At 32.7% G+C, this 144,179-nt stretch overlaps 1 protein-coding gene across 1 annotated transcript; it reads right to left on the bottom strand.

The window, feature by feature from the left end:
• Positions 1-55,643: 55,643 nt before the first annotated feature.
• bsh (brain-specific homeobox) lies at positions 55,644-114,511 on the bottom strand. The gene is made up of 5 exons (XM_089090193.1): positions 114,412-114,511; positions 107,653-107,968; positions 66,111-66,295; positions 62,233-62,347; positions 55,644-55,772 (listed from the first exon to the last, which is right to left on the bottom strand). The coding sequence occupies exons 1-5, from the start codon at positions 114,499-114,501 to the stop codon at positions 55,663-55,665; spliced, it is 816 nt and encodes a 271-aa protein (XP_088946319.1). The 5' UTR covers positions 114,502-114,511; the 3' UTR covers positions 55,644-55,662.
• Positions 114,512-144,179: the final 29,668 nt, after the last annotated feature.

Raw genomic sequence — 144,179 nt, 5'->3', positions numbered from 1 at the left:
TGTTAGTTGTCAGTAGTAAGGGTATAATAGATTGAAAACCTACAAAAAAACCTACATGAATATGCGTGTAGTTAAACCGGTACATTGGCTTACCAGGGTCAGTCACCTATTACTACGAACGGTACATGCCTTACCAGACGGGTTTTCTGAGGTAACACCCATTTTTTTGGGGTCAAACAGAGAGAGAGCGGTGGTCAGTCCATGTACACTAACTTGAGTAGTAGTTGGATTCAAATATAAGGAGTAATTTGAACGACTAATGTTTTTGAAAAGGGTAATTACTTCTAAGTTCAATAACCAAATTAAACTTCCGATAGTTAAGAAAGCGTAACGGGTAATTACATATACAGTAGCTTGATTAGTAGTTGGATTCAAATATAAGGAGTAATTTGAACGACTAATGTTTTTGAAAAGGGTAATTACTTCTAAGTTCAATAACCAAATTAAACTTCCGATGGTTAAGAAAGCGTAACGGGTAATTAAAGTATGAGGAATGGGATGCTATAATTAGAATGGTTTTAAGTTGAAAATTGTGACGTAAAAATAACTCTATTTGCGAATTTTTTGCGAAAAGGTATTTGCGTAAAGGTATTGCGTTGGTTAAGAAAGCGTAACGGGTAATTAAAGTATGAGGAATGGGATGTTATAATTAGAATGGTTTTAAGTTGAAAATTGTGACGTAAAATAACTCTATTTGCGAATTTTTTGCAAGAAGGTATTTGCGTAAAGGTATTGCGTTGGTTAAGAATACCTCACGGGTAATTAAAGAGTGAGGAATGGGATGCTTGCATCAACAATAGAAAGAATATGCTCAGATACTTAATAGATTTGACACCTACAAGAGACATTGGTAAAAGGTATTCAATAGCTTAATTTAAAAGTAACGATAGAATGACTTTGTGACTTGACCTACCTTTACCTTTCCGATGTGCTCTGTATCATACCCAAGTAACGTTTGAAAAGTATGAGGGGGGTGGGGGCAAGTATTCAGTTAAAATAAAGCTAGGATTCTTGTCACTTTTCGTTCCCCCAATTTTTCAAAGTGGGTGTTTACAACTAAGAGGGAAACTGGCCCGACCAAAGAGTATTTATATTCTTGTCACTTTTCGTTCCCCGAATTTTTCAAAGTGGGTGTTTACAACTAAGGTGGAAACTGGCCTGGCCAAAGAGTATTTATATTCTTTTCACTTTTTGGTCCATCAAAATTTCAAACTGGATGTTTACAACTAAGGGGGAAAATGACCCAACCAAAGTGTATCTATAATCTTGAAAGGTTTCGTTACAACACTTAATACTTGTGTGTGTTACAAAATAAGTGGTAACCTGGCCCGACCATGGTGTATTTATATTCTTGTCACTTTTCGTTCCCCCAATTATTCAAAGCGGGTGTTTACAACTAAGGGGAAACTGGCCCGACCAAAGAGTATATATATTCTTGAAACTTTTCGTTCCCCCAATTTTTCAAAGCGGGTGTTTACAACTAAGAGGGAAACTGGCCCGACCAAAGAGTGTTTATATTCTTGTCACTTTTCGGTCCCCGAATTTTTCAAAGTGGGTGTTTACAACTAAGGGAGAAACTGGCCTGGCCAAGGAGTATTTATATTCTGGTCACCTTTCGTTCCCCCAATTTTTCAAAGTGGGTGTTTACAACTAAGGGGGAAACTGGCCCGACCAAAGAGTCTTTATATTCTTGCCACTTTTTGTTCCCCCAATTTTTCAAAGTGGGAGTTTACAACTAAGGGGGAAACTGGCCCGACCAAAGAGTATTTATATTCTTGTCACTTTTAGTTCCCCCAATTATTAAAATCGGGTGTTTACAACTAAGGGGAAACTGGCCCGTCCAAAGAGTATCTCTATTCTTGCCACTTTTCGTTCCCCCAATTTTTCAAGGCGGGTGCTTTCAACTAAGAGGAAACTGGCCCGACCAAAGAGTATTTATATTCTCATCACTTTTCGTTCCCCCAATTTTTCAAAGTGGGTGTTTACAACTAAGGGGGAAACTGGCCCGACCAAAGAGTATTTATATTCTTGTCACTTTTCGTTCCCCCAATTTTTCAAAGCGGGTGTTTACAACTAAGGGGAAACTGGCCCGACCAAAGATTATTTATATTCTTGTCACTTTTCGTTCCCCCAATTTCTCAAAGCGGGTGTTTACAACTAAGAGGGAAACTGGCCCGACCAAAGAGTATTTATATTCTTTTAACATTTCGTTACCCCAATTGTTCAAAGAGGGTGTTTACAACTAAGTGGGGAACTGGCCCGACCAAAGAGTATTTATATTATTTTCATTTATTGTTCCCCCAATTTTTCATAGCTATTCTTTAAAACTAAGGTAAAACTGGTCCGATCAAAGCGTATTTATATTCTTTTCATTTTTAGGTAACCAAATTTTTCAAATAGGGTTTTTACAACTAAGAGGACTGGCAGAAGGAAGTATTAGTGAAGTTATAGTTGAGGTCGAGTTGCTAGTGAAAAAACCGTGTGTATGAGTTTAAATTAAATTTTTAATTAGAAAATACTTACGAGTGTTTTTTGGTAGATGTGTTGATTGTCAGAAGGTGGTATTACTGAATTTATAATGGAGGGCTAGTTTCTAGAGAAAAATCAATGTGGATGAGTTGAAATAATTTTTTTTTTACAAGAAATGACTGAAAAGAGTTTGATTGGCAGAAGGATGTATTAGCAAAGTTATAGTGGAGGGCGAGTTTCTATCGAAAAACCCGTGTGGATGAGTTGAAATAAATATTTTTTTAACAAGAAATAACTAAAAAGTGTTTTGGGTGTGATGTGTCGATTGCCAGAAGGATGTATTAGCGTAGTTATAATGGAGGGTGAGTAGCTAGCAAAAACCCTATGTGATTGAGTTGAAATAACAAAATTTAACAATAAATGGTTGAAGTGTTTTGGAGGAGATGGGTTGATTGGCAGAAGGACGTAGTAGCAAAGTGAAAGTGGAGTGCATGTTGCTAGCGAAAAATCAAAGCTAATAAGGGTTTTTGACCGTAAACTCTAGTTTTGTGTAAGAAAATTATGGAAAATACAATTCGTTGGTTCATAGGTTAAACTTAAGTCCAGGTATGGATCGAAAAATAAACTATTTCTGTAGAATCTGAGCTAATAAGGGTTTTTGACCATAAACTCTAGTTTCCTGTAAGAAAATTATGCAAAATACAATTCTCTCGTTCAAATGTGAAACTTAGGTCCATTCTCTGGTTCAAATGTGGAAAAACCCGCGTGAATGAGTTGAAATAGAAATTTTTTAACAAGAAATGACTGAAAAGTGTTTTGGGGGAGATGGGTTGATAACCCCGAGGGAGTTGTTAACTCAGTTAATTTGTTATAAATTTGAAACAACATCAGTCTATGAAAATGACTAACGACGATAGAATGACATTGTGAGTTGACCCAGCTTTACCTCTCTGATTTCTGCTGGAACTAGCTTCAAATATTGAACCTAAAAGATTCATATTACCATGGTTATGAAGTGTTTATAGAATTGGTGGTCTTTAAAAAGACCGTTGGGTAGTCATGGGTGTGATGACTATTGTAAAAATTCATCATTGTTTGTCATCCACTCGGTATGATTCCAATCTATATCATGGATTTGTTTGTTCTTCTTCTTCCTAGGAAATCTCACACACATATTCCGGGAAGGAATATCTATTGGTACCCATTTGCTAAAAAATCGAACCTCGTCCTCTGGGTTGTGTCTCTTACTCGGAAATACCTCACAACTAAAATCTTCCAAGTTGATTAATGGTATATCTGATTTGCATTTTTCGATCAAAAGTTTATCAGTGGGCACATTCCCTTTTGTGTACAGTGCTGTTACGCCAAAAAACAGCAAATCTCTCTAACTTCCTCTTGTACGTAGGATATATCCTTCCCTTTGTTATAGGATGGAAGAAACATTCTATTATATAAACCTATTTTGTTTATAAAGTATAGTGTATTGCGCCACCTGTCTTCATTGTACTCTTACATATTATAGTTTATATACCAGTGGTAACAAGAGACTTCTTGATGATCAGTAGTCAACAGTAGAAACGCGCATTCAAAAATCACTCCACACGCCGATTTCTTCACGCCAATGTATTCGCAGTCAAAAACGCCCTACATCTTTGAAGCTATATTGATAGAATGGAATATTCAAACTGTTTAAAGTTCCAAATTGAAACTACATTATATACTAAAGAAACTGAATATATTAACATCTAAAACAAGACACACTGGTTTATATTTAATAAAAATTATTTTATTATTAAGACCTCAGAATATTTTTCTTCACGAATGACAAGTAACAATTTTCCTTAAATTAGAATATTAAATAGATATCGCATGTAAACGAGAAACTGCCGGTGATTTAGACGTAATTTTCTCACACCTAGAAGAGACATGCATCTCATTAGTCCGAATAAACATGCTAATTCGATTTCATCTCATGACATATTTTTACATGTCAATTACTGAAGAACTTTATTCATCTCAAACATAGAAATCAGACCTAGGTTTTTTAGATTTTCGTGAGTGTTTGTTTCTTGGAGTTTATTAATTGAGAAGTTAACTTTAATATTTCGTGGTTTTGCCGTGACTGAAATCATGAATTAGTATAGTTAATAATTCGTCCTTTTCTAACTGTAATAGAGTATATAAATTCATGTTTTACTGCTATTTATTCTTCCTAAGCCTAGTAAACGTATTATTAATATTTCATAAGAAACATAAAAATTCGGTCAGTCCTGTCTTTATAAACTACATCAAACTGCAAAGTATACCCTTCCTATACCATTAAGTTAAATGTTAACTATTAAAGGCTATGAGCCTGAGAAAATTTACCTGATTTTCACTAAAGGGGGAAAATCCCCCTAAAAGGCATACTATCTTAAAAGTAACACCATCAAGTTCCGCATATCAGGAAACCTGACTGCAGAGGTTTCAAGCTCCTATCTGCAAAAATGTGGAATTTTTGTATTTTTTTTAGAAGAAAGATTACTTGTAGTTTTATTCCCAGGGGGGATCATATCGACCTAGTGGTACTAAAATATCGTAATAGGGTTCATTTGACTGGAAATTAAAAGCTCTAGTGCTATTTTTAAGTGACCAAAAAGATTGGATGGTAACTATGCCGCCTCTCACGCCTCTTTTTTTCCGAAATCGTGCGGTCAAAATTTTGAGATTGCCATTTTCTTCATCATTGTTGAAACGCCTAATAGCTATGTCTTTGAATATAACATGAAACCCCCCTCACATCCCCAGGGGAAACGTCTTTAAGTTATGAAATTTGTCTATTCTTTACGCATAGTATTGGTTATTTGGAAGTATGTATACATTTTTTTTTGGGGGGGGGAGAGATGGGGAGTTCTCCGTGGAGGTGGGGCTAGATTTACTGGCATTATTTAGAAAACGATAATACAATAAATAAAAAGTTTTTTCAACTGAAAGTAAGGAGCAAAATTAAAACTTAAAACGAAGAGAATTATTACGTATATGAAGGGGATTGCCCTCTCATAACCTCGCTCTTTGCACTAAAGTTTGAATTTTGTTCCAATTCCTTAAGAACGACTCCTAAAACACAAGGTTCGTTTAATTAGAACAATAAGAAGATCTTTTAAAAGTACTAAGATTTTAGCGCAAAAAGTGAGGTGGTGAGAAGCGGTGCAATCGCATTCATATACGTAATAATTTTCATTTGTTTTAAGTTCTAATGTTGGTCCTTACTTTCAGTTGGAAAAATATGTTTTTTTTAATTTAATTTTTATGTAACGATTTCTTCAAATAATATCAAGAGGATTTGTTTTTACACTGCTCACAGTGTAGAATGTGTTACTAAAATTTTGTTTCAAAATATTTTTGGTCTATCGACCTAGTGGTACTAAAATATCGTAAGAGGGCACATTTGACTGGAAATTAAAAGTTCTAGTGCCATTTTTAAGTGACCAAAAAGATTGGATGGTAACTACGCCGCCTCTCACGCCTCTTACTGGCATTATTTAGAAAACGATAATACAATATATAAAAAAAGTTTTTTTCAACTGAAAGTAAGGAGAAAAATTAAAACTTAAAACGAAGAGAATTATTATGTATACAAAGGGGATTTCCCTCTCATAACCTCGCTCTTTGCACTAAAGTTTGAATTTTGTTCCAATTCCTTAAGAACGACTCCTAAAACACAAGGTTCGTTTAATTAAAACAATAAGAAGCTCTTTTAAAAGTACAAAGATTTTAGCGCAAAGACTGAGGTGTTGAGGAGCGGTGCACTCTCATTCATATACGTAATAATTTTCGTTTGTTTTAAGTTCTAATGTTGCTCCTTACTTTCAGTTGGAAAAATATGTTTTTTTTAATTTAATTTTTATGTAATGATTTCTTCAAATAATATCAAGAGGATTTGTTTTTTACTCTGCTCACAGTGTAGAATGTGTTACTAAAATTTTGTTTCAACTCTAGAAACAACGCAGTTGTTTCAACTGCGCGCCACTCTAAGTGAACCTAGATCAACCCAACTTTTTGGATATCTCTCTCACTATGACTCTGTTTGTGTGTCGTGTCAAATTTTGACTGCACGATTACGGAAAAAAGAGGCGTGAGAGGTGGCGTAGTTACCATCCAATCTTTTTGGTCACTTAAAAATGGCACTAGAACTTTTAATTTCAAGTCAAATGGGCCCTCTTACGATATTTTAGTACCACTAGGTCGATAGACCAAAAATATTTTGAAACAAAATTTTAGTAACACATTCTACACTGTGAGCAGTGTAAAAACAAATCCTCTTGATATTATTTGAAGAAATCATTACATAAAAATTAAATTAAAAAAAAACATATTTTTCCCATTGAAAGTAAGGAGCAACATTAGAACTTAAAACAAATGAAAATTATTACGTATATGAACGAGATTGCACCGCTCCTCAACACCTCACTCTTTGCGCTAAAATCTTGGTACTTTTAAAAGAGCTTCTTATTGTTGTAATTAAACGAACCTTGTGTTTTAGGAGCCGTTCTTAAGGAATTGGAACAAAATTCAAACTTTAGTGCAAAGAGCGAGGTTATGAGGTGTGAGTTGGGGGTGTGAGGGGGTTTCATGTTATATTTAAAGACATAGCTATTAGGCGTTTCAACAATGATGAAGAAAATGGTAATCTCAAAATTTTGACCGCACGATTTCGGAAAAAAGAGGCGTGAGAGGCGGCGTAGTTACCATCCAATCTTTTTGGTCACTTCTCATTAGTGGCGCCCTTACGTTCAGTTTTATAAAATGTGAACCCATACAACAAAATTATCAAGACTTTTTTTTTCGACCGATGAGGCTCTACTAAAACATAAACGCGCAATGCACAAAACAAGTTTAGGTCAAAAATATTTTGAAACAAAATTTTAGTAACACATTCTACACTGTGAGCAGTGTAAAAAAAATCCTCTTGATATTATTTGAAGAAATCATTACATAAAAATTAAATTAAAAAAACATATTTTTCTAACTGAAAGTAAGGAGCAACATTAGAACTTAAAACAAACGAAAATTATTACGTATATGAATGAGATTGCACCGCTCCTCAACACCTCACTCTTTGCGCTAAAATCTTAGTACTTTTAAATGAGCTTCTTATTGTTCTAATTAAACGAACCTTGTGTTTTAGGATTCGTTCTTAAGGAATTGGAACAAAATTCAAACTTTAGTGCAAAGATCGAGGTTATGAGATGGAAATCCCTTTCGTATACGTTATAATTCTCTTCGTTTTAAGTTTTAATTTTGCTCCTTACTTTCAGTTGAAAAAACTTTTTTTATATGTTGTATTATCGTTTTCTAAATAATGCCAGTAAGAGGCGTGAGAGGCGGCGTAGTTACCATCCAATCTTTTCGGTCACTTAAAAATGGCACTAGAACTTTTAATTTCCAGTCAAATGTGCCCTCTTACGATATTTTAGTACCACTAGGTCGATAGACCAAAAACATTTTGAAACAATATTTTAGTAACACATTTTACACTGTGAGCAGCATAAAAACAAATCCTCTTGATATTATTTGAAGAAATCATTACATAAAAATTAAATTAAAAAAAAACATATTTTTCCAACTGAAAGTAAGGAGCAACATTAGAACTTAAAACAAACGAAAATTATTACGTATATGAATGAGATTGCACCGCTCCTCAACACCTCACTCTTTGCGCTAAAATCTTGGTACTTTTAAAAGAGCTTCTTATTGTTCTAATTAAACGAACCTTGTGTTTTAGGAGTCGTTCTTAAGGAATTGGAACAAAATTCAAAGTTTAGTGCAAAGAGCGAGGTTATGAGATGGAAATCCCCTTCATATACGTAATAATTCTCTTCGTTTTAAGTTTTAATTTTGCTCCTTACTTTCAGTTGAAAAAACTTTTTTTATTTATTGTATTATCGTTTTCTAAATAATGCCATTAATTCTAGCCCCACTTCCATGGAGAAAACCCTCTCTCCCCCCCCCAAAAAAAAATTTATACATACTTCCAAACAATCAATACTATGCGTAAAGAATAGACAAATTTCATAGCTTAAAGACGTTTCCCCTGGGGATGTGAGGGGGGTTTCATGTTATATTCAAGGACATATCTATTAGGCGTTTCAACAATGATGAAGAAAATGGCAATCTCAAAATTTTGACCGCACGATTTCGGAAAAAAAGAGGCGTGAGAGGCGGCGTAGTTACCATCCAATCTTTTTGGTCACTTAAAAATGGCACTAGAACTTTCAATTTCCAGTCAAATGAACCGTATTACGATATTTTAGTACCACTAGGTCGATATGATCACCCCTGGGAATAAAACTACAAGTAATCTTTCTTCTAAAAAAAATACAAAAATTGCACATTTTTGCAGATAGGAGCTTGAAACCTCTGCAGTCAGGTTTCCTGATATGCCGAACCTGATGGTGTGACTTTTAAGATAGTATGACTTTTAGGGGGGTTTTCCCCCTTTAGCGAAAAGCAGGTAAATTTTCTCAGGCTCATAGCCTTTAATAGTTAACATTTAACTTAATAGTATAGGAAGGGTATACTTTGCAGTTTGATGTAGTTTATAAAAACAGGACTGACCGAATTTTTATGTTTCTTATGAAATATTAATAATACGTTTACTAGGCTTAGGAAGAATAAATAGCAGTAAGACATGAATTTATATACTCTATTACAGTTAGAAAAAGACGAATTATTAACTATTCTAATTCATGATTTCAGTCACGGCAAAACCACGAAATATTAAAGTTAACTTCTCAATTAATAAACTCCAAGAAACAAACACTCACGAAAATCTAAAAAACCTAGGTCTGATTTCTACGTTTGAGATGAATAAAGTTCTTTAGCAATTGACATGTAAAAATATGTCATGAGATGAAATCGAATTAGCATGTATATTCGGACTAATGAGATGCATGTCTCTTCTAGGTGTGAGAAAATTACGTCTAAATCACCGGCAGTTTCTCGTTTACATGCGATATCTATTTAATATTCTAATTTAAGGAAAATTGTTACTTGTCATTCGTGAAGAAAAATATTCTGAGGTCTTAATAATAAAAATAATTTTTATTAAATATAAACCAGTGTGTCTTGTTTTAGATGTTAATATATTCAGTTTCTTTAGTATATAATGTAGTTTCAATTTGGAACTTTAAACAGTTTGAATATTCCATTCTATCAATATAACTTCAAAGATGTATGGCGTTTTTGACTGCGAATACATTGGCGTGAAGAAATCGGCGTGTGGAGTGATTTTTGAATGCGCGTTTCTACTGTTGACTACTGATCATCAAGAAGTCTCTTGTTACCACTGGTATATAAACTATAATATGTATGAGTACAATGAAGACAGGTGGCACAATACACTATACTTTATAAACAAAATAGGTTTATATAATAGAATGATTCTTCCATCCTATAACAAAGGGAAGGATTTATCCTACGTACAAGAGGAAGTTAGAGAGATATGCTGTTTTTTTGGCGTAACAGCACTGTACACAAAAGGGAATGTGCCCACTGATAAACTTTTGATCGACAAATACAAATCAGATGTACCATTATTCAACTTGGAAGATTTTAGTTGTGATGTATTTCCGAGTTAGATACACAACCCAGAGGACGAGGTTCGATTTTTTAGCAAATGGCTACCAATAGATATTCCTTCCCGGAATATGTGTGTGAGATTTCCTAGGAAGAAGAAGAACAAACAAATCCATGATATAGATTGGAATCATACCGAGTGGATGACAAACAATGATGAATTTTTACAATAGTCATCACACCCATGACTACCCAACGGTCTTTTTAAAGACCACCAATTCTATAAACACTTCATAACCATGGTAATATGAATCTTTTAGGTTCAATATTTGAAGCTAGTTCCATCAGAAATCGGAGAGGTAAAGCTGGGTCAACTCACAATGTCATTCTATCGTCGTTAGTCATTTTCATAGACTGATGTTGTTTAAAATTTATAACAAATTACCTGAGTTAACAACTCCCTCGGGGTTATCAACCCATCTCATCAAAAACACTTTTTATAAATTAATTTTTTTAAATATCCTATTTCATCTCATTCACACGGTATTCCCCATAATTGAATCAAAAAGTCGGCAGAAGTATCAAAGTTGAACGTGAGTAATGTATTTTGCTTAATTTTTTTGCAATAAACAAGATTGAACGGTCAAAAACCCTTATTAGCTCAGATTCTGCAGAAAAAGTTCATTTTTCGATCCATATCTGGACTTAAGTTTCACCTATGAACCAACGAATTGTATTTTCCATAATTTTCTCACAAAAAACTAGAGTTTACGGTCATAAACCCTTATTAGCTTAGATTTTTCGCTAGCAACTCGCCCTCCACTTTAACTTCGCTAATACATCCTTCTGCCAATCAAACCATCTCCCCAAAACACTTTTCAGCTTTTTATTGTTAAAAATTCTCATTTCAACTCATCCACACGGGGTTTTTGCTAGAGACTCGTCCTCCACTTTAAATACGCTAATACATCCTTCTGCCAATAAAAACATCTAGACCAAAAAACATTTCAGTAAGTTATTGTTATAAATTTTTTTATTTCAACTCATCCACACTGGTTTTTCGCTAGCAACTCGCCCTCCACTATTACTTCGCTAATACAAACTTCTGACAATCAAGCACTGTTCTGACATTTCTTGTAAAAAAAAATGTATTTCAACTCATCCACATGGGTTTTTCCCTAGCAGCTCGCCCTCCACTATAACTTCGCTAATACATCCTTCTCCCAATCAACCCATATCCCTCAAAACACTTTTCAGTCATTTCTCATTAAAATTTTTATTTCAACTCATCCACACGGGTTTTTCGCTAACAACTCGCCCTCCACTATAACGTCGCTAATGCATACTTCTGACAATCAAAAAATTTTAATTCATTTATTGTTAAAAATAAATTATTTCAACTCATCCACATGGGTTTTTCCCTAGCAACTCGCCCTCCACTATAACTTCGCTAATACATCCTTCTGCCAATCAACCCATATCCCCAAAAACACTTTTCAATCATTTCTTGTTAAAAATTTTTTTATTTCAATCATCCACACGGGTTTTTCGCTAACAACTCACCCTCCACTATAACTTCGTCAATACATCCTTCTGCCAATCAAGCACTTTTCAGTCATTTCTTGTTAAAAAAAAATTATTTCAACTCATCCACATGGGTTTTTCGCTAGCAGCTCACCCTCCACTATAACTTCGCTAATACATCCTTCAGACAATCATCACATATACCAAAACACACTTTTAATAAATTTCTAATTAAAATTTTTATTTCAACTAATCCACAGGGGTTTTTCGGTAGCAACTCGCCCTCCACTATAATTTCGCTAATACATCCTTCTGCCATTCCTCTTAGTTTTAAACACCCACTTTGAAAATTGGGGGAACGAAAAGTGACAAGAATATAAATACTCTTTGGTCGGGCCAGTTTCCCCATAGTTGTAAAAACCCGAGTTGAAAAATTGGGGGAACGAAAAGTAACAAGAATATAAATACTCTTTGGTTGGGCCAGATTCCCTCTAAGTTGTAAACACCCGGATTGAAAAATTGAGAGGACTAAAAGTTACAGCAATCTAAACACTCTTTGGTCGGGCCAGGTTCCCACTTAGTTGTAAACCTCCTCCTTGAAAAATTGGGAGAACGAAAAGTGACATGAATATAAATACTCTTTGGCCAGGCCAGTTTCCCCTTAGTTGTTAACACCCGCTTGGAATAATTGGGAGAACGAAAGGTGACAAGAATATAAATACTCGTTGGTGGGGCCAGTTTCCCCCTAAGTTGTAAACACCCTCTTTGAAAAATTGGGGGAACCAAAAGTGACAAGAATATAAATACTCTTTGGTCGGGCCAGTTTTCCCTTTAGTTGTAAACACCCACTTTGAAAAATTGGGGGAAGGAAATGTGACAAGAATATAAATACTCTTTGGCCAGGCCAGTTTCCCCCTTAGTTGTAAACACCCACTTTGAAAAAATTCGGGGAACAAAAAGTGACATGAATATAAACACTCTTTGGTCGGGCCAGTTTCCCCCTTAGTTGTAAACATCCGTCTTTAAAAATTGTGGGAACGGAAAGTGACAAGAATATAAATACTCTTTGGTCGGGCCAGTTTCTCCTTAGTTGTAAACACCCTCTTTGAATAATTGGGGGAACGAAAAGTGACAAGAATATAAATACTCTTTGGTCGGGCCAGTTTCCCCCTTAGTTGTAAACTCCCACCGTGAAAAATTGGGGGAACGAAAAGTGGCAAGAATATATATACTCTTTGGTCGGGCCATTGTCCCCCTTAGTTGTAAACAGCCACGTTGAAAAATTTAGGGGACGAAAGGTTAAAATAATATAAATAATATTTGGACTGACCAGTTTCTCCCTTTGTTGTAAACACCCTCTTTGAAAAATCGGGGAACTAAAAACTGACATGAATATGAAAACTCTTTGGTCGGGCCAGTTTCCCCCATATTGTAAACACCCGCTTTGAAAAATTGGGGGAACGAAAAGTGACAAGAATCCTAGCTTTATTTTAACTGAATACTTGCCCCCACCCCCCTCATACTTTTCAAACGTTACTTGTGTATTATACAGAGCACATCGGAGAGGTAAAGGTAGGTCAAGTCACAAAGTCATTCTATCGTTACTTTTCAATTAAGCTATTGAATACCTTTTAACAATATCTCTTGTTGGCGTCAAATCTATTAAGTATCGGAGCATATTCTTTGTATTGTTGATGCAAGCATCCCGTTCCTCATTCTTTAATTACCCGTGAGGCATTCTTAACCAACTCAATACCTTTACGCAAATACCTTTTCGCAAAAAATTCGCAAATAGATTTATTTTTACGTTACAATTTTCAACTTAAAACCATTCTAATTATAGCATCCCATTCCTCATATTTTAATTACCCGTTACGCTTTCTTAACCAACGCAATACCTTTACGCAAATACCTTTTCGCAAAAAATTCGCAAATAGAGTTATTTTTACATCACAATTTTCAACTTAAAACCATTCTAATTATAGCATCCCATTCCTCATACTTTAATTACCCGTTACGCTTTCTTAACCATCGGAAGTTTAATTTGGTTATTGAACTTAGAAGTAATTACCCTTTTCAAAAACATTAGTCGTTCAAATTACTCCTTATATTTGAATCCAACTACAAATCAAGTTACTGTATATGTAATTACCCGTTACGCTTTCTTAACCATCGGAAGTTTAATTTGGTTATTGAACTTAGAAGTAATTACCCTTTTCAAAAACATTAGTCGTTCAAATTACTCTTATATCTGAATCCAACTACTAATCAAGTTAGTGTATATGGACTAACCACCGCTCTCTCTCTGTTTGACCCCAAAAAATGGGTGTTACCTCATAAAACCCGTCTGGTAAGACATGTACCGTTCATAGTAATAGGTGACTGACCCTGGTAAGCCAATGTACCGGTTAAACTACACGCATATTCATGTAGGTTTTTTGTAGGTTTTCAATCTATTATACCCTTACTACTGTTGTCTTCCAATTACTTTCGACTATTAAAAAGGGAACTAGCCATTTCAATTTCTAATTGAATATGCTTTTTTTGAAGTTTCTACGACAACGTGATCTATAAAAACCTTATATGCCCCCAGGGCATAACTTTTAACCCTTGCTCTGGGAGCTTTGAGGGGGTTGTCACCCTCAAAGACCTAATTTACAGAACTTAAAACTACGTTGAATAAAATGGCTATCTCAAAATTTTGATTGGATGTGTTTGGGGAAAAGGTGGGCGTGGGAGGGGAGCTTGTCACCCTCCAATCACTTTCGACTATTAAAAAGGGCACTAGCCCTTTGAATTTCCAATCGAATGAGCCTTTTTAGAAGTTTTTACGGCAAAACCTTCTATATTAACCTTATATGCCCCAGAGCATAACTTACAACTCTTGTCCTGAAGCCGTCCCCAGGGCATAACTTAAAACCTTTGCCCTGAGGGCTGTGGGAGAGTGTCCTCCTCGAAAACATAATTTCTATTTGAAAATCAATTAAACTGAACAAAATGGCTATCACAAAATTTTGATTGGTTGTGCTGTGGGAAATTGTGGCCGTGGAAGGGGTTTTTGTTACCTTCCAGTCACTTTCTACTATTAAAAAGGGAACTAGCCATTTCAATTTCCAATCGAATGAGCCTTTTTTGAAGTGTTTACGACAACACCTTCTATAAAAACCTTATATGCCCTAGGGCATAACTTACAACTCTTGTCCTGAAGCCGTCCCCAGGGCATAACTTAAAACCCTTACGCTGAAGGCTGTGGGGGAGTGTCCTCCTCAAAAACATAATTTCTATCTGGAAATCAAGAACGCTGAACAAAATGGCTATCTAAAAAATTTGATTGGATGTGTCTGGGGAAAAGGTAAGCGAGAGAGGGGGGTTAGTTGCCCTCAAATCACTTTCGACTATTAAAACGGGCATTAGACCTTTGAATCTCCAGTCGAATGAGCCCTTTTTCAAGTTTCTACGACAAAGATTTCAATAAAAACTTATATGTCCCCAGGGCATAACTTATAACCCTTGCCCTGAAAACTTTTGGGTGAGTGTCCTGCTCAAAGGTATAATTTCCTGAACTTGAAACTGCATGGAACAAAACGACTATCTAAAAGCTTTTATTGGTTATTTCTTAAGATATAATGGGCTTAGAAAGGATGTTAGCTGCCCTTTTATTGCCTTTGATTAATAAAAAAGGCACTAGCCTCTCAAATTCCAAATCGAATGAGCCTCTTTCGAAGAGTCTACGGCAACACCTTCTATAAAAACCTTATATGCCCCCAGGGCATAACTTACAACCCTTGCCCTGAGAGATGTGGGAGAGTATCCTCCTCAAACACATAATTTCTATCTGGAAATCAACCACACTGAACAAAATGGCTATCAAAAAATTTTGATTGGATGTGTTTGGGGAAAAGGTGGGTGAGAGATGGGGGTTAGTTGCCCTCAAATGACTTTTGACTATTAAAAAGGGGACTAGACCTTTTGAATTTCCAGTCAAATGAGCCCCCTTTTAAGTTTCTACGACAAAGATTTCAATAAAAACTTGTATGGCCCCAGGGCATAACTTATAACCCTTCCCCTGAAGACTTTGGGGGGAGTGTCCTGCTCAAAGGTATAATTTCCTGAACTTTAAAATGCGTGGAACAACATGGCTATCTCAAAATTTTAATTGGATGTGTTTGGGACAATGGTGGGCGTGAAAGGGGTGTTAGTTGCCTTCCAATTACTTTCGACTATTAAAAAGGGAACTAGCCATTTCAATTTTTAATCCTATGAGCCTTTTTTGAAGTTTCTACGACAACGCGATCTATAAAAACCTTATATCCCCCAGAGCATAACTTTCAATCCTTGCCCTGAGGGCTTTGAGGGGGTTGTCATCCTCAAAGACCTAATTTACAGAACTTAAAACTACGTTGAAAAATGCCTATCTCAAAATTTTGATTGGATGTGTTTGGGGAAAAGGTGGGCTTGAGAGGGGGGTTTGTCGCCCTCCAATCACTTTCGATTATTTAAAAGGGCACTAGCCCTTTGAATATCCAATCGAATGAGCCTTTTTTGAAGTTTTTACGACAACACCTTCTCTATTAACCTTATATGCCCCAGGGCATAGCTTACAACTCTTGTCCTGAAGTCATCCCCAGGGCATAACTTAAAACCCTTGCCCTGAAGGCTGTGGGGGAGTGTCCTGCTCAAAAACACAATTTATATCTGAAAATCAACTACGCTGAAAAAAAATGGCTATCTCAAAATTTTGATTGGATGTGTTTTGGGAAATGGTGGGCGTGGAAGGGGTGTTTGTCGCCCTCCAATCACTTTCGACTATTAAAAAGGGCACTAGCCCTTTGAATTTTTAATCGAATGAGCCTATTTTAAAGTTTTCACGACAACACCATCTATAAAAACCTTACATGCCCCAGGGCATAACTTACAACTCTTGTCCTGAAGCCATCCTCAGGCATAACTTAAAACCCTTGCCCTGAAGGCTGTGGGGGAGTGTGCTCCTCAGAAACATGATTTATATCTGTAAATCAACTACGTTGAACAAAATGGCTATCCCACACTTTTGATTGGACGAGGTTTTGGAAATGGTGGGTGTGGAAGGGGTGTTAGTTGCCTTCCAATCACTTTCCACTATTAAAAAGGGCACAAGCCACTCCGATTTCCAATTGAAAGAACCCTTTTCGAAGTTTCTACTGCAACTTCTTCGATACGAAGTACCCTGCTCTAAAGGGAAAACATAATAAATAATGCATTGTGCCAACATGTATTGCCCCGAGGCTTGTGGGGGAGAGTCCTCCTCAAAAACATATTTTCTATCAGGAAATCAACTACGCTGAGCAAAATGGCTATCTCAAAATTTTGATCGGATGTGTTTGGGGGAATGACGGGCTTGGGAGGGGGCTTGTTGCCCTCCAATCACTTTCGACTATTAAAAAGGGCACTAGCCCTATGAATTTCCAATCAAATGAGCCCTTTTTTAAGTCTCTACGACAAAGCTTTCTATAAAAAACCTTATATGCCCCAGGGCATAACTTACAACCCTTGCCGTGAAGGCTGTTGGGGAGTGTCCTCCTCAAAAACATAATTTCTATTTGGAAATCAACTATGCTGAACAAAATGGCTATCCCAAAAATTTAATTGGGTGGGTCAGAGGCAACACTGTAGCGTTGCCTATAGTAAAGGGCATACGGCTCCAATGTTTTATTATTATTATTATTTTTTTCAGAGGCACTTCATATGGAAGGGGTCGTCGTATAAACTTCAAATGGGGCTCATTCAATTGGAAATCGAGAGTTCTAGTGCCCTTTTTAATAGTCGAAAATGATTGGAGGGCAACTAGCCCCCCCCCACGCCCATCATTCCCCCAAACGCATCAAATCAAAATTTTGAGATAGCCATTTTGTTCAGCTTAGTTGATTTCCTCATAGAAAATAAATTTTTGAGGAGGACACTCCCCCACAACCCTCAGGGCAAGGATTTTAAGTAATGTCCTGGGGGCATATAAGGTTGTTATAGAAGGCGTTGTCGTAGAAACTTCAAAACAGGCTCATTGGATTGGAAATTAAAGGGCTTGTGCCCTTTTTAATAGTCGAAAGTGATTGGAGTGCAAATAGCCCCCCCCCCCCCCCACGTCCATCATTTCCCCAAACACATCCAATCAAAATTTTGAGATAGCCATTTAGCTCAGCGTAGTTAATTTTCAGATAGAAAATATATTTTTGAGGAGGACAATCCCCCACAACCCTCAGGGCAAGGGTTTTAAGTTATGCCCTGGGGGCATATATGATTTTTATAGAAAATGTTGTCTTAGTAACTTCAAAAAAGACTCATTCGATTCGAAATTCATAGGGCTAGTGCCCTTTTTAATTGTCAAAAGTGATTGGAGGGCCACTAGCTCCCCCCCCGACGCCCATCAATCTCCCAAACACATCCAATCAAAATTTTGAGTTATCCATTTTGTTCAGCGTAGTTGATTTCCCGATTGTTAAGTTTTTTTATAGGAGGAAACTCCCCGACATCCCTCAGGGCCAGGGCGTTTAGTTCTGTCCAGGGGGCACAGAACGTTTTTGTAGAAAGCGCTGTCGAAAAAATTTCAAAATAGGCCCATTCGATTGGGAATTCAAAGGGCTAATGAACGTTTTGATAGTCTAAGTTGACTGGAGGGCAACTAGCCCCCCCCCTACACCCATCATTCCCCCAAACACATCCAATCAAAATTTTGAGATAGCCATTTTGTTCAGCGTTGTTGATTTTCACATAGAAAATATGTTTTTGAGGAGGACACTCCCCCACAACCCTTAGGGCAAGGGTTTTAAGTTTTGCCCTGGGGGCATATAAGGGTCTTTGTAGAAGGCGTTGTCGTAGAAACTTCAAAAAAGGCTCATTTGATTGGAAATTTAAACGGCAAGCAACCTTTTTAATAGTCGAAAGTAATTGGAGGGCAACTAGCCCCCCCCTCACGCCCACCTTTTCCCCAAACACCTCCAATCAAAATTTTGAGACAACTATTTTATTAAACGTAGCTTTAAGGTCTGGAAATTAGGTCTTTGAAGATGACAACTCCCCCACAGTCCTCAGGGCAAGGGTTGTAATTTAAGGATTCTCCGAATCCTTCATATTATTTTTTTATGGAAGGGACACTCGTATAAACTTTAGAGAGCGCACATTTGATTGGAAATTGAAAGTTCTTGTTCACTTTTTATGAGTCAAAAGAGATTGGAGGGCAACTAGCCCCCCCCCATCCTCTAAATGCATCAGATAAAAATTTTGTTAAAAATAGTTGAAAGGTTAAGTAACAAAACTCTGGCGTCAACAAAACCCCCCAGGGCCTGGGGGGCAGGAAGGGATTCTCGTTTAAACTTCAGACATGGCTCATTTGATTGGAAATTGGAAGTTCTAGTCCAATTGGAAGTTTATCGGAATTTTATCGGAAATTGGAAGTTTATCGGATCGACCTATTTTGCCCCCCCCCCCCCTAAAAAATCCTGGATCCGCCCCTGGTGTAAGGGCACTATAAATTTTAATTTGTAATTCAATAAACCCCATTCCAAAGTTTATGCGACCACCTCTTCCACATAGAGTGCCCCTGGAAAAAAAATTATTAATTCATTGAACCCTTATGGCTCTTTACTTAGGTAACGCTAAAGCATTGCTTCTGACCTAAAAAGTTGAGTAGAAATTTCAGCTTCCATTTTTATGAATATCCGAAATTATCTGAGGGGAATATGTTTAGGGAGCATATTCCACGGCTGGGATATTTCTGCTGGTTGGAATTTTAATCATAGGCAGCGCGATAGCGCTGCCTATGATTAAATAAAAAAACGATTTTTTTTTAACTGAAAGTAAGGAGCGCCATTAAAACTTAAAACGAACAGAGACCATTCCGTATATGAAAGGGGCAGTCCGCTCCTCAACAACTCGCTCTTTACGCTAAAGTTTTTTTTTTTTTTAAATAGACCTGTGAGAAAGAGTCGCGTAAAGCGTAAAGAGCGAGGCGTTGAGGAGCGGACAGCCCCTTTCATATACGGAAAAGTCTCTGTTCGTTTTAAGTTTTAATGTCGCTCCTTACTTTCATTTACAAAAACTTGTTTTTGTATTTAATTTTGAACGTTTTTGAATTAATACAGGTTTTGATTTTGGCTTACCGTACATGAATATTTAAAACAAAATTTGCATATTAATTTTACTTTTATTTGGTTAAATGGCTTTCTCCATTTATTTGGTCCAATCTTTTATTTGGTTATTGTCTGGTATACTTAGTTCTTGCCTTACGGGATATGCAGACGTATCATACTTAGCTTATGCTGACGACTTGCTTCTTATTAGTCGAACTGAGTTGGGTTTAGCGCGTTCTGTCCGATCCGTCACCGCTGCATTTGCAAGTATTGGGTTATTCCTAAATGTTGATAAATGTGAATATTTTATTTTTAATGGGATTAGTTCGTCTCATCCTTTGGATTGCAACTCTTTTTCTATACCCTCAAGTCACCTTTTTTCGATGGCTCGGGATCTCTGTCTGCAATTCACTAAGTTCTTTTCGCTTTCAGACAATTCGTGATATTAAGAATAAGCTTAAACTGGGATATTCTAAAATTGTTGGAAATCGTGGACATTTCCGGCGACATGCACTAACAAAGTTGTACCCGAGTTTTTGCGACAATTCCGTGTTATTTTGCTCTGGTGCATATATGCTTCTGAACAAAGGTGACGGAAAAAGGGCCAAGACGGATTACCATTGTTATTGCAAGTTTTTACTTTATTTACCACGATTATTCCGGAACCGGAGGTTAATTAGTCAGTATCAGGAAACAAATATTGTTCTTTCAGTGGAAAAATTAAGTTCGAATTTAATTGATGATGCGCCAATCCGTCTTGGTCCTAACCCTAGTCTTATCTGCCTATTTAGCTAAATTGCTGGTTTTTTTTTGTTTTTTTTTTTTGCTTAGTGTAGTTTTTTGTTTTCTTTCCTGGTATTTCACTTTTTTCCCTTTTGTTATATTGTTTGTTTCGCTGAATGTTCTTTTTATTTGTTTATTTTACTTTAAGTGCTGTGTGTATATTTTTTTCTTTTTCTCTTTACTCTACTTTTTGTCACATTGTTTGTGCAGTGGGTTATAAATAAATTATTATTATTTACGAACGTTTTTATTAGAAATAAATATACGTAACTTACGAATTAACTTACGTAAAGAACTTCTGTGTTCATATATTTTTAATACGTATATTAGGGGGTTTGTCCCCTAGTCAATACCTCGCTCCTTACGCTAAAGTTCAAATTTTGTTCTAATTTCTTAAAAATGACCTCTTAATAACAAAGGCCGTTAATTAGAATAAATTGCTCTTATGAAAGTAATTCTTTGGCTTAAAGAACGAGGTATTGACTAGGGGGCGAGCCCAATCATATAGATAATAATTTCTGTTCGTTTTAAGTTTTGATGTTGCTCCTTACTTTCAGTTGAAAAACTTGTTGTTTTTTTATTTAATTTCTGATTGTTTTTTTAAATAATGTTGGGAAATCCGACGTCCCCTTCATAGCAATTTCCCTTCCCCCATAAAAACTTCCTCCATGGAAAGATCCTTCCACATAACCCCCGAACCCCCCCCCCCCCACTATCAGAAAAAATCCCCCTGAAAACGTCTGTATACTTTCCAATAACCAATACTATATGTAAACATTGGGTAAAGTTCATAACTTTCATCCATCTTCCGGGAACTTTGGGGGTTAAATCATCCTTAAAAGACATACTTATCATATTCTCGACCATGCTGAACAAAATGGCTATCTCAAAATTGTGATCGCGTGACTTTGAGAAAAAATTAGCGAGGGAGGGGGCCTAGATACCCTCAATTTTTTTGGTCACTTAAAAGGGCACTAGAACTTTTGATTTCCTTTCGATTGAGCCCTCCAAAATATTCTAGAACCACTGGATCGATACGATTACCCCTGGACAAAAAAAAAACAAAAAAAACAAAAACAAAAAACATATAAACACGCATCCGTGATCTTTCTTCTGGCTAAAAATTCAAAATTCCACTTTGTTGCAGATAGGAGCCTGAAACCTCTACAACAGGGTTGTCTGATACGCTAAATCTGATGGTGTGATTTTTATTAAGGTTCTATAGCTTTTAGGGGGGGTTTCACCCTTTTCTTCAAAACTAAGGCAAATTTTCTCAGGCGCGTAACTTTTGATGGGTAGGACTAAACTTGATTAAACTTATATATTTAAAATCAGAACTAAAATCTGATTCTTTTGATGTATCTATTGATATCAAAATTCAGTTTTTTAGAGTTTCGGATACTATTGAGCCGGGTCGCTCCTTACTTACAGTTCTGTACCACGAACTGTTTGATTATAGGGAAGGGGGCTTGTTTGATCCTAGGTATCCAAAAAGGGAACTTCGAACTAAATCGAAAGACACTATATGACTCCATGTTGTGGTGGGGTGATGGCAGCGGAGTGTCTTAGAGTACTTATAGTGCTGTACTGTGGCCCGAATTGCTTGCAAAAAACCCCGAATGAATGAGTTGAAATAAAATTTTTAACTAGAAATGGCTGAAAAGTGTTTTGGGGGAGGTGGGTCGATGACATAGGGGTGTCTTAGCGTAGTTATAGTGTGATAGTGGGCGGGGGGGGCAAATGGCGAGCAACCCCTCCCACAAACGGAGTGGACAGACCATTTTTAACAACTAAAGCGTGAAACAATACTTTGTGGGGGAGATAGTGCCATGGCAGCCGGCTTCCAAAGAACAGTTATAGTTTGATAGTTTGATAGGTGAAACTTAAGTCCAGTTATGGATTAAAAAATAAACTATTTCTGTAAAATCTGAGCTAATAAGGGTTTTTTACCGTAAACTCTAGTTTCTTGTAAGAAATTTATGGAAAATACAATTCTCTGGTTCAAATGTGAAACTTAAGTCCATTTTGGATCGAAAAATAAAACTATTTCCGTAAAATCTGAGTTAATAAGAGTTTTTGACCATAAACTCTAGTTTTTTGTAAAGAAACTCTGGAAAATACAATTCGTTGGCTCATAGGTGAAACATAAGTCCGGTTATGGATCGAAAAATAAACTATTTCTGTAAAATCTGAGCTAATAAGGGTTCTTGACCGTAAACTCTAGTTTTTTGTAAGGAAATTATGGAAAATAAAATTCTTTAGCTCATAGGTGAAACTTAAGTCCAGTTATGTATCGAAAAATAAAGTATTTCTGTAAAATCTGAGCTAATAAGGTTTTTTGACCGTAAACTCTAGTTTTTTGTAAGACAATTATGGAAAATACAATTCTCTGGTTCAAATGTGAAACTTAAGTCTATTTTTGGATCGAAAAATAAAACTATTTGCGTAAAATCTGAGCTAATAAGGGTTTTTGACCGTAAACTCTAGTTTTTTGTAAAATAATTATGGAAAACACAATTCTCTGGTTCAAATGTGAAACTTAAGTCCATTTGGATCAAAAATAAAACTATTTCCGTAAAATCTGAGCTAATAAGGGTTTTTGACCGTAAACTCTACTTTTTTGTAAGAAAATTATGAAAAATACAATTCGTTGGCTCATAGGTGAAACTTAAGTCCAGTTATGGATCGAAAAATAAACTATTTCTGTAAAATCTGTGCTAATAAGGGTTTTTGACCGTAAACTATAGTTTTTTTGTAAGAAAATTATGGAAAATTTCAATTCTCTGGTTCAAACACAGTTCATATAATTATCCAGTATGACCATTCCCTATCTTACCCATTATAAAAACCCCGACCGGGGTGCGACTGCTCCAGAGAACGTAGAAACATAAGCGGCGTCAGATCTTTTCACGGGTAGACAAGTCAGACGCGAAACAATCGGAAACAAGTGGAAACCCGCTATTACGAATAATGCACTCTACGCGAAACAATCGGAAACAAGTGGAAACCCGCTATTAATAACTGCACGAAGAAGTGGGAGGAGCTTTTTGTTCGCACCGAGAACGAAGACCAGAAATGATCTGCGATAAGCTTACTGGATAATTATATGAACTGTGGGTTCAAATGTGAAACTTAAGTCTAATTTGGGATTGAAAAATAAAACTATTTCCGTAAAATCTGAGCTAATAAGGGTTTTTGACCGTAATCTCTAGTTTTTTTTAAGAAAATTATGGAAAATACAATTCTCTGGTTCAAATGTGAAACTTAAGTTCATTTTTGGATCGAAAAATAAAACTATTTCCGTAAAATCTGAGCTAATAAGGGTTATTGACCGTAAACTCTAGTTTTTTGTAAGAAAATTATAGAAAATACAATTCTCTGGTTCAAATGTGAAACTTAAGTCTATTTTTGGATCGAAAAATAAAGCTATTTCCATAAAATCTGAGCTAATAAGGTTTTTTGACCGTAAACTCTAGTTTTTTGTAAGAAAATTATGAAAAATACAATTCTTTGGCTCATATGTGAAACTTAAGTCCAGTTTTGGATCGAAAAATAAACTATTTCTGTAAAATCTGAGCTAATAAGTGTTTTTTGACCGTAAACTCTAGTTTTTTGACCGTAAACTCTATTTTTTTGTAAGAAAATTATGGAAGAAACAATTCTCTGGTTCAAATGTGAAACTTAAGTCCATTTTTGGATCGAAAAATAAAACTATTTCCGTAAAATCTGAGCTAATAAGGGTTTTTGACCGTAAACTCTAGTTTTTTTAGTAAGAAAATTGTGGAAAATACAATTTTCTCGTTAAAATTTGAAACTTCAGTCCTGTTTTTGATACTCCTAATAATGAGGACTGATGGTTCTAATTCAGTATTTTTTTCATAAAAGCAAACTATTTTTTTTTAAACTCCAAAACTATACAACTTTATTTTTTTTTGTAAGTATAGTAAAATAAAAAAATATGCTTACGGCTCTATCATTTTTACTCTATAATTGTTCAGAGACACGATGTGGCTTTCTCACTGGTATTCTATGTCCGGTTATCGACGCTACCTAGTCTATTGCATGTATTAAATCAATATTTTTTACGCAGTGGAACGGTAAACACATAAGTCATATCTTTGAAAAAAGTGAAGATGGAACATTTTAATAAAGTGTGTTCACATGACAATGTTATTGTAGCATTGAATGCCGACAAGGAGAAGTATTTAAACTATGAAACAACTATAACTGGTAACACTATTGGAAATGTATGCATGCATTGTCATGACAGTAAGGAATTAAATTTCTTTGGAATACCGAAAAAATTCAACTCTTATGTTGGTGGTTATGTGAGATTGAGATCTCCAGAGATGATTGCATTCAAAGAGAATGCCAACATAAACATAAAAATAATCGTTGATGATAAAGGACAACTCCTTGCTACTGTTGCAGGTAACACATTACCTACTGATACATCCAATCGTCAGCTTTCGGGTATTAGCATTCAACGGAAGGTCAAAAAAGGAAAGGCCTACTCTTATACTAATATCGTAAACCATATCGTGTCTACGTGCCGAAACTGTTACCTGTGTAAAAATAATGTGATAATAGACTGTGAAATTGCCAGAAAAATAAAAACTGCATTGGCAGAAACACTATGGAATATAAAGATGAATCGATGAAAAACAAAGCACCAGCAAACGTTACTGCCATTGATCAAGCAGTCAATGAACCAAGTAATACCAAAGTCGAAAAGCATGTTGAGCCTGATGAAGACACACCAGTAAAAATTGGGTATGACTAAAAATAGTATAATGATAACTCTACTGATTACGAACTAAGAGAAGACAATAGCTACAATATCAAGGGAGAACATGGTGAACTATTTTATGGAACAGATTCAAAATGTCCAAAGATATTCATTGATATTAATAATGTATCATAAATTAATTTTTATTAATATTATACATAGCATTATTTCATTAAAAATATATTATGCATTACATTGTTATATGTTCATTATTTTTAGAGTAAGCTAGCATATAATACATTTAGAGTGTCTATTAAAACATCGGAGATGTAAAAAAAGGAATTTGCATACATGTGTTGTCAGACTCATGGGATAACATTGACAAAATATAGGTATCAGAACGAATAAATTCTTTATCAACATCCGGCGTTGGATATGTCATCGTCTCATTATGAAAAAATTGTAAGTAAGTAAGTGAGTAAGTATGTAAGTAACAAACTCTTTCTTGAATTCACCTCTTGGATGCACAATACAGAAATATAATTCAGGAAATTATGAAGAAAAATTGAACAAATTCATTATTAACATTCATTATCAATTGAAGTCGCTTCCTAGACAGACAATACAGCAATTTCACAAAATCTAAGTATAAGAGTGATTAAATTCTATATCAACATCCATTTCTCGGATACATAGGAAAAAGCTGACAAAATCTAAGTGTTAGTGCATAATTTTTTTTTATCAACATCTTTTGTCAGATACATCGGATAAAATTGACAGAATCTAAGTGTCAGAGTGAATAATTTTTTTTATCAACATCCTTTGTCAGATACATCAAATAAAATTGACAAAATCTAAATTTCAGAATGAATAAATGCTTTAACAACATCCTTTATCGGATATGTCGGATAAAATTGACAAAATCTAAGTATCAGAGTGACTGAATTCTAAATCAGCATCCTTTTCTCGGATACATAGGATAAAATATCGGATAAAATTGACAAAATCTAAGCATCAGATTGATTAATTTCTATATCAACATCTAACCTAACCTAAATTTACGTAACGACGCATGAAGTCAAAATGAATAGAACTTGCATTTTATGACTGTTATCTGATGTATCCGATAAAAACTTTGTAAACGAATTTATTCTTTCTGGTAATTAGATTTTGTCAATTTTATCCGATATATCTGACATGTGATGTTGATAATGCATTTAAGGGGTATTGATAAAGCATTTATTCACTCTAATACTTAAATTGTGCCAATTTTATCCCATATATCTGAGGAAGGGATTTTGATAAGGAATTTAATGACTCTGATACTTAGACATTTGATGTTGATAATGCATTTAAGGGATATTGATAAAGCATTCATTCACTCTAATACCTAGATTGTGCCAATTTTATCCCATATATCTGAGAAAGGGATTTTGATATGGAATTTAATAACTCTGATACTTAGATTTTGTCAAGTTTATCCCAAGTATTCGAGAAAGGGATGTTGATATAGAATTTAATCAATCTCATAGTTAGATTTTGTTAATTTTATTCGATATAGCCGACAAATGATGTTGATAATACATTTCAAGGATGTTGATAAAGCATTTATTCACTCTGATACTTAGATTTTGTCAATTTTATCCCATGTATCCGAGAAAGGGATTTTGATATGGAATTGAATCACTCTCATGCTTAGATTCTGTCAGTTTTATCCGACATATCCGACAAAGGATGTTGATAATGAATTTATTCACTCTGATACTTAGATTTTCTCAATTTTATCCCATGTATCCGAGAAAGGGATGTTGATATAGAATTTAAAAATTCTGATACTTAGATTCTGCCAATTTTATCCAACATATCCAACAAAGGATGTTGTTAAACATTTATTCATTCTGATATTTTGATTTTGTCAATTTTATTCAACATATCCGACAAAGGACGCTGAAAAAACATTTATTTACTCTGATATTTAGATTTTGTTAATTATAATTATTGTAACTGATAAAAGATGTTGATAAAAAATAAATGATTCACTCTGATACTTAGATTTTGTCAATTTTATCCCATATACCCGAGAAAGGGATGTTGATATAGAATTTAATCAATCTAATACTTAGATTTTGTCAATTTTATCCGATATTTTATCCTATGTATCCGAGAAAAGGATGCTGATATAGAATTTAGTCACTCTGATACTTAGATTTTGTTAGTTTTATCCTACATATCTGATAAAGGATGTTGTTAAAGAATTTATTCATTCTGAAATTTTTTAGATTTTGTCAATTTTATTTGATGTATCTGACAAAGGATGTTGATAAAAAAAAAATTTATTCACTCTGACACTTAGATTCTGTAAATTTTATCCGATGTATCTGACAAAAGATGTTGATAAAAAATTTATTCACTCTAACACTTAGATTTTGTCAACTTTTTCCTATGTATCCGAGAAATGGATGTTGATATAGAATTTAATCACTCTTATACTTAGATTTCTTGAAATTGCTGTATTGTCTGTCTAGGAAGCGACTTCAATTGATAATGAATGTTAATAATGAATTTGTTCAATTTTTTTTCATAATTTCCTGAATTATATTTCTGTATTGTGCATCCAAGAGGTGAATTCAAGAAAGAGTTTGTTACTTACTTACTTACTTACTTACTTACTTACAATTTTTTCATAATGAGATAATGACATATCCAACAACGGATGTTGATAAAGAATTTATTAATTCTGATACCTAGATTTTGTCAATGTTATCCCTTGTGTCTGACAATAGATGTATGCAAATTCCTTTTCTTACATCTCCGATGTTTTAATAGACATTCTAAACGTTTGATATGCTAGCTTACTCTAAAAATAATGAACAAATAACAATGTAATGCATAATATATTTTTAATGAAATAATGCTATGTATAATATTAATACAATATTATGATACATTATTATGATACATATTATTATGATACATTATGATACATTATTATTATCATATTATGATACATTATTATTATACATATATTATGATACATTATTAATATCAATGATTACCTTTGGACGTTTTGAATCTGTTCCATAAAATAGTTCACCATGTTCTCTCTTGATATTGTAGCTATTGTCTTCTCTTAGTTCGTAATCAGTAGAATAATCATTATTCCATTTTGAGTCATACACAATTTTTTAGTCATACATCAAAAGGCTCAATATGCTTTTCGTCTTTGGTATTATTTTGTTCATTGACTGTTTGATCAATGGCAGTAACGTTTCCTGGTGCTTTGTTTTTCATCGATTCATCTTTATATTCCATAGTGATATTTTTTGCCAATGCCCTTTTTATTTTTCTGGCAATTTCACAGTCTATTATCCCATTATTTTTACACAGGTAACAGTTTCGGCACGTAGACAAGATATGGTTTACGATATTAGTAGAAAAGTAGGCCTTTCTTTTTTTAACCTTCCGTTGAATACTAATACCCGAAAGCTGACGATTGGATGTATCAGTAGGTAATGTGTTACCTGCAACAGTAGCAAGGAGTTGTCCTCTATCATCAACGATTATTTTTATGTGGGCATTCTCTTTGAATACAATCATCTCTGGAGATCTCAATCTCGCATAACCACCTACATAAGAGTTGAATTTTTTCGGTATTCAAAAAAATTCCTTACTGGCATGACAATGCATGCATACATTTCCAATAGTGCTACCACTTGTACTTTTTTCATAGTTTAAATACTTCTCCTTGTCTGAATTCAATGCTACAATAACATTGTCATGTGAACACACTTTATTAAAATGTTCCATCTTCACTTTTTTTAAAGATATGACTTTTGTGTATATCGTTCCACTGCGTAAAAAATACTGATTTAATATATGAAAGAGACTAGGTAGTGTCGATAACCGGACATAGAATACCAGTGGGAAAGCCACATCGTGTCTCTGAGCAATCATAGAGTACAATTGTTAGAGCTGTAAGCATATTTTGTCATTTTAAGATACGTAAAAAAAAAAAAAATAATAAAGTTGAATAATTTTGAAGTTTAAAAAAAAAAGTTTGTCTTTATGAAAAAAATATTGGATTAGAACCATCAGTCCTCATCATTATGAGTATCCAAAACTGGACTTAAGTTTCACTTTTGAACTAGAGAATTGTATTTTCCATAATTTTCTTATAAAAAACTAGAAGTTACGGTCAAAAACCCTTATTAGCTCAGATTTTACGGAAATAGTTTTATTTTTTGATCCAAAAATGGACTTAAGTTTGTTTCACATTTGAACCAGAGAATTGTATTTTCCATAATTTTCTTACCTAAAACTAGAGTTTACGGTCAAAAAACTAGAGTTCACGGTAAAAAAACCCTTATTAGCTCAGATTTTACAGAAATAGTTTATTTTTCGATCCAAAACTGGACTTAAGTTTCACAGATGAGCCAACGAATTGTATTTTTCATAATTTTCTTACAAAAAACTAGAGTTTACGGTCAAAAACCCTTATTATCACAGATTTTACGGAAATAGTTTTATTTTTCGATCCAAAAATAGACTTAAGTTTCACATTTCAACCAGAGAATTGTATTTTCCATAATTTTCTTACAAAAAAACTAGAGTTTACGGTCAAAACCCTTATTAGCTCAGATTTTACGGAAATAGGTTTATTTTTCGATCCAAAATGGACTTAAGTTTAACATTTGAACCAGAGAATTGTATTTTCTATAATTTTCTTACAAAAAATTAGAGTTTACGGTCCAAAACCCTTATTAGTTCAGATTTTAAGGAAATAGTTTTATTTTTCGATCCAAAATGGACTTAAGTTTCACATTTGAACCAGAGAATTGTATTTTCCATAATTTTCTTACAAAAAACTAGAGTTTACGGTCAAAAACCCTTATTAGCTCAGATTTTACGGAAATAGTTTTATTTTTCGATCCCAAAAAAGACTTAAGTTTCACATTTGAACCAGAGAATTGTATTTTCCATAATTTTCTTACAAAAAAAAGAGTTTACGGTCAAAAACCCTTATTAGCTCAGATTTTACAGAAATAGTTTATTTTTCGATCCATAACTGGACTTAAGTTTCACCTATGAGCCAACGGATTGTATTTTCCATAATTTTCTTAAGAAAAACTAGAGTTTACGGTCAAAACCCTTATTAGCTCAGATTTTACAGAAATAGTTTTATTTTTCGATCCAAAATGGACTTAAGATTCACATTTGAACCAGAGAATTGTATTTTCCATAATTTTCTTACAAAAAACTAGAGTTTACGGTCAAGACCCTTATTAGCTCAGATTTTACAGAAATAGTTCATTTTTCGATCCATAACTGGACTTAAGTTTCACCTATGAGCCAACAAATTGTATTTTCCATGATTTTCTTACAAAACACTAGAGTTTACGGTCAAAAAACTAGAGTTTACGGTCAAAAAACCCTTATTAGCTCAGATTTTACAGAAATAGTTTATTTTTCGATCCATAACTGGACTTAAGTTTCACAGATGAGCCAACGAATTGTATTTTCCATAATTTTCTTACAAACAACTAGAGTTTACGGTCAAAAACCCTTATTAGCTCAGATTTTACGGAAATAGTTTTATTTTTCGATCCAAAAATGGACTTAAGTTTCACATTTGAACCAGAGAATTGTATCTTCCATAATTTTCTTGCAAAAAACTAGAGTTTACGGTCAAAAACCCTTATTGGCTCAGATTTTACGGAAATAGTTTATTTTTCGATCCAAAATGGACTTATGTTTCAGATTTGAACAAGAGAATTATTTTCTCCATAGTTTCCTTGAAAAAAAATAGAGTGTACGGTCAAAAACCCTCATTAGTTCATAATTTTCAGAAATAGTTTTATTTTTCGATCCAAAATGAACTTAAGTTTCAGATTTGAACCATAGATTCGTATTTACAATAATTTTCTTACAAAAAACTAGAGTTTACGGTTTAAAACCCTTATTAGCTCAGATTTTACGGAAATAGTTTTATTTTTCGATCCAAAATGGACTTAAGTTTCACATTTGAACCAGAGAATTGTATTTTCCATAATTTTCTTACAAAAACAAACTAGAGTTTACGGTCAAAAACCCTTATTAGCTCAGATTTTACGGAAATAGTTTTATTTTTCGATCCAAAAACAGACTTAAGTTTCACATTTGATCAGAGATATGTATTTTCCATAATTTTCTTAAAAAAAACTAGAGTTTCCGGTCAATAACCCTTATTAGCTCAGATTTTATAGAAATAGTTTATTTTCCGATCCATAACTGGACTTAAGTTTCACCTATGAGCCAAAGAAATGTATTTTCCATAATGTTATTACACAAAACTATATTTTGCGGTCAAAAATCCCCTTATTACCTCAGAATTTACGGAAATAGTTTTATTTTTCGATCCAAAACGGACTTAAGTTTCACATTTGAACCAGAGAATCGTATTTTCCATAATTTTCTTACAAAAAACTAGAGTTTACTGTCAAAAACCCTTATTAGCTCAGATTTTACAGAAATAGTTTATTTTTCGATCCATAACTGGACTTAAGTTTCACCTATGAGACAACGAATTGTATTTTCCATAATTTTCTTACAAAAAACTAGAGTTTACGGTCAAAAACCCTTATTAGCTCAGATTTTACAGAAATAGTTTTATTTTTCGATCTAAAATGGACTTAATTTTCACATTTGAACCAGAGAATTGTATTTTCCATAATTTTCTTATAAAAACTAGAGTTTACGGTCAGATTTTACGGAAATAGTTTTATTTTTCGATCCAAAAATAGACTGAAGTTTCACATTTGCACCAGAGAATTGTATTTTTCATAATTTTCTTACAAGAAACTAGAGTTTACGGTCAAAAACCCTTATTAGCTCAGATTTTACAGAAATAGTTTATTTTTCGATCCATAACTGGACTTAAGTTTCCCCTATGAGCCAACGAATTGTATTTTCCATAATTTTCTTACAAAAAACTAGAGATTACGCTCAAAAACCCTTATTAGCTCAGATTTTACGGAAATAGTTTTATTTTTCGATCAGAAAATGGACTTAAGTTTCACATTTGAAACAGAGAATTTTATTTTCCATAATTTTCTTACAAAAAACTAGAGTTTACGGTCAAAACACTTATTAGCTCAGATTTTACAGAAATAGTTTATTTTTCGATCCATAACTGGACTTAAGTTTCACCTATGAGCCAACAAATTGTATTTTCCATGATTTTCTTACAAAAAACTAGAGTTTACGGTCAAAAAACTAGAGTTTACGGTCAAAAAACCCTTATTAGCTCAGATTTTACAGAAATAGTTTATTTTTCGATCCAAAACTGGACTTAAGTTTCACAGATGAGCCAACGAATTGTATTTTCCATAATTTTCTTACAAACAACTGGAGTTGACGGTCAATAACCCTTATTAGCTCAGATTTCACGAAAATAGTATTATTTTTCGATCCAAAAATAGACTTAAGTTTCACATTTGAACCAGAGAATTGTATTTTCCATAATTTTCTTACAAAAAACTAGAGTTTACGGTCAAAAACCCTCATTAGCTCAGATTTTACGGAAATAGTTTTATTTTTCGATCCAAAATGGACTTAAGTTTCACATTTGAACCAGAGAATTGTATTTTCCATAATTTTCTTACAAAAAACTAGAGTTTACGGTCAAAAACCCTTATTAGTTCAGATTTTACATAAATAGTTTTATTTCTTTATCAAAAATTGATTTAAGTTTCACATTTGAACCAGATGATTGTATTTTCTATAATTTTCTCTACAAAAAACTAGAGTTTACAGTCAAAAACTCTTATTAACTCAGATTTTATAGAAATAGTTTTATTTTTCGATCCAAAAACAGACTTAAGTTTCACATTTGATCAGAGATATGAATTTTCCATAATTTTCTTACAAAAAACTACAGTTTACGGTCAAAACCCTTATTAGCTCAGAGTTTACAGAAATAGTTTATTTTTCGATCCATAACTGGACTTAAGTTTCACCTATGAGCCAACAAATTGTATTTTCCATAATTTTCTTACAAAAAACTAGAGTTTACGGTCAAAAAGCCCTTATTAGCTCAGATTTTACGGAAATAGTTTTATTTTTCGATCTAAAAAAGACTTAAATTTCACATTTGAACCATAGAATTGTATTTTCCATAATGTTATTACAAAAAACTAGAGTTTACTCTCAAAAACCCTTATTAGCTCAGATTTTAGGGTAATAGTTTATTTTTCGATCAATAACTGTACTTAAGTTTCACATATGAGCCAACGAACTGCATTTTCCATAATTTTATTACAAAAAACTAGAGTTTACGGTCCAAAACCCTTATTAGCTCAGATTTTACAGAAATAGTTTTATTTTTCGATCCAAAATGGACTTAAGTTTCAAATTTAAGCCAGAGAATTGTATTTTCCATAATTTTTTTACAAGAAACTAGAGATTAAGGTCAAAAACCCTTATTAGCTCAGATTTTACGGAAATAGTTTTATTTTTCGATCCAAAAATAGACTGAAGTTTCACATTTGAACCAGAGAATTGTATTTTACATAATTTTCTTACAAAAAACTAGAGTTTACGGTCAAAAACCCTTATTAGCTCAGATTTTACAGAAATAGTTTATTTTTCGATCCATAACTGGACTTAAGTTTCACCTATGAGCCAACGAATTGTATTTTCCAGAATTTTCTTACAAAAAACTAGAGATTACGGTCAAAAACCCTTATTAGCTCAGATTTTACGGAAATAGTTTTATTTTTCGATCAGAAAATGGACTTAAGTTTTACATTTGAACCAGAGAATTGTATTTTCCATAATTTTCTTACAAAAAACTAGAGTTTACGGTCATAAACCCTTATTAGCTCAGATTTTAGGTTAGCAATTCGTCCCCCACTATCAGACTATAACTACGCTAAGACACCCCTCTGTCATCGACCCTTCTCCCCCAAAACACTTTTCAGCCATTTCTCGTTAAAAATTTTATTTTCAAGTCATCCACTCTGGTTTTTTCCAAGTAATACACCCCCAAACTTTCAAGCTATAAATAATCTATGGCAGCTACCTGCCATCGCACTATCTCCCACAAAACTTATTTTTCATTTTGGAATTGTTCAACTTTCTATTTCTAGTCAGTCATTCGGGTTTTTCGCTAGCGTTTCACCCCCCACTTTCCCATTATAACTACGCTATAACACACATTTGTCATCGCCCCTCTCCTCCACAGCAATTGTCAGGCATTTGTCGTTAAATTTTTTATATAAAATAATTCAGTTGGGTTTTTTCGCAAGCAATTCGGGCCACAGTACAGCACTACAAGTACTCTAAGACACTCCGCTGCCATCACCCCACCACTTGTGTATTATACAGAACACATCGAAGAAGTAAAGCTATCCGTTATTAAAATTCTTTTCTTGCCATCTACATCTCTCTTAGTATCAACTTTTTAGTATACTATAACGTTAACATCGATTCTAAATTGGCAACACTGTTCAAACGCCACTTGTGTATTATACAGAACACATCGAAGAAGTAAAGCTAGGTCAACTCATAAGACCATTTTATCATCGTTACCTTAACTGCTAATCAGTTTAAGCCTTTTTCTCCATCTTCATATGATTCAATCACTAATTAGAATCATTCACGCTCCTATTATTCAAACATTAATTTATATCGTTCATAGAGTCCAATTCGCAAATACTAAACCCTTTTTTTAGAGCTATGATCGCAATGAATGGTACTTGATATCAGAAAAAAATGTCAATTGCCGAAAAAAAGAAAAAAAAAAAAAAAAAAAAAGCCATGCTGAATGTGCTTAAAAAACCCAACTGGTTGTGTTATACAAGTTGTGTTATACTTCAACTGGTTGTGTTATACAATCTCGACTATACTCTCAAAACGTGTTTGACCACTTTATAGGTTTGGTCGCTTTTTACAATGTGCACGTGAAACTGTAGTGTATATTCTTGTGCAATTCTATGTAAGTTTGAAATATATAGCAATAACCAGTCTGAATGTCTTATACAATCCTGACTATAGTTTCAAAACGTGTTTGACCACTTTATAGGTATAAAAGGATTGGTCGCTTTTTACAATGTGCACGTGAAACTGTAGTGTATATTCATGCCTCAGGCTCGTATTCGTGAAAATACACTCTATATTCATGCACTCGTGAAACCTTTTAATAGGTAACTACTTAAGTTTCTTAAAAAAAAACCGTCAATCAGTATTCGATTATATTCAATGTTTTAACAGGATGGGGTTAGGATGATATCACCGCTATAGAATGCCAAAAATCATGCAGATCTTTATTAATTCATTTGAATATTATTTTCCTTCCCCACTTATCCAAACATTGATAGGGAAACTATTAGTATAATTTGTACCGAAAATTGGTCCAAAATATAAACAGCAAGCCTAAAACTTAATGCTCTATCAGAAACACTGATAAAAACTTTACATAACCAATTAAAAGAACATGAATTAAAATTTATAGAAATTCCTTAAAAATACCTTTCCCATAAAAGAAATTTTATCAAACTTATTCAGACTTGTACTTTCAGCAGGACTTGCCGTTTCCCACTTCACCTTGCATCTGAAATTTCGATATTTCATTGGAAGTTGCTTAACTGTAAGCTCCTCAGACTCATGGCTAGACCATTTTTTCAAACTGTTTTGCGTGAGTTAGGAAAGGCCAACAAATTTGAACAAACAGCAGGGCCGTAAGCTTTAGAAGAAAAAAAATATGTAAATATGCCTTTGCAAGAGCCTATAGAAAGCTGACATGGATATCAGTAGAGAGGGAGGTGCTACTCCGAACCCTCACCCCTGCTTCCACCTATAACTTTTTTTACATAATTCATGGATGGTTATGTGTGTCGGTCGATTTATTTGATGTTTTTCATGGATGTTTAATGGTTTTTGTCAGTGAGAATTTGAAAAACAGGAACTTTGTCACATTTATGGATGTCAACAGCAATTCATGTCTGTTATATGGTTTTCTCAGTGAGAATGAAAAAACAGGAATTTTCTCACTTGGAAAAACAGGAATTTTCTCACATGGAAAACCATAAACCACGTGGTCCTGTCACGAGTAGCACATGTGAACTTGATTTACATAATTGCTAGGGGAAATTATTGATTCACGAAGGGGAGAATTAAGAAACATTAAGGCTTCTTTATTCTTAGGTCTGAGGGATAAACGTTCTTTAGGTCAGAGAGAAAAATTAATATTCCATTTTTAAATAGGGCTTCATTGATCTTTAGTGTCAGGAATTATAATTGATATCACATGTTATCTTGGAATTATGCGGGAGTCTAAAGAGATAGAAATTCTATTTTTAAATACGGCTTCACGGAGCTTTAAGTCGGAGAGATAAATTGATATTCTAACGAAACCCTAATAGTTTAGCTAGGAAAATTTATGAGATGTAGAGATTAACGTTGGAAAGGGTTTCCTAGAAATTTGAAATGCGTTAGCGCAGAGATGCCAAACAAAAGGAACACGCTGAAATTACGTTTAGGGATTATTTGGGCGAAACCGTTTTATCCATTTTATGGGATTTTTTCGGCGAAACAGTTAGAGACATTTTGAAAGAAGATTTTAGGAAAGGTTTTAGAAGAGAATTTGAGGGTGAAACTCTGTGGTCGTTATAATACACAAGTTCCATTTGAACAGTGTTGTGAGGTCCTCTACCCCAACCCCAAAGGGTTCCGATCCCCTACCACAACCCTGAAGGAAGCCCCCGGTACTCCAAGGTCCCCCACGCTCCCATAGAGCCCCAGCCCCCCAAACGCCCTCCTCAGACCCTCAAAGGCCCTCCTCTGGTCCTCAAAGGGCCCCCGGACCTCCAAAGGGCACCCCGGACCCCAAAGGCCCTCCCCCGGTCCTCAAAGGTCCCCCGGGCTCCCAAAGAGCCACCGGCGCCCCCAAAGACCCACCCAGACCCCCAAAGGCCATCCCCGGGCCCCCCAAAGGCCTATCGAGCTCCCAAAGGACCAACGGGGTCCCAAAGGCCCTACACCGGTCCCCAAATGTCCCCCAGGCCCCCAACTGTCCCCCCGGACCCCCAAAGGCCCTCCCCCGGCCCCCGAAGGGCCAACCGGCTCCCAAAGGACCAATCGATCTTCAAGTGTCCCCCAGACTCCCAAAGGCCCCCCTGTGCCCCAAAAGCCTTCCCCCGGTCCCCAAAGGTCTCCCGGGCCAGAGAAGCGCCGCCGGGATGCGCCGTGGGCCAGGAAAGTGCCGCAGGATGTGCCGCAGGGATGCGCCGCGGGTCAGGAAAGCGCCTCGGGGGATGCGCCGCAGGGAGGCACCGCAGGAAAGCGCCGCAGGATGCGCCGCAGGGATGCGCCGCAAAAAAAAAGTAAACTAAACAGTAAAAATGTCGAAAGGTTATCCCCAACCCGACCTCCTCAGACCCCCACCGGCCACCTCCGGGTCCACAATGGTCCCCCGATCCCCCCCCAGAGCAAACAGCCCCCCAAGGGCCGTCACCACCCCCTCCCTGGGCCCCCCCAAGAGCCTCCGCGACATTTTTTTTAATACGGTCGTCTTTCTGTAGTAGATCTGTTATTTCACCGTTCAATTAATACTGTCCTTCCTAAACCCATTTTCCAACCTCAAAGAGTCCCCCCCCCAATTCGTAAATACTTTCTTGAATTTTTTAACATGGTATTTTTTAACTTTTTTACGTATCTTAAAATGACATGAAATATGCTTACGGCTCTACCAATCGTACTCTGTGCTTGTTTATGGACACGACGTGGCTTTCCCACAGGTACTCTATGACAGGTTATCGACACTACCTAGTTTATTGCATGCATTAAATCAGTATTTTTTACGCAGTGGAAGGATAAACACACAATTCATATCTGTAAAAAAGTGAGGATGAATTCTTCGATGAACGTATGTGCACATGATAAAATCATAGTCGTATTGAATGTTGACAAGGAGAAATACCTGAACTATGAAACGAGTGCAAGCGGTAACACTATTGGAAATATATGCATGCGTTGTCATGACAGCGAGAAGTTAGATTTCTGTGGAGTACCCAAGAATTTCAATCGTGTAAACGGTGGATATTCAAGAGTATCATTACCAGAGAAATTAGTGCTCAAAGAGAATGCAAACTTAAAAATAATTGTCGATGATTGGGGACAACTCCTTGCTAGGGTTTCTGGTAACACATTACCTGTTGATAAATCCTATCATCATCTTTCCGGTATTAGCATTTTAAAGAGAACAAGAAGGAGAAGACAAGCATACTCCTGCAATAATGTCATTAATCATATCTTGTCAATATGCCAAAACTGGCATCTATGTAAAAATAATGTGACAGTAGACAGTGAAATCACAGGCAGAATAAAAAGGACATTAGCAGACAATATCATCAATGAATATAAAGATGAATTGACAGAAAGTGAAGCGCAAGTGTACTAATAATGTGTAATAATGTATTTAACGTATTTTTATATTAATATTATAAATGTCATTATTTCATTAAAAATATTTTATGCGTTATTTTGTTAAGTGTTCATAATTTTATGGTATGATAGAAAGTCAAACGTTCAGAATATCTATTAAAAAGGTCAGAGATGAAAGAAAAAGAATTTTTAGAGATAAAGATACTTCTAGCAGGCTCAATGTTTCATAGGAGATAGAAAAGTTCAAGATCTCTTCTGAATTTTACCAAAGAACACAATTCGCTTCTAATTTCACCAGAGAAAATAAAATTCTTCCACTTCAGTCTTAAGTTCACCGAGACATAAAAAATTTAAAGTTAACCTCTAAATTTTTCTGTAGAAGATAGGAAAAGTTATGCTATGATTATGATTATTTTCCATGGAGATAAAAAGTTTCACTTTAATTCTAAATTTTCTTAAATTCAATTCCGACCTTTCTTAAAGAGTCAAATTTAAAGTTCTATTCCAAATATTTTCCCGGAAGACGAAAAGTTGAATTTCGATTCTGAAATTTTCTCAATGAAAATGAAATAAGCTATAGATCATTTCTATTTTCACAAAATAATATAAAAATTTTCCACTTCAGTTCAGATTTTTCTCAAACAGATGAAAAAATTTAAATACTGTTCCAAATTTTTCATAGAAGATAGAAAAGTTCAAGTTCTCTTCTGAATTTTATCAATAAAAATGAAATAAGTTACTGATCAATTCTAATTTCACCAGAGAAAATAAAAAGCTTCCACGTCAGTATTAATTTCACCAAGACATAAAAAATTTTAAGTTCACTTCTAAATTTTTCCGTAGAAGATAGGAAAAGTTATCCTATGATTGTGTTTATTTTCCATGAAGATAAAAAGTTTCACTTTAATTCCAAATTTTCTTAAATTCAATTCCAACCTTTCTCAAAGAGTCAAATTTAAAGTTATGTTCTAAATATTTCCACGGGAGAAGAAAAGTTCAACTTCAATTCTGAATTTTCTCAATGAAAATGAAATAAGTTATTGATCATTTCTATTTTCCCAAAATAAATATAAAAATTTTCCACTTCAGTTCAGAGTTTTCACAAACAGATGAAAAAATTTAAAATACTGTTCCAAATTTTTCATAAGTTAAAAAAGTTTAAGTTATCTTCAGAATTTTACCAAAGAATACACTTCAATTCTAATTTCACCAGAGAAAACAAACATCTTCCACGTCAGTTATTTATTTCACAAATAAATATAGAAATTTAAAGTTTAATTCTATATTTTTCGGTGGAAGATAGGAAAAGTTATACTATGATTGTAATTATTTTCCATGAAGATGAAAAGTTTCACTTTAATTCTAATTTTCTTAAATCCTGAAATGACATGAAATATGCTTACGGCTCTGCCAATCGTACTCTGTGCTTGTTCATGGACACGACGCGGCTTTCCCACTGGTACTCTATGGTAGGTTATCGACACTACCTAGTTTATTGCATGCATTAAATCAGTATTTTTTACGCAGTGGAAGGATAAACACACAATTCATATCTGTAAAAAAGTGAGGATGAATTATTCGACGAACGTATGTGCACATGATAAAATCATTGTCGTATTGAATGCTGACAAGGAGAAATACCTGAGCTATGAAACGAGTGCAAGCGGTAACACTATTGGAAATGTATGCTTGCGTTGTCATGACAGCGAGAAGTTAGATTTCTTTGGACTATCGAAATCATTCAAAATTGCTCAAGGTGGATATGCGAGAGTGAGAGCACCAGAGATAATAGTGCTAAAGGAGAATGCCAACTTAAAAATAATTATCGATGATCGGGGACACCTCCTTGCTTACAGTTCTGGTAGCACGATACCTATTGATAGATCCTATTCCCATCGTTCTGGTATTACTATTCAAATGAAAGCAAAGAAGAAAAGAAAGGCCTACTGCTGAACTAGTGTAATCAATCATATCATGTCTACCTGCCAGAACTGCCATCTATGTAAAAATAATGTGAGAATAGACAGTGAAATCACAGGCAGAATAAAAAGGGCATTAGCAGACAACATCATCAATGAATATAAAGATGAATTGACGGAAAGTGAAGCACAAGTGTACTAATAATGTGTAATAATGTATTTAACGTATTTATATATTAATATTCTACATCTCATTATTTCAGTAAAGATATTTTATGCATTATTTTGTTAAGTGTTCATTATTTTAGGGTATGCTAGAACGTCAAAAGCTCAGAATATCTATTAAAAAGGTCAGAGATGAAAGAAAAAGAATTTTTAGAGATAAAGATACTACTAGCAGGCTCAATGTTTCATAGAAGATAGAAAAGTTCAAGATCTCTTCTGAATTTTACCAAAAAACACAATTCAATTCTAATTTCACCATAGAAAACAAAAATCTTCCACTTAAGTTCATTATTTCACAAAGACATAAAGAAATTTAAAGTTCAATTCTTTAATTTTTCTGTAGAAGATAGGAAAAGTTATGCTATGATTGTGATTATTTTCCATGGAGATAAAAAGTTTCACTTTAATTCTAAAACTTCTTAAATTCAATCCCGACCTTTCTCAAAGAGTCAAATTTAAAGTTCTGTTCCAAAAGTTAACCCTAAAAGGTTAAAGAATTTTTCTGAAATTATCTTAAGCCTGAGACGTTTTTATTCTTTAGAATAGTCCATCGCCACGAAAATAAAACATTCAAATTTAATATGTCAGGGCCCACACTTTCTAGTTCAACATGTTGGAGAACCCTAAATAGTCATACATAAAAAGGTAAGTTAACCCTAAAAGGTTAAAGAATTTTTCTGAAATTACACTTTCAGATCCAGTATGTCAGGGAACACACTTTCAGGTTCAGCATGTAGGAGAACCCTAAATGCTCATCCCTAAAAGGTAAGTTAACCCTAAATGGTTAAAGAATTTCTCTATTTATGTAGAGTTTCAACTAGCTATGATTAAGTTTGTTAAAGACAAACTATTTTCTTGCGAAAACACACAAAATCAGAAAAAATGTTCAATGTTCCTTTAGTACCTACGCAATGAGGCTGAAATGAAGATATTTATGCAGAGTTTCAACTAGCTATGGATAAGTTTGCTAAAGACAAGCTATTTTCTTGCGAAAACACACAAACTAAGAAAAAATGTTCAATGTTACTTTAGTACCTACGCAATTAGGCTTAAATGAAGATATTTATGCTGAGTTTCAACTAGCTATGGATAAGTTTGATACAGACAATCTATTTTCTTGCGAAAACACACAAAATCACAAAAAAAATGTTCAATATTCCTTTAGTACCTACGCAATTAGGCTGAAATGAATATATTTATGCAGAGTTTCAACTAGCTATGTCTAAGTTTGATAAAGACAAGCTAATTTCATGTTGATAAAGACAAGCTATTTTCTTGTGAAAACACCTAAAATCAGAAAAAATGTTCAATGTTCCTTTAGTACCTACGCAATTAGACTAAAAATGAAGATATCTATGCAGAATTTCAACAATCTATGGCTAAGTTTGCTAAAGACAAGCTATTTTCGTTTGAAAACACACAAAATCAGAAAAAATATTCAATGTTCCTTTAGTACCTACACAATTAGACTAAAAATGAAGATATTTATGCAGAGTTTCAACTAACTATGGCTAAGTTTACTAAAGACAAGCTATTTTCTTGTGAAAACACACAAAATCAGAAAAAAATGTTCAATGTTCCTTTAGTACCTACGCAATTAGACTTAAAATGAATATATTTATGCATAGTTTCAACTAGCTATGGCTAAGTTTGCTAAAGACAAGCTATTTTCTTGTGAAAACACACAAAATCAGAAAAAATGATCAATGTTCCTTTAGTACCTACGCAATTAGACTAAAAAGGAAGATATTTATGCAGAGTTTCAACTAGCTATGGCTAAGTTTGCTAAAAACAAGCTATTTTCTTGTGAAAACACACAAAATCAGAAAAAATGATCAATTTTCCTTTAGTACCTACGCAATTAGACTAAAAATGAAGATATCTATGCAGAGTTTCAACTAGCTATGGCTAAGTTTGCTAAAGACAAGCTATTTTCTTGTGAAAACACACAAAATCAGAAAAAATGATCAATGTTCCATTAGTACCTACTCAATTAGACTAAAAATGAAGATATTTATGCAGAGTTTCAACTAGCTATGGCTAAGTTTGCTAAAGACAAGCTATTTTCTTGGGAAAACACACAAAATCAGAAAAAATTATCAATGTACCTTTAGTACCTACCCAACTAGAATAAAAATGCAGATATATATGCATAATTTCAACTAGCGATGGATAATTTTGATAAAGACAATATATTTTCATGTAAAAACCCACAAAATATGAAAAAAAATGATCATTGTTCCCGTTGTACCAACACAAATAGGCTGAAAATGAAGTTATTTATGTAGAGTTTCAACTAGCTATGGCTATGTTTGCTAAAGACAAGCTATTTTCTTGCGAAAACACACAAAATCAGAAAAAATGTTCAATATTCCTTTAGTACCTACGTAATTAGGCTTAAATGAAGATATTTATGCAGAGTTTCAACTAGCTATGGCTAATTTTGCTAAAGACAAGCTATTTTCTTGCGAAAACACACAAAATCAGAAAAAAATGTTCAATGTTCCTCTAGTACCTACGCAATTAGGCTGAAATGAAGATATATATGCAGAGTTTCAACTAGCTATGGTTAAGTTTGCTAAAGACAAGCTATTTTCTTGCGAAAACACACAAAATCAGAAAAAATTTCGATAGGTTAGATTAAGTTAGATTAGGTTAGGTTACCCTCCCTACGTGCGCATATAGGTTAGCTTAGGTTGGATTAAGTTAGGTTAGGTTAAGTTAGGTTAGGTTAGATTAAGTTAGGTTAGGTTAAGTTAGGTTAGGATAGGTTAGATTAAGTTAGGTTAGGCTAAGTTAGGTTAGGCTAGGTTAGCCTACGTACGCGCGCGTACGTAGGCTAACCTAGCCTAACCTAACTTAGCCTAACCTAACTTAATCTAACCTATCCTAACTTAACCTAACCTAACTTAATCTAACCTAACCTAACCTAACTTAGCCTAACCTAACTTAATCCAACCTAACCTAACCTATATGCGCGCGTACGTAGGCTAACCTAACCTAATCTAACTTAATCTAACCTAACAATATTTTTTCTGATTTTGTGTGTTTTCGCAAGAAAATAGCTTGTCTTTAGCAAACTTAGCCATAGCTAGTTGAAACTCAGCATATATATCTTCATTTCATCCTAATTTATTATTGAATAGATTAACAATTAAAATTTTTTTTTCTGATTTTTTGTGTTTTTGTAAGAAAATAGATTGTGTTTAGCAAACTAAACCATAGCTAGTTTAAACTATGCATAAATATCTTCATTTCAGCATAATTGCGTATGTACTATTTTAACATTTAAAATTTTTTCTGAGTTTGTGTGTTTTCTCAAGAAAATATATTGTCTTTAGTAAACTTAGACATAGCTAGTTGAAACTGTGCATAAATATCTTCATTTTTAGTTTAATTGCGTAGGTACTAAAAGAAACATTGAACATTTTTTCTGATTTTGTGTGTTTTCGCAAGAAAATAGCTTGTCTTTAGCAAACTTAGCCATAGCTAGTTGAAACTCTGCATAGATATCTTCATTTTTAGTCTAATTGCGTAGGTACTAAAGGAAAATTGATCATTATTTCTGTTTTTGTGTGTTTTCCCAAGTAAATAGCTTGTCTTTAGCAAACTTAGCCATAGCTAGTTGAAACTCTGCATACATATCTTCATTTTTAGTCTATTTCCTTAGGTCCTAAAGTAACATAGAACATTTTTTCTGATTTTGTGTGTTTTCACAAGAAAATAGCTTGTCTTTAGCAATCTTAGCCATAGCTAGTTGAAACTCTGCATAAATATCTTCATTTTTAGTCTAATTGCTTAGGTACTAAAGGAACATTGATCATTTTTTCTGATTTTGTGTGTTTTCAAAAGAAAATAGCTTGTCTTTAGCAAACTTAGCCATAGCTAGTTGAAACTCTGCATAAATATCTTCATTTTTAGTCTAATTGCGTAGGTACTAAAGGAACATTGATCATTTTTCTGATTTTTTGTGTTTTAACAAGAAAATAGCTTGTCTTTAGCAAACTTAGCCATAGCTAGTTGAAACTCTGCATAAATATCTTCATTTAAGTCTAATTGCGTAGGTACTAAAGGAACATTGAACATTTTTTCTGATTTTGTGTGTTTTCACAAGAAATAGCTTGTCTTTAGTAAACTTAGCCATAGATAGTTGAAACTCTGCATAGATATCTTCATTTTTAGTCTAATTGCGTAGGTACTAAAGGAACATTGAACATTTTTTCTGATTTTGTGTGTTTTCACAAGAAAATAGCTTGTCTTTATCAACAAGAAAATAGCTTGTCTTTATCAAACTTAGCCATAGCTAGTTGAAACTCTGCATATATATCTTCATTTTTAGTCTAATTGCGTAGGTACTAAAGGAACATTGAACATTTTTTCTGATTTTGTGTGTTTTCACAAGAAAATAGCTTGTCTTTATCAACAAGAAAATAGCTTGTCTTTATCAAACTTAGCCATAGCTAGTTGAAACTCTGCATAAATATCTTCATTTCAGCCTAATTGCGTAGGTACTAAAGGAACATTGAAAATTTTTTTTGTGATTTTGTGTGTTTTCGCTAGAAAATAGCTTGTCTTTAGCAAACTTAGCCATAGCTAGTTGAAACTCTGCATAAATATCTTCATTTAAGCCTAATTGCGTAGGTACTAAATCAACATTTAACATTTTTTCTGAGTTTGTGTGTTTTCGCAAGAAAATAGCTTGTCTTTAGCAAACTTAGCCATAGCTAGTTGAAACTCTGCATAAATATCTTCATTTAATACAAATTGCGTAGGTACTAATGGAAAATTGAACATTTTTTCTGATTTTGTGTGTTTTCGCAAGAAAATAGTTTGTCTTTAACAAACTTAACCATAGCTAGTTGAAACTCTACATAAAGAGATGAATTCTTTATCCATTAGTGGTAACGTACGTTTTGAGTGATGAGCGTGTATGGTTCTACTACCTGCTGACTCAGAAAGTGATTTTCCTGTCAGATTGGATCTGACTTTGTAATATAAGAAAAATTCTTTGAACATTTAGGGTTAGCTTAAATGTTTATGTATAACTCTTTAGGGTTCTCCAACATGCTGAACTTGAAAGTGTGTTCCCATGGCATGTTGAATTTGAAAGTCTAATTTTCGTGGCGATGGACTATTCTAAATAATAAAAACTTCTCAGTTTTAATATAATTTCAGAAAAATTCTTTAACCTTTTAGGGTTAACTTTTGGAACAGAACTTTAAATTTGAATCTTTGAGAAAGGTCGGGATTGAATTTAAGAAAATTTAGAATTAAAGTGAAACTTTTTATCTCCATGGAAAATAATCACAATCATAGCATAACTTTTCCTATCTTCTACAGAAAAATTTAGAATTGAACTTTAAATTTCTTTATGTCTTTGTGAAATAATGAACTTAATTGGAAGATTTTTGTTTTCTCTGGTGAAATTAGAATTGAATCGTGTTTTTTGGTAAAATTCAGAAGAGATCTTGAACTTTTCTATCTTCTATGAAACATTGAGTCTGCTAGTAGTATCTTTATCTCTAAAAATTCTTTTTCTTTCATCTCTGACCTTTTTAATAGATATTCTGAGCGTTTGACGTTCAAGCATACCCTAAAATAATGAACACTTAACAAAATAATGCATAAAATATTTTTAATGAAATAATGAGATGTAGAATATTAATATATAAATACGTTAAATACATTATTACACATTATTAGTACACTTGCGCCTCACTTTCCGTCAATTCATCTTTATATTCATTGATGATATTGTCTGCTAATGTCCTTTTTATTCTGCCTGTGATTTCACTGTCTATTCTCCCATTATTTTTACATAGATGGCAGTTCTGGCAGGTAGACATGATATGATTTATTACACTAGTGCAGCAGTAGGCCTTTCTTTTCTTCTTTGCTTTCATTTGAATAGTAATACCAGAACGATGGGAATAGGATCTATCAATAGGTATCGTGCTACCAGAACTGTAAGGAAGGAGTTGTCCCCGATCATCGACAATTATTTTTAAGTTGGCATTCTCCTTTAGCACTATCATCACTGGTGCTCTCACTCTCGCATATCCACCTTGAGCAATTTTGAATGATTTCGATAGTCCAAAGAAATCTAACTTCTCGCTGTCATGACAACGCATGCATACATTTCCAATAGTGTTACCGCTTGCACTAGTTTCATAGCTCAGGTATTTCTCATTGTCAGTATTCAATACGACACAGATTTTTTCATGTGCACATACGTTCGTCGAATAATTCATCCTCACTTTTTTACAGATATGAAATGTGTGTTTATCCTTCCACTGCGTAAAAAATACTGATTTAATGCATGTAATAAACTAGGTAGTGTTGATAACCTACCATAGAGTACCAGTGGGAAAGCCGCGTCGTGTCCATGAACAAGCACAGAGTACGATTGGCAGAGCCGTAAGCATATTTCATGTCATTTCATGATTTAAGATAATTAGAATTAAAGTGAAACTTTTCATCTTCATGGAAAATAATCACAATCATAGGATAACTTTTCCTATCTTCCACCGAAAAATTTAAAATTGAACTTTAAATTTCTTTATGTCTTTGTGAAATAAAGAACTGACGTGGAAGATTTTTGTTTTCTCTGGTGAAATTAGAATTGAATTGTATTCTTTGATAAAATTCAGAAGAGAACTTGAACTTTTTTAACTTCTATGAAAAATTTGGAACAGTATTTTAAATTTTTTCATCTGTTTGAGAAAAATCTGAACTGAAGCGGAAAATTTTTATATTTATTTTGGGAAAATAGAAATGATCAATAACTCATTTCATTTTCATTGATAAAATTCAGAATCGAAGTTGAACTTTTCTTCTACCAGGAAAATATTTAGAACAGAAATTTAAATTTGAATCTTCGAGAAAGAACGGAACTGAATTGAAGATAATTTAGAATTAAAGTGAAAATTTTTATCTTCATGGAAAATAATCACAATCATAGGATAGCTTTTCCTTTCTTTTACGGAAAAATTAAGAATTGAACTTAAAATTTTTTATGTCTTGGTGAACTTAAAACCGATGTGTACGCTTTTTATTTATCTGGTGAAATTAGAATTGAATTGTGTTCTTTAGTAAAATTAAGAAGAGAACTTGAACTTTTCTATCTTCTATGAAAAATTTGAAACAGTATTTTCAATTGTTTCATCTGTTTGAGAAAAATCTGAACTGAAGTGGAAAATTTTTATATTTATCTTGGGAAAATAGAAATGATCAATATCTCATTTCATTTTCATTGAGAAAATTCAGAATCGAAGTTGAACTTTTCTTCTCCCGGGGAAATATTTAGAAGATAACTTTAAATTTGACTCTTTGAGAAAGGTTGGAATTGAATCTAAGAAAATTTGGAATTAAAGTGAAACTTTTTATCTTCATGGAAAATAAACACAATCATAGGATAACTTTTCCTATCTTCTACGGAAAAATTTAGAAGTGAACTTAAAATTTTTTATGTCTTGGTGAACTTAAAACTGACGTGGAAGCTTTTTATTTTCTCTGGTGAAATTAGAATTGATCAGTAACTTATTTCATTTTTATTGATAAAATTCAGAAGAGAACTTGAACTCTTCTATCTTCTATGAAATATTTGGAACAGTATTTTAAATTTTTTCATCTGTTTGAGAAAAATCTGAACTGAAGTGGAAAATTTTTATATTATTTTGGGAAAATAGAAATGATCAATAGCTTATTTCATTTTCATTGAGAAAATTTCAGAATCGAAGTTGAACTTTTCGTCTTCCGGGGAAATATTTAGAACAGAACTTTAAATTTGACTCTTTAAGAAAGGTCGGAATTGAATTTAAGAAAATTTAGAATTAAAGTGAAACTTTTTATCTTCATGGAAAATAATCATAATCATAGCATAACTTTTCCTATCTTCTACAGAAAAATTTAGAAGTGAACTTTAAATTTTTTATGTCTCGGTGAACTTAAAACTGAAGTGGAAGAATTTTATTTTCTCTGGTGAAATTAGAAGTGAATTGTTTTCTTTGGTAAAATTCAGAAGAGATCTTGAACTTTTCTGTCTTCTATGAAACATTGAGCCTGCTAGTAGTATCTTTATCTCTAAAAATTCTTTTTCTTTCATCTCTGACCTTTTTAATAGATATTCTTAACGTTTGACTTTCTAGCATACCCTAAAATAATGAACACTTAACAAAATAACGCATAAAATATATTTAATGAAATAATGACATGTAGAATATTAATATAAAAATACTTTAAATACATTATTACTCATTATTAGTACACTTGCGCTTCACTTTCCGTCAATTCATCTTTATATTCATTGATGATATTGTCTGCTAATGTCCTTTTTATTCTGCCTGTGATTTCACTGGCTACTGTCACATTCTTTTTACATAGATGCCAGTTTTGGCATATTGACAAGATATGATTAATGACATTACTGCAGGAGTATGCCTGTCTTCTCCTTCTTGTTCTCTTTAAAATGCTAATACCGGAAAGATGATGATAGGATTTATCAACAGGTAATGTGTTACCAGAAACACTAGCAAGGAGTTGTCCCCGATCATCGACAATTATTTTTAAGTTTGCATTCTCTTTGAGCACTAATTTCTCTGGTAATGATACTCTTGAATATCCACCGTTTACACGATTGAAATTCTTGGGTACTCCACAGAAATCTAACTTCTCGCTGTCATGACAACGCATGCATACATTTCCAATAGTGTTACCGCTTGCACTCGTTTCATAGTTCAGGTATTTCTCCTTGTCAGCATTCAATACGACAATGATTTTATCATGTGCACATACGTTCATTGAATAATTCATCCTCACTTTTTTACAGATATGAATTGTGTGTTTATCCTTCCACTGCGTAAAAAATACTGATTTAATGCATGCAATAAACTAGGTAGTGTCAATAACCTGACATAGAGTACCAGTGGGAAAGCCGCGGCGTGTCCATGAACAAACGTAGAGTATGATTGGTAGAGCCGTAACCATATTTCATGTCATTTTAAGATACGTAAAAAAGTTAAAAAAAATACCATGTTTAGAAATTCAAGAAAGTATTTATGAATTGGGGAGGGGACTCTATGAGGTTGGAAAATGGGTTTAGGAATGACATTATGAATGGAACTTGTTCAGAAAAGATATAATAAAGCCATACAAAAGTATTAAAAAAAATGGAGAGTGGACTGTGGGGGGGGCCCAGGGCGGGTGAGGGGACGCCCCTGGGGGGGCCGGTGGGCCTGGGGGGGCCCCGCGGCACCATGGTCGACCAGGGGAGGGCCTTGGTGGGTCTGCGGCGTGGGGGTTGCGGATCCCCGATATACAGTTTTACTGGGGAGTTTACTTTTTTTTGCGGCGCGTCCCTGCGGCGCATCCTGTGGCGCTTTCCTGCGGTGCCTCCCTGTGTCGCATCCCCCGAGACGCTTTTCTGACACGTGGCGCCCCCCTGAGGCAAATCCTGCGGTGCTGTCCTGGCCCACGGCGCATCCCGGCGGCGCTTCTCTGGCCCGGGGGACCTTTAGGGACCGGGGGAGGGCCTTTGGGGCACAGGGGAGCCTTTGGGAGTCTGGGGGACACTTGAGGATCGATTGGTCCTTTGGGAGCCGGTTGGCCCTTTGGGGGCCGGAGGAGGGCCTTTGGGGGTCCGGGGGGACAGTTGGGGGCCTGGGGGACATTTGGGGACCGGTGTAGGGCCTTTGGGACCCCGTTGGTCCTGTGGGAGCTCGATGGGCCTTTGGGGGGCCCGGGGAAGGCCTTTGGGGGTCTGGGTGGGTCTTTGGGGGCGCCGGTGGCTCTTTGGGAGCCCGGGGGACCTTTGAGGACCGGGGGGAGGGCCTTTGGGGTCCGGGGTGCCCTTTGGGGGTCCGGGGGGCCCTTTGAGGACCAGAGGAGGGCCTTTGAGGGTCTGAGGAGGGCGTTTGGGGGGCTGGGGCTCTATGGGAGCCTGGGGGACCTTTGAGTACCGGGGGCTTCCTTCGGGGTTGTGGTGGGGGATCGGAACCCTTTGGGGTTGGGGTAGAGGACCTCACAACACTGTTCAAATGGAACTTGTGTATTATAACGACCACAGAGTTTCACCCTCAAATTCTCTTCTAAAACCTTTCCTAAAATCTTCTTTCAAAATGTCTCTAACTGTTTCGCCGAAATAATCCCATAAAATGGATAAAACGGTTTCGCCCAAATAATCCCTAAACGTAATTTCAGCGTGTTCCTTTTGTTTGGCATCTCTGCGCTAACGCATTTCAAATTTCTAGGAAATCCTTTCCTACGTTAATCTCTACATCTCATAAATTTTCCTAGCTAACTTATTAGGGTTTCGTTAGAATATCAATTTATATCTCCGACTTAAAGCTCCGTGAAGCCGTATTTAAAAATAGAATTTCTATCTCTTTAGACTCCCGCATAATTCCAAGATAACATGTGATGTCAATTATAATTCCTGACACTAAAGATCAATGAAGCCCTATTTAAAAATAGAATATTAATTTTTCTCTCTGTCCTAAAGAACGTTTATCCCTCAGACCTAAGATTAAAGAAGCCTTAATGTTTCCTAATTCTCCCCTTCGTGAATCAATAATTTCCCCTAGCGATTATGTAAATCAAGTTCACAGGTGCTATGCTCGTGACAGGACCACGTGGTTTATGGTTTTCCATGTGAGAAAATTCCTGTTTTTCCAAGTGAGAAAATTCCTGTTTTTTCATTCTCACTGAGAAAAACATATAACAGACATGAATTGCTGTTGACATCCATAAATGTGACAAAGTTCCTGTTTTTCAAATTCTCACTGACAAAAACTATTAAACATCCATGAAAAACATCAAATAAATCGACCGACACACATAACCATCCATGAATTATGTAAAAAAAGTTATAGGTGGCAGCAGGGGTGAGGGTTCGGAGTAGCACCTCCCTCTCTACTGATATCACCTCAGTCTTCTTTGTAAGTGACTGAGGTTGTAATTAACCAGAGTTGGTCTTGCTGAAAGTACCAATCCTAATAGTTCCATTCTGGGCTTTCTACAAATCTTCAAACTGATGCTTAAATAGAAAGATAAAAATTGCTCACAAAAACAAACTAGAATCCGAGGGTTTTCAAAGCTTTAAGTCGTTCTTTGCACGAGATTCGTTTCCCCGCTGCTGGCTTTAATTATCAGGGTTTTAAATCGCTAGCAGTAGTGACATTCTAAGCAATATTATAGCCTAATTTGCAAAAGCCAAATACCGAGGGTTTTACTGTAAAAAATACATGCCCAAGCGACAACAAAGTCATACTTCTCGAAAAAAAAATTGTGAATGAAAAGTGTTCTTCTTTGATTTTAACGTCACACTGGTACCGCAGAAGCGGAAACTCGAAATTGCAAGAGAGTGTTTTGAAAAGCGTCTGTCAAGATTAATCTGTTCCCAGCTATTTGCCTACTAATACCATTATATTTCTTTTTACACTTTGCCTCACTCATCTTACAGATAAAAAACTGTTATTCCATACTTCAATCTTTTATAATTTTAAAAAAAAACCTTATGTCTTGACTCCGATTTGTCGATCATAAATTTTATGCTTGAAAGTTGAACTCGAGGAATCAAACAATTCGTGTTAACGAAATCAAACAGTTCGTGGTAACGAACTGTAAGTAAGGAGCGACCCGGCTCAATGGTAACCGAAACTCTAAAAAACGGAATTTTGATACCAATAGATACATCAAAAGAATCAAATTTTAATTTTGATTTCAAATATATAAGTTTCATCAAGTTTAATTATACCCATCAAAAGATACGCGCCTGAGAAAATTTGGTTAATTTTCGAAAAAAGGGGGAAAGACCCCCTAAAAGTTACAGAACCTTAATGAAAATCACACCATCATATTCAGCGTATCAGAGAACCCTACTGTAGAGGTTTCAAGCTCCTATCTACAAAAATGTAGAATTTTGCATTTTTTGCCAGAAGAAAGATCACGGGTGCGTGTTTATTTGTTTGTTTGTTTTTTTTTCTTTTTCCCAGGGGTAATCGTATTGACACAGTGATCCTAGAATATCGTAGGAGGGCTCATTGGAACTGAAATTAACAGTTCTAGTGCCCTTTTTAAGTGACCGAAAAAATGGAGGGCAACTAGGCCCCCTCCCACGCTCATTTTTTCTCAAAGTCACCCAATTAAAATTTTGAGATAGCCATTTTGTTCAGCATAGTCGAAAATCTAATAAATATGTCTTTTACGATGACTTAATCCCCCACAGTTCCCATGGGAAGGGATGCAAGCTATGAACTTTGCCCATTGCTTACATATTGTATTGGTTATTGGGAAGTATACAGACATTTTCAGGAAGAATTTTTTTCTGGTGGGGGGGGCTGGAAGAGGGGTTTACTCGGGAGAATCTTTCCGTGGAGGATGTTTATTTGGTGTAAGGGACATTCGTATGAAGGGGGCGCCGGATTTCCAAGCATTATTTAAAAAACGATCAGAAATTAAATTTAAAAAAAACAAGTTTTTTCGACTGAAAGTAAGAAGCAACATTAGAACTTAAAATGAACAGAAATTACTATATATATGAGGGGGTTCTCCCCCAAGTCAATACCTCGCTCTCTACACTGCAGTTTTTTTTAGGACTTTCAAAAGAGCTTTCTAATTAAACGGTCTTAGTGATTCAGGGGTTTGTGAATTACAATTTTTTTTAACTTTCAACGTTATGGGCGTTGTATTTAAAAAGGGGAGAACCCCCTCATATACGTAATAACATATACGTAATAAAAAAAAACAATAAAAAAAAAACAAGCGATACGACTCAATACTTATCGAAACTTTTAAAAACGGAATTATTATGTCAATAAATGCATCAAAAGAATGGCTTATAATGCTGATTCTAAATATATGAATTTTATTAAGTTTAGTATTACTCATCAAAGGCTACGAGCCTGAGAAAATTTACCGGATTTTTTAAAGAGGGGGGAAACTTCCCCTAAAAGTGAAAGAATTTTAATGAAAATCACACCGTCAGATTCAGCGTATCAGCGAACCCTATAACATTGGCTTCAAGCTCGTATCTGCAAAAATCTGCGACTTTGTATTTTTTGCCAGAAGAAAAATATACGAATATAGAAGTTCGTTACGTAAGTTAATTTGTAAATTACGTCAGAACCAAATTTAGAGACAGCCATTTAGCAAAAGAAAAGTAAAATTTTTATGCAAATTTTGTTTACTTATTCAATGACGGTGAGCCAAAATAAAAGCTGCATTAACTAAAAAACGATCAGAAATTAAATAAAAAAAACAAGTTTTTTAAACTGAAAGTAGGCTAAGGAACGACATTAAAACTTAAAACGAACAGAAATTATTCCGTATATGAAAGTGGCTGTCCCCTCCTAAGCGCCTTGCTCTTTACGCTAAAGTTTGACTCTGTCTCACTACTTTATTTTTTAAAACAATAAAAAACTTTATCGTAAAGAGCGAGGGGTTGAGGAGGGGGCAGCCCCTTTCATATACAGAATAATTTCTGTTCGTTTTAACTTTTAATGTCGCTCCTTGCTTTCAGTTTAAAAAAATTGTTTTTTTTTATTTAATGTAAGTACGGAGCGATGCAGCTCAATAGTAACCAAAACTCTAAGAAACAGAGTCTTGATAACAATAAATAAATCAAAAGACTCGAATTTTGATGCTTATTCAAAATATATAAAATTCATCAAGTTTAATATTAGGCTACCCATCGAAAGTTACGAGCAGAAAAAAATTTGCCCAGTTTCTGAAAAAGGGAAAAACACGCCGAGAACATCAATTGATCTCAATGATAATCACATCATCAGATTCAGCATATCAGATAATCCTGCTGTAGAGGTTTCAAGCTCCTATATACGAAAATGTAGAATTTTATATTTCTTGCTAGAAGAAAGATCATGGATGCGTGTTTATTTATTTATTTTTGTTTGTTTTCCCCAGGGGTGATCGTATCGAACCAGTGATCTTAAAATATCGGGAGAGGGCTCATTTGATCGGAAATCAAAAGTTCTAATGCCCTTTTTAAGTGACCAAAAATATTAGAGGACAGCTATCCCCTCTCCAGCGCCCCATTTTTTTACCCAAAGTCACCCGATCAAAAACTTAAGGATAGCAATTTTCTTCAGCACAGTCGAAAGATTTGATAACTATGACTTTAAGGATAACATGACCCCAAACAGTCCCCGGGGGAAGGGCTGCAATTTATGGACTTTGCCCATTGTTTACATATAGTATTGGTTTATTGGGAAGTATTCAGACATTTTTTTGGGGGGGGGGGGACGGGTACTGTCAGAGGGGTGGGGGTTCATGGGAGGATCTTTCCACGGAGGAATATTTCATAGGGGAAGAGAATTTGTCGTGGAGAGGGAGCTGGATTTCCAGAGATTATTTAAAACCGATCAGAAATGGCAAACAAAAAAAAAGTTTTTTCAACTGAAAGTAGGGAGCAACATTAAAACTTAAAACGAACATAAATTATTTCATATATGAGGGGGGTTAGTCCCTCCTCCATACCACGCTTTTTACGCTTAAGTTTTTCTTAGAACTTCAAAAAAAATCTGATTATTCTGATTAAACGGCTCTTGTGTTTTAGGAGTCATTCTTAAACAATTGGAACAAAAAGCCAAACTTTAGTGTAAAGCGTGAGGTATTGGGGAGGATGTAAACCCCCTCATATACGTAATAATATATTTTCGTTTTAAGTTTTAATGCTGCTCCTTACTTTCAGTGAAAAAACTCCTTTTTTTTAATTTAATTATGAACAGTATAGACAATTGGCGCTGTAGATTTTATTGGTAAGCACGACTGACCCAGTTATTATTTTTACTTTTCTATATCTCAAAATTTCTTTTTTGCTCGAAAACATACCTTGACAATTTATAAAATCGAAATGGTTTATAACAGTAGAAATATTACAGAGTAACACAAAAAATTAAAATAGTAACAATATTCTGCATTTTTAATCTTTAAGATCTTCGTCAACTATGTCTACTGAGTTGTCAAAGTCGCTATCACTTGTTGGAGTAACCAGTTCAGGTAAACTTCTTTGTGACAGGTCTGTTGGCTTGTCTGAAAAGAAACATATGCAAATAAAGACGTGTTTCTCAACAAGTTTGTTTCTAAACTCACAAAGTGTTTTGCTGTTTTTGATCAACTACTAGCTGGTGAAAATCTGAAAAAACATAAGACTTAAAAAAAATGTATATGATAGGCTTTCTACGGGCAGACCAGGGTAAAATATAGGCAGGGGCAGATTCAGGATTTTTTTTGGGGGGGGGAATAGGTTGATCCGAATTTTTTTTTAGGGGGGGGGGCGCAAAATAGGTTGATCCGATAAACTTGCGTTAGGAGCAAGTTTAATTAACGCAAACTTGAGTTAATTAAGTAAATTACACTGCTTTAGACTACGCTAGGGGTGCGCGCCCCTGGATCCGCCACTGAATCTAGGAAGAAAAGTCTTGATTGTTGCAGTTTTTCAAGTCAAATTCAAACAATTTTCCTGATAGGCGAGTTTTTACGAATTAGAAACGTGTCGGAGAGACTTTCGGGAAATTCTAAAAATTTGATTGAGATTCAGAGCGGATCAGAGGTTTTATTACTAAGGATATATCTTTTGTATCTATGATCTTTTCAAATGGACATTAAAGTTTAAAACCCATTTTCTTGACAAAAGGGCCTTCAGACTGTGTGTGAGAAAACATACCATCCAAGATTTTCACATCTAAGGAGCTAAATATTTTATCAAAAGCATCCAAATTGTGAATGGCTCAGACACATGTAAACGTCTTGGAAATTATTAATAGTATTGAGTCAGATATTTTTGGCTCTCATGGGGAGGTTGAAAACGTAAATTTACTACGAAGAGAAATCCTGAGGATTTGACTGGGGTTCATCTCTCTACGCTTCTGAATATCTAGATTCATTAGTTCTTTATGACGATGCAATTTTAGTTTCTACACTATAGGGATTGCAGCAACCTTTTAAGGAGGCAATTGAAATTTAGAATACGTAAAAAATTTAACAAAGTCAAATTTTTTACTTTGATTCTGCTTGTTTTGCTTATATTTGAGTCGGGAGGTGGTGCTGTAATTAATTTTTCCAGTGGGCACCACCAACCCTAGGAACGGCTCTGGGTACTGGGGATGTTTCTATAAACCCAATTTACGATAATTTGATACAAAGAGAATCAGTTAATATTCCTTCTCATTTTGAACCACGACTAGTTCGTCTTTCATTTGTTCAGTCTTTTTTTTCAGTGTTTTCTTTGTCTCGTTAAAATTTACTTCAAAACGTTGGAATTATTGCATTGAGGACGGCTTGGCGGAGGTCCTTGGCAGTCCTTGCTAAAATATCTGCTTTGTCTTTTCGCTTCATTTCTTTTCAACTGGCTGAGGTCCGCCCTTTTGTTTTTTTTCCTAATTTCTTTTTCGTTTTTTATCAAATGTCGTGTATAGCCAGTATGGTCTTAGAACAAATGAACCATAGTTACCCGTGACAAATTTTTGTTCCTTTTATGTTTTGGGCCTCACACCTTAGAGGGGGGGGGAGGCCATTTGGTCAGTACCTGAAAGCTGACAAATTATTCAAAAAACATCGGTCAGGCCTCTTTAGCCCACAGTTTCATAGATTACGAGCATGCATTTGATTCAGCCTACAGAAGAGCTTTAGTGGAGGTCCTATCCTTCAATTATATTAAATTAAAAAAACAAATTTTACAACTGAAAGTAAGGAGCAACATTAAAATTTAAAACGAATAGTAATTATTACGTATATGAGGGGATTCGCCTCCTAGTCAATACCTCGCTCTTTACGCTAAAGTTCGAATTTTGTTAGAATCACAAAGGCCGTTTAATTAGAATAGATAGCTCTTTTAAAAGTACTTAAAAAAACTTTAGCGTAAAGAGCGAGGTATTGACTAGGGGGGCGAACCCCTCATATACGTAATAATTTCTGTTCGTTTTAAGTTTTAATAGTGCTCCTTACTTTCAGTGGAAAAAACTCACTTTTTTAATTTAATTTCTGATCGTTTTTTAAATAATACTGGGAAATCTGGCGCACCCTTCATAGAAATATCCCTTCCCCCGTAAAAACATCCTCCATGGAAAGATCCTCCCACGTACCCCCCTCCTCTGACAACCGTCCCACCAGAAGTAATCCCTCCTGAAACATCTGGATACTTTCCAATAACCAATACTATATGTAAACAATGGGCAACGTTCATAACTTGAAACACTTCCCCCGAGAACTGTGGGGGATGAAGTCATCCTCAAAGGCATATCTATTATGCTGAACAAAATGACTAATCACAAAATTTTGATCAGGTGACTTCGGGAAAAAATGATCGTGGGAGGGGGCCTAGTTGCCCTCCAATTTTTTTGGTCACTTAAAAAGGGCACTAGAACTTTTAATTTCCGTCTGAATGAGCCCTCTCACGATATTCTAGGATCACTGGATTGATATGATCAACCCATGAAAAAAAAAAAAAAAAATAAACACGCAGCCGTGATCTTTGTTCTGGTAAAAAAATACAAAATTCCACATTTTTGCAGATAGGATCCTGGAAACTCTACATTAGAGTTTTTTGATACGCTGAATCTGATGGTGGGATTTTCATTAAGATTCCATCACTTTTAGGAGGTGTTTCCCCCGTTTATCGGAAATAAGGCAAATTTTTTCAGGCTCGTAAATTTTGATGGATAAGAATAAACTTAATAAAACTTATATATTTGAAATCAGCATGAAAATCTGATTTTTTTTTATGTATCTACTGGTATCAAAATTCCGTTTTTTAGAGTTTCGGTTATTATTGAGCCGGATCGCTCCTTACTTACAGTTCGTTACCACGAACTGTTTGATACCAGATAAACACAATAAGGCAAGGAATAAGGTAATAAGGCTAATCTTTTCAGGCTCGTAAATTTTGATGGATAAGAATAAACTTAATAAAACTTATATATATGAAATCAGCATGAAAATCTGATTTTTTTTATATATCTACTGGTATCAAAATTCCGTTTTTTAGAGTTTCGGTTATTATTGAGCCGGATCGCTCCTTACTTACAGTTCGTTACCACGAACTGTTTGATACCAGATAAACACACTTAAGTGATTAGTGCCATGTACGAGAAAAGTATTTCTGCGGTTAAGTCAAGAAGTGAGTTTATTAGCTGGTTTGGGGTCGAATATGCAGTTAAGCAAGGTACTGCCCCATCCCTGTTTATATGAATTATTTTGATAAATTTGTCCTAAGGAAAACTTCAAAGTTTATTGTAGAGCATGGAATCCAATTGGAAGGTAAAACTAACCTAGACTTTAATTTTACAGAGCATTTGAGCATTGTAGTTAACAATGTTTGTTCAATGAATGAATTTTGGATGTTTTGAGAGTTCACTGTATAAGAATCAAACAGTTCGTGGTAACGAACTGTAAGTAAGGAACGACCCGGCTCAATGGTAACGGAGAATCTAAAAAACGGGTTTTACCAAGATACATCAAAAGAATCAAATTTTAATGCTGATTTCAAATATATAAGTTTTATCAAGTTTAGTTCTACCCATCAAAAGTTACGCACCTGAGAAAATTTGGCTAATTTTAGAAAAAGGGGGAAATACCCCTTAAAAGTTATAGAACCTTAATGAAAATCACACCATCATATTCAGCGTATAAGAGAACCCTACTGTAGAAGTTTCAAGCACCTATTTACAAAAATGTGGAATTTTGCATTTTTTGCCAGAAGAAAGATCACGGATGCGTGTTTATTTTTTTTTTTTTCCCCAGGGGTGATCGTATCGACCCAGTGGTCCTAGAATATGGTGAGAGGGCTCATTGGAATGGAAATTGAAAGTTCTGGTGCCCTTTTTAAGTGACCAAAAAAATGAAGGGCAACTAGGCCCCTCTCCCACGCTCATTTTTTTCCCAAAGTCACCTTATCGAAATTTTAAGATAGCCATTTTGTTCAGCATGGTCGAAAATATGATAACTATGTCTTTTAGGATGACTTAATCCCCCAAAGTCCCCGGGGGAAGGGCTGCAAATTATGACTTTTACCCAATGTTAACATATAGTATTGGTTATTGGTAAGTATACAGACGTTTTCTGGGTATTTTTTTCTGGTAGGTGGGGGATGGGGTGGGTGGGTCGGGGGTTATATGGGAGGATCTTTCCACGAAGGAAGTTTTCATGAGAGAAGGGACATTACTATGAAGGGGGCGCCGGATTTCCCACACTATTAAAGAAAAAGATCAGAAATTAAATAAAAAAAACAAGTTTTTCAACTGAAAGTAAGGAGCAACATCAAAACTTAAAACGAACAGAAAATAATAAGTATATGATTGGGTTCACCCCCTAGTCATTACCTCGCTCTATAAGCTAAAGATTTTTTAGTACTTTCATAAGAGCTACTTATTCTAATTAACGGCCTTTGTGATTAAGAGGTCATTTTTAAAGAATCGGAACAAAATTCGAACTTTAGTTTAAAGAGCAAGGTATTGACTAGGGGGCGAACACCCTAATATACGTATCAAAAATCTATGAATATAGAAGTTCGTTACGTAAGTTAATTCATAAGTTGGGTGTATTTATAACTAATAAAAGCGTTCGTAAATAAAATTAATCAAGCTTTGAGAAAACCATTTGACCAAATAAAGGTAAAATTAACATGCAAATTTTGTTTTAATTATTCATGTACGGTGAGCCAAAATCAAAACCTGCATTAGTTCAAAAACGTTCAAAAATTAAATAAAAAAACAAGTTTTTTTAACTGAAAGTAAGGAACGACGTTAAAACTTAAAACGAACATAAATTATACCGTATATGAAAGGGGCTGTCCCCTTCTCAACGCCTCGCTCTTTACGCTAAAGTTTGACTTTCTCACAACTCTGTTTTTTTTTAAACAATAAAAAACTTTATCGTAAAGAGCGAGGCGTTGAGGAGGGGACAGCCCCTTTCATGTACGGTATAATTTATGTTCGTTTTAAGTTTTAACGTCGTTCCTTACTTTCAGTTAAAAAAAACTTGTTTTTTTTTCTTTAATAGCTTTGAAAATTGAGAAGACTAAGTCGCCTAGACTAGGAATAAATAAAGAGCGGATGTTGGGTAATAAGAAAATTGATCAATTATTTTGCTTGCATTACCTAGGTGGTACTAACAAGTGGATGCATTTAATATGTAAAACGCAGAATAGCCAAGGTCCATATTTTTTTTTTTTTTTTGGCAGTTTAAAAAAGTAAGGAAGAATAAGGAGATAAGTCTGCGAACCAAGATTAAATTGTTGGAAGCTACGGTCATGACAGTGGATATGGTTCTGAAAAGTAAGAGCTTCGAAGGCAGAGAAAGATTTGTTAAAAGTTTTTAAGAAGATGGTGTAGAGATAGTTAAGGCGTCTATTTGACTCACCATGAATGTCAAACAACAAGCTGCATAGAAAATGCGGTTCTATCCCATTTTCTGGGGCTATAGCGAAAGAAAGGTTGACATGGCTAGGACACGTTTTATGAATGAAGGTTGACACATTACCAAAGATTTTTTTGGGTCATTAAGCTGTAACCATTTAAAGAAAATATGAAAGTTTTTTCCATTACCATTCTGTTAATGGTTGACTGGATTCAGGTATTGGCATGGAAGCTTCAGGGTGAAAAATAACAAATAAAAATTTTAGGGGAAGCCGTTTTGAAATCTTAGAGTGGATACATTGTGCAATGCCTAGTATATATGAAATAGACACTAGATAGTGAAGGTGTAAATACTATCATATAATTTTTTATAATTAGCGGGGCTTGAATCCCCAAATTTCATCTTGGCTGTTCTATTAGGCTTGCGGTACTTATAAGACACAAGCAATACAAAGGAAAGCAATGCCATGTAATCTCTAAATATTTGATTTGCTCTTATTTTTTAATCCATTGCATGTTTATCTCGTAGATCACCCTAGATTCAGTGTGCAAACAGTATTGGTAAAATAAAAAAGTCCAAAAAGTAAATTTATAAACTAAATGATGGTGCCAAGTCTTGAGTGTTATACTAGCTCAGTTTCCTTGAATCATTTTAGCAACAGCCAAAATAAGTTTGCGTCGAGCATTATTTAAAATTCAAGTCTTATTCAGAGATTTTTCTCCCCTTTACATTTTGCAGAATGAAATACAAAATAAAATCAATTTCCTCAAATGACCTCAACTTGAAAGATTTTAATATTGGAGAGCCATAAAGATCAGGGACAAAAAAAGGTTTACACTTCAAGGCCTCAGCAAAAATGGAAAAAGGACCAGTAAGAAAATTAGATACAAAACACAAATTGACCTCGAAATCAAAACTGAAGAATTCAATAAAGCCTTAAGAAAAAAAAACTTTGAAGCTTTCCTCAAGAATTTACTTTTTGTGTTTCGCCAAAGTCTGTAGACTAAAAGAATTTGACTATAAAATCAGTTTTTATACGAAAAAAGTACGGTAAATGGAGCTCCTGGTTTTCAATGGAACAGGCGCATAAGATCTTTTTTTCTTGGGGCAGGGTCCTATTTTCATGAATAAAAATTACCATAGTCTGACAGGTCATCTAGATCCTTTTGTATACTGTAGGAATCTGCATCATCGCCTGTTTTACGTAGCTGCTTTTTGTGCTTCATTCTTCGGTTCTGGAACCACGTTTTTACCTTAAAAAATATTGTAAAAATAAAAAAAAATTACTTAAAGTAAAATATTACATTTTTATGGTTTGAAACAAAATGAAAAATTTAAGCAGTAGTATGACATCAAGCTTTTTTTGAATGTGGAATGTCGACTGTTTATTACAGAAAACTACTACGTCTATGACAGCGTGAAAAGCTTTGCATTTTTCATCTTTATTGCATAATAGTTTTAATAGTGTTAGCAATTTTGGTTTAAATATCCTAACCACCTATGCCTTATAACCAACAGAAGAAACTCCTAACCTACTATGCCTTGTGTTTATGGTTTACAACGTTTTACTCTGAGTTAAATTCATGTTCGCGAATATTTAGGTAAAAATATTTTTTTAACCGATATACCGTGAGAAATTTATATGTTGTTTTAACAAAATTTTCTAAACAATTTATTTGTCTATTCTGTTTTCTATCTTTTGAGCTATATTATACTCATGGTACAGCTTTTCATACTGAATTACATTTTAATAAAGGAGCTTTACACATTTAAAGATAGGTTTTTTTAAAACCTAGTTTCAGTAAAAGAAGAAAGGTCCTTGTTTATAATCCAGGTAACACGTTAGAAGTGAAGTTTTGTTAATGCTAATGAAATAAAACGAAATGGGATGAAAATATAATAGTTTAGAAACAAATTTGGGCTATATATTTGCACATTAGGGGGTGTGGTGAGAGTAGAGTATAGTATATATTAAATACGTAACCTAACCTAACGCAGGTACCTTTTTTTACCCCTTCAACCCCAAAAAACTAAAGTTTAAATCTTTGTCATGGAGTGAGCAATACCTCACTAGGCAGCGAAAACCTGTTTTTCATATAGCATCTTTGAGATTGTGATACGGTCTTTCTCGCGTGTTGTCCGGATTCTAAACAATTACCAGAAGAAATTTCATCTATTTTCAATCGAATGCAATCATAATAGATTTAGTAATAGACGTAAATACTAATCTTTGTGGAAACCCTTGCCAATATGACAAAATTCCCACAGAGCAAAATTGCAGATATGCGTCAATGCAAAAATTGAATTGGAATATCATTTGTTAAATTTTGGAGTCAGTACGAAAGTTGCATAGTTTCAAACTCTCGGCTCTATTTATAGTAAAAAAGAAAAGAAAAATTAAGAAGGCAAAATGCTTAAAATAACTAGAGTTCCAAGAAAATATGTTTCATAATAAAACAAATTTTATAGTTGAAATGAATATAAAAATCTGTATCTATCTTATTTCAGCTTAGTCAGGTCTATAAAATGGACGGAACGTTCAAGATTTGATAAACGTCTCTGGGTAGTGTTATAAATGGGTTAGCAATGGTCATTTTAATGGACAAGACAAACAGTTAAGAACCCCGTTACTAGACGAAGCATGGAAATATAAGCTTTAGAAAATAATTTTGAATTTTTCTAAGTAAAGGAGTCAAACAGGGCTGAAAAAATATTAGACATATACTCATTATACTTTTCTTGTATCTGCATACGAAAGCTAAACATAATTAAATGTGCCTCTATGCAAGCGTAATGCTGTGACTGAAAAACAAACCCAATAATGTCATTGTAAAATGAGCGCACTAATGAAAGAAATAAGAGTAATTATGTATCTTATGGTCCTCTAAAAATAATTATTATTGCTAATTTCTTGGAATTTCTTAATCAAAATAATCTTTAAAATCTGTTTTTATCCCCCCCATAAAAAAATCTTGCGTACGTGCCTGCGTTTATTTTAATTTTATATAGCACCAACTTTTTACTTTTCAAAATTATTAGCTCCATTTATGTGCTACCGGAACATATACATACATACAAATTTAAAAACTTAACCGTGTAGATTAGTTTTAATCTGAGCAGATTTAATTTTGGGGTATTTTATAGCCAATTGCTCGATCAATTCATCCGTCATACTGTTTAGCAGGGTACCATTCCGTCAAAGGCATCCCATTCCAAGATGGCATTTGAGGGGCCTTCTTCCTCCTCCATCTGTATTCAAGGTTCCGGGTGAGGGTGCCCCAGTTTTTATTATGTACCCCCATGGACATGGTCTCCCCCTTGGTCCGTGCGAATATTTAGCTACGGAGCTAAATATTCACGAATATTTAGATAAAACCATTTTTTTCCTGCGCCAAAATTTAACCCATATACCGTGGGAAATTTATATGTGGTTTTAACATAATTTTCTGACAGTTTGTTTGTCTATTCTCTTTTGTCTATTTTAAGCTATATTACCCTCAATGTACAGTTTTACAAACTGAATTACAATTTCATAAATCAGCTTTACAAATTTGAAGATGGATATTTTTAAACCATGGTTTCAGAAAATGAAAAATTTCAGCTAGTTTCAATCGAATCTAATCGTGCTAGATTTCAAAATAAATACTAATCTTTGCAGAAACCCTTTCAAATATTACAATATTCCCACACAGGTTCAGGTTCATTTATTTTCCAATCATATATACATAACATACTGAGTATACCAATATCTGGTAGATAGACAAGCTCGTTTTGCACATACATACATGTTTGTTTATACTGTTCTACCATACAGGGTGCCATTCCGTCAAAAGGCATCCCATTCCAAGGTAGCATTCAAATTTTAAAAGAATACGAAGCAAAAATAACTGTTATCGCTTCAAAACAGCTCTTTTTACCTTATATTTCCTTCCTCCCAATTTATTCACTAATACTCTCAATTGGCTCAAATAAGAAACCTTGTCTTTACATCCTCCGGCACGGCAGTACGTTCCACATTGATCTAGACAAGATTTTGCATTTTCATTTCTCTCACTTTTTGTATTCAATCGTTTTCCCACAACCCTTTTAATTGCCCAAAAACTCAAATACCGAAGAATAATATTTAGGAAAGAAATCAAATCAAAATTAATGATAAAAGAATTTTGAAATGAAATTAAGCGTATTATTTAGGCTCAACCACAAGAGTAAACAACAATAAAGATTCAACCGAATTCCATTGTAAAAAAAAGCAATAAATTCTACCAGCTGATTGGCTGACTAAACTTAGATTGCATCCATTTTTTAATATATTAGTATCAGTGGCTTAATTTTTTCATAATCCTGGAGGAGGGGGGGGGGGGAGAAACTTGGAGCCAATTTTCCAAAATCAAGTTGAAATGTCAGTGAAAAACTGAAGAATGAGCCATATAGTACCATAAAGGTAAAGATTTCCTAAAGATGACTGACCCATTTCTTGAATTATGCAGGCTTTTCTTAGTTTTGACAAGGAAGAAATTGAATTTCAGAGAGGGGGGCCTGGGGTCTGAGAGGGAAATTTAGTTCTGGGAGGGGTAGTTGCTCCATGCCTCATAGTAAATTACGCTTCTGCTTGGTATATATTTATTTCAATATAGTTCTTAAGAATCATGTGCACAACATTTTTCTTGGTATAAGAGGGGAAGAAGGTAATATGTTAATTTCAGAAAAGTGTCATATACTTTCCAAGGCTGCAAATTTTACCAATATTTTTTGTTGTTGTTTAATTATTGTGTATTTATTTTACTTTCTAAGACTTGGGGGAATAGGCACAAATATACTTGGAGCCTGTGACAAAAAATGTATTGAAATAAAACAAACAGATTAAATTTAACTTCATTGTGTCTTTCTTCAATATTTTCGATTGCTGTCAGCGGTTTGTCGCAATTTTAAGAATAAATGACAGCGTAATTAAAAATTGCCAAAATATTGTAAACTTGGGTTCGAACAATGCTTTGTATAATTTCACTTTTGCCTTACCTGAGTTTCCGACAAATTTAATACATTTGCTAATTCTATTCGTTCAGGTGTAGACAGGTACCTTTGGACTTCGAATCTTTTTTCTAGACCATTCAGCTGTTGATCCGAGAACACAGTCCGTGCTTTCCTTCGACGACCATGTTTTGCGCTGGCATCCGCAGCAAAAAGTGCACTAAATGGCAAGCCTATAAATATTTATTTAATATACATAACCTAATCTGATATAAAGACACTTAAGTTCATGAAAATAACAGATCGCGTTTCGTTTGAATATAGCCTACACTGTAAAAAAAAAAAAAAAAAAAACTATTTCCAACAAAATGTTCGGCTCGAATTCAAACAAGTAAAAAAAATTCCAATTTTTCTGTTGGAATTGTGACTTGCTCATTGAATTCAAACAAGTCAAACATAAAATCCAATTCTTCTGTTGGAATTGTGACTTGCTTATTGAATTTCGACAAATTATTGAAATTATTAAGATTTATGTAGCCTACTTTTCAGTAGAAAAAATGTAATTTTCGACGCAAATAGGTTATATTAATCAAAATGGTTTGGACTTCAACAGTAGATGGAAATTTCTAGAATGTAATATTGAATTTGACTATGGTGCCTTTTAAAGTAATTTTATGTACAAATGTTCCCATGAACATGCGTGAATTTAAGAAATATCATTTTTACCTTTAAATTAATATTTTGGAGCAATGGAAGAATATCATATGAATTTTTTAATTACTAGTAGCTTATGGAATAGTTACGGTGTATTAATAAAAAAAAACAATCTTTTTTGGCCTTTTCTGGATAAATACAAGTTCGGACTTAGTATTTGCCAACATCATACATTACAGGATTATTTCTGTAGTATGATTACTTGGGTTTGCTGGAAACCGACGATTCCACCAAAATTTATGATTACTGGAAAAGTCCACCTCATGAGCAGGAGAAGGACCTGTTTGGCCTTACATCTGAAACTGGTCACTGATGACCATCCCTGGCAGCTGTTCGAACATACAACTAGTCAATTGTTAGTCTAGATTGAAGGCCTAATAAATTGAAAAACGATAGTAATGGAAATCCAAATAAAGAACAGGAAATCCAACAAACACGATGGAAATCCCATAGGGATCTTAAAATCCAACTTGTTGTGTTTGAAAATTCAATTCGGGCATTGGAATCCACCATTTTTGTTTCTCGACAGATTGGACATTCAATAATAATAATAGAATTTCAAAATGGTCTCTAATATTTGATTTAAGCTGTTGAAGTTCCAATTTTGCTGTTGATAAACATTACAAATAATTTTTGTTGAATCCTAAACAATTTTTTTACAGTTTATATTAAGGTGCACATATTAGAGTACAAATGATTAACATCGTCCTGCATCCTGTATTAAGGCAAATTAAAACACAAAAAAACACTTTTATCTCCAAATGCGCAAATAGTGAAAAAAGTGTTTTATTCCGACCTATATTGACTGAAAATCAGAGAGACAGTTAATACATGTTTTACAACTATTCAGGGACAACTCTTAATATCATGATCGCCCCTTGATTTATTTCTGATCTTAAAAATTACATTTTTCCAGGTAGAAGGGAGAAATTTTTTTGTTAATTTACTCTCACATTCGGAAAGAAATTGTTTAAAATCTTTTTTTAGTAAATGTATTTTAGTATTTAGTCATTGGTAAATATTTTGGGGCAGAAAAAGTATTCTTTTTTATACTCCAGTCTAACATTGATGCTTTGTAATTTATACTAATATCTATCGCTTTTGAAAATTCAGGCGGGGACCATGCCTACCCCGCCTTCAAACAATCAAGAGCTGACTTTATATGATAAATGTCGTTCTATTACCTGTATTAAATAATAAAAAAGAGCAACATTAAAGCTTAAAACAAACAGAAATATTACGTATATGAAGGGGGTTGCCCCCTCCTCAACGCCTCACTATTTACGCTAGTGTTTTTAGTACTTAAAAAAGCGTCTTATTGTTCTACACTGTAAAAAAAAAAATAAACTGTTCGAGATTCAACAAAAATTGTTCGTAATGTTTATCAACAGCAAAATTGGAATTTCTACAGCTTAAATTGGATATTAGAGACCATTTTGGAATTCCATTATCATTATTGAATATACCAATCTGTTGAGAAACAAAACTGTTGAATTCCCGTACCCAAATTGAATTTTTAAACACAACAGGCTGGATCCTTATTAGATTTCAATCTTGTTTGCAGGGTTGCCACCCTGACCTGGAAGAATTTACTAAATCGGAGAGGAAAAATTCACTAGATCGCATCTGTTTTTACTAAATCCTCAAAAAAAAAAATTTGCACCATCAAGCATCGATTTTTACTATAGGAGGATAATCAGAACGATTTTCACAATCTTTTTTCCTTTTTTCTTCTTTTTTTTTCTCTTTTCCTTTTTTTTCATTTTCATATTATGATTGAAAATTCTGGAAACCTACAAGTTCAAAAATCCTTTTTTGTATTATTTGGATGTACTACTGGATAGACTTCATATTCCAGATGCGTTGTATGCAAGACGTCAAACAAAATTCTGGAATCTTGGATTCTGGAAATTCTGCTGGTGAAGCCCGGTTTTAAATTTATCAATGTTCTTCAGGTCATAAAATTCAGATATATTGAAAAAGGAAAAAACAATCAACGAAGACAAACAGCTACAACTCATCACGAAGAAATTCAGGCGATGAAGTGCTAAGAATCTGAGGTGTGTTTCAAAGTGACGGCTTTTGAAATTTGTCCCCAGTTTCCTTTTTTAGGTTTGAAATCTAAACCGTTCAATTTTACATTTTTAGGAGAACAAACAGTAATTTAAGTTTTAAAACAGTAATTGGGCTGGTCTTTAAATTCGGGATAAGCTGCTTACAAAGATGTCTGGCAGATTTTAAAGCAATTAATTTATGATTTTTTTAAACTGATTTTTTCTGGATTCTTTCTCGTTCGTATTCTAGGGAATCAAAAACCAATTTAATCTATGTCACTTCAAAACGGAAACGACGTAATCGGCTACCGGTTTAGTTGTAAAATTTTGTAAGTTAAAATATACACCTCAAATTGGACTAGGGCGGCCAAGAAAAAGAAAACTTATATAACATACAATAATTAGTTTAAAAAATACCATTTTGTCAATAGTCTTCAGGTGAGGTAAATCATACAAATTTAATATTAAAAAGAAAAAGATGTAGTCATAATTAAAAAAGTCCCACTTAAAAGGCTTTACTCGTCCTCGTCCTCATCCGATTTTAAAGCATCGACTAGAGTTGAATTCTGACTGAAGGGATTCACCTGTTTTCATTTCTTGGTAGCCCGAGTCAAATCACTGGGGATCACCCTGTCACGGACTCCACTTGACGACCTGAGGACAAGTTGCTTTGTTTTCATAAGGGTCAAGATATTTAGCTTATTCCAATTTTTGGTTCTTATGACGGACAAAATCGAGAACTGTCTCTCTGCTCCAGCACTTGAATGGGGCAAGCTGCAGAGAGTCAGAAAGAACTTTGGCAAGTATGGAAACAGTTCATTCCCAGCAGCGTCTTTAAAAAGGGACAAAGATTTCCAAAATTCGCACGGATTTTCGAGGTTCAACTGTGAAACGAGACGGAGAATCGTTTTCCTCAGTGATCTTTTTCCTCCGTTTAATTAACGCAAACTTGTGCAAACTAACGCAAGTTTGCGTTAATTAAACTTGCTCATAACGCAAGTTTAATAAAATATTTTTTTCCGGATCAACCTATTTCACCCCCCCCCCCTAAAAAAAATCTTGGATCCGCCCCTGTGCAGACTGAAACCATATGTCATCTCATTCAGAAGAGAAGAAGCACTCAAGTTCACGACATTCACCTAACACAGTGGTCAGCAGCCATTTTAGTTAAGAGACTCAAATATAAACAATGGGACGATTATTTAATATCTGACAATAATAAATGTTTATTAATGAATCAAACCTATATCATACCTTTAGACCTTGACTCAATTACGAGTGCCCCGCCCGCAATTGCCCCTACCCACAAATATTACTATTTACGTTAGTTCTACCCTAGGATGAAAGGATGATAAACTTTCTATCTACAAGTAGGATGAATCATTTTATGCAATTCTGAAAAAAAGATAACTTTCACTGCTTTCAAAGTTTGGTAACTACAATTTTTTGGCATATTATGGAGCGATAACTGTTTCTTAACACACACACACATATATATATATATATATATATATATATATATATATATATATATATATATATATATATATATATATATATATATATATATATATATATATATATATATATATAGATATATATATAGATACAGATAGATAGATAGATAGATATAGTGATAGATAGATAGATAGACATAGATATATATATATATATATATATATATATATATATATATATATATATATATATATATATATATATATATATATATATATATATATATATATATATATATATATATATATATATATATATATATATATATATATATATATATATATATAATGTTACTTTTCTACTTACTTTTAATTTCTCTCAGCAGGCTCCTTTTTCCTCAATAAAAATGACTTTTTACTAGATTTCGGGAAATTTACTAGATCCTCTAAATTTACTAGATTTTTTTTTTACTAGATATAGTAAAATCCTACTGACGGTGGCAACCCTACTTGTTTGTTGGATTTCCCATTCTTTAATCGGAATTACTCATTATCGTTGCTCAATTTATTAGGCCTAAATTACTGTTGAACAATAAACTAGTTAGATGTTCTAACAGCTTCCAAGATGGTCCTCAATGACCAGTTTCAGATATAAGCCCGAACAGGCCCAAACTCTGCTCAGAGGCAGACTTTTCCTCTAATCATTAAGTTTAGTAGAATTGCCGGTTTCCAGCGAAACCCAAGTAATCATACTACATAAATAATCCCGTAAAGTATGAAATTAACTTGTTATGAGTCCGGTCTTCTTTTTATTTATATAAGCCAAAAAATATTGTTTCTCTTTTATTAATACACTGTAACTATTTCATAAGGCATAAGTGATGAAAACATTCCTATGCTATTTTCCTATTGCTCGAAAATATTAATTATAAGCTAAAAATGTTTGTACATAAATTTATGCATGCTCATACGAGCAGTTGTACATAAATGCACTTTAAATGGCATCATAGTCAAATTCAATATGATATTCAAGAAATTACAGTCTAATCTAATGTTGAAGTCAAAACCATTTTGATTAATATAACCTATTTGTGTTGAAAATAACATTATTTTCTATTGAAAAGTACATAAATCTTAATAATTTCAATTATTTGTTGAATTCAATAAGCAAGTCACAATTTCAACAGAAAAATTGGATTTTTAATTTGAATAGTTTGAATTCAATAAGCAAGTTACAATTCCAACAGAAAAATTGGATTTTTTTGACTTGTTTGAATTCGAACAAAACATTTTTTTGGAAATCAATTTTTTTTACAGTGTAATTAAACGGCCTTTGGGTTTCAGAAGTCATTCTTAAAGAATTGGGACAAATTTATACTGTAAAGAGCGAGATGCTGAGGAGGGTGCAAGCCCCTTCATATACGTAATAATTTCTGTTCGTTTTAAGTTTTAATGTTACTTCTTACTTTCAGTTGAAAATACTTGTTTCTTTATTTAATTTCTGATTGTTCTTTAAATAATGCCAGGAAATCTGGCCCCACCTCCACGGAAAAACCCCTCCCCAAGGAAATATTCTCTAAAAAGTTCAAACTCGGTGAAAATTTACCCCTGGCAATTACCCTTAACCACTCTGAGCGTAAAATTGAGACGGAAAAGAGAAAGTAAGACATATAAAAATAACTTTGTATAAGAATTCTGGCAAATTCCCCCAGTGTACAATTTCCCCTGACAAGTTCACTCCCTGGTAACTTACCTTCCCATGGAAAATTTCCCGTAGAAACCCCCCAGCGGAAAATTTACCCCCCCCCCCCTGAAAATATATGCATACATCCCAATAACAAATACTATGCATAAAAAATGGGCAAATTTTATAGCTTAAAGACCTTTCCCCTGGGGCTGTGGGGGGAGGGGGGTCATGTTATACCCAAAGGCGTAGTTATTGAGCCTTTCAAATATGATGAACAAAGTGGCTATCCCAAAATTTTGATCGGATGTGTTTGAAAAAAGGGTTGGGGGAGGGGGTCTAGTTGCCCCCAATTTTTTTGGTCTCTTTAAAAGAGCACAAGAACTTTTAATTTCAGTTCGAATGAGCCCTCTCCCGATATTCTTGGATCACTGGGTGGTTACGATCACCCCTGAAAAAAAAAACAAAAAAAGAAACAACAACAAACAAACAAATAAACACGCATCCGTGATCTTTCTGCTGGCAAAAAATACAAAATTCCACATTTTTGCAGATAGGAGCTTGAAACATAAACAGTCGAGTTCTCTGATACACTGAATCTGATGGTGTGATTTTCATTAAGATCACTTGAATTTTAGGGGATGTCTCCCCCTTTTTTCGAAAATCAGGAAAATATTAACAGGCTTGTAACCTTCGATGCGTAAGAGTTAACCTGATGAAATCTGCATAAAAAGCCGATTCTTTTGATACATCTATTGGTATCAAAATTCTTTATTTTAGAGTTTCGGTTCCTATTGAGCCTGGTCACTCCTTACTTACAGTTCATTACCACAAACTATTTGAAAAGGGTATTCGACTTTCTTTGAAGGCTTGACTTCCCAAACAGACCTAGTTAGATAACAGCGCTTACAAACTGAAGCTGGTTAAAATCCAGATCAATTTGCTATAATTTTCATTGGAATTTCCAAAAATTCAATATTGCATTAAAATGTAAGTTATAGGAAGTAAATTTTGTGTAAATATTAATTGTGTTGCGAGTGAAAACTTTGGTTTGGTCCTTTTTTTGTGATACCGTCTATTTCATCTTTTTGCAAGGAGGCGGTAAGAGTCAAACCTCTGTGTGCTTTGCAGAAAGTGTGAACCTCAGTCCTAATTTATGAATATGGTATTATATTTCGAAAAGCTACATAGTAGTCTTGCTTGGGACCAAAATGGATGCTATTCGCTTGGCCTTGGGGCAGAGCCTGCAGCGGAGTTTAAAGTGGAGTTTTATAGTTTATGTCAGAGAGGATTGTCAGAATTTGTATTGCCAAGCTTTTGTTTCCTCGAGCTATGATTCTGTGTTTGTGCGGGAAGCTCTGTTCAGCAAAGTTCCCTGACCCAACTACCAAAATATTCTTGTAGTTTAATAAATACAAAATTTAGAGATCTAACTGCGGGATCAAACGTGTTACCATTGACTTAAGCCATTTTGTTTGTGATTTAGGTTGAGTTTTTTACTTTGTTCTCTAGTTTTAGGACAGAGGCAGAAGAAAAGCACCATATATGCCTCCAAAAGCTGAATACTTTTTTCATTGCTAAAGAATTGGAGCTTACACTTTGCTACTTTTTTAGCGGCGATAATACAAAGTGGATTTGCCAGATGTTTTCCAGAGAAATTGTCTACGGATTGTTTTGAGCACACGACTGACTGACTTTATCTCAAACAGTAAGCTGTACAAACAATGTGGTTCAATCCCGATTTCTACGGCTGTAATGAGAGAAATGATAAGATGGCTAGAACACGTTCTGCGGATGAAGGATGACAGACTTGCCAAAGATTGTCCTTGTTCGCCAACCTTGTAAGGTCAAACTAAAAGCAGGTTGTCCCCGAGTGGGGCGGGAGGATATTGTAATGAAACAGTTGAGGGAAATAGGAACTTCTTAGGAGAGTGTAAAGAGGAGGCTTCGAATGGATTTGGAGGGTACAGGAGCGTGCGCAAGTAGAGATGCCCTAATATCTCCCACGAGAACAATACCCCTTCGAATCCCGATCCGGACACTTTTTTTAAAAACTCCCAAGAGAACCACGTGGTTTATGGTCCTAATATGGGCATAGCCTCCCTGGGGAGAACACGTGGTTAATGGGGTCAATGACCTCTTTCTCCAGGTGTGTTTTTGGCACGCTCTCAGTGAATGTTATGATCCAGAAATAGTATTTGTTGTTGTTTCCGAGGCGAATGTCAAGGTCAATGTTGTTGTTGTTGTGGTAAGTGCACGCTCTCAGCGAATGTTATGATCCAGAAATAATATTTGTTGTTGTTGCTCGAGCCAAATGCTATGAGTTTCCCGGAAACAGTTAGATCACGTGTTTCCCTTCTCAGCCAATCAGCGAGTCGGAAATATTAGAAAAAGAGGATTGCAGGTTGGTTTAGTTTAGATTTTTAATGTTTAATTTTATTTTAGAGTTTTAGTTTAGATTTTTAGTTTAAATTTTTAGTTAGTTTAGTAGTTTGGTTTAGTTTAGATTTTTAGTTTAGTTCTAGTTTAGTTTTAGTTTAGTGTTATAATTTATATTTTGTTTAGTTTTAGTTCAGTTTTAGTTTAACGTTTTTAGCTAGAGTTTAGTTTTAGTTTAGTAGTTAAGTTTAGTTTTAGTTTAACGTTTAGTTTTATTTTAGAGTTTTAGCTAGATTTTCAGTATAATTTAGTTTAGTTTTAGTTTATTTTAGATTTTTAGTTTAGTTCTAGTTTAGTTTTAGTTTAGTGTTATAATTTATATTTTGTTTAGTTTTAATTCAGTTTTAGTTTAACGTTTTTAGCTAGAGTTTAGTTTTAGTTTAGTATTTAAGTTTAGTTTTAGTTTAACGTTTAGTTTTATTTTAGAGTTTTATCTAGATTTTCATTTTAATTTAGTTTTGTTTTAGGTTAGTGTTCAGTTTTAATTTAGAATTTTAGTTAGTTTAAAAGTTTAGATTTTAGTTAGTTTAGTAGTTTAGATTTTTAGTTTATTTTAAGTTTATTTATTACCTTTATTTTTAGTTTAGTCTTAGCTAGTTTAGTTTTAGTTTAGAGTTTTAGTTTAGCTAGAGTTTTACTAAAGAGTTTTAGTTAGAGTTTTAATTTAGTAGTTTAGTTTGGTTTTAGTTTAGTTTAGTTTTTAGTTAGTTTAGTTGTTTAGATTTTTAGTTTAGTAGTTTAGATTTTTAGTTAGTTTAGTAGTTTAGTTTTCGTTGGAGTTTTACTTAGTTTAGTAGTTAAGAGTTTTAGTTTGGTTCTAGTTTAGCTAGAGTTTTACTAAAGAGTTTTAGTTAGAGTTGTAATTTAGTAGCATAGTTTAGTTTTAGTTTTAGTTTAGTTTAGATCTTAGTTAGTTTAGTAGTTTAGATTTTTAGTTTAGTTTTAGTTTAGTTTTAGTTTATTTTAAGTTTATTCATTACCTTTATTTTTAGTTTAGTTTTAGTTTAGTTTTAGATTAGAGTTTTATTTTAGCTACAGTTTGCTAAAGAGTTTTAGTTAGAGTTATAGTTCGGTTTTAGTTTAGTTTAGTTTTAGATTAGTGTTTAGTTTTAGTTTAGAGTTTTAGTTTAGTGTTTAGTTTTAGATTAGTGTTTAGTTTTAGTTAAAGTTATACTGTAGTAGTTTAGAGATTAGAATTTATTTCTAGTTTAGTTTTAGTTAGTTTAGTTTTAGTTTATTCTAGATTTTTAGTTTGAGTTTTAGTTTACTTTTAGTTTTTTTAGTTAAGAGTTTTCGTTTTAAATTTGAGTTTTAGTTAGAGTTATAGTTTAGGTTTTTAGTTTAGTTTAGTTTTAGATTGGCGTTTAGTTTTAGTTTAGAGTTTTAGTTAGTTTAGTTTAGTTTTAGATTAGTGTTTAGTTTTAGTGAGAGTTATAGTTTAGTAGTTTAGAGATTAGAATTTATTTTTAGTTTAGTTTAGTTTTAGATTAGTGTTTAGTTTTAGTTTAGAGTTTTAGTTAGTTTAGTTTAGTTTTAGATTAGTGTTTAGTTTTAGTTAGAGTTATAGTTTAGTAGTTTAGAGATTAGAATTTATTTTTAGTTTAGTTTTAGTTAGTTTAGTTTTAGTTTAGTCTAGATTTTTAGTTTGAGTTTTAGTTTACTTTTAGTTTTTTAGTTAAGAGTTTTTGTTTTACATATGAGTTTTAGTTTAGTGTTTAGTTTTAGATTAGTGTTTAGTTTTAGTTAGAGTTATACTTTAGTAGTTTAGAGATTAGAATTTATTTCTAGTTTAGTTTTAGTTAGTTTAGTTTTAGTTTAGTCTAGATTTTTAATTTGAGTTTTAGTTTACTTTTAGTTTTTTAGTTAAGAGTTTTCGTTCTACATATGAGTTTTAGTTAGAGTTATAGTTTAGATTTTTAGTTTAGTTTAGTTTTAGATTAGTGTTTAGTTTTAGTTTAGAGTTTTAGTTAGTTTAGTTTAGTTTTAGATTAGTGTTTAGTTTTAGTTAGAGTTATAGTTTAGTAGTTTAGTTAGATTAGAATTTATTTTTAGTTTAGATTAGTTTTAGATTAGTGTTTAGTTTTAGTTAGAGTTATAGTTTAGTAGTTTAGAGATTAGAATTTATTTTTAGTTTAGTTTTAGTTAGTTTAGTTTTAGTTTAGTCTAGATTTTTAGTTTGAGTTTTAGTTTACTTTTAGTTTTTTATTTAAGAGTTTTCGCTTTACATATGAGTTTTAGTTAGAGTTATACTTTAGTAGTATAGAGATTAGAATTTATTTCTAGTTTAGTTTTAGTTAGTTTAGTTTTAGTTTAGTCTAGATTTTTAATTTGAGTTTTAGTTTACTTTTAGTTTTTTTAGTTAAGAGTTTTCGTTCTACATATGAGTTTTAGTTAGAGTTATAGTTTAGATTTTTAGTTTAGTTTAGTTTTAGATTAGTGCTTAGTTTTAGTTTAGAGTTTTAGTTAGTTTAGTTTAGTTTTAGATTAGTGTTTAGTTTTAGTTAGAGTTATAGTTTAGTAGTTTAGAGATTAGAATTTATTTTTAGTTTAGTTTAGTTTTAGATTAGTGTTTAGTTTTAGTTAGAGTTATAGTTTAGTAGTTTATAGATTAGAATTTATTTTTAGTTTAGTTTTAGTTAGTTTAGTTTTAGTTTAGTCTAGATTTTTAGTTTGAGTTCTAGTTTACTTTTATTTTTTTAGTTAAAAGTTTTTGTTTTACATATGAGTTTTAGTTAGAGTTATAGTTTAGATTTTTAGTTTAGTTTTAGATTAGTATTTAGTTTTAGTTTAGAGTTTTAGTTAGTTTAGTTTAGTTTTAGATTAGTGTTTAGTTTTAGTTAGAGTTATACTTTAGTAGTTTAGAGATTAAAATTTATTTTTAGTTTTGTTTTAGTTAGTTTAGTTTTAGTTTAGTCTAGATTTTTAGTTTGAGTTTTAGTTTTTTAGTTAAGAGTTTTCGTTTTACATATGAGTTTTAGTTAGAGTTATAGTTTAGATTTTTAGTTTAGTTTTAGATTAGTGTTTAGTTTTAGTTTAAGGTTTTAGTTAGTTTAGTTTAGTTTTAGATTAGTGTTTAGTTTTAGTTAGAGTTATACTTTAGTAGTTTAGAGCTTAAAATTTATTTTTAGTTTAGTTTTAGTTAGTTTAGTTTTAGTTTAGTCTAGATTTTTAGTTTGAGTTTTAGTTTTTTAGTTAAGAGTTTTCCTTTTACATATGAGTTTTAGTTAGAGTTTTAATTTAGCAGCTTAGTTCAGTTTTAGTTTAGTTTAGTTTTAGATTAGTGTTTAGTTTTACTTAGAGTTATACTTTAGTAGTTTAGAGATTAGAATTTATTTCTAGTTTAGTTTTAGTTAGTTTAGTTTTAGTTTAGTCTATATTTTTAATTTGAGTTTTAGTTTACTTCTAGTTTTTTTAGTTAAGAGTTTTCGTTTAGTTTTAGTTTAGTGTTATAATTTATATTTCGTTTAGTTTTAGTTCAGTTTTAGTTTAAAGTTTTTAGCTAGAGTTTAGTTTTAGATTAGTGTTTAGTTTTATTTTAGAGTTTTAGTTAGTTTAGTTTAGTTTTAGATTAGTGTTTAGCTAGATTTTCAGTTTAATTTAGTTTTGTTTTAGGTTAGTGTTCAGTTTTAGTTTAGAATTTTAGTTAGTTTAAAAGTTTAGATTTTAGTTAGTTTAGTAGTTTAGTTTTTTAGTTTAGTTTTAGTTTAATGTTTAGTTTTATTTTATATTTTTATTTAGATTTTCAGTTTAATTTATTTTAGTTTTAGATTAGTGTTTAGTTTTAGTTTAGAATTTTAGTTAGTTTAAAAGTTTAGATCTTAGTTAGTTTAGATTTTTAGTTTAGTAGTTTAGATTTTAGTTAGTTTAGTAGTTTAGTTTTTTAGTTTAGTATTAGTTAGTTTAGTTTTAGTTTAGAATTTTAGTTTAGCTAGAGTTTTAGTTAGATTTATAGTTTAGATTTTTAGTTCGTTTAGTTTAGTTCATGTTTAATTTTAGTTTAGTGTTCAGTTTTAGTTTAGATTTTTAGTTAGTTTAGTAGTTTAGAGTTTAGAGTTTAGTTTTAGTTAGTTAGACAGTTTAAATTTTTAGTTAGTTTAGTAGTTTAGTTTAGTTTTAGTTTAGTAGTTTAGTTTTTAGTTTAGTTTTAGTTTAATGTTTAGTTTTCTTTTAGATTTTTAGTTAGATTTTCAGTTTAATTTATTTTAGTTTTAGATTAGTGTTTAGTTTTAGTTTAGAATTTTAGTTAGTTTAAAAGTTTAGATCATAGTTAGTTTAGATTTTTAGTTTAGTAGTTTAGATTTTAGTTAGTTTAGTAGTTTAGTTTTTTAGTTTAGTATTAGTTAGTTTAGTTTTAGTATAGCTAGAGTTTTAGTTTAGAGTTTTAGTTTAGCTAGAGTTTTAGTTAGAGTTTTAGTTTAGATTTTTAGTTCGTTTAGTTTAGTTCTAGTTTAGTTTAGAGTTTAGTGTTCAGTTTTAGTTTAGAATTTTAGTTAGTTTAGTAGTTTAGAGTTTAGAGTTTAGTTTTAGTTTTTTAGTTTAGTTTTAGTTTAATGTTTAGTTTTCTTTTAGATTTTTAGTTAGATTTTCAGTTTAATTTATTTTACTTTTAGATTAGTGTTTAGTTTTAGTTTAGAATTTTAGTTTAAAAGTTTATATCATAGTTATTTTAGATTTTTAGTTTAGTAGTTTAGATTTTAGTTAATTTAGTAGTTTAGTTTTTTAGTTTAGTATTAGTTAGTTTAGTTTTAGTTTAGAGTTTTAGTTTAGCTAGATTTTTTGTTAGAGTTTTAGTTTAGATTTTTATTTCTTTTATTTTAGTTTTGTTTTAGTTTATATTTTTATTTAGTTTATTAGTTTAGAGTTTAGATTTTAGTTTTAGTTAGTTAGACAGTTTAAATTTTTAGTTAATTTAGTAGCTTAGTTTGGTTTTAGTTTAGTTTAGATTTTTAGTTTAGTTCTAGTTTAGTTATAGTTTAATGTTTATTTTTCTTTTATATTTTTAGTTAGATTTTCAGTTTAGTTTATTTTAGTTTTAGATTAGTGTTAATTTTTATTTTAAAATTTATTTTTATTTTAGAGTTTTAGCTAGATTTTCAGTTAGTTTAGTAGTTTATATTTTAGTTAGTTTTAGTGTAGAATTTTTAGTTAGTTTAGTAGTTTAGATTTTATTTAGTTTATTAGTTTAGACTTAGTTAATTTAGTAGTTTAGAGTTTTAGGTAGTTTAGTAGTTTAGTTTTTGTTTACAGTTTTACTTAGTTTAGTAGTTAAGAGTTTTAGTTAGATTTATAGTTTAGATTTTTAGTTAGTTTTGGTTTAGTTTAGTCTAGAGTTTTAGTTTATTATTTTAGTTTAGTTTTAGTTTAGTTTTAGTTTTCTTTTAGATTTTTAGTTTAGTTTTAGTTTAGTTTTAGATTAGAGTTTTAGTTTAGCTACAGTTTGCTAAAGAGTTTTAGATTAGAGTTTTAGTTTAGCTACAGTTTGCTAAAGAGTTTTAGTTAGAGTTTTAATGTAGTAGCTTAGTTAGGTTTTAGTTTAGTTTTAGATTAGTGTTTAGATTAGTGTTTAGTTTTAGTTTATAGCTAAAAGTGTTGTTTTCCCCGACATTGAGGGTCCACACAGAAATGATCTGAAGGGTGTTTTAAATTGATACATGCTGTTGACAACAGTCGGACTATGACTAGCTGTAAATCATATGTGTCCAATGAATAAGTAGTAATTTTCCCATAGATCTATCTATTCAAGAACAACAAAAACAATATTTCATGGCAACATTTATTACAGCAATATGAAAACACTTGTTCAACATGAATAATGATAACACTTGTTCAACAAGAACCAGACAAAATTTCATGGTCAACATGAAAACTCTATTTGTTCAACATGAACAATGATAACACTTTTTGTCTTTAAAGACTTTTGTCCATCTACAGCACTTTTTGTACAACACTTTTCTTTACAACACCTTTGTCCATCTACAACACTTTTCTATACAACACTTTTCTGTAAAAAAACAACATATTTTAAAGCACTTTTTGTATTTAATCACTTTTCTGTAAAAAAAAAAAAAAAAAAAAAAAACACTTTTCTATACAACAACAAAAACAAAACAGAAAACACACTTGAAAATACACTTGGAACTAGCAGCACAGTTGAACATTACAGTGAATTTAAAGGTGGGATCCCCCCACCCCCGGGGACCGGTCGCGGGAAGGCCCCCCACCCCCCGGGAGCCGTGGTGGAAAAAAGAATAGTTGTCGTCATTGCTACGGGTTAGTGGATGGGTTAGTGGTGGTGGTTAGTGCTATGGTTAGATTAGTTGGTTAGGTTAATTTATGAAAGGTTGAGTGGTGGTGGTTAGGTTAGTTTATCTAGACCAAGTTGATTACGATAGTCTACGCATTCAACTCGATCTGAAATACGGTAGTGGCCATGAGGTAGGACAGTCACACCGTTCTCGAGCACATAGACCTTGTCAGATATACATGACATTGCATTTTTTCTACTCTCACAGTATAATTTCTATAATGTAGAGAGCGAATTGCAAGAACTTGTGCGCTTGGCACTAGGCTACTTTTTATACAGTCTTTGTACACGCTCATGTTGAAATTGCTCTTTACAAAATGCGTAGGCACCCCTTTACATGTCTTCTTTTCATCCCCTCTATGAGTTTCAACGCACTAAACCTTGGGGCCCGGGAACACCCCCCTGGATATCAAATCACTCCCCGTCTCTGATTTTAATTTTAATAGTTGGTTGGGGGATTGACGTTTCACCAGCTCGGGGTAGAGGGAAGGATTCCAGTTGGTGAAATCCATCCGCAAGCTGATGGGCATCCCATTTTGCAAATCACTCAATAAATCTTCAGTCCCATTTACCTTTAACAGCAGAGAATCTGTATCCCCATAGTAAACTTGAACCTCCCCCTCCCGTGGCCATTGCACCTTGCACACATTGTAAAAGAACGACAACATGAGCTTTTTGAAAATTCTAGTACTGAACTACCTCCTGCAATATTCTTGTTCAGTACTACATTTCGCTTTTTCCTGTGTAGAAGAACCATGCCGGCCTCTATGCTCGTGAATGATGTAAAATTGGGGTCGGCAATAATTCGTGCACACTCTAGAGGGTCAGTCACGACGTCGCAGCGCGATCTATTACGTACGCTTTCACACATTTTGCCACCGTATTTCAGATCGAGTTGAATGCGTAGACTATCGTAATCAACTTGGTCTGGATAAACTAACCTAACCACCACCACTCAACCTTTCATAAATTAACCTAACCAACTAATCTAACCATAGCACTAACCACCACCACTAACCCATCCACTAACCCGTAGCAATGACGACAACTATTTTTTTTTCCACCACGGCTCCCGGGGGGTGGGGGGCCTTCCCGCGACCGGTCCCCGGAGGGTGGGGGGATCTCCCTCCTTTAAATTCACTGTAATGTTCAACTGTGCTAGTTCCAAGTGTATTTTCAAGTGTGTTTTCTGTTTTTTTTTGTTGTTGTTGTACAGAAAAGTGTTTTTTTTTTGTTTTTTTTGTACAGAAAAGTGTTTCAAGATAATAAGTGCTTTAAAAGATGTTGTTGTTGTACAGAAAAGTGTTGTATAGAAAATTGTTGTAGATGGACAAAGGTGTTGTACAGAAAAGTGTTGTACAAAAAGTGCTGTAGATGGACAAAAGTCTTTAAAGACAAAAAGTGTTATCATTGTTCATGTTGAACAAATAGAGTTTTCAAGTTGACCATGAAATTTTGTCTGGTTCTTGTTGAACAAGTGTTATCAGTGTTCACGTTGACCAAGTGTTATCATGTTGCTGTAATAAATGTTGTCATGAAATATTGTTTTTGTTGTTCTTGAATAGACAGGTCCACGGGGAAATTACTACTTATTCATTAAGCATATATGATTTACTGTCATGCATAGTCCGACTGCTGTCAAAAGTATGTATCAATTTAAAACACCCTTCAGATCATTTCTGTGTGGACCCTCAATGTCGGGGAAAACAACACTTTTAGCTATAAACTAAAACTAAACACTAATCTAAACACTAATCTAAAACTAAACTAAAACCTAACTAAGCTACTACATTAAAACTCTAACTAAAACTCTTTAGCAAACTGTAGCTAAACTAAAACTCTAATCTAAAACTCTTTAGCAAACTGTAGCTAAACTAAAACTCTAATCTAAAACTAAACTAAAACTAAACTAAAGATCTAAAAGAAAACTAAAACTAAACTAAAACTAAACTAAAATAATAAACTAAAAATCTAGACTAAACTAAACCAAAACTAACTATAAATCTAAACTATAAATCTAACTTAAACTCTTAGCTACTAAACTAAGTAAAACTCTAAACAAAAACTAAACTACTAAACTAACTAAAACTCTAAACTACTAAATTAACTAAATCTAAACTAATAAACTAACTAAAATCTAAACTACTAAACTAACTAAAAATTCTACACTAAAAATAACTAAAATCTAAACTACTAAACTAACTGAAAATCTAGCTAAAACTCTAAAATAAAACTAAACGTTACACTAAAACTGAACACTAATCTAAAACTAAAATAAACTAAACTGGAAATCTAACTAAAAATCTAAAAGAAAACTAAACATTAAACTAAAACTAAACTAGAACTAAACTAAAAATCTAAACTAAACTAAAACTAAACTAAACTACTAAACTAACTAATAATTTAAACTGTCCAACTAACTAAAACTAAACTCTAAACTCTAAACTACTAAACTAACTAAAAATCTAAACTAAACTAAAACTAAACTAAACGAACTAAAAATCTAAACTAAAACTCTAACAAAAACTCTCGCTAAACTAAAACTCTAAACTAAAACTAAACTAACTAATACTAAACTAAAAAACTATAATACTAAATTTATTAAAATCTAAACTACTAAACTAAAAATCTAAACTAGCTATGATCTAAACTTTTAAACTAAAATTCTAAACTAAAACTAAACACTAATCTGAAAGTAAAATAAATTAAACTGAAAATCTAACTAAAAATCTAAAAGAAAACTAAACATTAAACTAAAACTAAACTAAAAAACTAAAACTAAACTCTAAACTCTAAACTACTAAACTAACTAAAATTCTAAACTAAAACTGAACACTAAACTCTAAACTAAACTAGAACTAAACTAAACGAACTAAAAATCTAAACTAAAACTCTAACTAAAACTCTAGCTAAACTAAAACTCTAAACTAAAACTAAACTAACTAATACTAAACTAAAAAACTAAACTACTAAACTAACTAAAATCTAAACTACTAAACTAAAAATCTAAACTAACTAAGATCTAAACTTTTAAACTAACTAAAATTCTAAACTAAAACTAAACACTAATCTAAAAGTAAAATAAATTAAACTGAAAATCTAACTAAAAATTTAAAAGAAAACTAAACATTAAACTAAAACTAAACTAAAAACTAAACTACTAAACTAAAACTAAACTAAACTACTAAACTAACTAAAAATTTAGACTGTCTAACTAACTAAAACTAAACTCTAAACTCTAAACTACTAAACTAACTAAAAATCTAAACTAAAACTGAACACTAAACTAAAACTAAACATGAACTAAACTAAACGAACTAAAAATCTAAACTATAACTCTAACTAAAACTCTAGCTAAACTAAAATTCTAAACTAAAACTAAACTAACTAATACTAAACTAAAAAACTAAACTACTAAACTAACTAAAATCTAAACTACTAAACTAAAAATCTAAACTAACTAAGATCTAAAATTTTAAAATAACTAAAATTATAAACTAAAACTAAACACTAATCTAAAACTAAAATAAATTAAACTGAAAATCTAACTAAAAATCTAAAAGAAAACTAAACATTAAACTAAAACTAAACTAAAAATCTAAACTACTAAACTAACTAAAATCTAAACTTTTAAACTAACTAAAATTCTAAGCTAAAACTGAACACTAACCTAAAACAAAACTAAATTAAACTGAAAATCTAGCTAAAAACTAATCTAAAACTAAACTAAACTAACTAAAACTCTAAACTAAAACTAAACACTAATCTAAAACTAAACTCTAGCTAAAAACTTTAAACTAAAACTGAACTAAAACTAAACAGAAATATAAATTATAACACTAAACTAAAACTAAACGAAAACTCTTAACTAAAAAAACTAGAAGTAAAATAAAACTCAAATTAAAAATATAGACTAAACTAAAACTAAACTAACTAAAACTAAACTAGAAATAAATTCTAATCTCTAAACTACTAAAGTATAACTCTATGTAAAACTAAACACTAATCTAAAACTAAACTAAACTAAAACTGAACTAAGCTGCTAAATTAAAACTCTAACTAAAACTCATGTGTAAAACGAAAACTCTTAACTAAAAAACTAATCTAAAACTAAACTAACTAAAACTAAACTAGAAATAAATTCTAATCTCTAAACTACTAAAGTATAACTCTAACTAAAACTAAACACTAATCTAAAACTAAACTAAACTAACTAAAACTCTAAACTAAAACTAAACACTAATCTAAAACTAAACTAAAAATCTAAACTATAACTCTAACTAAAACTCATATGTAAAACGAAAACTCTTAACTAAAAAACTAAAACTCAAACTAAAAATCTAGACTAAACTAAAACTAAACTATCTAAAACTAAACTAAAAATAAATTTTAATCTCTAAACTACTAAAGTATAACTCTAACTAAAACTAAACACTAATCTAAAACTAAACTAAACTAACTAAAACTCTAAACTAAAACTAAATACTAATCTAAAACTAAACTAAAAATCTAAACTATAACTCTAACTAAAACTCATATGTAAAGCGAAAACTCTTAACTAAAAAACTAAAAGTAAACTAAAACTCAAACTAAAAATCTAGACTAAACTAAAACTAAACTAACTAAAACTAAACTAAAAATAAATTCTAATCTCTAAACTACTAAACTAAAACTCTAACTAAAACTAAACACTAATCTAAAACTAAACTAAACTAAAAATAAATTCTAATCTCTAAACTACTAAACTATAACTCTAACTAAAACTAAACACTAATCTAAAACTAAACTAAACTAACTAAAACTCTAAACTAAAACTAAACACTAATCTAAAACTAAACTAAACTAAAAATCTAAACTATAACTCTAACTAAAACTCATATGTATAACGAAAACTCTTAACTAAAAAAACTAAAAGTAAACTAAAACTCAAATTAAAAATCTAGACTAAACTAAAACTAAACTAACTAAAACTAAACTAGAAATAAATTCTAATCTCTAAACTACTAAAGTATAACTCTAACTAAAACTCATATGTAAAACGAAAACTATTAACTAAAAAACTAAAAGTAAACTAAAACTCAAACTAAAAATCTAGACTAAACTAAAACTAAACTAACTAAAACTAAACTAAAAATAAATTCTAATCTCTAAACTACTAAACTATAACTCTAACTAAAACTAAACACTAATCTAAAACTAAACTAAACTAAAAATAAATTCTAATCTCTAAACTACTAAACTATAACTCTAACTAAAACTAAACACTAATCTAAAACTAAACTAAACTAAAAATCTAAACTATAACTCTAACTAAAACTCATATGTAGAACGAAAACTCTTAACTAAAAAACTAAAAGTAAACTAAAACTCAAATTAAAAATCTAGACTAAACTAAAACTAAACTAACTAAAACTAAACTAGAAATAAATTCTAATCTCTAAACTACTAAAGTATAACTCTAAACTAAAACTAAACACTAATCTAAAACTAAACACTAAACTAAAACTCATATGTAAAACGAAAACTCTTAACTAAAAAACAAAAAGTAAACTATAACTCAAACTAAAAATCTAAACTAAACTAAAACTAAACTAACTAAAACTAAAATAAAAATAGATTCTAATCTCTAAACTACTAAACTATAACTCTAACTAAAACTAAACACTAATTTAAAACTAAACTAAACTAACTAAAACTCTAAACTAAAACTAAACACTAATCTAAAACTAAACTAAACTAAAAATAAATTCTAATCTCTAAACTACTAAACTATAACTGTAACTAAAACTAAACACTAATCTAAAACTAAACTAAACTAACTAAAACTCTAAACTAAAACTAAACGCCAATCTAAAACCAAACTAAACTAAAAATCTAAACAATAACTCTAGCTAAAACTCAAATGTAAAACTAAAACTCTTAACTAAAAAAACTAAAAGTAAACTAAAACTCAAACTAAAAATCTAGACTAAACTAAAACTAAACTAAATAAAACTAAACTATAAATAAATTCTAATCTCTAAACTACTAAAGTATAACTCTAACTAAAACTAAACACTAATCTAAAACTAAACACTAAACTATAACTCTAAACTAAAACTAAACACTAATCTAAAACTAAACTAAAAACTAACTAAAACTCTAACTAAAACTCTTTAGCAAACTGTAGCTAAACTAAAACTCTAATCTAAAACTAAACTAAAACTAAACTAAAAATAAAGGTAATGAATAAACTTAAAATAAACTAAAACTAAACTAAAACTAAACTAAAAATCTAAACTACTAAACTAACTAAGATCTAAACTAAACTAAAACTAAACTATGCTACTAAATTAAAACTCTAACTAAAACTCTTTAGTAAAACTCTAGCTAAACTAGAACCAAACTAAAACTCTTAACTACTAAACTAAGTAAAACTCCAACGAAAACTAAACTACTAAACTAACTAAAACTCTAAACTAGTAAACTAACTAAAATCTAAACTACTAAACTAACTAAAATTTAAACTAAACTAAAACCAAACTAAACTAGAACTCTAACTAAAACTCTTTAGTAAAACTCTATCTAAACTACAACTCTAAACTAAAACTAAACTAGCTAAGACTAAACTAGAAATAAAGGTAATAAATAAACTTAAAATAAAGTAAAAATCTAAACTACTAAACTAACTAAAATCTAAACTTTTAAACTAACTAAAATTCTAAACTAAAACTGAACACTAACCTAAAACAAAACTAAATTAAACTGAAAATCTAGCTAAAACTCTAAAATAAAACTAAACGTTAAACTAAACTTAACTACTAAACTAAAACTAAACTCTAGCTAAAAACGTTAAACTAAAACTGAACTAAAACTAAACAAAATATAAATTATAACACTAAACTAAAACTAAACTAGAACTAAACTAAAAATCTAAACTAAACTAAAACTAAACTAAATTAAACTGAAAATCTAGCTAAAACTTTAAAATAAAACTAAACGTTAAACTAAAACTAAACTTAACTACTAAACTAAAACTAAACTCCAGCTAAAAACATTAAACTAAAACTGAACTAAAACTAAACAAAATATAAATTATAACACTAAACTAAAACTAAACTAGAACTAAACTAAAAATCTAAACTAAACTAAACTCAACTACTAAACTAACTAAAAATTTAAACTAAAAATCTAAACTAAAACTCTAAAATAAAATTAAACATTAAAAATCTAAACTAACCCAACCTGCAATCCTCTTTTTCTAATATTTCCGCCCCTCTGATTGGCTGAGAAGGAAACACGTGATCTAACTGTTTCCGGGAAACTCATAGCATTTGGCTCGAGCAACAACAACAAATATTATTTCTGGATCATAACATTCGCTGAGAGCGTGCACTTACCACAACAACAACAACATTGACCTTGACATTCGCCTCGGAAACAACAACAAATACTATTTCTGGATCATAACATTCACTGAGAGCGTGCCAAAAACACACCTGGAGAAAGAGGTCATTGACCCCATTAACCACGTGTTCTCCCTAGGGAGGCTATGCCCATATTAGGACCATAAACCACGTGGTTCTCGTGGGAGTTTTTAAAAAAGTGTCCGGATCGGGATTCGAAGGGGTATTGTTCTCGTGGGAGATATTAGGGCATCTCTACTTACGTTTTTTTTAGTTGTAAAATTATGATTAAATAAAATTATAAATAATTTTTTATGATTTTATTTGTTTTTTTTATTTTAGTTTTGTTTTTTTTTTTTTTTTTTTCTGTTAGTTTTTTAGTTAAGAGTTTTTGTTTTACATATGAGTTTTAGTTTAGTGTTTAGTTTTAGATTAGTGTTTAGTTTTAGTTAGAGTTATACTTTAGTAGTTTAGAGATTAGAATTTATTTCTAGTTTAGTTTTAGTTAGTTTAGTTTTAGTTTAGTCTAGATTTTTAATTTGAGTTTTAGTTTACTTTTAGTTTTTTAGTTAAGAGTTTTCGTTCTACATATGAGTTTTAGTTAGAGTTATAGTTTAGATTTTTAGTTTAGTTTAGTTTTAGATTAGTGTTTAGTTTTAGTTTAGAGTTTTAGTTAGTTTAGTTTAGTTTTAGATTAGTGTTTAGTTTTAGTTAGAGTTATAGTTTAGTAGTTTAGAGATTAGAATTTATTTTTAGTTTAGTTTAGTTTTAGATTAGTGTTTAGTTTTAGTTAGAGTTATAGTTTAGTAGTTTAGAGATTAGAATTTATTTTTAGTTTAGTTTTAGTTAGTTTAGTTTTAGTTTAGTCTAGATTTTTAGTTTGAGTTCTAGTTTACTTTTAGTTTTTTAGTTAAGAGTTTTTGTTTTACATATGAGTTTTAGTTAGAGTTATACTTTAGTAGTTTAGAGATTAGAATTTATTTCTAGTTTAGTTTTAGTTAGTTTAGTTTTAGTTTAGTCTAGATTTTTAATTTGAGTTTTAGTTTACTTTTAGTTTTTTTAGTTAAGAGTTTTCGTTCTACATATGAGTTTTAGTTAGAGTTATAGTTTAGATTTTTAGTTTAGTTTAGTTTTAGATTAGTGCTTAGTTTTAGTTTAGAGTTTTAGTTAGTTTAGTTTAGTTTTAGATTAGTGTTTAGTTTTAGTTAGAGTTATAGTTTAGTAGTTTAGAGATTAGAATTTATTTTTAGTTTAGTTTAGTTTTAGATTAGTGTTTAGTTTTAGTTAGAGTTATAGTTTAGTAGTTTAGAGATTAGAATTTATTTTTAGTTTAGTTTTAGTTAGTTTAGTTTTAGTTTAGTCTAGATTTTTAGTTTGAGTTTTAGTTTACTTTTAGTTTTTTAGTTAAGAGTTTTCGTTTTACATATGAGTTTTAGTTAGAGTTATAGTTTAGATTTTTAGTTTAGTTTTAGATTAGTGTTTAGTTTTAGTTTAGAGCTTTAGTTAGTTTAGTTTAGTTTTAGATTAGTGTTTAGTTTTAGTTAGAGTTATACTTTAGTAGTTTAGAGATTAAAATTTATTTTTAGTTTTGTTTTAGTTAGTTTAGTTTTAGTTTAGTCTAGATTTTTAGTTTGAGTTTTAGTTTTTTAGTTAAGAGTTTTCGTTTTACATATGAGTTTTAGTTAGAGTTATAGTTTAGATTTTTAGTTTAGTTTTAGATTAGTGTTTAGTTTTAGTTTAGAGGTTTTAGTTAGTTTAGTTTAGTTTTAGATTAGTGTTTAGTTTTAGTTAGAGTTATACTTTAGTAGTTTAGAGCTTAAAATTTATTTTTAGTTTAGTTTTAGTTAGTTTAGTTTTAGTTTAGTCTAGATTTTTAGTTTGAGTTTTAGTTTTTTAGTTAAGAGTTTTCGTTTTACATATTAGTTTTAGTTAGAGTTTTAATTTATCAGCTTCGTTCAGTTTTATTTTAATTTAGTTTTAGATTAGTGTTTAGTTTTACATAGAGTTATACTTCAGTAGTTTAGAGATTAGAATTTATTTCTAGTTTAGTTTTAGTTAGTTTAGTTTTAGTTTAGTCTATATTTTTAATTTGAGTTTTAGTTTACTTCTAGTTTTTTTAGTTAAGAGTTTTCGTTTAGTTTTAGTTTAGTGTTATAATTTATATTTTGTTTAGTTTTAGTTCAGTTTTAGTTTAAAGTTTTTAGTTAGAGTTTAGTTTTAGATTAGTGTTTAGTTTTAGTTTAGAGTTTTAGTTAGTTTAGTTTAGTTTTAGATTAGTGTTTAGCTAGATTTTCAGTTTAATTTAGTTTTGTTTTAGGTTAGTGTTCAGTTTTAGTTTAGAATTTTAGTTAGTTTAAAAGTTTAGATTTTAGTTAGTTTAGTAGTTTAGTTTTTTAGTTTAGTTTTAGTTTAATGTTTAGTTTTCTTTTAGATTTTTAGTTAGATTTTCAGTTTAATTTATTTTAGTTTTAGAATTAGTGTTTAGTTTTAGTTTAGAATTTTAGTTAGTTTAAAAGTTTAGATCTTAGTTAGTTTAGATTTTTAGTTTAGTAGTTTAGATTTTAGTTAGTTTAGTAGTTTAGTTTTTTAGTTTAGTATTAGTTAGTTTAGTTTTAGTTTAGAGTTTAAGTTTAGCTAGAGTTTTAGTTAGAGTTATAGTTTAGATTTTTAGTTCGTTTAGTTTAGTTCATGTTTAATTTTAGTTTAGTGTTCAGTTTTAGTTTAGATTTTTAGTTAGTTTAGTAGTTTAGAGTTTAGAGTTTAGTTTTAGTTAGTTAGACAGTTTAAATTTTTAGTTAGTTTAGTAGTTTAGTTTAGTTTTAGTTTAGTAGTTTAGTTTTTAGTTTAGTTTTAGTTTAATGTTTAGTTTTCTTTTAGATTTTTAGTTAGATTTTCAGTTTAATTTATTTTACTTTTAGATTAGTGTTTAGTTTTAGTTTAGAATTTTAGTTAGTTTAAAAGTTTAGATCATAGTTAGTTTAGATTTTTAGTTTAGTAGTTTAGATTTTAGTTAGTTTAGTAGTTTAGTTTTTTAGTTTAGTGTTAGTTAGTTTAGTTTTAGATTAGAGTTTTAGTTTAGCTACAGTTTTAGTTAGAGTTTTAGTTTAGATTTTTAGTTCGTTTAGTTTAGTTCTAGTTTAGTTTAGAGTTTAGTGTTCAGTTTTAGTTTAGAATTTTAGTTAGTTTAGTAGTTTAGAGTTTAGAGTTTAGTTTTAGTTTTTTAGTTTAGTTTTTGTTTAATGTTTAGTTTTCTTTTAGATTTTTAGTTACATTTTCAGTTTATTTTAGTTTAGTTTTAGATTAGTGTTCATTTTTAGTTTAGAGTTTTAGTTTAAAATTTTAGATCATAGATATTTTAGATTTTTAGTTTAGTAGTTTAGATTTTAGTTAGTTTAGTGGTATAGTTTTTTTAGTTTATTATTAGTTAGTTAAGTTTTATTTTAGAGTTTTAGTTTAGTCTAGATTTTTAGTTAGAGTTTTAGTTTATATTTTTATTTCTTTTAGTTTAGTTTTAGTTTAGTTTAGATTTTTAGTTAGTTTAGTAGTTTAGAGTTTAGAGTTTAGTTTTAGTTAGTTAGACAGTTTAAATTTTTAGTTAGTTTAGTAGTTTAGTTTAGTTTTATTTTAGTTTAGATTTTTAGTTTAGTTCTAGTTTAGTTTTAGTTTAATGTTTAGTTTTCTTTTAGATTTTTAGTTAGATTTTCAGTTTAGTTTATTTTAGTTTTAGATTAGTGTTCAGTTTTAGTTTAACGTTTAGTTTTATTTTAGAGTTTTAGCTAGATTTTTAGTTAGTTTAGTAGTTTAGATTTTAGTTAGTTTTAGTGTAGAATTTTTAGTTAGTTTAGTAGTTTAGATCTTAGTTAGTTTATTAGTTTAGATTTAGTTAGTTTAGTAGTTTAGAGTTTTAGTTAGTTTAGTAGTTTAGTTTTTATTTAGAGTTTTACTTAGTTTAGTAGTTAAGAGTTTTAGTTAGATTTACAGTTTAGATTTTTAATTAGTTTTGGTTTAGTTTAGTCAAGATTTTTAGTTTATTATTTTAGTTTAGTTTTAGTTTAGTTTTAGTTTTCTTTTATATTTTTAGTTTAGTTTTAGTTTAGTTTTAGATTAGAGTTTTAGTTTATCTACAGTTTGCTAAAGAGTTTTAGATTAGAGTTTTAGTTTAGCTACAGTTTGCTAAAGAGTTTTAGTTAGAGTTTTAATGTAGTAGCTTAGTTAGGTTTTAGTTTAGTTTTAGATTAGTGTTTAGATTAGTGTTTAGTTTTAGTTTATAGCTAAAAGTGTTGTTTTCCCCGACATTGAGGGTCCACACAGAAATGATCTGAAGGGTGTTTTAAATTGATACAAGCTGTTGACAACAGTCGGACTATGACTAACTGTAAATCATATGTGTCCAATGAATAAGTAGTAATTTTCCCATAGATCTATCTATTCAAGAACAACAAAAACAATATTTAATGGCAACATTTATTACAGCAATATGAAAACACTTGTTCAACATAAATAATGATAACACTTGTTCAACAAGAACCAGACAAAATTTCATGGTCAACTTGAAAACTCTATTTGTTCAACATGAACAATGATAACACTTTTTGTCTTTAAAGACTTTTGTCCATCTACAGCACTTTTTGTACAACACTTTTCTGTACAATACCTTTGTCCATCTACAACACTTTTCTATACAAAAATTTTCTGTACAACAAAAACCTATTTTAAAGAAATTTTTGTATTTAAACACTTTTCTTTACAAAAAAAAACAAACACTTTTCTATACAACAACAACAACAACAAAACAGAAAACACTTGAAAATAAAAATGGAACTAGCACAGTTGAACATTACTGTGAATTTAAAGGTGGGATCCCCCCCACCCCCGGGGACCGGTCGCGGGAAGGCCCCCCACCCCCCGGGAGCCGTGGTGGAAAAAAAAATAGTTGTCGTCATTGCTACGGGTTAGTGGATGGGTTAGTGGTGGTGGTTAGTGCTATGGTTAGATTAGTTGGTTAGGTTAATTTATGAAAGGTTGAGTGGTGGTGGTTAGGTTAGTTTATCTAGACCAAGTTGATTACGATAGTCTACGCATTCAACTCGATCTGAAATACGGTAGTGGCCATGAGGTAGGACAGTCACACCGTTCTCGAGCACATAGACCTTGTCAGATATACATGACATTGCATTTTTTTCTACTCTCACAGTATAATCTCTATACTGTAGAGAGCGAATTGCAAGCACTTGTGCTCTTGCAAGCACTAGGCTACTTTCTACACAGTCTCTGTACACACTAATGTTAAAATTGCTCTTTACAAAGTGTGTAGGCACCCCTTTACATGTCTTCTTTTCATCCCCAATATGTGTTTCCACGCAATAAACTTTGGGACCCGGGAACACCCCCCTGGATATCAAATCACTCCCCGTCTCTGATTTTAATTTTAATAGTTGGTTGGGGGCTTGACGTTTCACCAGCTCGGGGTAGAGGGATGGATTCCAGTTGGTGAAATCCATCCGCGAGCTGATGGGCACCCCATTTTGCAAATCACCCAATAAATCTTCAGTCCCATTTACCTTTAACAGCAGAGAATCTGTATCACCATAGTAAACTTGAACCTTCCCCTTTCTTGGGCGGTGCACTCTGCATACATTGTAAAAGAACGACAACATGAGCTTCTTGTAAATTTCTTGTACTTAACTGCCGCCTGCAATATTCTTGTTCAGTACTATATTTTGATATTACCTATGTAGAAGAACCATGCCAGCCTCTATGCTCGTGAACGATGTAAAATTAGGATCGGCAATAATTCGTGCACACTCAAGAGGGTCAGTCACGACGTCACAGCGCGATCTATTACGTACGCTTTCACACATTTTGCCACCGTATTTCAGATCGAGTTGAATGCGTAGACTATCGTAATCAACTTGGTCTGGATAAACTAACCTAACCACCACCACTCAACCTTTCATAAATTAACCTAACCAACTAATCTAACCATAGCACTAACCACCACCACTAACCCATCCACTAACCCGTAGCAATGACGACAACTATTTTTTTTTCCACCACGGCTCCCGGGGGGTGGGGGGCCTTCCCGCGACCGGTCCCCGGGGGGTGGGGGGATCCCACCTTTAAATTCACTGTAATGTTCAACTGTGCTAGTTCCAAGTGTATTTTCAAGTGTTTTCTGTTTTGTTGTTGTTGTTGTACAGAAAAGTGTTTTTTTTTTTTTTTTTTTTTTCAGAAAAGTGTTTAAAGAAAAAAAATGCTTTAAAAGATGTTGTTGTTGTACAGAAAAGTGTTGTAAAGAAAAGTGCTGTAGATGGACAAAGGTGTTGTACAGAAAAGTGTTGTACAAAAAGTGCTGTAGATGGACAAAAGTCTTTAAAGACAAAAAGTGTTATCATTGTTCATGTTGAACAAATAGAGTTTTCATGTTGACCATGAAATTTTGTCTTGTTGAACAAGTGTTCATGTTGAACAAGTATTTGCTGTAATAAATGTTGCCATGAAATTTTGTTTTTGTTGTTCTTGAATAGATAGGTCTATGGGAAAATTACTACTTATTCATTAGACATATATAATTTACAGTTATTCATAGTCCGACTGCTGTCAACAGCATGTATCAATTTAAAACGCCCTTCAGATCTTTTCTGTGTGGACCCTCAATGTCGGGGAAAACAACGCTTTTAGCTATAAACTAAAACTAAACACTAATCTAAACACTAATCTAAAACTAAACTAAAACCTAACTAAGCTACTACATTAAAACTCTAACTAAAACTCTTTAGCAAACTGTAGCTAAACTAAAACTCTAATCTAAAACTCTTTAGCAAACTGTAGCTAAACTAAAACTCTAATCTAAAACTAAACTAAAACTAAACTAAAGATCTAAAAGAAAACTAAAACTAAACTAAAACTAAACTAAAATAATAAACTAAAAATCTAGACTAAACTAAACCAAAACTAACTATAAATCTAAACTATAAATCTAACTTAAACTCTTAGCTACTAAACTAAGTAAAACTCTAAACAAAAACTAAACTACTAAACTAACTAAAACTCTAAACTACTAAATTAACTAAATCTAAACTAATAAACTAAATAAAATCTAAACTACTAAACTAACTAAAAATTCTACACTAAAACTAACTAAAATCTAAACTACTAAACTAACTGAAAATCTAGCTAAAATTCTAAAATAAAACTAAACTTTAAACTAAAACTGAACACTAATATAAAAATAAAATAAAATAAACTTAAAATCTAACTAAAAATCTAAAAGAAAACTAAACATTAAACTAAAACTAAACTAGAACTAAACTAAAAATCTAAACTAAACTAAAACTAAACTAAACTACTAAACTAACTAAAAATTTAAACTGTCTAACTAACTAATACTAAACTCTAAACTCTAAACTACTAAACTAACTAAAAATCTAAACTAAACTAAAACTAAACTAAACGAAGTAAAAATCTAAATTAAAACTCTAACAAAAACTCTAGCTAAACTAAAACTCTAAACTAAAACTAAACTAACTAATACTAAACTAAAAAACTAAACTACTAAATTAACTAAAATCTAAACTACTAAACTAAAAATCTAAACTAACTATGATCTAAACTTTTAAAGTAAAATTCTTAACTAAAACTAAACACTAATCTAAAAGTAAAATAAATTAAACTGAAAATCTAACTAAAAATCTATAAGAAAACTAAACATTAAACTAAAACTAAACTAAAAAACTAAAACTAAACTCTAAACTCTAAACTACTAAACTAACTAAAATTCTAAACTAAAACTGAACACTAAACTCTAAACTAAACTAGAACTAAACTAAACGAACTAAAAATCTAAACTAAAACTCTAACTAAAACTCTAGCTAAACTAAAACTCTAAACTAAAACTAAACTAACTAATACTAAACTAAAAAACTAAACTACTAAACTAACTAAAATCTAAACTACTAAACTAAAAATCTAAACTAACTAAGATCTAAACTTTTAAACTAACTAAAATTCTAAACTAAAACTAAACACTAATCTAAAAGTAAAATAAATTAAACTGAAAATCTAACTAAAAATTTAAAAGAAAACTAAACATTAAACTAAAACTAAACTAAAAACTAAACTACTAAACTAAAACTAAACTAAACTACTAAACTAACTAAAAATTTAAACTGTCTAACTAACTAAAACTAAACTCTAAACTCTAAACTACTAAACTAACTAAAAATCTAAACTAAAACTGAACACTAAACTAAAACTAAACATGAACTAAACTAAACGAACTAAAAATCTAAACTATAACTCTAACTAAAACTCTAGCTAAACTAAAATTCTAAACTAAAACTAAACTAACTAATACTAAACTAAAAAACTAAACTACTAAACTAACTAAAATCTAAACTACTAAACTAAAAATCTAAACTAACTAAGATCTAAACTTTTAAACTAACTAAAATTATAAACTAAAACTAAACACTAATCTAAAACTAAAATAAATTAAACTGAAAATCTAACTAAAAATCTAAAAGAAAACTAAACATTAAACTAAAACTAAACTAAAAAACTAAACTACTAAACTAACTAAAATCTAAACTTTTAAACTAACTAAAATTCTAAGCTAAAACTGAACACTAACCTAAAACAAAACTAAATTAAACTGAAAATCTAGCTAAAAACTAATCTAAAACTAAACTAAACTAACTAAAACTCTAAACTAAAACTAAACACTAATCTAAAACTAAACTCTATCTAAAAACTTTAAACTAAAACTGAACTAAAACTAAACGAAATATAAATTATAACACTAAACTAAAACTAAACGAAAACTCTTAACTAAAAAAACTAGAAGTAAAATAAAACTCAAATTAAAAATATAGACTAAACTAAAACTAAACTAACTAAAACTAAACTAGAAATAAATTCTAATCTCTAAACTACTAAAGTATAACTCTATGTAAAACTAAACACTAATCTAAAACTAAACTAAACTAAAACTGAACTAAGCTGCTAAATTAAAACTCTAACTAAAACTCATATGTAAAAGGAAAACTCTTAACTAAAAAACTAAAACTCAAACTAAAAATCTAGACTAAACTAAAACTAAACTAACTAAAACTAAACTAAAAATAAATTTTAATCTCTAAACTACTAAAGTATAACTCTAACTAAAACTAAAACTAAACACTAATCTAAAACTAAACTAAACTAACTAAAACTCTAAACTAAAACTAAACACTAATCTAAAACTAAACTAAAAATCTAAACTATAACTCTAACTAAAACTCATATGTAAAACGAAAACTCTTAACTAAAAAACTAAAACTCAAACTAAAAATCTAGACTAAACTAAAACTAAACTATCTAAAACTAAACTAAAAATAAATTTTAATCTCTAAACTACTAAAGTATAACTCTAACTAAAACTAAACACTAATCTAAAACTAAACTAAACTAACTAAAACTCTAAACTAAAACTAAACACTAATCTAAAACTAAACTAAAAATCTAAACTATAACTCTAACTAAAACTCATATGTAAAACAAAAACTCTTAACTAAAAAACTAAAAGTAAACTAGAACTCAAACTAAAAATCTAGACTAAACTAAAACTAAACTAACTAAAACTAAACTAAAAATAAATTCTAATCTCTAAACTACTAAACTATAACTCTAACTAAAACTATACACTAATCTAAAACTAAACTAAACTAAAAATAAATTCTAATCTCTAAACTACTAAACTATAACTCTAACTAAAACTAAACACTAATCTAAAACTAAACTAAACTAACTAAAACTCTAAACTAAAACTAAACACTAATCTAAAACTAAACTAAACTAAAAATCTAAACTATAACTCTAACTAAAACTCATATGTAGAACGAAAACTCTTAACTAAAAAAACTAAAAGTAAACTAAAACTCAAATTAAAAATCTAGACTAAACTAAAACTAAACTAACTAAAACTAAACTAGAAATAAATTCTAATCTCTAAACTACTAAAGTATAACTCTAACTAAAACTCATATGTAAAACAAAAACTCTTAACTAAAAAACTAAAAGTAAACTAGAACTCAAACTAAAAATCTAGACTAAACTAAAACTAAACTAACTAAAACTAAACTAAAAATAAATTCTAATCTCTAAACTACTAAACTATAACTCTAACTAAAACTATACACTAATCTAAAACTAAACTAAACTAAAAATAAATTCTAATCTCTAAACTACTAAACTATAACTCTAACTAAAACTAAACACTAATCTAAAACTAAACTAAACTAAAAATCTAAACTATAACTCTAACTAAAACTCATATGTAGAACGAAAACTCTTAACTAAAAAACTAAAAGTAAACTAAAACTCAAATTAAAAATCTAGACTAAACTAAAACTAAACTAACTAAAACTAAACTAGAAATAAATTCTAATCTCTAAACTACTAAAGTATAACTCTAACTAAAACTAAACACTAATCTAAAACTAAACACTAAACTAAAACTCATATGTAAAACGAAAACTCTTAACTAAAAAACTAAAAGTAAACTAAAACTCAAACTAAAAATCTAGACTAAACTAAAACTAAACTAACTAAAACTAAAATAAAAATAAATTCTAATCTCTAAACTACTAAACTATAACTCTAACTAAAAATAAACACTAATCTAAAACTAAACTAAACTAACTAAAACTCTAAGCTAAAACTAAACACTAATCTAAAACTAAACCAAACTAAAAATAAATTCTAATCTCTAAACTACTAAACTATAACTCTAACTAAAACTAAACACTAATCTAAAACTAAACTAAACTAACTAAAACTCTAAACTAAAACTAAACACTAATCTAAAACTAAACTAAACTAAAAATCTAAAATATAACTCTAACTAAAACTCATATGTAAAACGAAAACTCTTAACTAAAAAAACTAAAAGTAAACTAAAACTCAAACTAAAAATCTAGACTAAACTAAAACTAAACTAAATAAAACTAAACTAGAAATAAATTCTAATCTCTAAACTACTAAAGTATAACTCTAACTAAAACTAAACACTAATCTAAAACTAAACACTAAAATAAAACTCTAAACTAAAACTAAACATTAAACTAAAACTAAACTAAAACCGAACTATAACTCTAACTAAAACTCTTTAGAAAACTGTAGCTTAACTAAAACTCTAATCTAAAACTAAACTAAAACTAAACTAAAAATAAAGGTAATGAATAAACTTAAAATAAACTAAAACTAAACTAAAACTAAACTAAAAATCTAAACTACTAAACTAACTAAGATCTAAACTAAACTAAAACTAAAACTAAACTATGCTAATAAATTAAAACTCTAACTAAAACTCTTTAGTAAAACTCTAGCTAAACTAGAACCAAACTAAAACTCTTAACTACTAAACTAAGTAAAACTCCAACGAAAACTAAACTACTAAACTAACTAAAACTCTAAACTAGTAAACTAACTAAAATCTAAACTACTAAACTAACTAAAATTTAAACTAAACTAAAACCAAACTAAACTACTAAATTAAAACTCTAACTAAAACTCTTTAGTAAAACTCTAGCTAAACTAAAACTCTAAACTAAAACTAAACTAGCTAAGACTAAACTAGAAATAAAGGTAATAAATAAACTTAAAATAAACTAAAAATCTAAACTACTAAACTAACTAAAATCTAAACTTTTAAACTAACTAAAATTCTAAACTAAAACTGAACACTAACCTAAAACAAAACTAAATTAAACTGAAAATCTAGCTAAAACTCTAAAATAAAACTAAACATTAAACTAAAACTAAACTTAACTACTAAACTAAAACTAAACTCTAGCTAAAAACGTTAAACTAAAACTGAACTAAAACTAAACAAAATATAAATTATAACACTAAACTAAAACTAAACTAGAACTAAACTAAAAATCTAAACTAAACTAAAACTAAACTAAATTAAACTGAAAATCTAGCTAAAACTTTAAAATAAAACTAAACGTTAAACTAAAACTAAACTTAACTACTAAACTAAAACTAAACTCCAGCTAAAAACATTAAACTAAAACTGAACTAAAACTAAACAAAATATAAATTATAACACTAAACTAAAACTAAACTAGAACTAAACTAAAAATCTAAACTAAACTAAACTCAACTACTAAACTAACTAAAAATTTAAACTAAAAATCTAAACTAAAACTCTAAAATAAAATTAAACATTAAAAATCTAAACTAACCCAACCTGCAATCCTCTTTTTCTAATATTTCCGCCCCTCTGATTGGCTGAGAAGGAAATACGTGATCTAACTGTTTCCGGGAAACTCATAGCATTTGGCTCGAGCAACAACAACAAATATTATTTCTGGATCATAACATTCGCTGAGAGCGTGCACTTACCACAACAACAACAACATTGACCTTGACATTCGCCTCGGAAACAACAACAAATACTATTTCTGGATCATAACATTCGCTGAGAGCGTGCCAAAAACACACCTGGAGAAAGAGGTCATTGACCCCATTAACCACGTGTTCTCCCTAGGGAGGCTATGCCCAAATAAGGACCATAAACCACGTGGTTCTCGTGGGAGTTTTTAAAAAAAGTGTCCGGATCGGGATTCGAAGGGGTATTGTTCTCGTGGGAGATATTAGGGCATCTCTACTTGCGCAGCAGTGTTGGCCTTACATGGCTTGGTGCTGCATTGAGTTGTTAGTAGTAGTAACAGGGTATGGCAAGAAAATCAACTTTTGAACTAACAGGAATACAATTTTTTTTTTAACCGTGATCAATATAATCCCTGATGAGCTGATAAAAGTATATGGCATTAATTTTTCCCCACGAAAGTTTGCTCATGATATATACTAGTTCTGAAAACTTCAGTTTTATGGTGCAGTTATCAGGAAAAAAATGGTCAGATTATGGCTTTGCACAAAAACAAGCTAAGTTCTAATTTGGTGTAAAAATGAAATAAGCCCTGATTTGTTGTAAAAACAAGCTGGAGGCACCAAATTGTCCCGTTGCCTCTCTATCACTTTCTTTCTGTCCCCATCAACTTTTAGTAGAAAGCTAGGGATGTTGCACGTCGTTCGATACAGAATAAAAGGAAATTTTTCAACCTATATTTTTGGAGGCACAAAGTTCCCCTGTGACCAATTCCTAAACCCCCTACTTCTTGCCCCTGGCCCTCGCACAACCAGGATTTTTCAGACGTTAAGTTTGTTAAACCTTGTTTGAACTAGCTTTGCGTGACTAGAAAACTAAAGTTGGCTAGCAATCCCCTCTACCACCTCGTTCTCTCCCCCCAGCTTCCATCTTTTTAGGCAATGGCCTGATGTGCTGCACCTCGTTCGAATCGGGATAACGCAGGAATTTTTAATATACATGACTGGAGGGCAGAGGGGGCCCAATACCTCTTTAAGAGCCCCACCGGCAACATTTTAGTAAAAATCTGGGCATTTGGAACCTTGTTTGAAACAGAATCACACGAGGATTTTCAGTCAGTATAGTTAAAGGTAAAAATTGGACTGTGAACAACCCGTCCCCCACCAAGCTTTTGCGGAAGGGCAAGTAGGCTTCATACTATATGAAGCAGAATCATGCAAGGGTTTTTAACCCTTGCTGGAGGAAGAAAGTGGGCCAGTGACCGGTCAATGCCTCCCTGCCTCTTCCCCTACCAACTTTTCAGCGGAAAAATTAGTACGTTCTTCTTGTTTTATATAGAACCACTCAAAGATTGTCGATTGGTATCATTGTAGAAAGAAAGAGCCAGAGGTATTCCAATGCCTTCTACTACCAACTTTTGTTTTATCGCTAAACGTAGGGGTGCTTCATTTCGTTTGAACTTGAATCATTCAAGGATTTCCAATCTCAATCATTTTACTAACCAAAGCAGGCCCAAGACCCTTCAACACATTTGCACCTCTTCAGAGACGATTGCAGAATTGTTTTTCTAGGGAGGAATAATAATAAAAAAATTATTGTGTAATTTTCATAAGAAGCACCCAGAAATTCAGAAAAGACTAGGATTTCAAAGGGTCATTCCCCTTCTGTTCAAGTCCCTGCCACTTCGATCTACATTCTTTTTGTAAAAGAAAGATAGTCATGCTCAACTTTATTGAAATTGAAAAGTTAAATTATTTTCATTCTATACGATCTGAGGTATGAAATGGGCTTTTTGCGTCTCCAGCGCCCAACTCATCTTCCCACCAGATTTTTTTGCTGAAACTTGCGCGTGTTGCATCTTATTTGAAGCTGAATCTTACAAAAACTTTTAGTGTGCGTGATTAGAGGCAAGTAAGCCCTTGGCTCCTCCATCACCACTGCCACCTCCAGGTTTAAAGACTTTTTTTTATTAACCGGCTTGAAATTTATGGAGCAAGTACGTTGGGCAAATGGGACGTGATAATAATGGTATTCGGTGCCTTACTCCCGTTCTCCGATTTTTGCACGAAGTGCTCATATCCCCTTATAACTTATTAGGGTAATTAATTTGGCTAAACGAAGCTGGGAAAGAGTTTTTACCCACATTTCGTGTTAAAGTGCCCATATTTACTTACATTTTTTTAGACAAGCACCTACAGCCAAGGAGAATAATAATAATAATAATAGAAATAATAATAATAGTAATCATAAACAATTCGAGATTGTTGACCACTTAAATCCATAGCTTAAGTTTATTGTACATAAGTTTGCTAATTGATCTTTCTTTTATTCGCTTCTGATACATTTTAGGCTATGAAAACTTATTGTGCAACTTAAAACGTACTTTCATAATTATTTGTGAGACATGGCCTCTTAAACACACGATCTTGAACGCAATAGACGCCTGCCAGACGAAACAATTCCGTCGAATCGAGGGGCTTCGATGGGATGATTTTGTGAGTAATGAAAGGTTCCTTGCTATTATTCACGAAGCTACATTTTCGACAAAAATTGCCCAGTGAGCTCTTAGATGATTTGGGCATCTCCTTCGAATGCCACCGACAGCCCCTGCAACTAGGGGTAGACCTCGAACTAGATGGAAGGACATCCTTAAGAATTTTCTCAGTATGATTAATATTGCTGCTGTCAAGTCCCCCTCATTGAGGCAGATAGGTCCACCTGGAGGAGCAAAGTTGCTATTCTCTCTACGCCACATACCATGCAACAGGAGTCTTACGTCAAAGTAAGTCAAGTTTGTCTGGTAATCCCTCGGTGATAGGTTGAGCCAAATTGTTCTTACCATCCAATTCGCCATGTTTCGAGTGAGTGTGACGCGGCATTAGGTCAAATGTACTCAATTTTTTGAAATAACAATATCAATTTGGGCTAGGTTTAATGTTTTGGAGAAAATTAATATAGCATCAGCTTATATACATGGTGTGTTTCAAAAGTACATGGTGTGTTGACTTGTCGGGCAATAGAGAATATTTCTTATTTTTTCTTACAATAACAGCGTATTTGTAAACTTTCTTTAAGGAGGTGCAAACCGCATTCTACCGTGCAAACCGCATAGATATTTGGGGAAAATTCAGCGGAAAATTAAGTATATCCTTCGAATGCCACCGACAGCCCCAGCTAGAATTAAATACGACTTTAACCGCATATCTCATGGTTGGTTACGCCTGAGAGGTAGACCTCGGACCAAATGGAAGGACAGCCTTCAGAAATTACTCAATATGGTCGATACTGCTGCTGTCGGGGCCCCCTCATGGAGGCAGATAGGTCCACCTGGAGGAGCAAAGCTGCTATGCTCTCTGCGCCACATACCATGCGACAGGAACCATACCATGCGATAGGGGTTTTGAGCCCTATTCATGTTAATTTCTGCTTGTTTTGAGTTTGTTTCGGTTATTTATTGTAATTTGTGTTCGTTTTGGGTTTCATTTATTTATCGATGCTGATTTGTGGTAATTTCAAACTTGGTAGATTATTTGATTTTATCTTTGCTCATTTTTGGTTTAATGGGGTTCTTTATTTTCCTTTGAAAAACTTATTTTGTGGAAAAAGTTTTTTTTAATTAATAATAATAAACAACAAGACCCCTTGCAATAGAGAACACGCCCACTAGCCGTACATCAGAATGGATTACCGTCTGAAATACCTTTAAGGGGCATTTTTTCTAATTTAATTTAACTAACAAGGAATCAAACTCTAAGCCAGAACCAGGCAAATTTAAATTTAACAGAGCTCCTTCTTCCAAGTAAGCAATCCATAGTTTAAGTAAAGAAAGTTTTTCAAAAAGTCATTAAACCCTGTTCACAATAAAGTATTGGGTATCGTCCACTAGACGCACATCAGAACCAGAAGATTCATCCCGTTTGAAGTACCTTTACATGTATGGACTACATGACTTTTCAGCTACGAATGTGCAACTGTGCAGTATAACTTCCTCCGCAACTGAGAAGCTCAATATATAGTTTTATTATACTTTTAAGTCGGTTGGTTATCACATAATTTTTAATCGATAGTAACTTGGTCCCCCATCATAACATCATCATAAATATCATAAAATTATCATAAAATCACAGTTTGGTGCCACAAAATAGCAGAAAGCGCCATTCTCCCATTGCACAATCTTTTTGAATTTGTAATTTCAGTTCGAATAAGCCCTCTCCCGATGTTCTAAGACCATCGGTCCAGTATTATCACACCCAGGAAAAAAATTGCAAAACGAAACAAAAAATGATAAACATACATCTGTGATCTTTCTTCTCAGAACTTAATGCAAAATTCCCCATTTATGTAGAGAGGAGCTTGAAACCTCCGCATTAGTTTTCTTGAAATGCCCAATCTAAACACTTGCCTTTTTGGGGTGAAAGTCAAGAATTTTTTTTAGGTTCCTAGTGTTTGATGCGTAAAATGAAACTTCTTGAAGTTTATATATTTGGGATCCACATAAAAAGATAATTCTTTTGACGCCTTATTTGTTATCAAAATTCCTTTTTTTTGAGTTTTGGTTAATGTTGACCCGAGTCGTTCCTTCCTTAGAGGTGTTACCACAAACTGTTTGATTCTACACCACACATTCTCTATATATTTTAGAATAAAGGTAAAATATTCCAGAATCCCTTCTTTTCTTCATTATTTTTATTTTTCTTAATTACCCTTTGGCTGGTCAACGTTATGTGTGGGGATAATTTTCGATGGGGAAGATATTTGGGGAATTTTCTAGGAGTAATGTACCATGGGGTATGGAATTTTCGGATTGCTCTTCCACTGAGGGGGGGGAGGTCCGGCGGGATCTTTGGGGGGAATTTTCTGTCAGGGAGTATTCCGGGGAATAAACCAGACCCCCTTTAAGGAATGTGTACCGTTTTTTTAAGGAGTTGAATTCTTCTGATGAGGGAATTGAGAGGGTCGACAACGACAAGGTTCAACCGAAAGCAAAGAAACATAACCAAAGCGCTACTCTTGCAATTTTTTTGTCGGCGAAGCCAATCAAAGCCATCTGCGACACTCGTTTTGCCATCTAATTTTTATTCTGTTTCGAAACCGAAAGCAATTTTCATGAGAACTCCTGCCTGATTTCGTGAAAAGCGGAAAAGACTCCGAAAAAGCATGTACACTTCAATGGAAATTATAATGGTGAATTCACCATGTCTAAACACGGTTACAATGTCTCTTGATTTTATGGGCTGGCAAAAGTTAACCAATCTTATTCTGAATAATTCTGACTAAGCTTAAGTCTTTTGTATTTCTTAATTTGAGATGATTCTTAATAAAATTTGTATAATTTTCTACTAAACTGGACTGTTTTATATTTTTGATGTTATTAGCTAAATTGGCAGAAATCAGTCTGACGCTACGCTGTGCTGCGGTGTGTCCGAGATAAGCGAATTCAACTTTTGAACGACCCCACCAAAAAGAAGATATTTCCAGGGTGTTCTCTTTTTACAGTCAGTGGTTCAATAGCATTGTTCTCCTTCAAGCGGGAATTATTCGAATCCTTTTCTACAGAAATCAAAAAAAGGTGTGTTACCCTATAAGGTATATCCAGGACACTTACTCGTACTTCTCATCAACTTTGGTTGAGTCCTTGCCTTTTCAGCTACATCCCCCGATGAAAGTAATTTAGGGAGTAGTCCTCTCTCCCTCCCCACAACGATCGAACCAATTCAACATCCACTTCAGAAACGTAGATAGGTCACTACCCCTTATTTGCTGCCAGGTTTGGTTGAGATCCGACAACCGTTTTAGGTATATATCCTGATGAAAGAGTTTAGAGACCCCTTACATAATTTCAAAGACTTATAACAGTTTGAACAGTTTGAATAGGAAAATAACAGTTTGAATAGGAATAAATTCTTTTTATTAGACATTAAAAAAAAAAAACATACTAGATATTTCGATCACATATCAAGTGATCGTCATCAGTAGAAATACTTAAATAAAACAATTAAAGCTAATTATATATATATATATATATATATATATATATATATATATATATATATATATATATATATATATATATATATATATATATATATATATATATATATATATATATATATATATATAGATACAAAATACAATAATTACTTATTGTTTATTGCTCTTATTTTTTTCAATACAATACTGGAAGCAACTCTTCTTGACCTCCCATTTTCCGGTTTGTTAGCTTTATTTGAACTAACAGATGGGCAGAGGTCAAACGCATTGGGAGAAATAAATCTTACTTTATCTGACTTCATTATCGCAAAATAGATTTAAACCAAATTTACCTGAATCTCTATTTAAAGCTAAGTTCTTGAACCAAATTTTCTTAATTTCAATCATTTTCCTAAGAATTTGCTTTAAACCTCAGTCTCTAGAAATCAAAGGGACATTATCAAACAAGATAAAATAGTCCGGAAAATCAAAAATGTGTTCCGATAGAGCTGAAGTGAAATCTTCAGGATTAGAATTTTGCTTTAAGGCCAAAAAAATAGTCTTGATGTTGTAGCAATCTTATTTTTAAATTATGGTCAGTATATTCCACATATGAGCTTCCGCAACTACATGGAATCTGATACCCCCCCCCCCCTCACCGTTCCACTGAAGTTTGATCCTTTCCAGAATTTAGAAAACTACCTAAAGTATTACTACTCTTTAAAGCTATCTTTAAACCATCACATTGTAAAATTCGTTTAAGTTTTCACTTAGCCCTGGAACATATGGTAGAGAACAAAAACATACTTCTCTTCAGTTGTCTCTAAGACTTCCTAAAAATCTCTTGAAACTTTTTGCTTCTTTTTGAAAAAGCCTGGTCTTTTAACTAACCCGTATAGTTGTTACTTATTAGTATTTCTTATTAGCATTGTGATGTCTGTTACACACCTGTACAAATACGAGAAATGAAAAAAGTACCACATACACTAATTATAAGGTACACTCTATCTCTTAAGTTAAATTCTGCACATTAGGGGCCCCAACCCCTTCTGGAAGACAAAGAAGTTAACATGCATGAATGTAATATTTGGAAAATGTAACCGTCTCTGAGAAATGCTTTTTTGCCTATAAAACGGGCTTCACTTTTGATAATTAATCACGAAAACATGATCTTATAATCTCTCACACAATTAATAAAACAGTTTACCTGTTTGCATGAACATAGAAGATGAGTAGTCTCTGCTTATGTCTTGGTGATTATGTCCTGAGATAATTTGTCCATGAGAAAAGTATGGTGGCTGTGGTCCTAAGTAAGTAGCTGCAGCACATGCCATTGCGGCTGCAGCTGGATTTATAGCTGAGAATAAAGCCAATTCATGGGGATACGCTGTTGCAGAAAAATGAGGATGTTCAAGGTGTCCAGCTGGAGATCCAGTTCGAGGTCTGTCGTCTAAATGAGATACTGTACAACTATTTGGTGACACTTGACTGTAGGATACGTCACTCTTGGAAACTTTTACTACCTAGAATGTAAGTTTTTGTTTGTTTTTCTTCTAATAAAGAAAAGCCTTGAAAATATCAAGGCTTTTACAAATAATTGACATTGTAGTTTAACAAGAAAATTGTTATTGCAGCCAAAAAGCAATCTCCTTCAGTTTTAAAGCCTTCTTGTATTTTGGGCTTTTATTTCTTTCTTTGTTCTATTTTTAAGTAAAATCTAGCGTTTTCATTTTCTTTTCTTTTTTATAATGCGATGCTATACTCTTAGCAAAGATGCATCAATTTATACTTTCTTCCCCTGGTTTCTATTGTACACTGAGAATTTGATCGTGTTTGACGCTGGACTGTTTCATATGGCACCATCCTCCTGCCTTGTCGTAACTATTATTCTTACACTGCCGGTAAAAAGTAAGTAAGAGTACGTAATTGTAAGCAAGTACTAACACGATACGAGCAGAGGGAGATTGGACTGTAAATGGGGTACTGTTATGTCGTCAAAAACTAGTAGAAATCTTGTTTTCTTTCAAGCAAAGTGAAAAAAAAAACAGAAAAACAGTCGATTGATAGTCTTTGACTCTCTTTTGGGTTTAGCGACTATCATTCGTTACTATTAACATCACACTCAACATCCATTTAGCTCAATATCCATGAAATTCAGCCCCGTGTATACCACTCTCATTAAACTCAGCCTCCCGGAAATCACCCCTATAATTCAACTAAACCATTCTGATACTCAACTCTCATTCAAATCGAAAGTCCTGAGCAATGCAATTCATCAATGCAACTGGGAAATTTAACCCAGCCGTCTTCTTGCATTGTTCCAATCTGGTTTTCTGACCTGGTTTTGTCTAATGGAAGGATATTTTAACTAATAGGTTTAAATGATAATGTATATGAAAATAATATTTGATGAAATCCAACCCACCTTTTGTCATTAATTAAAGAAATGTTTTCCAAAAATATCTTTCAAGCAAAAGAAAAGAGCCATATCAAAATTTAAAACAAACAGACATAAAACCATAAAACAATGCAAATTTAAAAGGAACAGAAATTACTATGAACAAAATAAATAAAACCTGAGGCAAACAATAATTAAAACTAATACCAGATCAAACAAAAAGATAGCAGGTACTGACTGCTATAGGCTAATAGATAAATCCTATCACGAAAATAAATCAAAATGTATAACCAAGTCAAACTTGAAGCCAGCACAAATTACCACAAATAAGAGCAAGGCTACCAACCCCTTAAACTTTCTAAAGGGCAGGGCGTCCTTTACGCCCTTGTTGAAAGCAAAATAAAACTACAATCCAATATATCTTTATTTTATATATACAGAATACATTTTATATATTTTAAACACTCCTTTATGATTACAACATCGAAAAATGACAATTGCTGATACTTCTTGGAATTATCATTATTACATTTGAAGAATACAGCCCTAGGCTACTGGTATATAAACAAGTTGCTGTTTATCTTGGTTTTTATTATCTTTCAATAACTATTTCTCATCAACAGTTGTTTAATTATACCAAGTAATATAAAAAAACAACAAAAAATAAAAACAAATCAGTAATCAAAAGAACAAAATTGTCACCCTATGATTTTCAAAAATACATTTACCCTCACCCCCCCTCCAGATTTTAGTTAATTGGTGCCACTGTCTTCAGCCATTAGGACATTTGGGACGCAACTACGTGGTACAGAAGGTTATATTTGGAAAGAGCACCGAATGGTAGATCGGATGGAACGTTTATCTTTCACCTAGCAACACAATCGAAACTTGGACAAATTTACTGTCAAATGTCCGATCTAATCAGTAATCTAATCAACTTCTAACCAGCACCAGTCAACAAACAGTTTGTGGTAACGAGCTGTAAGTAAGGAGCAATCCGGCTCAACAGTAACCGAAACTCTAAAAAAATGGAATTTTGATACCAAAAGATAAATCAGAAGAAACAGATTTTTATGTTGATTTCAAATATATAAGCTTCATCAAGTTTAGTATTACCCATCAAAAGTTACGCGCCTGAGAAAATTTGCCTTATTCTCAAAAAAAAAGGGGGAACACCACTTAAAATAATAGAACATTATTGAAAATCACACCATCAGATTCAGCGTATCAGAGAACCCTACTGTAGAGGTTTCAAGCTCATATTTGCAAAAATGTGGAATTTTGTATTTTTTGCCAGAAGAAAGATCACGGATGCGTGTTTATTTGTTTTTTTCCCCAGGGGTGATCATATCGACCCAGTGGTCGTAGAATATCGCAAGAGGGCTCATTCAAACGGAAATTGAAAGTTCTAGTGTCCTTTTTAAGTGACAAAAAAATGGAGAGGATCTAGGCTCCCTCCCACGCTCATTTTTTTGCCCAAAGTCACCCGATCAAAATTTTGAGATAGCTATTTTGTCCAGCATGGTCTAAAAATATAAAAATATGTCTTTGAGGATGGCTTAATTCTCCACAGTCCCCAGGGAAGGGCTGCAATTTATGAACTTTGCCCAATGTTTACATTTAGTATTGGTTATTGGGAAGTATACAGACGTCTTCACGGGGATTTTTTTCTGGCAGTGAGGGTGGGGGTGGATCGGGGGTTAAGTGGGAGGATATTTCCACGGAGGAAGTTTTTATGGGGGAAGGGACATTGCTATAAAGAGGGCGCCGGATTTCCCAGTATTATTTAAAAAACGAACAAAAATTAAATATAAAAAAAATGTTTTCAACTGAAAAACTTTTCAACTGACAACTTTTCAACATCAAAACTAAAAACGAACAGAAACTATTATGTTTATGATTGGGTTTGCCCCCTAGTCAATACCTCGCTCTTTACGCTAAAGTTTATTTTAGTACTTTCATAAGAGCTATTTATTCTAGTTAACGGCCTTTGTGATTAAGGGGTCATTCTTAAAGAATTGGAAACAAACTAAACTTTAGCGTAAAGAGTGAGGTATTGACTAGGGTGGCAAACCCCCTAATACACATAATAAGAATATAGTAATATAGAAGTTCGTTACGTAAGTTAATTCGTAAGTTACGTATATTTATTACTAATTAAAACTTTTGTAAATAAAATAAAACAACTTTCGCAAAAGCCATTTAGCCAAAAAAAAAAAAAAGTAAAATTAATATGCAAATTTCATTTTAATTATTCATGTACGGTGAGCCAAAATCAAAACCTGCATTAATTTAAAATATTCCAAAATTAAATGAAAAACAAGTTTTTTTAACAGAAAGTAAGGAGCGACATTAAAACGAACATAAATTATTCCGTATATGAAACGGGCTATCCCCTCCTCAACGCCTCGCTTTTTACGCTGAGGGTTTGACTCTTTCTCACAACTCTATACTTTAAAACAATGAAAAACTTTAACGTAAAGAGCGAGGTGTTGAGGTGGGGACAGCCCGTTTTATATACGGAATAATTTCCGTTCGTTTTAAGTTTTAATGTTGCTCCTTACTTTCAGTTAAAAAAAAAAACTTTTTTGTATTTATTTAATCAAACAGTTCGTGTTAACGAACTGTAAGTAATGAGCGATCCGGCTCAATGGTAACCGAAACTCTAAAAAACGGGATTTTGATACCAATAGATACATCAAAAGAATCAGATTTTAATTCTTATTTCAAATATACAAGTTTCATTTAGTTTAGTTTTACCCATCAAAAGTTACGCGCCTGAGAAAATTTGGCTGATTTTCGAAAAAAGGGGGAAAGACCCCTAAAAGTTATAGAACCTTAATGAAAATTATATTCCGCGTATCAGAAAACCTTACTGTAGAGGTTTCAAGCTCCTATCTACAAAAATGTGGAATTTTCCATTTTTTGCCAGAAGAAAGATCACGGATGCGTGTTTATTTGTTTGTTTTTTTATTGTTGTTTTTTTTTTCCCAGGGGTGATCGTATCGACCCAGTAGTGCTAGAATATCGTGGGAGGACTCATTAGATCGGAAATTAAAAGTTCTAGTGCCCTTTTTAAGTGGCAAAAAAAATGGAGGGCAACTAGGCCCCCTCCCACGCTCATTTTTTTCCCAAAGTCACCCGATCAAAATTTTGAGATAGCCATTTTGTTCAGCATGGTCAAAAATATGATAAAAATGTCTTTTAGGATGACTTGATCCCCCAAAGTCCCCAGGGGGAGGGCTGAAAGTTATGAGCTTTACTCAATGTTAACATATAGTATTGGTTATTGGGAAGTATACAGACTTTTTCAGAGGAGATTTTTTCAGGTAGGTGGGGGAAGGAGAGGGTTGGGGGCTATATGGAAGGATCTTTCCATGAAGGAAGTTTTCAGGGGGGAAGGGACAGTGCTATGAAGGGGGTGCCGGATTTCCCAGAATTATTAAAGAAAAAGATCAGGAATTAAATAAAAAAAAAACAAGTTTTTCAACTGATCAACTGATTGTGATTAAGAGGTCATTTTTAAAGAACTGGAAAAAAAATTCGAACTATAGTTTAAAGAGCAGGGTCTTGACTAGGGGGCGAACCCCCTAACATACGTGTTAAAAATTTATGAATATAGAAGTTCGTTGCGTAAGTTAATTCGTAAGTTACGTATATTTATTACTAATAAAAACGTTCGTTAATAAAATTAAACAAGTTTCGAGAAAGCCATTTAACCAAATATAATATGCAAATTTTGTTTTAATTATTCATTTACGGTGAGCCAAAATCAAAACTTGCATTAATTCAAAAACGTTCAAAAATTAAATAAAAAAAATAAGTTTTTTTTAACTGAAAGTAAGGAACGACGTTAAAACATAAACCGAACAGAAATTATTCTGTATATGCAGGGGGCTGTCCCCTCCTCAACACCTCACTCTTTACGCTAAAGTTTGACTTTCTCACAACTATATTTTTTTAAACAATAAAAAAACTTTAGCGTAAAGAGCGAGGCGTTGAGGAGGGGACAGCCCCCTTCATATACAGAATAATTTCTGTTCGTTTTAAGTTTTAACGTCGTTCCTTACTTTCAGTTAAAAAAACTTGTTTTTTTTATTTAATAACGTACCAAAGACCGGCCATAATTTTTTGCAATCAAGCTCTCAAGTGATGTTTTTTGCTAAAAGTTTGTTATTTGAATTGAGTTACATGTCTTTGATTTGAAAAGGCTTGAGTTAATCTGGGAATGAATTCCATGGGGTTGAATCGAAGAAAGATTGAGTTGAATATGATCGAGTAGAATGGAATTGTCTTAAGATGGGGTTGATTTGAATTAGGATTGAATTAAACGGGTGTTGAGTTGGATTGGGTTGAATTAAATGGAGGTTGTGTTGAATGGGGGTCGCTTTGAATGGGAGTTGCCTGGGGTAACGTTAAATGAGGACTGAGTTAAAGGGATTAATTTGAACAGGGTTGAGTTACTTGAATAACCTTTTTCGATGACATTCAATTTAGTTAAAACCCAATTTCAGCTGGAATTTTCCAAGTATTTCCTAGCTCAACTTCGCAGCGGTTTGTTATTTTTTTGAAAAATAAAGTTATGTTAAGAATTTGTTAAAAATTATAATTTTTATACTTATTTTTTAATATAGTTCTATGAAAGAGGTCTCACCGCAACGTTGTTCGAAGAATTATTGAAGGTTGTATTTTACAATGTTCGCGAACCTATCTTTTATAATGCTGTTTTTATATTTAAATATACGCATGCGTATATTTAAAGTGTTTTATGACATTTTTACACGTGGTGTTAATTTCCATCATCACTTGACTAGCATTGCTACTAGTTCGGTGACCTCAGGTTTGTACAAAAGCGATCCCTTTTTCTATAAGACATGTTAGCCCTAAGGTATGGGAAGCATGTTTCAACAGTTGATGAGCTAAATGAATTTCACAGTGAGCTGAAAGGACACTATTTCTCTAATTATGAACTTGAATCCGTACTGGGCGAATTATCTCTCGACTGATTTTTTTTTTTTTTTTTTTTTTTTTTTTTTTAAGAAGGGAAAGATTACAGAGTAGAAGAAGTATTTTCTATTTTGTGTCTTTGACATCCAGCTAGGTCATAAATATTTACTAGAGTTTAAAATTTATTAATTTTATTTGTATTTATTTTAGATTATTTTTTTTGGAGGGAGGGGGCAAGGATGGCTGGTAGCGACTGTGTATACAGGGTTTTGTAAAGGTTGATGTTTACCCATACCAGTTCATAAACTTTGAGTTTGTTTTTGATTTGTTTATTTCTTTTAATTAAATGCAATTTTTCGAATTTAAATTAGATTTCTGTAAATGAAATGTAACTGTTAAGGCAAAAACTTATTTAGTTTTTTTTTAAGGCACCCCTGTAAAAAAGAAACTTCTGTTGGACATCGCAATGATGAAAATATTCATTTGTTACACGAGGAAAAAATTTAACCATTTTTTGGTTATCTTAAAATTAGCATGGAACAAAAATCAATTCTTTGCGACAAAATCATTAATCGATATGTATCTACCTCTATATTTTAAAATATATATGCATATCTGTACCTTAGATGACTTGAAAAGTATATCCTCAATAAGGAAAGAAGATTTTTGGCTATCTTTATGCAAAATTGATTCATATAGCTTCTGACTCATTTTAGACACAACTTGCTTTAGCAAGACCAATTGCTATACTCCTCCAACTAGCTCAAGCGTATCAAAATATAAATTTTATCCCCCCGTATCCCTGAATGTTAACCAATCAGCATGTTTTCTCATTCCGTAAAATGGTTTGATTGGCTCCTAGAAATACTTTTACCCCACCTTTTCCCATAGGTCTTTGGTAATATGCTGTGGATACCTCAATTTCCAACTCGCTAAACAAGGTTGAGCAATGCTTATTAGTCAAGTAATGTAATTAACGATTCGGAGACCTTTTGTGGAACCTAGCAATTTAGTATTAATTAGGGAAAACAATGACCAGGGACAATATTGAAGACGAGAGGGAATTAAGGACAATTTACAGCGTCGCATATGACTAAGGGGTAAATGAAAGCACAAATCGACAGCATTGTCACGTACTTCTTTGTTTTCTTCAAGTTACTATATCAAGGAGGTAATTTGATTTAAAGGTAGAGGGGAAATAAATTCTGAATGAAGTGTGATTCTGGGAATGTTTATTAATTAATCTATTCATATCGTAATTTGTAACCGATTGCTTCATTTGTGATTGAATAACCAATAATGTTAAAATAGCATTTTGTATTTAAGTAAGATAAATCGAAATATGTAATCTTGGTCAGTTTGTGAACGAAAACTGGATTACCATGTTGATAAACTTTATGGTTGATGGTGAAATGAAATGACAAAAATACATTCCCGAATAAAAGTCAACTTAAAAAATTTAAGCAGACAGAAACTTTCACGAATAAAAATGCTGTCACTAAACTTCTCGGCTCAAACACAATGTCTTGTTTTTTGGTCTTCATGCAACAGGAGACATTTTTGGGAGAAAATTAGACTCAAAACAAGAAGTAAGTAATTTAATAAACCTATTTAAAATAAACTTTATTTGTAGCTGCTAGGAAGTTTTCAGTAGAGAGCAAAATACATGTAAGCATAATGAGCAGTGGGGCAACAAGATTAGCAGCCTTTTATGCAGGGAACTTCCAGCTCGTTGTAAGCTTTAAAGCTGCTCTCTGATCTTAAAAAGTTTAAAAATAAAAAATTTCTCTTCTTTTATCTATAGCTATAGGTCCGTTTAAAAAACACGTGTAAAACAGAATTATTATTATTTTTGAGAAGTCGAGTCTCGAAAAATGTCCTGAACAAGAGAAGGCTAAAAATTTTTGAATTTTTGAACCCACACTTCAAATAGAATATTTCGTCTCAAAATGAATGCTCACTTGCTCAGGCTAGTGTCTTGAGAGCTACTGATGGAATTCTGAATCCTATTATACCAATTATGATATATTACATTGGTCAAAACGATAGGGAGAACAGCAAGGGAGGGAGTGGTATTCTTTTGTGTTATAATATTTTTGCCCAAAAATGGAGCAGCTAATTCTTCAGCATAGGTGGATCAGCAGAATGACGACATAATGAGAAAAGGTGGGGGGGGGGGGGGGGCAAATTTGCCCAGACATTAGAAAGATTTTCATTCAGATACTATGGCCAGGATATTTCTATAGCCCTATAGTCAATTGGGAGTGCCCCAGAAATGGGGGCTATGACCTTGCTTAAAGAAGTCTTAAAAGATTTGGAAATCAGAATCAGGGAAGACTTTTGAGCTGAAAGTAGGGCTTTCCTTACATATATTTTCCTGATTGCGCTAATCCATATAGGAACAGCATCAAGGGCGCCATCGGAAAATTTTCTCGGGGGGGGGCAAATGCTAAAATATCAGTTGTGGTTGGGCGACAGGGAATATCTTTTAGGAATTTTTTAATGTTGGAATACGTTTATTTTTAAATACTTTTAGGAAAAATACTCTCAAATAAAAAGAACAATTAATTTGCATGCAAAATGAAACAAAATACAGTAAATTTTAAACCACAAGGAATCCTGGCAAAGGGATCAATTTGTTTAATCAATAATATATTTAATTATTATGCATTTAATCTGAAAAGAAAATCAAACTCAAACCAAAATTACAGAAAGATTGCTTCCGCAGATTTTAACAGATGTAGACTTGTCTTTATGCAATTAAATTAAAAAAACAAGTTTTTTAAACTGAAAGTCAGGAGTGACATTAAAACTTAAAACGAACAGAAATTATTCCGTATATGAAAGGGGCTGTCCCCTCCTCAGCGCCTCGCTCTTTACGCTAAAGTTTTTTATTATTTTAAAAAATAAAGTTGTGAGACAGAGTCAAACTTTTGCGTAAAGAGCGAGGCGGTGAGGAGGGGACAGCCCCTTTCATATACAGAATAATTTCTGTTCGTTTTAAGTTTTAATGTTGCTCCTTACTTTCAGTTTAAAAAACTTTTTTTATTATTTAATTTCTGATCGTTTTTTAGTTAATGCAGCTTTTATTTTGGCTCACCGTCGTTGAATAAGTAAACAAAATTTGCATAAAAATTTTACTTTTCTTTTGCTAAATGGTTGTCTCTAAATTTGGTTCTGACGTAATTTACTAATTAACTTGCGTAACCATAGTCAATACCTTGCTCTTTAAGCTGAAGTTCGAATTTTGTTCCAATTCTTTAAAAATGACCCCTTAATCAGAAAGGCCGTTAATTAGAATAAATAGCTCTTATGAAAGTACTAAAAAATCTTTGGCTTAAAGAGCGAGGCATTGACTAAAAGGTGAACCCAATCATATAGCTACTATTTTTTGTTCGTTTTAAGTTTTGATGTTGCTCTTTACTTTCAGTTGAAAAACTTGTTTTTTTTATGTTTAATTTCTGATTTTTGTTTTAAATAATAATGGGAAATCCGGCACCCCCTTTATAGCAATGTCCCTTCCTCCATGAAAACTTCCTTCATGAAAAGTTCCTCCCATATAACTCCTGACCCACCCACCCCCCTACTCCCAGAAAAAATTCCCCCTGAAAACGTCTGTATACTTCCCAATAACCAATACTAGCCTATATTTTAACAATGGGTAAAGTTCATAACTTTCAGCCCCCCCCCGGGGACTTCGGGGGATTAAGTCCTCCTAAAGGACATAGCTATTATATTCTAGATCATGTTGAACAAAATGGCTATCTCAAAATTTTGATCCGGTGACTCTGGGAAAAAAATGAGCGTGGGAGGGGGCCTAGTTGCGCTCCATTTTTTTGCCACTTAAAAATGGCACTAGAACTTTTAATTTCCATTCCAATGAACCTTCCCACGATATTCTAGGATCACTGGGTCGATACGATCACCCCTGGGAAAAATAAAAAAAAAAAATAAAAAAAAAATAAACACGCATACGTGATCTTTTTCTGGCAAAAAATGGAAAATTCCACATTTTTGTAAATAGGAGCTTGAAATCTCTACAGTAGGGTTCTTATGATACGGTGAATATGATGGTGTGATGTTCATTAAGGTTCTATAGCTTTTAGGGGGTCTTTCCCTCTTTTTTCGAAAATCAGCCAAATTTTCTCAGACGCTTAACTCTTGATGGGTAAGATTAAACTTGATGAAACTTATATATTTGAAATCAGAATTAAAATATGATTCTTTTCATGTATCTATTGGTATCAAAATTCCGTTTTTTAGAATTTTGTTTACCACTGAGCCGGGTCGCTCCTTACTTACAGTTCGTTACCACGAACTGTTTGATTTCCTATACCTTAGAATAGTATATAGAAGGAGTAGAGATACTAAAAAAAATCATCCTCCCTGCACAGATATTACGCTTCGATTTTATAATAGTCATGTAAAATGTAACTGTTACCCAACAGGACAATTACCCCCCTCGATTGGTGGATTGGATTTTGATGGGCAATCAAACAGTTCATGGTAATGATCTATAAGTACAGGATGACCTGGCTCAATAGTAATTGAAACTCTAAAAAACTGAATTTTGATACCAATTGATGTATCAAAAGAATTGGCTTCTTATGCTGATTACAAATATATAAGTTTCATTAAGTTTAATTTTACCCGTCAAAAGCTACGAGCCTGAGAAAATTTGCCTGATTTTCCAAAAAAGGGGGAAAGACCCCCTCTAAGTCACATAACTTTAATGAAAATCACACCATCAGATTCAGCGCTTCAAAAAACCCTACTGTAGAGGCTTCAAGCTCATATCTGTAAAAATGTGGAATTTATTAATTTTTGCCAGAAGAAAGATCACAGATGCGTGTTTATTTATTTGGTTAATTCCCTAAGGGTGATCGTATCGACCCAGTGGACCTAGACCGTCGAGAGAGGGTTCATTCTAATGGAAATGAAAGGCTCTAGTGCCCTTTTTTAGTGAACTCCCACGCACCTTTTTCCCAAAATCGTCTGATCAAAATTTTGAGATAGCTTTTCTCTTCAGTGTACTTTAAAGCCCAATAACTATGTCTTTAGAGATAAAATGACCCCCTATAGCCCACAAGGAAAGGTTCTTAAGTTATAAAGTTAACATATTGTTTTATTTGTTACTGGGAATATTTTATTTATTTATTTTATTCAATAAAGGAGAAAGCCACAGGCTGGTCGCAATATACGTACAGACATTTTTCGGGTGGGGAGGGTAGGGAGAATTTTCTGCTGGAAGGATTTTATACTGGAAAAATTTTACATGGAGAGGGAAGTTTCAAGGGGGTGAGCTTTTTAGGGGAAATTTTGAACTCGGTGTATTTACCAGAATTCCTATACAAAAGTTCTTTAAGTCTTGCTTTTTCTTTACTGATTACATTTTAGGCATGGAGATGCTAAGGGTGATTGTACGGGTTAAATTTTTGCCAGGATTGAATTGTCCAGAGGATATTTCTGTGGGGAGGCGGGTGTTTCCGTGGAGGTGGAGTCATGTATCCTGTCGCTATTAAAAAACGATCAGATATTAAATAAAAAAAAAACAAGTTCTTTCAAGTGAAAGTAAGGAGCGACATTAAAACTTAAAAAAGAAGAGAAATTATTAAATATTTGAGGGGGGTTGCCCCCTCCCCAACACCTTCCTCTTTACGCTAAATTTAAAAATTTTGTCCAAATTCTTTAAAATCAACTACTGAAACACAAGGGTCGTTTAATTAGAACAATAAGTAACCTTTTTTGAAGTGCCGAAAAACTGTAGCGTCAAGAGCAAGGTATTGAGGAGGGGGGCAACCCTCCTCAAATACGTAATAATTCCTGTCCGTTTTAAGTTTTAATGTTGCTCCTTGCTTTCAGTTGAAAAAATTATTATTTTTTACTTAATGAGGCTTGGAGATAAACTTTTTTTCTAAAGGCAATGAAAAAAGTATGTCAATTAAAGTAAAAGTATATAAACATGGAAAAAGCGATTAATTAAAAAAAAATACACAAAACAAGAGCCTACTTACATAAAATAAGATATAAACTCCCAACATTCCGTTTTGTTGAGCAATGCCGAAGCGTTGGACGGATGTTTTTTTTAACAATATCGACAGTTTTGAACTTGGTTATCAAACACCAAAATATTTAATGCCTTTAGACTCATTTTTCTTATAAGATTTAACGCATTATCAAAGTAGTTTGTTCAAAGTAAAACATTAAAACTAGCATTAAAAATCAAATAAACATTTTTAATTCAATATTTGGAATTTAATTTTTAATACCGAAAACCAATATATTTGACACCTTTATACTTCGTAACTGTAAAAAATTAAATCTTTCTCAAAGCAACAACTACATAAATTCGATGACTTCTCGAAATATAAAAAAATGAAAATAAAACACCAAAAACGTATCCGTTCAGAGGGAAAATACAAAAATTCCCAGCATTCCGTTCAGGGGAAACATTTCTGATTATAGTGGCTTCATTTATCAGCTCATGGGTATTCTGGCAATGCAAGCAAAAGTTGGCGGCATATTTTTTTTTTTTTTTTTTTTTACCGGAATTGCCCCTTATTAAGTTGTTTTCCTTGTGTTTTCTTTAATTATACGAACTAAAAACATCACTAATTACCAATAAACAAGTACATATTTAGGATCACCATAAAAAACTGATTCTTTGATCGAATTTCATCAATATTTAGGCTCTTACACTTTCATTATACGATCAAAATCTATTCGCAGACAGTCAACAATGGGGCAACCCACATTTTTTCTATGGTTTTTGCATATTCTGCTTTTTTTTTGGTTTCCTTATATTTACTTTATAGTCCCAAGTTTTCAGAGGGGTACCATGCCCCCCCCCCTGTCGGCGCCCATGAACATCATAAGGAATAGTAATTTCAATAACGCTCTTATACAGCAATCTTAGGGCTGACGTTCTTAGACCCAACTTCAAAGAGTACTTTCATATGACTACGTAGGAATTATACCTAATATTGATGAAACTTTAATTAATTTACTATGTGTTAAGTTGGTGCAGAATATTGGTTTCATTTTATTTAAAGTATATTTTTGCATTGCCAATTTTGAAAATTATCTACCGTTCTCCAAACTTTATTGTCCCAAGTAAAACCTCTGCTAATTAAAAAAAAAGGTAAGAAAGGTTAAACTATTTGATATTTAGTCTCAAAAATGGAAGGTATCCAAAAAAGAAAATAGATAGAATCAGGTGCCTAGAACATGAATAACTATTATTCTAGGCAAATTGAGAAAAAGGGGTCAACCTAAACACAATTGCTATACAAATGATTCTTCAATTACCCGAACCAAAACTATATGCTAATTCCAAATCCGAAAAGCTTACCGCCCTACCTCTTTCACAAATTTGAGTTTTTTGAGGCTGAATTTGAGGTTTAGGCAAAAAATGTTGATTGAGTAAATACCAGCAACTGTGATTAGATATGTCATTTCTACACTCTTTTTTGCTGATAAACATGAAAATAAATGTTTTAAGTCAAAACAATTGTTTGGAGCTTAAAGCTTTGAAAGAGAGTAAGGTTGGGAGAGATGCTCTAGAAAAATTGTGAAAAACGGAGTCAACCTAAAAAAAATAATTGCTATAAAAATGATTCTTTCACTACCCGACCAAAAAATATGTGCTGATTCCGAATCCGAAAAGTTTGCTGCTCTAGCTCCTTCACAAATTTGTTTTTTTTTAAGTTGAATTTGAGGTTTAGGCAAAAAAATATTAATTGAGTAAATACCAGCAAATGTGATTAGATATGTCATTTTTAGGCTTTTTTCTTGTGAACATGAAACTAAATGTTTAAAGTAAAAATAATCGTTTGGGGCTTAAAGCTTTGAGAGAGAGATAGAGTGAGGTTGGGGTAGTGGTTCAGCCTGCAGGTGTATATTAAACTTGGCCTATGGAAAACAAAACATTTGCAGCCTCGTGCCATGGTAACAACCAAGATTTTGTCCAGGTAAAGTTCAGTATGCCTGGAGCCTCAGTTTTGTGAAAGTGAGGAAGAATGAAGAGGAGGAGGGGAAGTTCGAACACATATTTGGCAACAACAAAAAAACATTTTGTCAAAGAGCTTCCCTTAGATAGGACAAAACACTAGTTCCAAAAAAGAGATCAATATACTCAGACATAATGCAGCACAGAAATCAAACAGTTCGTGGTAACGAACTGTAAGTAAGGAGCGACCTGGCTCAATGGTAACCGAAACTCTAGAAAACGGGTTTTTGATACCAATAGATATATCAAAAGAATCAGATTTCAATGCTGATTTCAAATATATAACTTTCATCAAGTTTAATGCTACCCATCAAAAGTTATGCGCCTGAGAAAATTTGGCTGATTTTCGAATAAAGGGGGAAAGACCCCCTAAAAGTTATAGAACCTTAATAAAAATCACACCATCATATTCAGCATATCAGAGAACCCTACTGTGGAGGTTTCAAGCTTCTATCTACGAAAAAGTAGAATTTTCCATGTTTTGCCAGAAGAAAGATCAGGGATACGTGTTTATTTGTTTGTTTGTTTGTTTTTATGTTTTTTTTCTCCAGGGGTGATCGTATCAACCCAGTGGTCATAGAATATCGTGGGAGGACTCATTGGATCGGAAATTAAAAGTTGTAGTGCTCTTTTAAGTGACAAAAAAAAATGGAGGGCAACTAGGCCCCCTCCCATGCTTATTTTTTTCCCAGAGTCATCCGATCAAAATTTTGAGATAGCCATTGTGTTCAGCATGGTCGAAAATATGATAAATATGTCTTTTAGGATGACTTAATCCCCCGATGTTCCCAGAGGGCGGGCTAAATGTTATTAACTTTACCAATTTTTAACTTTTAGTTTGGTTTATGGGTATTTATCAATAAGTTTTATGTTGTTTTTTTTGGGGTTTGGGGGTGGTACGGGTGGGTCGGTGGTTATGTTGGAGGATCTGTTCATGAAGGAAGTTTTCATGGGGGAAGGGAAATTGCCATGAAGGGGGCGCCGGACTTGCCAGCATTATTTATTGGTTATTGGGAAGTATGCAACCATTTTCAGGAAGGATTTTTTCTGGAGGGCGGGGGGGGGCTAGAGGAGGGGGTTACTCTGGAGAATATTTCCGTGGAGGATGTTTCTTTGGGGTAAGGGGCATTTCTATGAAGGGGGCGCCGGATTTCCAAGCATTATTTAAAAAACGATCAGAAATTAAATAAAAAAACAAGTTTTTTCAACTGAAATGTAAGAAGGAATATTAGAACTTAAAACGAACAGAAATTATAACGTATGTGAGGGGGAAACATCCCCTACAAGTGAAAGAATTTTAATGAAAATCACACCGTCAGATTCAGCGTATCAGAAAACCCTATTACATAGGTTTCAAGCTCATATCTGCAAAAATCTGCAACTTTGTATTTTTTGCCAGAAGAAAAATATACGAATATAGAAGTTAGTTACGAAAGTTAATTTGTAAAGACATCCATTTAGCAAAAGAAAAGTAAAACTTTTTGCAAATAAAAGCTGCATTAACTAAAAAACGATCAGAAATTAAATAAAAAAAACTAGTTTTTTAAACTGAAAGTAAGGAGCGACATTAAAACTTAAAACGAACAGAAATTATTCCGTATATGAAAGGGGCTGTCCCCACCTCAACGCCTCGTATTTTACGCTAAAGTTTGACTCTTCCATATAATTCTATTTTTTAAAACAATAAAAAAACTTTAGCGTAAAGAGCGAGGCGATGAGGAGGGGACATTCCCTTTCATATACAAAATGATTTATGTTCGTTTTAAGTTTTAATGTCGCTCCTTACTTTCAGTTTAAAAAACTTGTTTTTTTTATTTAATCAATTACATAAGGCAGATAAAATTCACATTAACACAGAGATTCACTGGATAGTGGCAAAGCTATTCAAAATATGGTCTTCTTCGCTACCATCGTCTTCAAGGTTTCTGGCACCAACTATTTCGTAGTTAGAACAGCTTGTTCCTTTACAATTGCCAAAAGCCCAGGTACATTTGAAGCCCTGCTTCTTGCAAGAACATCGCAGTGTCGAACACTCGCTCTTACAACTACAGTGAGACACTGAGAGAAGGGAAGGCGGTGCCGGTGATCTATCTGAATGCACAGATCACAATTCTCCTTTCCGCACAATCTAGCATACTCCAAAAGATCCAGTCAACACTCAACATTTTTCCACGCTTGTACTTGGAAGTATGCTCGAAGAGAATGATGCTTGCAAACATCGCTTGTTAGTGGGTGCGTTTTTGCCTCAGCCTACTTCCCAGAACTTCCAACTTTTTCGGGGAATTTCCTGTAGCGGACCTGGCCTAGACTTGTTTAATTTTCTGCAGTCTTAAATAAGAAAAGCATGACCTTCTCTTCAGCTTTAATAATTTCGTCTTTTGTAGAAGCTGAATCTAGGAATAGTCCGGCGATATCCTGGAAGTTTTTCGTCTTTTTTGCATGGTTCAGTGGTGAAGGTTTTCCTATGCAATAAATTTACGAAGTCGAATCGCATCCAAGAAAGGTATGGCGGAAATTATTTTGTTCGCAAAGGGTGTCACCAAGTTTCAGTTTAGCTGCCAATATATCCCACAGACGGCCTCGAGTTTTCTGTGACTTTAACTCGGGATGGAAAAACATTGGTTTACAGTCTCACTTCGTGTGATACAGTAAAAGGACTAATAAGTCAGTATCTTCTCCTATTAAGGCAGTAAGTTGGCGTTCTGCCGAATCAACCGAAGTCATCACAATCAGCAGGTCAGCATCGGCTGGTGACTGGTACACTTTGCATCCCGCATCCTTAAGGTAGCCAGAGAGCATGCTTATGATTGCCTGCTTGTTTTCTGCGTTGCTAAGGAAATCCAGGAAGAACTTCAGAGTCTGGTAGTTCAAATTTTCTTCGAGATTTTTCAGGTCGTCCGTCTTAACATACTCAGTCATATCTTGAGTGATACATTTTATGTCGCTCTTCAACAACTCAACACCCACACTAATAATGTTCATTTTCTTCTGGTTTTGTCGCTATCATTTGGTTGGGCGTAAAAGTTTAGCAGTAGTATGAGCCATGGGCCTTAATGTTACAACGCTAGCCTTACCGTCGGTCTCTTAAATAACTATACCATCGCCAAACCCCTCCTTGACGAGCTCCTTCATGTAAAATTGGCTATACACAGGCTCTTCCGAATCACCGAGGAACTCACTCGTCATGTTGACCAAATATTTTTCGAGTCTACATCTCTTTTTTTTTTGAGTCTATCAGTCAGATTTTCTGCATGGTTCTAAGGGAGGTTGTTGCCAGAGGCAAAGTTGCAGTAATATTTTTTGTGGTATACAAAATCTGATGCCTGCAGATCCAAATTCTCTGCTAGAATTCGGCCGTGAACTTCCTCGGACCAGTGATCATTTTGCTTTTGAAAAAGTCCCACTAGTGTCTCACTGAACTCTGCTGTGCGGACGCGAAAGCTGTTTTTCTTCTTGTGAGTCTTCTCAAAAACCATTCTGCTCGAACAGAATAAACAATCGGTTTTGAAATCAAATTGTTCGATCAGGCGATTTGAATCGCCTGATACTAATCGCCTGATCTCCTCCTGTGGGACTCATTTTACTTGACTAAGAATCGCAAGTGCTGGTCAATGGCCCTTGTATTTGTATAAGAACTTCGGCATGACTTGTGAAAACAATCCCCCACACCAACCGTCACATCAGTTCGTTTTCGCTTTTTACTTGATTCGTTTATGGTTCTCGTTCCTATTTCAATCACAACAACTTTCTCGTCCGCTTCGACTATTTCTTTCTTACCCTAGGTTCACACAGATGTTCACACAGGAGCGAAATTTGCCTGTCGCCGCAATTTAGTTGCCAACTTTGGCAATTTTAGTTGCTTCGTCAAGCAACTACCCAGAGTTGAAAAAATCCAACTTTTATCGGGCAACTGAGCGATTTTTCGAGCAATTTTTTCAAAACAACAGCAACGATGGGAGAAACAAATGAAAACGATCAAACTGAGAAGTTAATTATGGCTGTACAGTTTAATAAAATTATTTATGAAAAGAAGGAAAAGGGACATAAAAATGTAGTTTTGGTCCTGAAAGCATGGCAGCAGGTGTCTAGAGCGACAGGATTACCAGGTGAGAACCATTAGCCTATGTCAGTGTGGGTCCACCTTTTTTTGTTACTGCAGTTGCAATAAAGGCATGTAATATGGCACAGCAAAGTCTTGGTTTTTATCAGCAAGAAAAAGTAGTGTTCAACTCACTGTATTTCTTTTCTTCTTTCGGCTTCTCACAGCAAGGGAAAGAAGTAAAACATCATTCTGATCCATTTCAACCACGCTCTTTTAATTTTGAATATTTTGCGGGTAAAAGTTGGACGACGTAAAAATCCTGTGTGAACATAACGGCGACTAAAATTGCACATCGATGCAATTGACGAATATTGCCTATCGCAGCAAATGCTTCTGTGTGAACCTAGAGTTAGAGTTTAAACAAATCATCATTCCAGATAAAACTTCACTCCATGAAATGACGTAACGAGTCACTTTAAGTGAAAAGAAAGCCAAACTAATTTTAAAAATTCAGGTAATTTTCTAATTGGAATTAAAAAATTAAAAGTATCACTCAGACACCACAACTATTTTGCAGCTTACATAATAAGTTTATCGATTCTGATAAAATTTTCAGGAATTATTCTAGTTGAAATTGACAAATCAGATTTTTGGGGTGTTACCATTTCATCTAACCTTCACAAATACTAAACGACATAATACCTAACCGTCAGGACATCGACAAAACATTCTTAAGTTTATATAATAGTATAGGTATATAATAGTTAAGAAACAAATTTCGGCTACATATTTGCACATCAGGAGGGTGGGGGTAAAGCATAGCATATATTAAATACGTAACCTAACCTAACCTAGGTACCTTTAAACCCCCCCCTAAACCCCAAAAAACTAAAGTTTTAAAATTTGTCGATGTCCTGACGGTTAGTGGTTCTGACGGATTTTTTTGTCGATGTTATGACGGACTTTGTCGATGTCCTGACGTTAGTGGTCCTGACGGTTAGATGTTATGACGCCTTCCCAGATTTTTGTTCATTCTTGTACCTCAAATCTACTTCTGTATCTACCGCAAACCTTTACCAGCATTAGTTAGAAAGTAGAATTTTCAGACTAAGAATCGGAGACGCGAAGATCCTTCGAAACTCGTGAACGATGACGATTTTAGAAAAAGTCAGACTTTTATGTACCAAAAATTTGCCTCAAGGACTACCTCAGCCACTCCATCCTCAATCCAAGTTGCTATAATGTTCTAATGTATTAGGGATGTTAAATCAAACCCCTAAACCACGTCCTAAATTCAAAATTGACTTTTCAGGACGGCATTTTTTACTTTAAAAAATTCACCCTCAACCTTAACCTAAAAAAAACTAAAATTTTTTGAAAGAGCTAGAGTGGCAAACTTTTATGATTTGTAATCAACACATATTTTGTAGTCGGATAGTGAAAGAATCATTTGTATAGCAATTTATTTGAGGTTGACCGCTTTTTTCACAATTTTCTAGAACCTCTCCACCAACCTCACTCTCTCTCAAAGAAATAAGCTCCAAACAATTCTTTTGACTTTAAACATTTAGTTTCATGTTCATCAGCAAAAACAGAGCGTAGAAATGACATCTAATCCCATTTGCTGGTATTTACTCTATCAAGATTTTTTGCTTCAACCCCAAATTCAACAAAAAAAATTCAAAGTTCTGACAGAGCTAGAGCGGTAAATATTTCGGATTCGGAATCAGGACGCATTTTTAGTCGTATAGTGAAAGAATCGTCTGTAGGCCTATAGCAATTTGTTTGAGGTCAAACCAAATTTTTAATAGACTATATGTAATTTCTTCAAGCTGTCGTCTTAAAAATGGCTCGCAATCCAAAAGAATAATAAACAAACGAGGGAGTCATTAGAATGCAGTGTCAGGATCATAAATAACTACTTTATTCTTTCATTCAAGTTGAGACTTTTTCAAATTTACGGAATAACTGACTAATTGGTTTACTGACAAAAATATTCGTTTCTTATTCGATATATAAAGCGAATATAAGACGAAAGCATCAAAATATCTTCAGTAATTAGAATGATTCTGATCTGAAAGGTTTAAAAAGAGATACATATGGTATATTTTTACCCGTAACTATAAGTGTGATTTTTACTCTTAACTAAATCGTATTTACTACAGTTCGTTTCATCCTTGTTGTAACCGATAATGTCCCTCACCAGCTATTTAAAATGATTGCTTTTCGCTGAAAGCTTCATGGAGCGGTACTCATGGAAAGTTAAAGAGCCAATCGTCCTACTCCTCCGTGCGTAAACGCTCGGTACTTCGCTATGGAGCGTGATAACTGGGGTACCTTAGCGTTGTCAATTTTAAGATAGCACTCGTTGTGTTAGCTTTTATAATCTAGAAGATTATGTCTGAAGTACTTCCTTTGCTTATAAACTTTCGATGGCCAGAGAACGACTTAATATTCCCCACATTTTTTCCCACGGATCTATTTATCTGTGTGTTATCGGCTTCTGAATGGTATCTTGGATTGCCAATTTGTCCAACAGAAACCTGACTAATCGCTGGGAAATCTGAGTTGGCCGCGATTTTTACTATCAATCTAGTTAACTAGGATAAGAACCTGCTGATTGATGCTATTTTTCCCAATTCAATTTTTGGGATGAAGCAGAAGACAGTAAATTAATAAGCTTTAAGCATAAAGGATACAAATTTGGATTCGGGAAAAAGGCGATAATCAGATGATTAACCGTCTAAAGCTGGGGAAACTGCATTAGAATACTGAGTCAATAACGGCCATTGATCGTTTTTTTCTAGAATGCCTCTGCCTAAGCTTTTTTTTCTGAAAATCAAGCGATATCTCTAGTGGGAAAGCTGGCATTTTGGGAGTTAGGGATTTTAAGTCCCACTGTCGACGCAACTGGACTTTCCAACTAAGTGGTAGTAGCAGCAGTATATGCTATTACCCACAAAAATAACAATGTAGAGTACTAGGATGAAAAAAATGAAAAGAAAAGAAAAGAAATATGCCACTCGCATTGTACTAAACTGCTTTTTCCGAAATAAATGGGTATTAATAGAAAAGAAAAGAATGAGCGGAGAACTAAAACTGTGGTACAAAATACAGGGACCCTTTGGAATCCGTATTCCTTTATTGGCCGAAATTTTCCCATATCTACCCTCAGCTTCTTAACCGCTCTATTTATCAAGATTGAACAAATAGAATATAACTGAATACAACTGAACATAAAGATAAAAGAAAATGTAATCAATGTTACTAAATATTGCTTGATTAGCAATGTTATTCTTCAATTTGTCCAAACTGAGGTTGCTCCTTCTTTTTCTAATTAATTAAAAAAAAAAATTTTGCACACAAGTTTTCAAAGAAAAGTAAAGAGCTTCATTAAACCCAAATCAAAGTGTTCCAAGCGTAAAAAAAACTTTTTAAATGGTTTCACTTTTTTTTACTTAAATAAATAAAAAAAAATCAGAACTTCAGAGAGAAAATATCAGTATATGTGTATTAAATGACAATCCATGGTCAATTGTTGTAGTTTTTTTCAGTATGCAAAGTATGTTCTGGTCTTGTGGAGGCATGGGGGTTGTAAGCCCTACTTATGTTGATTTTTGCTCATTTTAAGCTTGAGTCCGTTATTTATGGTAATTTATATTCTTTCTGGGTTTCATTTATTTACTGATGGTGATTTGTGGTTGTTTTACGCTTGGAAGATTATCTGACTTTATTTCTTGTCATTTTTGGTTTCATGGAGAACTTTTCTTTATTTGAAAAATTTGTTCTTTGGATTTTTTTTTTTTTAATTTGCGTCTGTTCGTTTTTTATTGACGGTCCTTTTAATGGAAAAAATGTTCTGTATCTTTTTGTTTTTTTCCTATAAGAACCCATAGTTTGACTAGCTATTTGTGTGTTGGAGAAACTTTTTCAACAATTTTTAATCCTGACACAAATAGTATTGTTTAATTTGATTTTATACTTCTTCAAATTTACCTAAAAAATATAACTTAATATTATTCCCAAAAAATTATATCCCTGCTCTTTGACGACCTAGGCACAATTATACTCTTTTGATTTATTTAAATCGTAAACGCAGAAGTAGTAATAATAGTAGCCCCGAAAGTTTCAACGTAATACCCCTTTCGATAGATTTCTGAGGTGTCTCATTAGCAACCATAGACACGGAGCTTTTTGATCTAGTTTTAAATAAGCATTTAGTTTGAAGCATAATGGGTCAATTGCATAATTGTGGGGGGTTGACATACCCAATATAGCTAGACACAAAATTACTGGACCTTATTACTCTTCTGAACAAAATGGCTGTATCAAAATTTTGACTGAATATGTTTTGAAAATGAATGGGCTTGTTAGAAAGGCTGCTTGCCCTCCAATTTCTTTGACTCTTAAAAAAGGCACTAGAATTTTTAACTTCCAATCTAATTAGCTCCTTTAAAAGTTTCAACGATATTTCTAGGTATTATGGAGTGATGCTGCCAAAGATATTGCTTATATGACATTTTGAGAATCTGCATACATATAGTTTTTTCGTTTAATTGAAACTCCCCCTAAGTTTTCCCTAAGAATTTCACCTTAATACCCTTAGCGTCATTAGTTACAGTGAATTTGGTGGTAGCAATAATAGAATACACATAGTGCTTTCTGACTAGTTCAAACTCCACCGCAAATTACCCTTGAAGGTCTGGCTTAATAATGTAAGCTATTATTGAGATATTTCTTTGTCACCTTTTTTGAAAATCTACATACTCATAGTTCGTTTTGATTTAGTTCAACATTCACCTAAATATTCCTGGATAGCTTCAACTTAGCTTGCATAGTAGCAATAGTTGTAGTAGCATTAGTAGCTTGTGCGCATAGCGCCTTCTGTTTCTTCAACATCCCCTTTAGCACACGCTGAAAGTTTCAACTTAATACCATCAACGGTTCCTGAAGCATTTCTGATCAGTCCTCTTAACAATCTATGTGGGCCTAGTGTGTTTCCATCTAGTTCCATACAGTTTCAATATTTCCCAAAACTCCAGCATTAATACCCTTAGTTTTAGTAGCAGCAGTAGTAGTAGCAGTAAAATTAATAGTAGTAACCTTAGCTTTTGTGACAGTACCAGTAGTAGAAGTATTCATAATAGTAGAAGTAGTAGTAGTATGAGCAGAAGCAGTAGCCTTACTGAAAATATTTATGAAATTTGTTTCTTTCGGCTATTTCAACATAACCGAAAGAAATATTTCGGTTAGTTAAAGGCGGGCTGATAAGAATAATATAAAGCATCTACTGTGGATCCTTTTGAAACTACTACTACTACTACTAACAACTCACCGCAAAACCAAGCCGCCTGAGGCCAACACAGCTACGCACGCTCCTCCTCCACCCCAATCTGTTCAAAGCCTCCCTTTTTACACCCGCCCATGAAGTTCCCATTTCCTTTAAGTCTTTCTTTATGACGTCCTCCCACCCCAGACGGGGACGACCTGGTTTCCGTTTAGCCTTAGATGGTTGGCCGAAAAGAACAATCTTCGGCAATCTATCATCCTTCATCCCCATAACGTGCCCTAACCACCTCAACCTTTCTTTCATTATAGCCCTAGAGAGCGGTATTGAACCACATATTTCGTAGAGCCTATTGTTTGAAATACGGTCAGTCAACCGGGTACCCAGAACAATCCTTAAGCAATTTCTCTGGAAAACATTTAACAAATCTTCATGTTTTTCGGAGCGTCCATGCTTCAGAGCCATATTTGACCACTGTCATCACTGTAGCTTCTAATATTCTAATCTTGGTTTGCAGACTTACCTTCCTATTCTTCCAGACTTTTTTTAACTGTGAAAAAACACCCTGAGCCTTGGCTATTCTATTTTTAACATCTTCACTGCTCCCACCATCTTTACTAATAATACTACCAAGGTAAGTGAAGCTGTCCACCTGATCAATCTTTTCATTACCCAACGTCACCTTTTCATCTTCACTTATTCCTAGCCTTAGTGACTTAGTCTTCCTAACGTTAATTTTCAAACCAATTCTAGAACCTTGAACTCGCAAAACCTCTAAAACTTCATTCATTTTGCTCACACTTTCATCTAGGATGCTTAAATCATCAGCATGATCCAAATCCAGGAGATTTTTTCCTCCCTATTTGATTCCGCGGTCACCCATTGCCTTTCCTGTGCTCCTTAAGACAAAGTCCATCAAAATAATCCATATAAAGGGGGATAGAACACAACCCTGTTTAACTCCTGATTTAATACAAAACCAGCTGCTAACCTCATTTCCTACCTTAACCGCAGCAGTGTTATTCTCGTGCATAGCACTAACCACTTTAATGTATTTGTCTGGTATACCATGCAAGGATAAGACCTTTGCTAAAACTCTTCTATCAACAGAATCGAAAGCTTGTTGATAATCTATAAAACTGAGGACCAAAGGTGTTTGAAAACTCAGGCACTTATGAATTATTAGCCTACGAGTGAAATTTAGGTCGACACATCCTCCACCTTTTCTAAAACCGCAATGTTCATCTCTTAAAACTTTGTCTACGGCATCTCTTAGTCTAAGAAGTATCATGTTACTAAGTAATTTACTACCTACAGAGACTAGACTAATGCCTCGATAATTATCACAATCAATTTTATCACCTTTCTTATAAAGTGGCTTAATTAAGGTTTTCTTAAAATCATTAGGTACTTCCCCTTTTTCAAAAATCATATTCATAATCTTCAATAACTTATTTCTAACTTCAGAGCCACCATATTTAAGAAACTCATTTACCACCCTATAAGCACCCGAAGCCTTATTATTCTTTAATCCTTTTAGTACTGTTGCTAATTCCTCCTCACAAAACAAATCTTCCTTCACATCCAAGGTATCACAAACTTTTTCATTTTCCTCTATATTTTTTCCTGTAACTCTATCTCGGTTAAGCAAGTTCTCAAAATATTCGGCCCATCTCTCTTTAGCTTTTTCCTTATTGCTAATTGCGACCCCATTCCTATCTTTAACTGGGACAAGTCCGGATTGACTATTCCCCCTCAATTTGTTAACGTGCCAGTACAATATTTTACTATGATGCCGTCTTGCTGCATCTTCCAGATCCTCGGCAATTTTATCCATGGCCTCCACTTCACACCTCCTTAGTTTTATATTTTAATGCTTTCTCCACTTGCTTTACAATTCTTTTGTTTTCACGCGATCTATCACTCAGACAATTCTTGTACAAGTCCTTTCTCTTTTCTATTAAACATAAAGCTTTTCACTCATATTCTTAGCTGCAGTTCTAGCTTTCTTCCCTAATACACATTCAGCAGCTTCACAAGTTATTTTTCTTAAATTATTCCAACCATCTTCCACATTATCAAATTTTAAACTCTCAAACTTAGTATTCAACTGTTCCTGAAAAGTTTCTCTCAAATTCTCATCCTGGAGTCTACCAACATCATAACTTCCTAGGAGGTAGTTACCCTTCCTATATTTCAGCTTTAAATTAACCCTTGACACTACAAGTTGGTGATCTTTACTTGTGACATCAATAACAACACTCTTATATACCCTAGTATCTTGTATTGATCCTCTCAGTCTTTAGATTACTATGACATAATCATTAAAGTTTCCTGTCTTAACATAACGTGAATACCGTATTAACTTATGAGCCATTTTATGACCAAACACCGTATTGGTTATAACTAGATTGTTATACCTACAAAATTGCAAAAGTCTGTATCCATTACTGTTTTCTTTTCCTACACCAAATTTACCTAGGCTGGGATACCATCTATCCCTATTTCTACCAACCTGGGTGTTAAAATCTCCGAGTAATAACATCATATTTCTACCTGGGACCTTGTCTATTTGGTCCTGTAAATGTAAGTAAAATTCATCTGAGTCACCAGTGTCTCCGTCATTCGGTTCTAAAGGGGCGTATACTACTTTAATTGATACCCTGGACTTTCTAGTCATAAAATGAGCAGTTAGTATTCTATTATTAATACCTTACCAGCCTAAACAAGACTTAGCAGCTTCCTTATTCATCATGAGCCCAACTCCCTGTCTATGTACCCCATCCTTCCTGCCTGAGTAAACAAATTCTATATAACCTAATTTCAGGCTTCCTACGCCTGGGATAAGAGTTTCTGAAACTCCTAACAAATCCAATTCGAAGCGCCTGAATTCGTCGGTCAAAATGCCGATACGATAGTCATTTTTTAATGTCGTAACATTCCAATTTCCAATTTTCATGGTCTTTAAATCATTGAAATTATTTTCGCCTCAGGAAAAGCAATGATCCCGGATACCAGTGCAGGACGGGGATCACATATTTTTTTTCAAGTCTACACCGAAGTGCTTAAGCCGGCTTAGAACCGGACAGCAAGAAGTCCCTGGGACCTCCATGAATGGAGGCTTTGTGCAATCCTGGGCCCATCTTGGTCACAACATGGTTTTCAGCACTTGACGATGCTCTTCTATCAACAGGAGTCCAAACATGTACAGACAGTCTCAAGCTTATTACCTCCTACTCATTATATATATATATATCCATGCCTACAAATATTATGCTACTACGGGGAGTCAACCCATAGTAGATAAATTAGCTAGGGAGAGGTTTTTCAGCCCAAAGACGCCCATCAAAACATATCAATCCCAGAAGAATTGTCCTTTAGTCAGAATCCCGTGCAAATGCTGTGTCGTTTACTAGGTTATAATTTCCTCGAGGGGCGCCACTCCTCAAGTAGGAATAGAGTTGACCGCAAGGTCCCCAGTCTTGCAGGTAGCTCGAAAGGGTCGAGGCAGCCCTTTGCAGAGGCCGTTCTCCATAGATCTGGATCTTACACCCTGCCACAGTTGTCCTCCTATAGAGGATCCTCCTGCGATGGTGTTCTGCATCACCATGCAATTTAACCCATTACTGGGAGAAGGTTTGCAACTCATGGGAATTTAATGGGCCCTTTTGAGTGTACATTTGAGGGGCCTTCTTCCTCCTCTGCCTGTATTATGACCCCGGGCGAGGGTGCCCCAGATTCTATTATGGACCCCCAGGGACGAGGTCCCCCTTTGGTCCGTGCCTCCTATAGAGGTACCCAACATATCTGTAGAGCGTTCCCCTATCGCCACCTGGGGACACGCTGAATGGCCTGGGGTAGGCCACTTTCGATGCTACCAAGCCAAATTAAACAATAAGTTAAATCACAATAACAAAAGTGAACTATATGACATGGCTGGGCATTAATGAAGAAGAAAATTTGAAATCATATATATTTTGTCGACATTACAATTCATGTGACTCTACTTAAGAGGTCATATTTCTCCCCTTAGCAGTGGTTAACGGAAGCCTTAGTTAATGAATAACTAGACTGTTGCTCAAGCACTAACCATCCGCCATCTGTCCATCACGTTCAATTTTTCTTTTCTATAGTTTTCAATTTTTGAGACTAGTAGCCGAAAAATATCCACCTTAAGCAGTGGTTAACGGAAGCTTTAGATAATGAATGACTAGACTGTTGCTAAAGCCCTGACCATCCGCCATCCATCAATCACACTCATTTTTTCTTTTCTATAGTTTTCAATTTTTGAGACTAGTAGCCGAAAAATATCCAGGCTGCCGATTCTAGCAGCGCAAAGTAAATATATTCCGGAATCAACATTCCCCATTTTGGATTGGTTTTATTTTGTAAAAGTGATTCATTTTTTCTCTCTTGACCTTTAGATATTGCCGCACATAAAGGGGCGTTACCGCAATAATCTGTTTTTAGCAATGATAGCTCTCTGGTAGCAATGATACAACAAGTAGTCAGCAAATGCTTAGGCTTCCAATTTCAACAGTAAAATATAAAGATATTTCGCCAGCAGAAATTTTCGTATTTGTGTTGATTCCATTATTTAAAAGAAATTCAGTTCTACTCACTTGACCTTCAGATATTGCCATACATGAAGATGTATTATCGCTCTTATCTTTTTTTTTATCTATAACTGCTTTCTCTGGAACTAGCTGCCGTCAAATACTCGGCTGCCATTTTCAAAAGAACAATGTAAATATGTGGATCACCTCCACTTTTCAGAAAAATCAATCGAGAATAGTCTACAAATACAAAATAGTTCTCACAAAATAAAAAAAACTTCAAACAAAATCCAAAATAATTCTTACAAAACACAAAATAGGTCCTACAAAATACAAAATTGCTCTTAGAAAGTACAAAATACTTCTTACAAAGCACTAAAAAGTTCTAACAACATCCAAAATAGTTCTTACAAAATACATAATATTTCAATCAAAGTACAAAATAATTCTTACAAAACAAAATACTTCGTGCAAAATACAAAATAATTTTTAAAAAATACAAAAAAGTTTTAACATCATCCAAAATAGATCTTAAAAAACACTTCATATAAGATTCAAAATAGTTCATACAAAATAAAAAAACAGTTTTCGCAAAATAAAAATAAAATTTCCTAGTAAATCCAAAGTATTTCTTACAAAACACAAAATAGTTCTTATAAAATTCAAAATGCTTCTTACAAAGCACAAAAAGTTCTAAGAACATCCAGTATAGTTCTTACAGAAAACAAATAGTTCTTACAAAACTAAATATAATTCTTTGAAAGACAAATAGTTCTAACAAAATCCAAAATAGTTCTTACAAATTACTTCATGCAAAAAGTGAAAAAGTTCTTATAAAATACAAAATAGTTTTTCCCGAATACAAAATAGTTCGGACAAAAACCAAAATAGTTCTTAAAGAACCAAAAATAGTTCTTACAAAATTCAAAATAGTTCTTAAAAAACCGAAAATAGTCTACGAAATACAATTTAGATCTTAAAAAATTCAATTTCGTTTTTACAAATACAAAACCGTTCTCACAAAATACAAAATAGTTCTCACGAAATACAAAGTAGTTCTTATAAAACACAAAATAGTTCTTATAAAAAAAAATACAGTTCTTACCAGACATCAAATAGTTCCCACAAATTCCAATACAGTTCTTAACAAATACAAAATAGTTAAAAAAAAACATCCACTAAATACGAAATAGTTCTTACAAAACACAAAATATTTCAATTAAAAACACACAAGAGTTCTGACAAAATACAAAATAGCTCTTCAAATCATAAAATAGTTTTGACAAAATACAAGATAGCTCTTACATATAGCATTACAAAATACATATATATGCATATATATATATATATATATATATATATATATATATATATATATATATATATATATATATATATATATATATATATATATATATATATATATATATATATATATATATATATATATATATATATAAAATATATATATATATATATATATATATATATATATATATATATATATATATAAAAATATATATATATATATATATATATATATATATATATATATATATATATATATATATATATATATATATATATATATATATATATATATATATATATATATAAGAATTTTGAGAAAATTCGTTAAGAGTCTTAATTTAGGCCTAGGGTTTTGCAACTGACATCATGTAGTATGTTAGTACATCATATAAGCGTTTCTTATGACATCATATAAGCATTTTATTATATGATTTCATGCATAAATGAGATTGTTGAGATTCCGACGCGTCAATTATTTATATCATATAATGTCTGTTGGAATTTGAAGGCCCCCCCCCCAAAAATAAAAAAATTGCAGTTGTAGTAATAATGATTCTTTGGAACCAACACCGGAAATATCAAACATGATAAGTAGTGAAAATAGACAACCTGGACTATCAATTGCGACTACACCAATAAGGGCAGCTAAAGCAAAGTTCATTGCTAAATTGTCTTAAGTAATCAAAATCCAAAAACGAGTTAAAACGAAAATGAAGAGCAAAGATACGGGCGGTTAGAAGATTTGCGAAAACAATAATTAGAGCGTGTCAAAAGTGAAATGAAGAGCAAAGGCACACGCGGTTAGAAGAAAATGGGCGGCTTGTCGAAAATGAAAATGAAAGAAAAGACACACGTGGTTCGAAGACATGTGACACCAAGCATGTGAGCGAGTCAAAAATGAAAATGAAGGGTAAATACACAAGCAGTTAGAAGAACAGCGGAGGCGTGACAAAAATGAAAATGAAAAGCAAAGACACACGTGGTTAGAAGCCATGTGACACGAAGCATGTGAGCAAGTCAAAAATGAAAATGAAAAGCAAAGACACACGCGGTTAGAATATTTGCTACACCAAACATGTCAGCGTGTCAATGAAAGTCAACCTGGACAGCGAAAATCAAAACGTGTCAAAATTGAAAATGATAGCGATGATGATTGGGTTTGGGATTTTGTCAATACCAATACGGGCAGCTAAAGCAAAGGTCATTGCTATATTGTTTGAAGTAATCAAAATCCAAAGACCAAAGATACGGGCGGTTAGAAGATATGTGAAAACGACAATTAGAACGTGTCAAAAATGAAATGAAGAGCAAAGACACACGCAGTTAGAAAATATGCGACACGGAGCATGAAGAGCAAAGACAAACACGGTTAGAAGAAATGATTGGGTTTGTGATATTGACAGCACAAATAGGGCTGCTAAAGCAAATGCCATTGCTAAACTGTTTAAAGTAATCAAAATTCAAATACATGTCAAAAATGAAAATGAAGAGCAAAGATATGGGTGGTTAGATTATATTTAAAAACGATATTTAAAGCGTGTCAAAAATGAAATGTAAAGAAAAGACTCACGCGGTTAGACGACATTCGACATCAAACATGCAAGCGAGTCAATGATAATCAGCCTGAAAAGTGGTAATCAATACGCGTCAAAATTGAAATGATAGCGATGATGATTGGGTTTGGGATTTTGACATGGATAAGGTCATCAATGCCTACCATACCATTATTTAAAAAAAAGGCCGGCGACATGCATTTCATAATGACAAAAGACAAGCCGAGGCAAAAGAAGAAGTTTTTGTCCCACCACCTAAACAAATAAAACAAACAAAAGTTCGACAATATGAGTAGAAAGCTGTCTAAAGGTCCGACGAGAACACCAAATATGGGCAGAGTCCCTAGGGAGGACACCTGTGCCGTCAGTCCCGACCCCACACCAAATATGGGCATAGCCTCCCCAGGGAGAACAGGTTTCCGAGAAATGTCTCCGGGCAAAGTTTATTAATGTCTTTGATGTATTTCCAAGGAGAATTGTCTCCGGGGCGAAGTTTATTCATGTCTTTGGAGTTCTTCCAGGAGAATTGTTTCCGGGCGAATGTTTTGATCTTAGAGATGAAGAGATTAACGCGGGAAAGGGTTTCCAAGTAATTTCAAATGTGACAGCGCAGGGATGCCAAAAACAAAAGGAGCACGCAGAAATTACGTTTAGGGATTATTTGGGCGAAAGTGTTTTAGACATTTTAGGGAATTATTTCGGCGAAACAGTTAGAGACATTTTAAAAGATGATTTTAGAAGATGTTTTAGAAGAGGATTGGAGGGTGAAACTCTGTGGTCGTTATAATACACAACTTCCATTTGAACAGTGTCGTGATGTCCCTACCCCAACCCCGAAGGAAGCCCCCGGTCCCCAAAGGTCCCCCCGGCTCCCAAAGGGCCCCCGCCGTCCCAAAGCCCCCTGAGCCCCCATTTTTTAATACTTTTCTAAGGCTTTATTATATCTTTTCAGAACAAGTTATTTTCTTAATGTCCATCCTAAACCCATTTTACAAGTTGATTTGAGCGAAACCGTTTTAGACATTTTAGGGAATAATTTCAGAAAAACAGTAAGAGATATTTTAAACGATGATGTTAGAACATGTTTAAGAAGAGGATTTAAGGGGGAAACTATACTGTCGTGATATTACAAAAGCTCGATTTGAAAAGTGTTGTGAGGTCTCCATAACCCAACCCCCAAGGCCCCCCGTCCCCCTAATGCCCCTCGAACCCCCAAAGAGCAGCGGGACCCCTCCCCCCATTTTTTAAAATAATTTTTGAATTTTTTTAACATGGTATTTTTTAAACCTTTTTATATCTCTTAAAATTACATGAAATGCTTTAATGATATTACCAATTACAATCTGAGCGTGTTCTATACACGGAATAGACTTCACATAGTTAAATAGTGATCGTTTATCGACACTACATACTTTAATACGTGCATTAAATCAGTATTTCTTTTCCAGTGGTAAGATAAACACATCATTCATATCTGTAAAAAAGTGAAGATGAATTATTCGACGAAAGTATGTGTACTACTAGCAGACTCAATGTTTTATGAGAGATAAAAAATTTCCAGTTCTCTCATGAATTTTACCATACAATTTGATTCATTTCTTATTTAACCCGAAAAAACAAAAAACTTCCGCTTTAGTTTTATGTTCATCAAGATTTGAAAAATTTAAAGTTCACATTTAAATTGTGACGTAGAAGATAGGAAAAGTTATACTATGATTGTGATTATTTTCTATGAAGATAAAAAGTTTCACTTTAATTCTAAATTTTCTTAAATTCAATTCCGGCCTTTCTCAAAGAGTTAAATTTAAAGTTCTATTCCAAATATTTTCCCGGAAAAAGAAAAGTTCAACTTCAATTCTGAATTTTCACAATGAAAATGAAATAAGTTATTGATCATTTCTATTTTCCCAAAATAATATAAAAATTTTCCACTTCAGTTCAGATTTTTCTCAAACAGATGAAAAATTTAAAATATTGTTCCAAATTTTTCATAGAAGATAGAAAAGTTCAAGTTCTCTTCTGAATTTTACCAAGGAAAACAATTCATTTCTAATTTCTCTAGAGAAAATAAAAAGCTTCCACGTCAGTTTTAAGTTCACCAAGAAATAAAAAATTTAAAGTTAACTTCTAAATTTTTCCATAGAAGATAGGAAAAGTTATACTATGATTGTGACTATTTTCCATGATGATAAAAAGTTTCACTTTAATTCTAAATTTTCTTAAATTCAGTTCTAACTTTTCTGAAATAGATGAAAAAACTAAAGTTCTGTTCCAAATATTTTCTCTGAAGAAGAAAAGTCCCAAGAAATTAAACATTTAAAGTTCACTTCTAAATTTTTCCGTAGAAGATAGAAAAAGTTATACTATGATTGTGATTATTTTTCATGACGATAAAAAGTTTCTCTTTAATTCTAAATTTTCTTAAATCTTAAAATGACATGAAATATGCTTACGGCTCTACCAATCGTACTCTGTGCTTGTTCATAGACATGACGCGGCTTTCCCACTGGTACTCAATGGCAGGTTATTGACACTACATAGTTTATTGTATGCATTAAATCAGTATTTTTTACGCAGTGGAAGGATAAACACACAATTCATATCTGTAAAAAAGTGAAGATGAATTATTCGACGAAAGTATGTGCACATGATAAAATCACCGTCGTGTTGAATGCTGACAAGGAGAAATACCTGAACTATGAAACGAGTGCAAGTGGTAACACTATTGGAAATGTATGCATGCGTTGTCATGACAGCGAGAAGTTAGATTTCTTTAGAGTACCCAAGAATTTTAATCGTGTAAACTGTGGATATGCGAGAGTAACATTACCAGAGAAATTAGTACTCAAAGAGAATGCAAACTTAAAAATAATAGTTGATGAAGAGGGACAACTTTTAGCTAATGGTTCTGGTAGCATGTTAGCCGTTGATAGATCTTATCGCTATTTTTCCGGTGTTAGCATTCGAATGAAAGCAAAAGGCAAAAGAAGACATGCATACAGCTGCACCAACATCATAAATCATATCATGTCAATGTGCCAAAACTGCTATCTATGTAAAAATAATGTGACAGTAGACAGTGAAATCGCAGGCAGAATAAAAAGGACATTAGCAGACAATATCATCAATGAATATAAAGATGAATTGACGGAAAGTGAAGCGCAAGCGTACTAATAATGTATAATAATGTATTTAACATATTTTTATATTAATATTCTACATATCGTTATTTCATTAAAAATATCTTATGCATTATTTTGTTAAGTTTTCATTATTTTTAGGGTATGCTAGAACGTCAAACGTTCGGAATATCTATTAAAAAGGTCAGAGATATAAGAAAAAGAATTTTAGAGATAATGATACTACTAGCAGGCTCAATTTTTCTTAGAAGATAGATAAGTTCAAGTTCTCTTCTGAATTTTACCAAAGAACACAATTCAATTCTAATTTCTCCAGAGAAAATAAAAACTTCCACTTCAGTTTTAAGTTCACCAAGACATAAAAAATTTAAAGTTCACTTCTAAATTTTTCCATAGAAGATAGGAAAAGTTATACTATGATTGTGATTATTTTCTATGAAGATAAAAAGTATCACTTTAATTCTAAATTTTCTTAAATTCAGTTCCGACTTTTCACATAGAGATGAAAAAATTTAAAGTTCTGTTCCAGATTTTCCATAGAAGATAAGATAAGTTATACTTTGATCGCGAATATTCAAGTTCTCTTCTGAATTTTACCAAAGAACATAATTTAATTCTAATTTTTCCAGAGAAAATAAAAAGCTTCCACTTCAGTTTTAAGTTCACCAAGACATAAAAATTTAAAGTTCAGTTCTAAATTTTTCCGTAGAAGATAGGAAAAGTTATACTATGAATGTGATTATTTTCGATGAAGATAAAAAGTTTCATTTTAATTCTAAATTTTCTTAAATTCAGTTCCGACTTTTCTCAAAGAGATGAAAAAATTTTAAAGTTCCGTTCAAATATTTTCCCGGAAGAAGAAAAGTTCAACTTCGATTCTGAATTTTCTCAATGAAAATGAAATAAGTTATTGATCAATTCTATTTCCCCAAAATAATATAAAAAGTTTCCACTTCAGTTCAGATTTTTCTCAAAGAAATGAAAAAATTTTAAATACTGTTCCAAATTTTTTATAGAAGATAGAAAAGTTCAAGTTCTCTTCTGAATTTTACCAAAGAACACAATTCAATTCTAATTTCTCCAGAGAAAATAAAAAGCTTCCACTTCAGTTTTAAGTTCACCAAGACATAAAAAATTTTAAGTTCAGTTCTAAATTTTTCCTTAGAAGATAGGAACAGTTATACTATGATTGTGATTATTTTCTATGAAGATAAAAAGTTTCACTTTAATTCTAAATTTTCTTAAATTCTCTTCTAACCTTTCTCAAAGAGATGATAAAATTTAAAGTTTTGTTCCAAATGTTTTCCCGGAAGAAGAAAAGTTAAACCTTGATTCTGAATTTTCTCAATGAAAAAGAAATAAGTTATTGATCAATTCTATTTTTACAAAATAATATAAAAATTTTCTACTTCAGTTCAGATTTTTCTCAAAGAGATGAAAAATTTAAAATACTGTTCCAAATTTTTTATAGAAGATAGAAAAGTTCAAGTTCTCTTCTGAATTTTACCAAAGAACACAATTCAAGTCTAATTTCTCCAGAGAAAATAAAAAGCTTACGCTTCAGTTTTAATTTCACCAAGGCATAACAAATATAAATTTAAGTTCTAAATTTTTCCGTAGAAGATAGTAAAAGTTATACCATGAATGTGATTATTTTCTATGAAGATAAAAAGATTCACTTAAATTCTAAATTTTCTTAAATTCAGTTCCTACTTTTCACATAGAGATGAAAAAAATTTAAAGTTCTTTTCCAAATTTTTCATAGAAGATTGCAAAAGTTATATTTTGATCGTGAATATTCAAGTTCTCTTCTGAATTTTACCAAAGAACACAATTCAATTCTAATTTCTCCAGAGAAAATAAAAAGCTGCCACTTCAGTTTTAAGTTCACCATGACATAAAAAATTTAAAGTTCAGTTCTAAATTTTTACATAGAAGATAGGAAAAGTTATGCTATGATTGTGATTATTTTCTATGAAGATTAAAAGTTTCACTTTAATTTTGAATTTTCTCAAAGAAGTGAAGAAAAATTCAACTTCGATTCTGAATTTTCTCAATGAAAATGAAATAAGTTATTGATCTTTTCTATTTTCCCAAAATAATATAAAAATTTTCCACTTCAGTTCAGATTTTTCTCAAACAGACTAAAAAATTTAAAATACTGTTCCAAATTTTTCATAGAAGATATAAAAGTTCAAGATCTCTTCTAAATTTTACCAAAGAACAAAATTCAATTATAATTTCTCCAAAGAAAATAAAAAGCTTCCACGTCAGTTTTAAGTTCACCAAGACATAAAAAATTTAAAGTTCAGTTCTAAATTTTTCCATAGAAGATAGGAAAAGTTATACTATGATTGTGATTATTTTCCATGATGATAAAAAGTTTCACTTTAATTCTAAATTTTCTTAAATTCAATTCCGACCTTTCTCAAAGAGATGAAAAAATTTAAAGTTCTGTTCCAAATATTTTCCCGGAAAAAGAAAAGTTCAAC

The sequence above is a fragment of the Artemia sp. Qi Xiang Cuo genome, chromosome 6 (assembly GCF_049724085.1).
Source record: "Artemia sp. Qi Xiang Cuo chromosome 6, ASM4972408v1, whole genome shotgun sequence".
Lineage (NCBI taxonomy): Eukaryota > Metazoa > Arthropoda > Branchiopoda > Anostraca > Artemiidae > Artemia > Artemia sp. Qi Xiang Cuo.
The sequence above is the reverse complement of the archived record's forward strand: the minus strand, read 5'-3'. Positions and strand labels throughout refer to the sequence as shown.

Coding starts and splice junctions, on each gene's coding strand:
- bsh (XM_089090193.1), bottom strand. CDS start 114,501: ATGAGTCAGAAGCTATATGAATCAATTTTGCATAAAGATAGCCAAAAA. Junction 66,296..107,652: donor TTCTATGTTCATGCAAACAG/GTAAACTGTTTT, acceptor AAATATTTATAG/GCTTGCCATTTAGTGCACTT. Junction 62,348..66,110: donor TAAATTTGTCGGAAACTCAG/GTAAGGCAAAAG, acceptor ATATTTTTTAAG/GTAAAAACGTGGTTCCAGAA.